The following is a 126,846-nucleotide window of genomic DNA, read 5'->3' on the forward strand; positions in this document are numbered from 1 at the left end:
CGATTGGGCACATTCTTTTCTTTCCAGTTTCCATATGTTTTTCCAAGGAGGCGCCTGATTTTTCCTTTATTTTGTTTCCATTTATCGTGCACTGGTCTCTTTTCTCGGTTAGGTGAGGGCTCGTCATAGGTTTCAATAGTGCCATCTGATCTTGTAGAGCCTTCATTGGTATTGTTCGAAATACTCGTCGTGTCCAGATTGTCGAGACTTACATCAATATCCAGTATTTCGTGGAACGGTAAATAGCCACTTTCACTATATAAATATGCGTCGGAATCCCCCTCGAAACCATCGAGCTGAAGCTCTATAAAACTTCCAACTTCATTCACCTCATCTGTGAAAATTAAATACGAATATATATTAAGATCGCTCGCTACTATCGCCGTATAAATCCGCATGTTTGGCGTTCAATAACTTACCACGTGTGACACTATCATTTGCAGAAGCATTTCCAAGTAGAGCATAGTTTCTCAGCTTCCTGGACTCCATACTGTTAATATTCGACCACTACAATTACTTGCCGGTAGCGTCCAGATGTTGAAATAAATATATATTTTAGTACATCCTACTTGAACCAGAAAGCGTTGTTAGTCGAAGAGTGTCGTAACGACACCAGAACGTACAAAAACTGGATGCGGACAGGCGTGTTTAAATGTGCCTATCTCAATTATAGTCAGTTTAGGCAAAACCAAAATCTGCCCAAGTCCACTTCCTGAGATAGGCAGATTCGTTTTTTGCCCCCTAGCGGCTGATTTATACCAGATATGAATGTTTAAATAACATAGAAAGATAGATCTTTCCCCAACGAATCCAGCGATACCAAAATCTCAAAATCGACAAAAAGTGACTTAGGCAATTTTTTTTATTAGTGTGACGATATTTAAAAACCAACGGTATTGCAATTCCTATTATTCGAGACACCGTGTTTAATCAGAATATTTGTTTAAAACGGTGATCATCTGTCACAATATGCAATGGAACCATCACACTAAAAAATATTGCTGTCAGAGGTTCCGCGGTTTAATTTGAATTTGCATATTTTTTTCTACAAAATTCAGCGGTACATGGGTATATACCAGAAATAGTTATGTACGCGGCATTCATAAGCTTGAGGAACACTGTGGTAAAGGATTTATCGACTATACAATATCATGCAGCTACTTGCGGTTTAATGGTTCATGTAAAAATTCTAGAGTCAGTCATTTTCTTCGAGTTATCTTTGTTCTGAATAAACAATATCACATATTTATTGCGCCAACACATATTTTGTTAGTTCATCTGCTAAGAGCGCATGTGGTTCGCAATTCGCAAGCGCAATTTCGAAAAATGTTATTTTGTTCTGCGCTCGACGACGACAGAACTGAATGAGTCGTTAACAATGGCATGGACTCGATATCGAATCCGGCTCATAAAATGTGTTGATTCTACTCGAATTCAAGTTCACATCGATCTCTAGTAGGGCGTGTATCAGCGGTCGGCAACCTACGGAGTAATATAATCCTCCCCGCGACGCTTCACTGAATTATAGTAACAAAATATATACTATATTCTTTACGTACCAGGATTTATTGTGAGTCACGTGTAGACAAAATTATATTATAACCTGACAAGTATATATTTAACAATTACTCGTTTAATGATCCTATAATTTAATTATAAGTAGACACATGGCAACAAAACGCAGAAAAGTTTATGCTAAGTGCAAAGCAATCAATGGCACCGGAAATATTCAAATAAAATTTTTGAGATGCAATGTAATGAGGAAATAAATCTATATTCTATTCGAGAGAAGTATCACTGCATGGTTTTTAGTATAAAAAATATCATCCGTTCGGTTTTCTAAACTTTCTAAAAATATGTGCAGACCGCAAATGACTTGCAACCAGTAGTGGGATTCAGCCGGTTCTATAGAACCACCTCACAGAATTTTATGAAATCCGCGAGCCGGTTGGCATTACTGAAAAAAACATGACTTGTCGTAACAGAACCGGCTGAAAAATATGACATTTGTGTGATGGAACCGGCTGACAAAAAATTTGAATCTCACCACTGCTTGCAACCCTTAATTTTGGCCCGCGAGCGACAAAAGGTTGCCGACCCCTGGCCTACATCATCTACATGGTACCGCTCTCTTGTCCGGCACATTTCCGTTGCGCTACACCGTCGGCAAATCATATTCCTTTCCATGAGAGGGGCTAATTCGATCCAACGTGTAATCCTTCAGATAAATTTGTTTAGTGCGCATGGGAGGTCAGTATACTACTGCTTGATGACCTCAGCGCTCAGTAGTAATAACCTTATAAACATCAAGCTGTCTCAGTTCTGTACATTTTTACATTTGAATCGTATTGGGGTTTTTGTCAGACACGAAGCGAACCTACGGATCGTTTCGTTATCAATATTATGTTGTTGTTGTTGTTCATATTCTTCTTAAACACAAAGTGGACATACAGATCGTTTTGTTAATATGTTGTTGTTATTAGAATTCTTGTTGTAAAAAATTACGTTTTCTTCAACCACTTCACCAATTGCTTTTAGTGGTTAAAGAAGACTAGGAGCAATGCTGGATTAACCATTAAGCAATATAAGCACGTTCCTAGGGCACCAGGGAAAAGGGGGGCACCACAGAAATTCCCATAGACGATTATTCAATGGTACGCAGTTTTAATAAAACAATTCGGGTTAGTAAGACGACACAGAAGTGGCGCGGTTGAAAAAAATTCTAAATCATCATCTTAAATCTTTCTTTCAATGTTTACAAGTATGAGATTTGTTCTAAAAACATGCGAATTGATCGTGACTTTGCCCTCTATATGTAATGAATACGGAAACTTATTTATTTAATTAAAGACAACATAAAACATCAGTTTCATAATTATATATATTTTTGTGTATAGGTAACCAAAATCCTAATTGCTTCTTATGGCCTCCGAAAGGCATGGTCCGTCCTTAGCACTACCAACACACGGCCCCGTCATTCTGCAGACACAAACAAGCGTGATAAACTATCAAATTAGATCTAATTTTGATTAGGATTTTTCCCATCTTCTTCAATCGTCAAATTTGATCTGTTATTGTAACATTGATTCCGCACTTTTACAATCGATCGATTATTTTCAATATCGCTGTTGAAAAAACATCGTCAAACATCAGGCCCGGTATGAGGTTGGGTTCGAACCCCACATAATAGACCGAGTTGCAGAGAAGGCCCGGCTAACCACAAGACAGGTAGTGTAAGAAGGAAGAAAGGGAGACGGCGGGCAGTGACAGGCAGGAAGGGAAATAAAGACGGGGGCGGAGTGGAAAAAATACTTGAAGCAGGCACCACAGTGACAGGGGCAGACACTAGCCTGCAAATAAAGTTCAGTAGTACACAGATGGAGGAGCAGCAAAGGAGATAAGGACGGAGTCTAGTGACGGGACAGGCTGGAGGGAGGAGAGGGCAGCAAAGGAAATAATAAAGACGGACGGAGTGGGAAAGGGAAATCTTGAAGCAGGAACGAACCACAGTGACGAGGACAGGCTAGCCTGGAAATCAGCAAAGAAGAAAACGAGACGTTAGCACTGCAAAAAATAAAAATAGAAACACAAAAAAGTGCGCACGCCGTCAAGTGAGGGAGAATTCGGGAGAGTTGTGAGGAACGAGGAAAACAAATAAAAACAGATTGCATACCAGCACCCGTGGTCTATCATTTTGTTTACCTTCATGTGATATATTTGAGCATCGATTTCTTGTTAGTATTTCTTTTCTTCATAATGTGGAAAAAATCACTTTTCTCTTTAACTGCTGGACCAATTGGTATGGAATTTTTAGTGGTTACAGGTATTTGTTGCCATTACATGTTGGTTAGTTCATCGGAAAATGTTTTAAAGCAAATACGGTTACTATCGTTTAAACTCTAAGAATTTTCATTGAATCTCTACTCCGATATTGCTCCAAATTATACGTAAAGCTACTAACGTTTCGTAGTATTCAGGGGGTGTATGCTGGTTCTGTTTTTGCTGCTGCTGATTTTGCGGACCCGAGCAGCAAAAATGCGAACAAAACCGTAGGCTTATATCGTATTTATACCGTTAGATCTTACGGTTAGATCGTAGTAGTATATATTTACGGTTAGATAGGGGTTTTTGAAGACTTTGGAATATATACAAGTTGAAATCGCATTTGAATTTGAAAAAATTAAAACTCTATAATCAGTCCAGCAAGCGATCAAATGTTTTATAAAAGCAAACATTTCGTTACTGAGATTCTAGGATTATATATAATTAAACAGGAACAAGAAAAATACGTTCCAATCTCGAGATATCGGGATCGTTAGGGGAAAACCCATATCTATTCATAAATCTGGAGACTGATTGGCTAATTCCGCTTGCGGCAGTGCTGTGCTTTGGTATCTCGTAGCGTTGCTGCAGTGAGTGGGAGTGTGTCTTCGAATCTTGAACGACCCAGCAAGGAGGAAATAATGGAGGAGGTTGACAATATCATTGTCAATTCGTTGCGAGAATGTGGATGGTAAGAGTAGATTTAATGTTAATTATGGTACAATTGTTCAATATTTCAATGATGTAGAATTGGACATTTAGGCTGCAGTCCTGCAGATTTTGGAACAAGATGAAACATATTCCTGTATTTTGATAAGATTATTAGTGATAACAGAATATTATGCATTCTTTCCAAATCGACATATACCATTATGAAATACTAGAGACGAAAGCGAAAAAAACGCATAGGCTATTACTGTATTACCCAGGGTCCCCGACTACTTTCAAATTTTTGTTCATTATCACTCCTTTATGGTATTTTTTGACTACTTCTTCAATTTGTCGCGATCGGAAAGTGGGTAAACCATCTTAAAAATATGAATAATTCTGTGAGGTAATATTTGAATATTAGAATTTCAATGATTTGTCCTTTATTCATTCTGTTTTTAATGTACAGTGATTTTGTGGATGATGTTAGCAGCATTGCAGAATTCTCCACTGAAAATGTTGTGGAAGCAACTGTTCGTTGTTTAAAAATGATCAATCCAGATTTGAAACTATCTCATAGTCTACCTCCAGGTATAGACACAATTTTTATACTAACTCTAATATCTTTAGTGACCAAAAATGTGTATTGATTATGGAATTCCGTTAATTGTTGAAAAGCTTTACGCTTAGACTTAAATTGTCCTATAACAGTAGTTCCCAACCGGGGGGCTTATTGGAGGGGGGGGGGGGCACAATGCTGAGTGCGAAACTGATTTTGCTTTTCCCTTAACAAGAAAACTCCCCGTTCTTCCCAGTTTCATTACTTGATAAGGTTATTTCACAAAGTGTTTTCACTTTGTTGAGCATGAATTGTTTGAACCGAGTAGGATTTGAAATATACTCATCAAAATAACACTATAAATACCACTGGAATGATGAACAAGAGGGCCATGGGTGCAGAAACCTCCACAGAGGGGGGCCGCGAGTCTTTAATAAAAGTTGGGAACCACTGATATATATAGTGTAGCCTACTTCAAACAAGTTACTTTGTCGTGCTGTAAATGGATTAGCTACTAAAAAGCTTACACCTATGTAGGAAGAATTGAGTTTGAATGAAATTTTTAACTAGGTTTCGTATCAAATATTGATTTAATTTAAGAATTTGTCTTTTTCAAAGTGAACTCATGATTTAAATATGCCAAAATTGGAAATTTATGTACCGTAGTACCATATTATGTGAAATTTTTCATACTCTTCAACCACAACCAAGTTGCAATACTTTATAGTTATTGTTCTCTGCAATTGCATTAAAAACTACGCTTTTTAATTTATGTAAATATATTTTTGGGTTCATAGGAATGTCTGCAAGATTTCGTATCGGATCGACGCTAGCACAGGCATGTCAATCGGCTGGTTACCGTAGCGATATTGGATACCAAACTTTCTTGTATTCGAATGAAGCAGATATACGCAGATTATTTATGTTTCTTGTTGAAAAACTACCAAGAAAAAAAGATGAATCAGTGGAGCAAACAACAGGTAAAAATAAAAAAAAGTATTGGTTGTTATTCATTCATATTGATTTGACTTCAGGGTATGTGCATTGTGCCAAGCGTTAGGACTACACGTTCAAAGTTTCAATCTTGTGGAGTATGATTATATGCGAGAGTATTGCTGGACTCTCGTCGGTGTAGGGTGGTTCACGTAACTGAAGGTCGGTTACGCTTTCCTCCAACTTTAATTCCAGTTCCAACTTTAATTTAATTGGAGGTCGTGGTTTACCAAATGATTAAGCCGTCCTAAAGGCATTCTTCTCTCCCATGGTTAATTTGAAATTTCAATCCCAGATTTCCCCATTTTCTGGTTGCTGGGCCGTGAGTGTTTTAATTTTATATGTATACCAAATATATATACCTAATTGCATCAACAAAAACAGGATGGAGTACCTCATAACAAAATTTGAATTCACTAAAACATATTAAAGAAGAATATGATTATCATAGAAGTTTGTCTCACGCTGTGACACTAATTTGGATGTAGGCTATATATTAAGTAGTCATAGAGAACCATACTGTTAATCTAATACTCTATCTCACAGTTGCCTTATCATATTTTATTTTCATTTTAGATAAAGATTCAACTCTGCGTCGTAATGTTTCTAGAGTTCTAAAAACACAACTAACAAGCATTTGGTTGCCTCCATATTGTAAAAGACATGGTCTAAGATGGTCTGGAAATTCGTACTCTATTGAAGGTGCCAAAGGAACAACGTCTTTTATCACTGATCAACTTACTGTGCCACAAGGTGTAGGACATAAAGATAAACCAATTAGCAAAGGTACTCAGTTAATACTTTTCCGGGCTCCTGAAGTACACGCCCACAGGTACTAGTTGGCCTGGCTCAACAATATTTGCATTTGTCATTCCTAACCCCCACCTGACTACGTCATCTGAAAAATATGTCGCTGTGACTTCGCATACGACTCTCCACAAAGTATACGGATGGTCGTCTAAAACGCACAGGTGTTCATACAATATCGAGCAAGTTATTTCAATCGTTTTTTCATCGCAACAATACCGATAAAGAGAGATCGCTGGCGTTAGTGGGTTCATTACAGTCGGCACAGATGCCATTTTGGACGTTCATAGTGACGTAATTATTGGACGACATAATCAGGTGGGGCTTAGGAATGACATATGCAAAAATCTTTAGCTACACCCACTATAAGTACTTGGGGCACGTACTTCAGGAGACCCACTTTTCCTTTGTGGATAATCTAATTCTTAATAATTTTTTATATATATACCGGTACAACAATTTTGACTTTCAGAATTGAATATGCTAATTGATTGCTAATTGCTCGTTCAGAGTTACACGACTATTATCGAGATAAACTACCTTTCGTTATGGATCAATTATCAAATCATAGCAATCTTATACCATCACTGATAGAAAGAAATATTTCCGAGTTGTCTAGGCAACAAGATTGGGAAGATGATCTAAACGCAGGAACAATGAGATCTAAATTATCTCCAGAGGTAGGAGTCTAGTTCTTATTACAAATTCAATGATAAACAAAACTCCTCTCAAACTTTTTAAGCTCCCTTTTTTAGAATTTGTCAAGTCTCGCGCACCGGAGATCCGGCAATAACTAGCTTAATATCTCTTCAATGAAGTTGAACTCCTAAACATACTCCACGCTAGGGATAATAAAGATACAAGCACAAGGGCTCTGTGCAATATCTAAAAACAATAAAAAAATTTAAATATCCCAAATAGGGCGGGTAAGATCAAATCTAACAATATTTATATTTTTAATTAGCTTCACAATCACAAAATTTTTTTACGTGCCCCTTGTGGGGTTCGCGCTCCTTCGTATGAGAACCACTGGTTTAACATTTCGTTCTGTAACAGAATTATTTGTTTCTTATGTTTCAAAACAACACAAGAATTTCATTGTAATTTATTTCCCGAAATTTCAGCAATATAGACTAAAAGAACTCGAGAGGTTGGAAAGATCTATACAAAATGGTGATTTTCAACTTAATCATAAAAAGAGAAAGGCTGATGAAAATGATGAAACAACCATTGCTGGTATTTCATTGAACTCCTCTTTTTCTGAGGTAATTTTTTAGATGGAATTTTGACAAGAATGTCAAACTTAATATATGAGTAATCAAGGATATACATGTGAAACATATAACTAGTTAACCCTTCCCATACCTAATGTGGACTGGTAGCAGGACCAGGGCGCTCAAGAAGTGTGTGTACCAGTATGGTATGGAGTAACTAATTTTGTTCTCCTACTTTACATCATGGGACTGAAACCTATTGGCAGGAAGTATATTCACTTGGCTAACACAGACAGTCCCCGAACTCCTAATAGAACTAAAATGAGGAAAATTGGAATAAAATTGTGGCCTAACCCTAACCTGGTACACACACAACACACTACGGTGGTACCGATTAAAGGCCATGGTTTGCCATATGATTGAGACGTCTCCCCATCCGAATGATACTATGCCATTTCTATCCTTGATTTATTTTATATAACAACATTTATATAAAAATGGAGCGAATTGCTACTCGGTGGAGTGCTCATTTATGTTCTTTATTTAGTCAGAAATATTTCTTTGTTTTTTCATGAGTATGTGTATGTGCATGGGGATAGGTGTGTTGTATGTGTATGTATAGAGGGGTGTGGAGGGGGTAATTATGAAAAACTGCGCCAACATATTTAATGACGAATCTAATGAATATCTACAACTACTAACTGAAATTTTACAGAGTAACTGTAAAAAATTGTGAATTGAAATTGTTTTAATTCAGTTTAGACCTTTTACCAGACTTTTCGGATTTTGGTAAGCTTGAAGGTATTGTTAGGCATGAACATGGTACGGTAGTTATTTGAGCTATTCTATTTATGCCAGATGCATGCAACATAAATCACCTACAGGACTATTTGTAACAGTACCATCTGTGTTTTTAGCGTTGTGTCATAGCACTGAGCATTTCAATGAAAAGACTGAGACAAAATTCTAAAATCAGCGTCGAGTTGCTAAAAATAAACGTATTGTTCGATGGTCTGGCACTCAGCGGCATCATAATTGTACATTTTGTCGCACGGCACAGTCGCACACTCCAGGTTTAAGCTCTTACATTAATCTAGATTTTATCTCCTATTATCCAAATTTTAATTCTATTTCTCAGGTAATTAACTTAATTTCGAGTCAATCAACAAATCTTGGATCCCCAGAAATGACTGTTGATATTAGTATGGATGAAACAACGAAATCATTTAAGGTGATTTTTCGAACCAATATTTCTATAACAGCGCCATTGTTATTTAAATTTAATCATTTTTGTATCTTATAAAGATTATCGATAAAAAATCTGACGGTTTATTGAAAAATAACAAAAAAATTACATCGGATAAATTGTCAGCAGAAGATGACAGTGAAGATATGATCGTAGGTGAGTTATATTTAAATTATACGCATTAAATCAGGGGTGGACAATCACTTTCCTGAGTGGGCCAGTTACAGATAAAGAATTTGTTACTGGGCCAAAGGCTCAAAACTCGATATGAAAAACTATGAATAAAAAAGTTTATTTACAACAGCTAGGTTTAACGTTTATATATTAATAAGAAGCGCAATGTCACAATTGGTTTCATTATGACATTATTTTAATTATTCGATATTATCAACGAAAATTTATATCCATAAAAACTATAGTCATAATTTCAGCAGACACAAGTGGGCCGGATGAAACACTTCGGTGGCCAGGATTCGGCCCGTGGGCCCTAATTTGCCACCCCTCTGCATCAAATAAAGCCTAAATGTGTTTTTCTCAATTTTTTGCAATTTCGAAATTTTTTGATTTCATTGTTGTGTGACTTTTTCGAGTTGACCACATATTTTGCTTGGAAGAATTTCAATTATGAATTTTTATTTATTCGAATGACATCTCCACTCAGAACAAGGGCCCTATATAAGCTGTTACTGCTGTGTTAGGAACTACAATTTTCAAAAGTACCACAATCTGTATGCATTTTCGAATACCATTGTTGAGCCACCCTATCTTTTGAATGTTATTAGCCTTGATAGTGGTTTATATAGAGTTCTTTAATAATTTTCCCGTTTTAAAAATAAATAGAAAACCATGTCGGAGAAGACACACTTATTGAGGAAACTCCTCAAGAAACTGAGTCGGAAATGATCGAAAGGGTTGGAAAAGAATTGAAAACGGAATTGAAAGACGTCATAGAAAAGATGGAACGAATGGAAATGGAAGTTCATAAGTTTCAAGAGAGTATAGTAAAGGTATTCATTTAATAATACAATGTGCTATGTAGATTTCTATGCATTTGGTTGTATCCAAACAGTATTATCAAAGTAGGCTAGGTTCTTTAAATCAATCACAACAAAGGTAGACACAATAATTGAAACTAGCGCAAAAAATAAATCTCACAATTTTAAGAGAATACATAGGATCAGTGAATTGCGATCTCAATAGTTTGGGAAGCCCTGCCTCAAGATACCGGTCCTAGATATAACATTGACACCATAAATATTAGAAATATGTTTTAAATTTAGTCATTTTCTATGTAAAACTTATCTTATTGCCATACTGATGCTTCCTTTCAGCACTACATTGCTTTTTACGGTAATTTCACAAGATATCTAAAGTAGCTAGCTGCCTCGGCATAGTTTGCTTTGCTTGGTTTGTCAGATCAGCATTTCCATTTATCCAGTTTAAGATTCAATTGGGACCTCTGCTCAATCATTTACTACCTAAACTCAGAGTGCAGAGTTTTTTTTCTCTGTCAGGTTGTCAGAAAATTGTTGGACCTTGTGTTACTATAGTTACCATTTCTCTAATAATATGATTGCCAGTAGTATGATTATCTGAGATTCTGATAAGTAAAATTTCTGCCTTTTGAAAAATAATTAATTTATTCAAGTATAAGTATTGTTAGTGTTTGATCATCTGAAATATCCAAATCCATTTAATTCTTTTTCCAGGCAAAAGAAGATTTGATTTATTGCGAAGAATCAAATAAAAGTGTTCAAGAAAAAGTAAAGTTACAAAAGAAAACTTTGCAATTATTACCTGACGCTGAAGAAAATATAGCAAAGCTAGAGGTAATTTTTTGTTTGTGGTATTCAGATTTATTGGGGATTCCTAACTCAATGTTCACCTGTTTATAGACTTGCTATATTGATTCTAAAAATGCTTGATCACATAGTTTATGCATTGCGTTAGGGTAAAATCAAGTCAATTTAGTTTTTGAAACAAGAGAGCAATGCTCAAATATACAAGAACGGAGGTCCGAAACTAACTCCTGTATCAGTATCTATGTGACTCACTGGAATGATGCGGGGGCATAGAGTTTATGAAATAGAATTCGACTGTGACATTGGTTGTTATTCTCGGATGCATGAAAACAGTGTATCTGTGAATTAAAATAGCGATGTTTTTGGGTGAGATGTCGTTCTTCATAAGAGTCGAGGGATTTGGAATTATGCAGAATAGCTTTCTGGTGGCTTCTTAATTAATTACTGAAGATATAAAATCAAGATGAAACTTATTTGTATGAAAAGTCGCTCCAACTGCAACAACAAAACTAACAACAATGACTTAGCAAAATGTATAGGCTACTTTGTGACATGTTAGTTTGCTAGTCTGATAAATGGATGAGAATATGAGATTGACTTTTCTAATCGGTTCCTTATCGGCTCCACACTTCATGGTCTATAATAATTTGTAATAGGTAATCGATGTATGTGAATTTAAAGCTTGATTGTAAAATGCAGCTCATTGCATTTTTTTCTAGGCAATGGTCGAGGCCAACAAGCAGAAGATGATCAATCTTGGACAACAGTGGGATAAACATAGGATACCTCTGCTTGATAAATATGAGGAATTAAAAGAAAAGTCTTCACAAAGAGAGGTTTGAAATATTCTCGCTGTAGTTTTCCAAAAATCTTATTTGGAAATCTCATTAAATTCTTGAGTGCGATTTTATCCATCTGTTCAATTCACTTGCCCTACTTTGCTGACCTCTCGCAAACTGTAGGCAGCACACTTTGGTCTCTTTCATGGCACACCATAACGCTTTGTGTCTATAATATTGATTAAAGTTATATATTGTAAGTCCTGACCAAAATCTTTTTGGTTCGGCATTTCGGACTCAATTCATTACACCTTGAGTTAGGAGGAGATGGGCATGAGATTCGAATCCAAGATTCATAACTCTCCTAGAGATAGATATGAAAATTGTATTCTGTTTTGTAGACTCAATCAGAAAGGAAAATGAAAGAAGTGAAACTGGTGCGACAGCGTATCAAGGAAAACACGGAGGAAATGAAACGGAAAGAGCAACTAGAGAAAGAACTGACTACGCAATATGGGGATATGACACGAGATGTTTCCCGAAAGTCCTATACGAAACGAATTTTCGAAATTGTAGCGAATATTCGAAAACAAAAACAAGAGATTGAAAAAGTTCTCGCTGACATGAGGTCTTTACAAAAAGAAATCAACCAGCTTGAAGGAAGAGTTGAACGTACATTTACTGCTGCTGATGAAGCTATCTTCAAGGTTTGTAATAGTTGTTTATAGTTCTCTATGGATGCAAAACATTTTATTCTTGCATCTAGTAAACGTCTCATTTATAAATTTCCTAGATCTTTGTGTAACAATTCACATCTTTTTCTCGTTATAAAACAAAATTGATTTGAGTATATTACTTCCAAATTTTACTTTATGTCCCTTATTATCTACAGGACGCCAAAAAAGATGATTCTGTAAGGCAGGCCTATAAATATCTGGCATCCCTAAATATCAACTGTTCTCAACTTTTGCAAACTGTGGATAAAACTGGAGAAGTCATGAGAGAAATTAGAGATTTGGAAGAACAGGTTTGATCATTTATTTGGTCTAGAGATTAAATCGTTTACCTTAACTGTGTAGGCATTGCAGGTGCACATTAGGGGGTCAAATCCCATACCTGCTAGCTGCCAGGGGTAATAAATTGGGTAGGTAATGCTGAAAAGGAAAGATTCTGGTTTTTACAAAAATAGTATCTGATTACATATTGTCGAATATCAATGGCTGTTTTACCAGACTTATTTGGAGAAGAAAGCAAGAATAAACGTCTTCAGTGTGGATGTATTTTTTAAAGATGGCTTTGTCATATAAATTAGCGTGTTGTTTGTAGCTATTTACTAAACATGATAGTGATGCTCGAATATATATGGACACGAAGTTGTACGGGTATGCAATCTGTCACTGTAGCCTGCCAGTACCGTATCGCAGCTGAGCAGCAGATTTGAACTTACAAGAAACCGCCACAAGAAGAGCATTTTTGATTTTGATGACATCATCGCACACAAAAAACGAATCACATAAGAGGCCACAAAAATTTTTGAAATAAATAAAAGTAATAGGAAATAGCTTTCTAGTAAAAAGTACAATCTTTAACTAGTGAAAATTCAAAGCAATTGTTCCGGTAGTTAATGAGGAAAGTGATTATTTCGATGGATAAATTTACACCTGGTTGAGAACCCCCAAATTAGAGCATTGATGGACAGTTGTTAGCCAATTTCATAGTACTTGTTATTGTAATTTTTTCTTCATATCTTTCTAGATCGCCAATGAGAGCAAAAAGAACACTGCAAGCAATTTGGATAAAATAACGGACGATTTCAAAGAAATGAAGAAAGAAAATAGCGAGATGATAAAAAAATTAAAATCAATGACGTCGTCGTCACCAAAACCTCGGAAAAAGAAATCTTAAAATTGATTTTCTTGATAACTATATATAAATTTTATCCATATTTTCTCCTAATTTTATAAAATCGAAAACAGTGTTATTGTATACTGTTTATGATTTTGCGAATCCAGTAAATTTTCTTTAACTTGTGATCACCTCAGTTGTTGTCAACACATCTATCATCCATTTATTATTTTTCAGATCAGAGCTCGTAATAATACTTGCTTTGATTAAACTTTTATAAAAAAATTATATTTCATAATCCAACTAGGCAACTCCAAAATTTTGCATCTATTTTGAATATTTTATTGTTACTGATCTGGCTAGTACACTTTCACCAATTTGCTGTAAAATTTTTATAATTCTCAATCAGAAAATTTATTGTTATGATTAATAATGATAATAGGCGGTGTTATGACTAGATTACTAACAAATTTGAGTAGGTAGGATAAGTTGTCACCATGGTTACAAAAGTTTGTACTCTGGTATATGTATACTATTAAACCAGTTTCATATTCAATCCGAACATTGCAATTGTTGGTTTGTACTAGTATTCTTCTAACTTTGTCCTTCTTGGCCTAATTTTTTACAACCCTCAGGATATTAAGTAAAATCTGATAATATGGAAAGTATTGAGAAAAGAAATTGATGATCTCTTTATTGAGACCGATGTGCTTGCATATTCTCACACTAAAAATCGAATCCAACTCTATTCCAGTGATGGTGGATCTCTCAGTTCTGTTTCCAAATTTGATCAATATTTTGTTTTGACATGAGTTGGTGTCGAAAAAGATTTTACCGCGACTACAATTAAACCCCTTTTGTGACCTACCGTCGGGCCGGGACCCCCAGGTTTAAGAGCCCTGGTTTATACAATGCTTTTGGGAAGACCTATTTTTTTTCTCCGAATATTTTCTCAATTTAAACATGTATATTTCACTTTGCATTTTACTCATCAATAAGTGAATACTATTTATTTATATTTATTACCCGAAATCCAGTCTGTCGCAGTAAATGAACAAGAATAAAATAAATAATCATCAAGATGTGTTAATTTGAAAACGAATTATAAAATTTTATTTATTCATATCTATGCCCATGGGATCCAATTTTGCTGCTTTTTCTATACAAGAAGAGGCTTCAAATTGGCTTTCATGTATTTCTCGTTCTTGTTCACTGCTTATATCAAGTACTATAAATTCCATGCATCTTCGAATAACAGTAACAGTGAATATCTGTTTATATTTGATGACATCTGAGTAAAAACAATGATCTTTGAAATGAAATATATATTTACCGTACGTAAGAATTGTCCAGTGTAGCATTGCTAAAACCTGTTCAATATTCTTTCACTATTTGATTTTTTATTTTTTTTTCCAAAAGCAAGCAACAACTACTGTAATTTTACAGTAAATGCAAATTTGTTTGTTTAAAGCAAATTTGCCTGGGTTTTTGTGTAGTCCTTTATAAGATAGATGCATGAATTTGAATGGAAACTACTATTGCAGCGGTTTCTGTCCTGGACAAGAGCGGAAGATCAAACGCAGTTATACATTATCCGTCAACGGGTCAGTGCCAGTGTTGTGATATCAGTCATTTGCTCTGTATTTGCAAGAGATTTCTAATGTGCAATAGCTTGTTCAGAACATCGATTTTTATTATGTCTGACATTTGATTATTATATGGTATAATAAAAGGGCAATTCTAAAAGATTGTATGTTGTTAATTTTGGACTCTGGACAGGGGGTAGCCAGAAATTTTCAAATGGTGGTGGTTTGGGGGGGTCTAAAATTTCTGATTGCCAAGTTAGTCCGTGACGGCTAGCGGGTCTGTGGGTGGGTTTTCAAGTCTTGAGGGTCTAAAACGCGTTTCCAGCTTCGAAAAATTGCTATGTATAATGTATTTACATTTCAAAATATGGGTCCGACCCTCAACATGGCTACGCCCCCGACTCTGAAATAATAAACGAAAGCATTTCAATAAGAAAGCTAGATAACTCTGGCACGCGGGACACATTCTGTGCGGCCCGCAGAACAATTTTCGCACACACTGAACCATTGGCAAGTATTTATATTTATTGGCACAACATTTTTTTAGCTATTCCAACTGGCGTTGGGATACTGATCTGGACAGACGTTTCGTGCCTTCATTTTAGTGAAAATACACCTCTATCTTCAAGCGTGAGTCATGTATTTTTTATTTACGTCCCTCAATCCCGACTTGGTTGGACGGACGAATCTAACAATATTAGAGTTAAATGCTAACTGGGAAGAAACGTATTTCTTTTCCTAAAACAATTGTAAACCACAGTTTGTGATGTTTTTTCAAGTAATAATTGTTACCTAAGAGTATAATTTGGAGCGACATTGCAACTAACACCAGGCACGCGAAAGAACTAAAAAACGCCACTCATGCAACATAACAATATGATATATTTAAAGTAAGTGAACTCGCAGTTTTCGATCACGTTTGGGGTTTTTCCAGCTGCGACCAGTAAGGCCTCTTCATTTTTTTGCAGCTCTTCAATATCGCAACCTTGCTTGGTGATCCCTGGTCTGAAACTTTTACATTTTTTTTATTTCATTTAACTTCCTTTTTACTCATTTCGCTGCACTTCTAATTTCGTATGATTTTTTGCTTGCTCTCAGCTTCATCATTGGCTTGCGTGGGCCGCTCTTGATGCTGCTGATATATTTTTTCTGATTTATTTTTCGCGGGCCGCTCGCTCCCGATTTATTTGTATTCGCTCGCTCTATTCACTCCCATCACCCTCTTCAACTCCGTTTTTATTCCGTCTCTGATACATTATAGAAAATGTCTACATTACAAATGTAGCATGATTCCTCATGACAGCGAAATTACAGCAAAATTGTTCAAACAGTCGTGGGAAGAATATTTTCCTGACAAACCATCCTTTGCAACGTTTAATATAAAAACAACCAACAGCTTTTTTACCGACTTCTCTGTTGCAAAAGATGTCAATTTCAAGATTTTTCCTGGATAATGAAGCCACCGCAAATTGGTACATCTCTAACGATTTATGGTACAACATGTTCACCAACAATACTTCAAACGTCATTTCTTGACCATTTACACAAAAACTATCGAGACTATGTACAAGTATTTACTGACGGTTGAAAAATCCATTTGGGGTAGGTGCTGCATATTATGTGCCTCAAGCGAAAGTAGAGAAAAAACTGAAATTACATCATAAAAAGTATTAATATTCCGTGGCGAAAAAAGTTTGGGAAGCGCTAGCTTAGGGTAGGGATAGTGGGAGGAAGCCGCCAGCAATCCTCTGGTACTAAATTATTCTCTATTGAATTTGAACCTGCCAATCCAAGCGAGGTAATCTTAGGTTAGAAATCAAGCGTAGTCTTAGAGCTTAGCACGATGCGACACTCAACGCGAACGTAGTCAACTGCAGTGCACTGGCTGACATAGATACTAAACACATTAATATACGTCTATACCCTTACGCTGGATGACGAAATCTCAGGATTGTTCTTTATGGTCGTACATACCTGTATTATGATCGCTTTTTACCAAGAGGTCTACTGTAGAGACAGACTCAAAGTGCTTCATGCAGAACTAGAGTCTCCGCGAACTAATTGTTTACTCAAAATGACATTATTAAAATTTAAGAAGCAGCAAATACATCCGAGTTATTAAATAGAGTAATTTCAAATCACTCATTAATATTAAGTAACAATTTGTTTTTGTTACGTTCTTATTGTGGGGCTCCGTAAATAACACCTCTTCACGAGCTTCATAACACCAAATATGTGAATCAGTAGTTGTCGTCGGTATGCTCTTGTCCTGAGCAGTCAATTGCCGTATTAACTTCACATAGAACCGTGATAAATGCTGTTGCTGATGTTATGTCTCTTCCGTTTGGTTTGGGCGGAGAAATTATCTTTACAGTAGGCCAGGGCTACTCAACTGGCGGACCGCGGTCCGAATCCGGACCTTTCGAGTATTGGATTTGGACCGCACCTAATTATTTATTTTGGATCATTAGCCCCACTTTTTGAATTTCCTATCATAAAATTACTTTCATAGTTTTGAATATATAGGAAAAGAAATATAGCACCATAATAAACAATTTTAATATGCTACTAATCATTAGTCGGTCGAGGAAATGCTCGTTTAAGGATGCCGAAATATCAGTTCTGGAAAGACCGGACCCAAATAATTTTGAAGCTTTGTTTGCGGACCGGCACGTTATTGTATGAAAACAGTCTTGACTGCGAAAGTCAATGAGCTAAGATTTGTATGCAATTTAGAGAATGCATTGATATAACGCTAAACACGCCGTTATTCTTTCATTGGGTGGAAGGAAGGTTACATTTTTGATGACATTCACGTGCGCGTTTACTCGACAAATAAAAACAGACGAATATAATGGAAATGCTGGATTCTTTGTATTAAGCTCCCGTCACTGATGCAAAAATGTGAGATCTGACATAAACGGTTTCATTACATTTGAACCCGTGTACATTTGAACCCGTGTACATTTGAACCCACGTACATTTGAACCACGTACATCTGAACCCACGGCAATCGCACCTGTATACTATTGCACCTATGGAATTTTTTTTGTTTTACGGATATTTGAACCCATACTAACCCTAATCCATGGGTTTTAGCACCCGCATATAGATTGAACCCGCGGATATACACATGGGTTCAAATGTACATGGTTCAAATGTACGTGGGTTCAAATGTAGGGGAAAGTGGGGAAGGATGGGACACTTTTTTTCTTTTTCATATTTTGAGTCCTTTATTCTGCACATTCAGACGACTTTGCGAGATTAATGCAGAGAGGGGTAAATGTAGTTTTTATTCAGCGACTAAGAAATTCCCTTCCGACACACAACTTACCACCAAAATGCTTTTAAAAACGTTTGTCAAGTGTTCCACTGTACCCCACCAACGAAGTATGCCCTTAAAAATAAGCAATCAATCAGCATAATCGTCTAAAGAACAGGAAGACCTTAAATTTGAAGATTTGGGATTTTTAAAATCAATGTTCAACTGAAATATTTCAGATATTTCACCAAAAAATTCCCTTACAAATTAAATTATTTTCTAATCCGAATCTAAATCTGGAAATATTTTTGATTCTAGAATATATTTTATATTGGACCATGAGTCGAAAGATACCATAATGTTACATAAAAATATAACGCATCTCTAGGTCTCTAAGCACTTGTTGTATCAAACACTGTCGAATTGTGCCATGTAGGGCATGTCCCACTGAACCCCGGTCCATTGTTCCCCATAATCAACAAATATCTTCAGATCATCCCACGGCAAAATTCGGAAAGCACATCCACTCGACAACGTTATAAATATTTCACTGTGGACTATAGCTGAAATATATCAGACGGTGGTTTGGAACGGTGAAATTTTAGTTTCAACTCCCCAAAACCAATTTCACCTCAAAGCTTGCGTCGCTCTACCCGTCCGCTGTCCGTTTGCGGGGACGTTGTAACTCACCGAAGGGCGGATTGAAACATCAAACCGCGGACCGGATTCCGAATATAGTATTAGTGTGAGAGCTGATTTTTCACTGTGCCCTATGTCCCAACGTGCCCCACCTTTCCCTACGGTCACCGAGATAAACACCCCCGAAAATAATATGAACTAGGTATCACACGATCAGAAAATGTATAAAGCAAATCCCAACCGTCCTCTTCATTCTGCAAATTTAAGATCACGCGTTAGAAGTGTGATCGGCTTGTAACGGCAACATGGAGTAATTAAAGTAATCAGTTAAAATATTTGATTACAACAATCAGTTAGCTTTTTTCGTCAAATATTTGTGCGCGGGAAGCCACAAGCGACATCGCAGTCACAAATGTTTGTCGTAGGATGAGGTTTGATTTTGTGTAGGATGTATGGATAAACTGACTGTTGGGTTATGACAGCGAGTTCGAAACAATATTCAGGTGAGCTAAATGTTCTTTATACTTATTGTTTTCATTACTATTCTATTGCTTTCATTTTTCTATTGTATAAGTGGTAAATTAGAGGTTTTTGGGCTCATACGAATTAGAATTATTAACCTAATACAGAAGTCTAGATTGGTGGGTGATTCTCTTTTGTATCGAACTCACTAACATCGGGTTCCATCGTTTTCTCACAACTGGTCGAACTTAAAAGCTATATGGCAATATATACCCTTATCCTATTAAGAAATTTAAACGTAATATACTGATCTACGTCACTACGTAAGCTGCATTCAACATGGTAAGATTTACATGAATGTAATGCATAACTTTCAAAACTTTCGCAAATGTAGCGCAAAATCAATGGTTTATTAGAGATTCGCCGTAGCCTTTTCACTTTCATATTTTATTGTGTATAGGGTGCTCCCATAGTATTCGTACCAAGATGGTGCACAACCTGAACACAGTATGTGTACCTGGTTAGGGTTCAGGTTGTGCGCCATCTTGGTACGAATACTACCGATCGCTGTACCAACGTTCCACATAAGAGAATTCGTAATTATCCAGTTTAAGTTAGGAATGCAGATTGCACTGGAAATTCTTTAAATCATTCCTAACCCCAGATGGATAATTACTAATATTTCATTTTAAAACGTGGCGGGAGCTTTGTGCAAAAGATCAGATAGGGCCCCCACTGTTCATTTATTATGCAAGAGAATTCTGCGACAGTTTATTTAACAATATCTTAACTTTTTTTTCAGATGCAGAACAATTAAAGGTTGAAGATTCAAAGACACAAAGTAACGAACGAGGAATAATACTAGTAAATATCATTTAAACATTTTATTTGACTTTCGGCGCATATTTTATTCCTGCATACCACTGTTTTCGTTTAAAATGCTAAACAATTAGATGCGAGCGCACCGCGTCTCGGGTCTTGCGATCAAAGTCGGCATCGTTATGCCACTTATTTGATCGTGTTTTTTCCCTCGAAATTGTAAGGGTTCCGTTACATTTGAACCCACGTACATTTGAACACATGACAATTGCACCTGCATGCTATTGCACATGTGGAATTTTTTTTTGTTTTACGGATAGTTGAACCCATACCAACCCTAACCCATGGGATTTAGCACCCGCATATAGATTGAACCCGCGGATATACACATGGGTTCAAATGTACGTGGGTTCAAATGTACGGTCACCAATTGTAAGATTTATATTTTCACAAGTTTTAATAATAGTCCTTCGAATCAAAAGTCCAAAAGAGTAAGACCCACATTCACGTTTAAAATGCTAAATAGTTCGATGCGAGCCAACATTGTTACGCTGCTTATTTGATCCTGTGCATTCTATCGAAATTGTAAGATTTAGATTTAGTAAGTTGTGATTTTTGGTTCTTATCCCCTTGGTAAAAGTCCTGAGTTATCATACCATCCATGTTCATAACTATAAAAATAGAGACATAAAGATATGTGTCATATTTTCCCTATTGTTAGTGCGGGTCACGTCATGTTATGCCTAATCACGTGTATTGAGGAGAGCTTAATTAATATAAACTCTCCTATATAATCTCTACTGAATGTTCTCTTTCATACGGCACTCACCGTCAATATAAGATAGAGTAGCTTGAAAACTCTAGTATTCTTACTTTTTTAATTAGATATTAGAAACTTGGGTGTCGCTGCTCGATAGCCAGTTTGGTTCCCCGCGACGTCCCTTCCCCAGTAAAACTGTGTAAATTTATTTTGTTCCGTATTTTATGATTGTGATACATTTCACTGGTTGGAAAAAATAAACTTGACTTGACTTAATTTAATCGTGTATCTTACCCCTTTTGGTACTAGTAAACCAAGACATTCATATTCACATGTGTTTCGAACTGAAATGGCATTAAGTTTCCAATAACGATATTATATGAGTGAGTAGAATCAAGTGCATCAATATGCATCAGTATAACCGGGAATCGTACACCTTTTAGTACTGGTTGACAATGTGATTTGAGTCACGAACTAAAATTTCCAAGGTTACTATATACATGAGATCCCACCTATTGTAAATCTACTATATCCATCCCTATTGCTAGTAGCCTTAGTAATCATACCGTCCCATGTTCATAAGTGTCATGTCAAATTACATTTTCCTTAACTTATAAACTTAAAACTTAATAATGACATAGTTCGAACAACTATGTTTATTCAAATCAATATTATACAAAATTTACCTACATTTCATTATCTCGCATAAATTTCAGCTTTCCGAAACTCTTCTTGAAAGCGGAAAAGACAGTTTATCATTACATCAAAAGACACGCGGAGGTATTTGTCAGATTATGCATCACTGAGAAAGGTGGATGAATCGAGTCTAAAGAGCAAGTATGTTACTAAAATCTTTTGAATCTTTCTAATTTACATTCATCACAAACAAGTTAGAATACTATATTATAAAAATCGGGGAAGAGATAAATGATAAAGAGCTGAATCCGCAACCCAATTTCTTGATTGAAAAGCGGCATTATAAAATAATAAAACTAAAATCTAAAACGAAAGATATCACCATAGGTTTTGTTTTAGCAGTCTCGCAGCAGATTGAAAACGCTTTTTAGACATTGTAAAGCACAAAATTTGGTGTTATGTTAGGATTTCATCAAAATATATACCATAATAGTAGGTAAAATCGATTTTTTTTGCAATAATTTAAATTACAATAGTTCGTATTTTGTCCATATCTTGGGATATTTCAAACGGTGAAACTTTAAAAAGAATCAAAGTGACAGGCCTGCGGCGGGGCGGAATCGGTGTTGTTACACGTGGTTTCATTGTTCTCCATTTCATGTCCGCAGATTGGCGCGGTAATTTTGAGTTGTAATGATTTTATATTGTCGTAAGTCGTCGCAACTGCAGGTTTCGTTGAACACGATTAAGCCAATAAATACCGCATTTTAAATATTGTCGCATCCAGGGGCGCAGTTAGGATTTTCTAACGGGGGTTAAGATGAAATTAAAAGAGTGCGCCAAAAGTGCAATTCACGACGACGTAATGCGTTTATTAAACTAAAATGTCTAGTCGTTCACAGCGAAATTCCACAGTTACGTTGTAGCCCGTCTCTCTTTGCCTGACGGTGTGTATTTTACAAGTCGTATTTCAATCATCGACTATTAATCCGTAGTCATCGGGAACCCGCATTTAGAAATAAAACATCAAAAATTCGGGAAAATTAATTTCAGAGAGAACTAAAACAGATTTCAGTAGTGTCATAATGGTTTATATGTACAAAAATACGCTCGCATGTGGCGCCGACCGAATGCATGAGGTGTGAAACTATTACTTGGAATTTATTGTTAGGAAGTTAAACTTTTATTTTCATTAAATTATTATTTACTTGCGCCGTAATCAGTGGCGGGCAAAATCGTATTTTTGAATCAAGTTAATCGAATATTTTTAACGAACACCGAATAATCAGCATTTTAAACGACATTAATTGGGATGTTGGCCGCCGACAATATTTTTTTTTTTTTCGAATTTTACTAGAAGACTGAAAACTCGTAACAGTGCGGCGTTTTTTATTTCATAATTTTGTCGTAATCGAAGGCCTCAGTTAAATATTCGTCACCGCGATCGTTTTGGCGGCCGACATTCTAATTAATGTTGTTAGACTATATCAAAGCACTTTTTTATTCACTAGTAGATATTGATTATCACGGTGGATATCGTAGTTTTTATATTTCGGACATGATTGTGAGTTCACATCGACAAAGAGGGGCAACAAGTGCATTCGCAACACAAATAAATTTTATTATGATTTCTATCTTCTGTGTGTAGGATTTTTATCACAGTTTGTAAATTACGGTTCCAATTTTAAGCGAACAATATCATTTTTATTAACCTCGGGGTGCGATATTTGTGAAGCGGATAGTTGGACATTTCTATGCGTTTAATTTTAGATCGTGTCGGTGTTACTTTCGTATTAAATAATAATTAAAGAACTTCGCAAATTGGTAATCACTACAATACTTGGTGTTGAATGTTCACGTAACTCAGCTTTGTTAAAACACTTTTTTTTATTGATACTAACTACATGAATAAATCGGCAATACTGACATTTCTACGTGGTCAAAATAATATTGTTTATGCATTTTTAATATAAGTTTACCTTTGCTTTACTTCTGTTAATAAGCATTCATTTTTTGTGATTTGTAACTCCAAAACTTATTATTGAAACTATATATTTATTTTCAGTTTTTTAAATCACTGCTTGAAAGAGTCATTGCATCAAACGGACATTGTTATTAGTCTGGTGCCTCACGGAGAGAGATGAAAGCTTATATAGTGTAAAGAGTAAAGAGCAAGTATGAAATCTTATAAATCTTTCAATTCATATTTTGTCAGGTATAAACTGATATATCATGTTAAATCCCGCTAGTCAGGAAGAACTGCAAATATTTGAATTATCCTCACAAGATGTCCATAATATTCCGCCAAATTTTATTTATATAATTTCATAAAGTCATATAATGCAATGGTTTCCACCCGCTAGTTCACGGAAGATGTGCAGTTTTTAGCTGGTATGCAATAGATGTTTCTGCTTTGTTAATTTCGTATGCACAATTCCCGAAAAGACGCGGGTTATGTTTCCTTTTGGGGGTTCTCCCATCGTTTGACAAGTATCGAAGTATGCGGCAGTCCGCCAGCAATGGGATTATAATACTGGTAATGGGGCAATTGCGGCTGCATTATTACAATTGGTCGGGCCTCATTTTATAGTATTTATTGTATTCGTACTTTATGGGTTTATTTCGTTGCCATAGCGTTTTGTTAGTTTTTCAATAGTCTAGAAGAGTAGTTTTTAACCATGGTTCAATCGACTTTTTGTTTTTTGTAGGGGTACCAGGGGTTCGAAGAAGTTCCTTTAATTGAAACAGTTTTCTATTATGGGAATTTCTATCACATCGTCTACTAATTATGCAAATTTAACTACAGTTCATCTCAGATATTTAAACTTACACGTTCAACAACTTATAAATTAGCGTTGCTGTTTGTATAGCGTTGCGCAGTTGTAAGTTTGTAAGTTTTAGTGAACCCGTCATCTTCACGGATGTCGCGCGCTTTGGTGTTTGTGCTTATATGATAGTGCCTTTTGATGCTTTCTGCTTATGACTTTGAAACATCTTCGGTTGCTATGGCAAACCAAGGGTTTTCAACCTGAATCTTTTCATTTTCTATAACCTTGCACAAAATTATGTTTCCCTTTTATAAAGTCTTAATTGGGCTCCTAATTTCAACCATCTGGTACAATGGGGTTTGGCGGGAGCTTTCAGGATAGCGCAGGGGTTCGACAGGCTCGGAATGGTTAGGGTTTAGAATTTGGAAAATTTACGGTGTATTATTTTATTTGATGTTGCCATATCACTAGAGCAGACAGGTACGAATAGATTTGTTTAAATATAAATCCAATTCATATCTAATTTATCCAATTACATTTGCGGTCATTCATAAACCCAAAACTTAGTTCATATAGTTCACATAATGTCATAGTTCGAAAAATTATTGGTACATTAAAATTTTAACCCCCAAGCCGAAATTAGATCGAAATAATTAAATTTTTTCTGAAATCAATCATTTTTTTGTAAAATTTACCATCTTCGAATACCACATTGTGCCACCGCAAGTTTTTGTTGAATTAACTTTTTGGACACGTCAGTGTACATAACGATCGTTTCACTATTACGTTGTTGTTCTTGTTAGTATTCTTCTCTTTCGTCATGATGAAATCGCTTACCTTTTCGAATACTGGACCAATTGCTTTGAAATTTTCAGTGGTTAAAGATTGATTTTTTTGCCAGAAGGCTATTACTTTTACTTATTTCAAAAATTTCTGTGGACTTCAAGATATTCGCGTTTTTTGTGGGTCAGAATAAAAAATAGCGACACCTTGTGACGTGTGCATATATTTGAGCACAGCTCTCTCGTTACTTATCGATTTTTATCGGTAAGTATGTTGATAGGTATTCGTCTGTTTGTCTGTTAGATGCACTTGATATCTCATGAAAGCGCAATTGAATCTGCTCCAGATTTTGCATGTGCATTCACCATATGGCGTACCAGAAGCCTATTGATTTTGGATGAATTATGTCGTATAATTAGCGAGGTATTAATTAATTAGTGATGGGACACAAGGTGTCACTATGGCGTAAGAGCGCTGTTTTGGGGATCCCCTAACTTTCGATCGATAAGTCTTTGGTCTCTGACCGATATTCTCGTTTATATTAGTCCTCGATGTAATGGAATATTCAAATATTTACCCGCTAGATCGGAAAAGTTCGGAATGACTGTTTCTTTGGAAAATGAGACATTTGATTTGAAATTAATGCTTCCATTGAATTAAATTTAAATCCGTCGTTAACTTAAAGCTTTAAAATAACAAATTAGTTGTTGTCCAGCTTGGTTTAGGTTTCGGGTTAGGAGAAATTAAAAAATTTGAATCTGCATTCGGGGGTGTTCTTTGAAATAAATGCTTTCGTTGAATTGAATTGAATGCCCGACCCAGATTTGTGTTTGGTAAATTTTTATTTAAATCCAAAAATTCTGATAAATAATAATTCATTTCTAAGTCATTGTCGCGTGAATGTCTTAGCCCCAAAAAAATACATTTGCGAATGCTAAATGATGTGAATTGTTTTTTACTTTGAGAAAAACAGTAAAGATGCAAAGTAAGAATGTTAAGCTAAATATTGGGGAAATGAAGAAAACGTATTAACAAAAAAGCGGTGGACGTTTCCACGAATTTAAGAAAAAAATGAAATGGTCACTTCTAATTCTCCGATGAAGCGTAATAAATTGGTAGATTTGAAAGCACGCAACATGAGGACTTTTTATTAAATTTTCAGAATTTTCTGATTTTGTCGCAACGACACTGATCAGTTTGTTCTTAATTAGGGATTGCGAATACTTTAGAATAGTTCTGTTTTATTAGCTGAATTGTTATTTATCCGACGTTGACACTGAATATTCATAGTTTCTAATATGTGTGTTGAAATGGTTTATTTTTGAACGAAAAGTTAAAATGTTTTAAGAAAAATCTTAGTTACACTGCACGCATGCCAGGTCATATTTATTAATCCCTCGCTCAATCGTATGTTTTTCCGGAGTTCCTAACATTTCAAATTTTTCATTTTGTCAAGGCTAGTTTTTTATTTCACATTTTGGTTTGACTCTGTACAACACATTTCATATAGTTTATGATTGTTATCAAATTCCAAATTCCTGTGTTTGATTATTGCTCGATCTGTTTATCCTCGGTTTGTGCGCTCGATATACCAACGGTTGTTGTTCAGACTCCTTTTCAGAAGGTGCAGTCTGGCTGTCGGGTATTCAATGTAGTAAAAAAAAAGATTTCTTGTGATTAGTTGCTAAATCTGTTGTAGGCTGCACTGTTGTATATTTGACGCTTACACTGGATATTCATATTTTCCAGCGCATAGAAAACAGTCCCAAACAGGCTGGCAAGGCAGAAAATATCCAATTTACATTGCACACATGCCGAGTCATATTATTTAAGCCTTCGTTTGTTCTTCTATTTTAGCTGAACCTCTGCTAATAAGTGGACATTTATAAACTCTACTTTAACTTGCTTAATTTAACTCTACTTACTACTTTAACTTGCTTCTAATTTTAATGTTGGAGAGTATTAGAATATTTTAGGTTAAAACACGTCCAACTAACTGTGGATGTAATTGTGACAAAATCATATCAGTTTGAGCTTCTAAAAAAATAAAAATGCGGATTCTACTGGCTTTCATGTAGGTACATCCTAAAACTCCTATTTGTAGTGCGATTGTTTTAAAATCATATTCAAAAATATGTTAACGTGACTATAAATCTAAGTCATATAGGAAAACGAATCTCCCAAATCAAATAAACCCTTTTTGGGTTTTGTACAAAATATAGAACGCCGTTAACAATATAAAGAGGAATTTATGGGATACCTGTAAAGAGGAAAAATGTCTGTCCATTACATACTTCTACGAACATTTGTTTCTGTAGTTCTTTGCGTTGTGTTGTGTTGTTCTGGTATCTTGATGCCACGAAAATATAATGTCATTGTAACTTACGGGGTATCTTCTGATAGTCGCATTTTATACTCAGCTTGGTTCTAATTTTGATGCTTGATTCAAATTAGAATAATTTTAAGTCAAATCAGAGGACATCGAAACTAACCCAATATGATATGTTCATTTTGCAATAATTTTGTCCGTCTTGAATAGTGATTTTTTACCAAATGTTCATATTATTGTATTATTTACTAGATTTTTATTTATCATTAATTACGGTATATTGACTTATCATTTATTTTAATTTCGGTTTGGAATGCTTGAAATGAGTGTTTTAACTTCTGCTTAAAACAAACATCCATGTCGTTATACATGCAGCCAGTGCTGGTCAAAACTAAAATAAAATGCTTTCTGTAAAAGGTATTGGGTATCGATAATATCGGCAATTTTTTGGAATCGGTATTCGTATCGATATCGGCTAAATGTATACTGATATTTTCAAGATAATTAAACTTTTAATCTATTTCTGAATGTTTTACAAAGTAGGTTGAAATACTGATATTAGATTATTTTTGCTTGGAGTGATCGTGTTCGCGGTATTAGCCTCGTTAGGTAGGAGCAATGCTGTTTCCCAACCGCGCGAATAGAAACGGGAATATGATTATGACCTGATTTAAGCCATTTATCAGCCCAACTAGCTCTACTAATTTGGCTATTATTGCAACCTATTTTTTATATTGACAATTTTAACATTACATGGAAATTATGAAGAAATATATCGAATGTGAATTTTTCGATGTGCAAAATACAAAATACGACGTTATAATGGCATAACATTCTGCGCACGCAACTCGATTTATCAGTTGGATAGAATGAGTGAACATTTGTTTATTTTACCACCTAGGCCTACAGTAGCCAAACCCGATGAGTTTTCTAACCGAACACCGATAAAATTAACATCAGTGTGCAATATATTTAAATAAAAAAACGTATCAGGATCCAAAACATTAATTTCTTTTTATCTGAAATATGTCTTTTTCAAATCTGAAAAATTGTGTGGCATGAATAAATCTTGCAAACTGTTACTTTAACTTGTTTCGACTGCACACCTGGGATATAATTACATAGCATGTAAATGTAGGCAATTTCTGCTTTAAAATATTAATATCGTCATTTTATCGTTGTTGTCGAATTGGTATCGGCGACAAAAGGTATCGGTACATCTCTTAGTTGGAATCTCTAGTATAATGTAATGGACGTCAATGTAATGTTTAAAGTAGATATATACTCTTTTTCTGCAAACTTAAAAAACTCGTATGACATCAAATATCATATCAAATCCCTCGAAATTGTAAGATTCATATTTTCACATATATATATTTATATTTATATTTTCGATGCGAGCCAACATTGTTACGCTGCTTATTTGATCCTGTGCATTCTATCGAAATTGTAAGATTGAGATTTTGTAAATTTTTCAATAATTGTGTTTTGGAGCAGAAGTCCGAAAAAGTACTATAAATATATAGTACCTTGTATCAAATTGGTGTACTCTTTGCGACCCCCAAAATCCGTTGCTCGCTTCTCTGCTGGATATAGCGATCCCCAGTTTGCGATACCTACCGTGAACAATGTGATAATTCTACAAGTTACTGATCAGGGGCAATTCGTCATATACTCCATGAAACAGTTATAAAACTTCATTGAGTATTTTACTGTTATTGTAATATTTGCAACTTGTTCAGTTTGAAAACTACACCTGATATGTTATAAAATATTCGGCTGAATTTATGAAATTGAATGATTACATATATATACCAGTAACGTAGAGTCTATGAAAAAGCAATTTCTATGGTAATCTATAATTTTTGAAATTTAATGGCAATCGCTGAATAAATTTTATTCGTCTAAATATTTTTAGTTTTGTGTATTTTAGAAAAAAAATTGGAGAAAAGTTTGGCTTTCATGAAATCAAATGTCGAAATTTATCCGTTACGTATTTTATTGAAACTAACGTATATTTTTTGCTTTGCAGAGTCTCTGTCAAATAGCATTTGTGTGAATTAACTACCTGAAAATGACATAGTTGGCGCAACGAAATTTAGTTTAATTCAAATTTTGAATTGGCTCACACAAAATCATAACATATATATATTGATTTTCAGCTTTTTAAAACACTGCTTGAAAGTTGACAGGACAATTTATCATTGTACCAGAAGAAGTTCGTCAAGTGCCAGCTTTTCATCACTGAGTGAGATGGAGGCCTATCAAGTCTGAAGATCAAGTATGTAATCAAATCATTTGAAATCTTTTCAATTTAGATATCTATAAATAAATGATATAAAGACAAATTATTACTTTCAATATATTGAGTATAAGCTCAGATTTGGTTTGTCTGTCAAATGAAATTTTCTAAAAATTACAGTTTCAAAATGTGTCCCAACTAAAATTTCCAAAAACGATACTGTATAAATTATATTCAATCAAGTGTAAATTTTTTGGTTCTCATCCCCTTGGTAAAAGTCCTGAGTTATCATACTATCCATGTTCATAACTATAAAAATAGAGACATAAAGATATGTGTCATATTTTCCCTATTGTTAGTGCGGGTCACGTCATGTTATGTCAATCACGTGTATTAAGGAGAGCTTAATTAATATAAACTCTCCTATATAATCTCTACTGAATGGTCTCTTTAATACGGCACTCACCGTCAGTATAAGATAGAGCAGCTTAAAAACTCTAGAATTCTTACTTTTTTAATTAGATGTTAGGAACTTGGGTGTCGCTGCTCGATAAACAGTTTGCTTCCCCGCGACGTCCCTTCCCCAGTAGAACTGTGTAAATTTTTTTTGTTCCGTATTTTATGATTGTGATACATTTTACTGGTTGGAAAGAATAAACTTGACTTGACTTAATTTAATCGTGTATCTTACCCCTTTTGGTACTAGTTAACCATGACATTCGTATTCACATGTGTTTCGAACTGAAATGGCATTAAGTTTCCAATAACGATATTAGGTATATGAGTTAGTAGAATCAAGTGCATCAATATGCATCAATATAACCGGGAATCGTGCACCTTTTAGTACTGGTTGACAATGTGATTTGTGTCCCAAACTAAAATTTCCAAGGTTACTATATACATGAGATCCCACCTATTGTAAATCTACTATAGTCAGCCTATATCCATCATTATTGCTAGTAGCCTTAGTAATCATACCGTCCCATGTTCATAAGTGTTCGAATCTGGAAATATATTCCTTATTTCTCTATAGTTTGTTTCCTAGTTATGATGTATCATGTTCTTATATAAATATATATATATATATAATGTCCACAATGTCTGTGGCTGAAGTTATTTATAGACGTATATTTTCAGGAAGTCGCTGGGAAGGAAAGACTATAGAACACTTGAAGGTAAACTAGTTAAGATTTAGATAATGAGATACAACATAGCATACTGACAGATCATTCCGAATAAGTAATATTTATAATGTTAAAAATCTGCAAATAATGTAAGAATGAACGTAATTGAATATCAGTACAAGTTGTCGTCTTTGTATCTTTAGAATAAGCACAGCTTATCACAATGGCGTGGGCAATTTTTTGAGGGGCGTAAAGGTAATTAGAAACAGAAACATTTGTTAAATTTTATCTTTTCCGCCTTATTTTCGATATTTTCATTTCTTAAATATGTAGCCGTATTTTCAACGTGCTTTCCAATAAATATAAATATAGTTTATATGATGTGTTGCAATATTATACCCCTACAGATCATTCCAAAGTAATGTTTGTAAATTAGGAGGAAATCTGTGAATAATTAGTGAATGAAATGAAAATTAATATTTTTATTTTATGTATTCAAAGTATAAGGTTCCATTACATTTGAACCCACGTACATTTGAACCCATGGCAATTGCACCAGTATGCTATTGCACCTATGGATTTTTTTTGTTTTACGGATAGTTGAACCCACACTAACCCTAACCCATGGATTTTAGCACCCGCATATAGATTGAACCCGTGGATATACACATGAGTTCAAATGTACGTGGGTTCAAATGTACGGTCACCAAAGTATAAGCATAGCTTCTCCGTGCTCCTGTCAAATTACATTTTCCGTAACTTATAAACTTAAAACTTAATAATGACATAGTACGAACAACTATGTTTAATCAAATCAATATTATACAAAATTTACCTACATTTCATTATCTCGCATAAATTTCAGCTTTCCGAAACTCTTCTTGAAAGCGGAAAAGACAGTTTATCATTACATCAAAAGACACGCGGAGGTATTTGTCAGATTATGCATTACTGAGAGAGGTGGATGAATCGAGTCTAAAGAGCAAGTATGTTATTAAAATCTTTTGAATCTTTCTAATTTACATTCATCACAAACAAGTTAGAATACTATATTATAAAAATCGGTGAAGAGATAAATGATAAAGAGGTGAATCCGCAACCCAATTTCTTGATTGAAAAGCGGCATTATAAAATAATAAAACTAAAATCTAAAACGAAAGATATCACCATAGGTTTTGTTTTAGCAGTCTCGCAGCAGATTGAAAACGCTTTTTAGACATTGTGAAGCACAAAATTTGGTGTTATGTTAGGATTTCTTCAAAATATATACCATAATAGTAGGTAAAATCGATTTTTTTTGCAATAATTTAAATTACAATCGTTCGTATTTTGTCCATATCTTGGGATATTTTAAACGGTGAAACTTTAAAAAGAATCAGAGTGACAGGCCTTCGGTGGGGCGGAATCGTTGTTGTTACACGTGGTTTCATTGTTCTCCATTTCATGTCCGCGGATTGACGCGGTAATTTTGAGTTGTAATGATTTTATATTGTCGTAAGTCGTCGCAACTGCAGGTTTCGTTGAACACGATTAAGCCAATAAATAAATACCGCATTTTAAATATGGTCGCATCCAGATGCGCAGTTAGGATTTTCTAACGGGAGTTAAGATGAATTTAAAGAGTGCGCCAAAAGTGCAATTCACGACGACGTAATGCGTTTAATAAACTAAAATGTATGGTCATTCACAGCGAAATTCCACAGTTACGTTGTAGCCCGTCTCTCTTTGCCTGACGGTGTGTATTTTACAAGTCGTATTTCAATCATCGACTATTAATCCGTAGTCATCGGGTACCCGCATTTAGAAATAAAACATCAAAAATTCGGGAAAATTAATTTAAGAGAGAACTAAAACAGATTTCAGTAGTGTCATAATGGTTTACATGAACAAAAATACGCTCGCATGTAGCGCCGACCGAATGCATGAGGTGTGAAACTATTACTTGGAATTTATTGTTATGAAGTTAAACTTTTATTTTCATTCAATTATTATTTACTTGCGCCGTAATCAGTGGCGGGCAAAATCGTATTTTTGAATCGAGTTAATCGAATATTTTTAACGAACACCGAATAATCAGCATTTTAAACGACATTAATTGGGATGTTGGCCGCCGACAATATTTTTTTTTTCGAATTTTACTAGAAGACTGAAAACTCGTAACAGTGCAGCGTTTTTTATTTCATAATTTTGTCGTAATCGAAGGCCTCAGTTCAATATTCGTCACCGCGATCGTTTTGGCGGCCGACATTCTAATTAATGTTGTTAGACTATATCAAAGCACTTTTTTATTCACTAGTAGATATTAATAATCACGGTGGATATCGTAGTTTTTATATTTCGGACATGATTGTGAGTTCACATCGACAAAGAGGGGCAACAAGTGCATTCGCAACACAAATAAATTTTATTATGATTTCTATCTTCTGTGTAGGATTTCTATCACAGTTTGTAAATTACGGTTCCAATTTTAAGCGAACAATATCATTTTTATTAACCTCGTGGTGCGATATTTGTGAAGCGGATAGTTGACATTTCTATGCGTTTAATTTTAGATCGTGTCGATGTTACTTTCGTATTAAATATTAATTAAAGAACTTCGCAAATTGGTAATCACTACAATACTTGGTGTTGAATGTTCACGTAACTCAGCTTTGTTAAAACACTTTTTTTTATTGATACTAACTACATGAATAAATCGGCAATGCTGGCATTTCTACGTGGTCAAAATAATATTGTTTATGCATTTTCAATATAAGTTTACCTTTGCTTTACCTCTGTTAATAAGCATTCATTTTTTTGTGATTTGTAACTCAAACTTATTAATGAAACTATATATTTATTTTCAGTTTTCTAAATCACTGCTTGAAAGAGTCATTGCATCAAACGGACATTGTTATTAGTCTGGTGCCTCACGGAGTGAGATGAAAGCTTATATAGTGTAAAGAGTAAAGAGCAAGTATGAAATCTTATAAATCTTTCAATTCATATTTTGTCAGGTATAAACTGATATATCATGTTAAATCCCGCTAGTCAGGAAGAACTGCAAATATTTGAATTGTCCTCACGAGATGTCCATAATATTCCGCCCAATTTTATTTATATAATTTCATAAAGTCATATAATGCAATGGTTTCCACCCGCTAGTTCACGGAAGATGTGCAGTTTTTAGCTGGTATGCAATAGATGTTTCTGCTTTGTTAATGTCGTATGCACAATTCACGAACAGACGCGGGTTATTACTTATCGATCTTAAGATGAATTTGGATGAACTATGTCGTATAATTAGCGAGTTATTAATTAATTAGTGATGAAGAGATCTGGATTTTCACAAATCGAGAGATTTTCGAGACGCGCTGCATGTGTGTGTGCGTATCAGATGCGCAAGTTTTCACGCTAGTGAGTCAGAGCGAAGGATACACATCGCTAGATCGTATCTCGTGATTAATCTATGAGCCTTGTCCATATCTCTCTTGTAACTTTGACGTCGTCGCGATGCGCAAGTTTCCTTCGAGAAATTTTCCACACTATTGAGTCAGAGCGAAGGATACACGCCGCGAGATCGTATCTCGTTACTTATAATTACTCCTTAAAGTTTAAGCAATGTCCATATCCCTAAATCAGGTTCGGGGTTGCAGAATTCCTCACCAAAATATCGCTAGGCTGTGTTTGAATAGCCGTCGCAACCTGGGTTAGCGCCGTTGTATTTGACACAAACTATAGGATTGGTAAATACAGAAATAGGCTATTGGCTGGAAACTAATCGAAACAATCCAGTTCGGATTTGCAGAATTCTTCATAAAAGTATTTCCTCGAGTAGTATTTCGACGACATGGGGAGTTGGCTATTGTTTCCTACATTTCTGATATTGGCTGAAAACTAATCAAAACAATCCAGTTCGGGTTTGCAGAATTTTTCGAATCGAAACCGCAGTTTCTGTTTTGGGGGATCCCCTAACTTTCGATCGATAAGTCTTCGGTCTCTGACCGATATTCTCGTGTTTCCTTTTGGGCGTTCTCCCATCGTTTGACAAGTATCGAAGTATGCGGCAGTCCGCCAGCAATGGGGTTATAATACTGGTAATGGGGCAATTGCGGCTGCATTATTACAATTGGTCGGGCCTCATTTTATAGTATTTATTGTATTCGTACTTTATGGGTTTATTTCGTTGCCATAGCGTTTTGTTAGTTTTTCAATAGTCTAGAAGAGTAGTTTTTAACCATGGTTCAATCGACTTTTTGTTTTTTGTTGGGGTAACAGGGGTTCGACGAGGTTCCTTTAATTGAAACAGTTTTCTATTATGGGAATTTCTATCACATCGTCTACTAATTATGCAAATTTAACTACAGTTCATCTCAGATATTTAAACTTACACGTTCAACAACTTATAAATTAGCGTTGCTGTTTGTATAGCGTTGCGCAGTTGTAAGTTTGTAAGTTTTAGTGAACCCGTCATCTTCACGGATGTCGCGCGCTTTGGTGTTTGTGCTTATATGATAGTGCCTTTCGATGCTTTCTGCTTATGACTTTGAAACATCTTCGGTTGCTATGGCAAACCAAGGATTTTCAACCTGAATCTTTTCATTTTCTATAACCTTGCATAAAATTATGTTTCCCCTTTATAAAGTCTTAATTGGGCTCCTAATTTCAACCATCTGGTACAATGGGGTTTGGCGGGAGCTTTCAGGATAGCGCAGGGGTTCGACAGGCTCGGAATGGTTAGGGTTTAGAATTTGGAAAATTTACGGTGTATTATTTTATTTGATGTTGCCATATCACTAGAGCAGACAGGTACGAATAGATTTGTTTAAATATATATCCAATTCATATCTAATTTATCAAATTACATTTTCGGTCATTCATAAACCCAAAACTTAGTTCATATAGTTCACATAATGTCATAGTTCAAAAAATTATTGGTACATTAAAATTTTAACCCCCAAGCCGAAATTAGATCGAAATAATTAAGTATTTTCCTGAAATCAATCAATTTTTGTAAAATTTACCATCTTCGAATACCACATTGTGCCACCGCAAGTTTTTGTTGAATTAACTTTTTGGATACGTCGGTGTACATAACGATCGTTTCAATATTATGTTGTTGTTCTTGTTAGTATTCTTCTCTTTCGTCATGATGAAATCGCTTTCCTCTTCGAATACTGGACCAATTGCTTTGAAATATTCAGTGGTTAAAGATTGATCATAGACTTCTCTCGTTAAGGCAATTTCATCTTCTGTTCGCGGGGAGAAAAGAGGCATGTTGGCTTCAACAAAATCTTGTATCGGTCTTGTCTTCTCATATTCTTGTTTGTTTAATATTATTTCGGATCATTGCAAGTCGGCTATATAAAAGTTAATTCGCATCAGAAGTTTGTCGTTCGTTAATTTAATTGCTGTAATAAACGGATTGTTTGCTTGTTTTTTATTTTGATTAAATGATAGGGTTTATTCATATTGCATAAATTAATGTTGCTATTGTTTGCATCTTTTGGAATTAAGTATGTTGTCGACATACTTAGGTTGGTCGTAAACTTTAGCAACCCAATACATTATGACCAAGTATGACAGATGTCCCAATATATTGGCATATGTGAATAGTAGGGTTAAGTTTCGGCTTCTACATTATGCGTTTCGACCTCTACAATAATCATTTTTATCAGCACACTTTTTGACGTTTTTCATCACATATTATTCGTTTCTTGTACTTTGTTCATGTAGACTGGATATTTCATTGCCAGTATTAGACTTCAATCATATTCAAAGATTTGAGTTGTTAATATCGAGAAAACTGGCAGGTTATGGGTCCAAGGGAGTCGCGCAGCGTCATCGCCCAACACGTTATAGTTGTCTTGTAGGGCCTCATCATACGTAATAAGTTGCTCATAATTTACTTCCTCTACTATAAAAGTGCATAATAACAAAATGTAAATATATTTTTACAGGATTCTTCAATTATGGACGAATCTTTCTGTTTTTCAAAAGAAAATACAACTCAATTATTTGAATATGAAGAAAAGTTGTATTAAGATAACTAAGATGTGCTAGCCAACAAATGTATCGAGGGCACACACAAGACTTTGATATAGAAAATAGACTGTTGTTTGAGACTGTATTCCATCGCCATAGGTACTTTAAGCTCGTATGTATGTGCACTGATTACTAATATGTGATCGCAAACAAATGCATTGGGCAGCACATACACATGTTATTTAAATCAAATAAGACTGTTGTTTGAAACTATACCAAAATGTCATACACACTGTAAAAGAATTATATGCGGAAGTTCGACATGGGTTGACCCGTGAGGAACTAACTATTTATGTAATTTGAATAATTGCAAACGGATTCTTGAATGTATATTTATTAATGAATTGAATCATAGCTCAGAAAACTAAATACAATTGTTATTTGTATTTTAACACCCTGTAATGCAATCCTGTATTTGATGTCCTGGTATGATAAGTTTAAAATGATTCTTTCATTTTACGTTATTCTTATATTTTTATTACTGTTATTGTACATTACTGATTTATTATTTATATTGTGGTTAATTACTGATATTGTATATTTTTTAATAGACTTTTTTCGTAAAATGCTGTTTCCATATTTAGCTATCTTATTTGTCCTATTCATTATTTTCTATTGTAGAGAAATTTTCAACAGGAAAACAAGATATCGCGACAACGACAAAGGAAGAAAAATATTAACAGAGCTTGCCATTTATAGTGTTCATTTTGATTTTAGTCGATATAATATTTTTCTGAATATATTAATACTGATACAATAATGCACGAAGTATTATGTTTATTGCTGATATTTAATATTTAAATAATGAAGCTTTTTTATTAATATTCTGTATCATTATTTTCCTATCTGTGTTTGTAATATTCATTATTTTCTCTTCTATTTTTAAGATATTTTCAACAGGAACCAGGATATCGTGACACCGACGAAAGAAGAAAAATATTAACAAGTCTCGCCATGGCATTTTGTTTTTAATATTTTCTCTGTTAGAGATAGATTTAGACCCATTCCCGCCATTAGGAATAATAGGGTTTTTATTAAGCTTAGATATTTTTAATGTTTTTCTAGCTTCTCAGGCACAGAACTACGAAGGGACTGGGAAAATCAAGAAAAGACGGATGCAAGGGAAATCTACAAATTACATGTAAATATTTTACAAATTTTATTAGGCTTAGATATTGTTAATATTACCTTAGCTTCTCAGGCACAGAATTTTGAAGGCACTGGAGCAATTGAAAAAAGACGGAATTGGAGACAAATCTGAAATTCCGGTAAGTATGTTACAAGTGTTTCATTAGTCAGGCTCACTCCTATCTAGTGTTCATTTTCATTTCAGTTTGATATAATATTTTTTTCGATTATATTAATACTGATACAGTAATGGACGAAGTATAATATTCACTGCTGATATTGAATATATATTATTTAGGCTTTTTTAGTAATAGGCTCTATCCATATTTGCCTATTTTATTTGTTTTAATCATTATTTTCGCTTCTATTTTTGAGGTATTTTCAACAGAAAACAGAATGTCGTGACACCGACCAAAGAAGAAAAGTATTAACAGGGCTGCCATGGCTTTTTTGTTTTTGATATTTTCTCTGTTAAATATAGATTTAGACCCATTCCCACCGTTAGAAATACCCGCCATTAGGATTAATAGGGTTTTTATTAGGCTTAGATATTTTTAATGTCATTCTAGCTTCTCAGGCACAGAACTACGAAGGGACTGGGAAAATCAGGAAAAGACGGATGCAAGGGAAATCTACAAATTACATGTAAATATTTTACGAATTTTATTAGGCTGAGATATTGTTAATATTATCTTAGCTTCTCAGGCACAGAATTTTGAAGGCACTGGAGCAATTGAAAAAAGACGGAATTAGAGACAAATCTGAAATTCCGGTAAGTATGTTACAAGTGTTTCATTAGTCAAGGTCACTCCTATCTAGTGTTCATTTTAATTTTAGTTTGATATAATATTTTTTTGATTATATTAATACTGATACAGTAATGGACGAAGTATTATATTCATTGCTGAGATTAAGTATTTAATAATAAAGCTTTTTTAGTAATAGGCTCTATCCATATTTGCCTATTTTATTTGTCTTAAATCATTATTTTCGCTTCTATTTTTGAGGTATTTTCAACAGGAAACAGAATGTCGTGACACGAACCAAAAAGGAAAAGTATTAACAGGACTGCCACGGCTTTTTTTTGTTCTTGATATTTTCTCTGTTAAAGATAGATTTAGACCCATTCCCACCGTTAGAAATACCCGCCATTAGGATTAATAGGGTTTTTATCAGGCTTAGATATTTTTAATGTTATTCTAGCTTCTCAGGCACAGAACTACGAAGGGACTGAGAAAATCAGGAAAAAACAGATGCAAGGGAAATCTACAAATTACATGTAAATATTTTACGAATTTTATTAGGCTTAGATATTGTTAATATTACCTTAGCTTCTCAGGCACAGAATTTTGAAGGGACTGGAGCAATTGAAAAAAGACGGAATTAGAGACAAATCTGAAATTCCGGTAAGTATGTTACAAGTGTTTCATTAGTCAGGCTCACTCCTATCTAGTGTTCATTTTAATTTTAGTTTGATATGATATTTTTTTGATTATATTAATACTGATACAGTAATGGACAAAGTATTATATTCATTGCTGATATTGAATATTTAATATTAAAGCTTTATTGGTAATAGGCTCTATCCATATTTGCCTATTTTATTTGTCTTAATCATTATTTTCGCTTATATTTTTAAGATATTTTCAACAGGAAACAGAATGTCGTGACACCGACCAAAGAAGAAAAGTATTAACAGGGCTGCCATGGCTTTTTTGTTTTTGATATTTTCTCTGTCATGATAGATTTAGACCCATTCCCACCGTTAGAAATACCCGCCATTAGGATTAATAGGGTTTTTATTAGGCTTAGATATTTTTAATGGTATTCTAGATTCTCAGGCAAAGAATTATGAAGGCAATTGGGAAATTAGGAAAAGACTGATACAATGAAACAATGATACAACGAAACAATGAAGAAAATAGGAAAAGACTGATACAAGAAAAATCTACAAATTGAATGTAAATATTCTTACAAATTTGAAACAAGTGTTTCATTAGTCAGGCTCACTCCTATCTAGTGTTCATTTTGATTTTAGTTTGATATAATATTTTTTTGATTATATTAATACTGATACAGTAATGCACGAAGTATTATATTCATTGCTGATATTGAATATTTAATATTAAAGCTTTTTGGGTAATAGGCTCTATTCCATATTTGCCTATTTTATTTGTCTTAATCATTATTTTCGCTTCTATTTTTGAGGTATTTTCAACAGGAAACAATGTCGTGACACCGACCAAAGAAAAAAAGTAATAACAGGGCTGCCAAGGCTTTTTTGTTTTTGATATTTTCTCTGTTAGAGATAGATTTAGACCCATTCCCACCGTTAGAAATACCCGCCATTAGGATTAATAGGGTTTTGATTAGGCTTAGATATTTTTAATGGTATTCTAGATTCTCAGGCAAAGAATTATGAAGGCAATTAAGAAATTAGGAAAAGACTGATATATGGAAACAATGAAGAAAATAGGAAAAGACTGATACAAGAAAAATCTACAAATTGAATGTAAATATTCTTACAAATTTTATTTGGCTTAGATGTTGTTATTGTTATCTTAGCTTCACAGACACAGAATTTTGAAGGCACTGGAGAACTCAAATTCCGGTAAGTATGTTACAAATGTTTCATTAGTCAGGCTTACTCCTATCTAGTGGTCATTTTGATTTTAGTTTGATATAGTAATTTTTTGATTATATTAATACTGATACAGTATGGACGAAGTATTATATTCATTGCTGATATTAAATATTTAATAATAAAGCTTTTTAAGTAATATGCTCTATCCATATTTTCCTATCTGTGATTGTCATAATCATTAATTTCCCTTCTTTTTTTAAGATATTTTCAACAGGAACCAGGATATCGTGACACCGACAAAAGAAGAAAAATATTAACAAGTCTCGCCATGGCATTTTGTTTTTAATATTTTCTCTGTTAGAGATAGATTTAGACCCATTCCCGCCATTAGGAATAATAGGGTTTTTATTAAGCTTAGATATTTTTAATGTTTCTCTAGCTTCTCAGGCACAGAACTACGAAGGGACTGGGAAAATCAAGAAAAGACGGATGCAAGGGAAATCTACAAATTACATGTAAATATTTTACGAATTTTATTAGGCTTAGATATTGTTAATATTATCTTAGCTTCTCAGGCACAGAATTTTGAAGGCACTGGAGCAATTGAAAAAAAACGGAATCAGAGACAAATCTGAAATTCCGGTAAGTATGTTACAAGTGTTTCATTAGTCAGGCTCACTCCTATCTAGTGTTCATTTCAATTTTAGTTTGATATAATATTTTTTTGATTATATTAATACTGATACAGTAATGGATAAAGTATTATATTCATTGCTGATATTGAATATTTAATATTAAAGTTTTATTGGTAATAGGCTCTATCCATATTTGCCTATTTTATTTGTCTTAATCATTATTTTCGCTTATATTTTTAAGATATTTTCAACAGGAAACAGAATGTCGTGACACCGACCAAAGAAAAAAAGTATTAACAGGGCTGCCATGGCTTTTTTGTTTTTGATATTTTCTCTGTCATGATAGATTTAGACCCATTCCCACCGTTAGAAATACCCGCCATTAGGATTAATAGGGTTTTTATTAGGCTTAGATATTTTTAATGGTATTCTAGATTCTCAGGCAAAGAATTATGAAGGCAATTGGGAAATTAGGAAAAGACTGATACAATGAAACAATGATACAACGAAACAATGAAGAAAATAGGAAAAGACTGATACAAGAAAAATCTACAAATTGAATGTAAATATTCTTACAAATTTGAAACAAGTGTTTCATTAGTCAGGCTCACTCCTATCTATTGTTCATTTTGATTTTAGTTTGATATAATAATTTTTTGATTATATTAATACTGATACAGTAATGCACGAAGTATTATATTCATTGCTGATATTGAATATTTAATATTAAAGCTTTTTGGGTAATAGGCTCTATTCCATATTTGCCTATTTTATTTGTCTTAATCATTATTTTCGCTTCTATTTTTGAGGTATTTTCAACAGGAAACAATGTCGTGACACCGACCAAAGAAAAAAAGTAATAACAGGGCTGCCAAGGCTTTTTTGTTTTTGATATTTTCTCTGTCAGAGATAGATTTAGACCCATTCCCACCGTTAGAAATACCCGCCATTAGGATTAATGGGGTTTTGATTAGGCTTAGATATTTTTAATGGTATTCTAGACTCTCAGGCAAAGAATTATGAAGGCAATTAAGAAATTAGGAAAAGACTGATACATGGAAACAATGAAGAAAATAGGAAAAGACTGATACAAGAAAAATCTACAAATTGAATGTAAATATTCTTACAAATTTTATTTGGCTTAGATGTTGTTATTGTTATCTTAGCTTCACAGACACAGAATTTTGAAGGCACTGGAGAACTCAAATTCCGGTAAGTATGTTACAAATGTTTCATTAGTCAGGCTTACTCCTATCTAGTGGTCCTTTTGATTTTAGTTTGATATAGTAATTTTTTGATTATATTAATACTGATACAGTATGGACGAAGTATTATATTCATTGCTGATATCAAATATTTAATAATAAAGCTTTTTAAGTAATATGCTCTATCCATATTTTCCTATCTGTGTTTGTCATAATCATTAATTTCCCTTCTTTTTTTAAGATATTTTCAACAGGAACCAGGATATCGTGACACCGACAAAAGAAGAAAAATATTAACAAGTCTCGCCATGGCATTTTGTTTTTAATATTTTCTCTGTTAGAGATAGATTTAGACCCATTCCCGCCATTAGGAATAATAGGGTTTTTATTAAGCTTAGATATTTTTAATGTTTTTCTAGCTTCTCAGGCACAGAACTACGAAGGACTGGGAAAATCAAGAAAAGACGGATGCAAGGGAAATCTACAAATTACATGTAAATATTTTACGAATTTTATTAGGCTTAGATATTGTTAATATTACCTTAGCTTCTCAGGCACAGAATTTTGAAGGCACTGGAGCAATTGAAAAAAGACGGAATTGGAGACAAATCTGAAATTCCGGTAAGTATGTTACAAGTGTTTCATTAGTCAGGCTCACTCCTATCTAGTGTTCATTTTCGTTTCAGTTTGATATAATATTTTTTTCGATTATATTAATACTGATACAGTAATGGACGAAGTATAATATTCACTGCTGATATTGAATATATATTATTTAAGCTTTTTTAGTAATAGGCTCTATCCATATTTGCCTATTTTATTCGTTTTAATCATTATTTTCGCTTCTATTTTTGAGGCATTTTCAACAGAAAACAGAATGTCGTGACACCGACCAAAGAAGAAAAGTATTAACAGGGCTGCCATGGCTTTTTTGTTTTTGATATTTTCTCTGTTAAAGATAGATTTAGACCCATTCCCACCGTTAGAAATACCCGCCATTAGGATTAATAGGGTTTTTATTAGGCTTAGATATTTTTAATGTTATTCTAGCTTCTCAGGCACAAAACTACGAAGGGACTGGGAAAATCAGGAAAAGACGGATGCAAGGGAAATCTACAAATTACATGTAAATATTTTACGAATTTTATTAGGCTGAGATATTGTTAATATTATCTTAGCTTCTCAGGCACAGAATTTTGAAGGCACTGGAGCAATTGAAAAAAGACGGAATTAGAGACAAATCTGAAATTCCGGTAAGTATGTTACAAGTGTTTCATTAGTCAAGGTCACTCCTATATAGTGTTCATTTTAATTTTAGTTTGATATAATATTTTTTTGATTATATTAATACTGATACAGTAATGGACAAAGTATTATATTCATTGCTGAGATTACGTATTTAATAATAAAGCTTTTTTAGTAATAGGCTCTATCCATATTTGCCTATTTTATTTGTCTTAATCATTATTTTCGCTTCTATTTTTGAGGTATTTTCAACAGGAAACAGAATGTCGTGACACGAACCAAAAAGGAAAAGTATTAACAGGACTGCCACGGCTTTTTTTTGTTCTTGATATTTTCTCTGTTAAAGATAGATTTAGACCCATTCCCACCGTTAGAAATACCCGCCATTAGGATTAATAGGGTTTTTATTAGGCTTAGATATTTTTAATGTTATTCTAGCTTCTCAGGCACAGAACTACGAAGGGACTGAGAAAATCAGGAAAAAACGGATGCAAGGGAAATCTACAAATTACATGTAAATATTTTACGAATTTTATTAGGCTTAGATATTGTTAATATTACCTTAGCTTCTCAGGCACAGAATTTTGAAGGGACTGGAGCAATTGAAAAAAGACGGAATTAGAGACAAATCTGAAATTCCGGTAAGTATGTTACAAGTGTTTCATTAGTCAGGCTCACTCCTATCTAGTGTTCATTTTGATTTTAGTTTGATATAATATTTTTTTGATTACATTAATACTGATACAGAAATGGACGAAGTAATATATTAATTGCTGATATTGCATATTTAATATTAAAGTTTTTTTAGTAATAGGCTCTATCCATATTTGCCTATTTTATTATTCTTAATCAATAATTTCGCTTCTATTTTTGAGGTATTTTCAACAGGAAACAGAAGGTCGTGACACCGACCAAAGAATAAAAGTATTAACAGGGCAGCCATGGCTTTTTTGTTTTTTATATTTTTTCACTGTTAGAGATAGATTTAGACCCATTCCCACCATTACAAATACCCGCCATTAGGATTAATAGGGTTTTTATTAGGCTTAGATATTTTTAATGGTATTCTAGATTCTCAGGCAAAGAATTATGAAGGCAATTGGGAAATTAGGAAAAGACTGATACAATGAAACAATGAAGAAAATAGGAAAAGACTGATACAAGAAAAATCTACAAATTGAATGTAAATATTCTTACAAATTTTATTAGGCTTAGTTATTGTTAATTTTATCTTAGCTTCCCAGGCACAGAATTTTGAAGGCACTAGAGAAATCGAAAAGAGACGGAATTAGAGACAAATCTGAAATTCCGGTAAGTATGTTACAAATGTTTCATTAGTCAGGCTTACTCCTATCTAGTGTTCATTTTGATTTTAGTTTGATATAATATTTTTTTTGATTATATTAATACTGATACAGTAATGGTCGAAGTATTATATTCACTGCTGATATTGAATATTTATTATCAAAGCTTTTTTCAGTAATAGGCTCTATCCATATTTGCCTATTTCATTTGTTTTAATCATTATTTTCGCTTCTATTTTTGAGGTATTTTCAACAGGAAACAGAATGTCGTGAGACCGACCAAAGAAGAAAAGTATTAACAGGGCTGCCACGGCTTTTTGTTTTCGATATTTTCTCTGTCATGATAGATTTAGACCCATTCCCACCGTTAGAAATACCCGCCATTAGGATTAATAGGGTTTTTATTAGGCTTAGATATTTTTAATGGTATTCTAGATTCTCAGGCAAAGAATTATGAAGGCAATTGGGAAATTAGGAAAAGACTGATACAATGAAACAATGATACAACGAAACAATGAAGAAAATAGGAAAAGACTGATACAAGAAAAATCTACAAATTGAATGTAAATATTCTTACAAATTTTATTAGGCTTAGATGTTGTTAATGTTATCTTAGCTTCCCAGACACAGAATTTTGAAGGCACTGGAGAAATTGAAAAAAGACGGAATTAGAGACAAATCTGAAATTCCGGTAAGTATGTTACAAGTGTTTTATTAGTCAAGGTCACTCCTATCTAGTGTTCATTTTAATTTTAGTTTGATATAATATTTTTTTGATTATATTAATACTGATACAGTAATGGACGAAGTATTATATTCATTGCTGATATTAAGTATTTAATAATAAAGCTTTTTTAGTAATAGGCTCTATCCATATTTGCCTATTTTATTTGTCTTAATCATTATTTTCGCTTCTATTTTTGAGGTATTTTCAACAGGAAACAGAATGTCGTGACACGAACCAAAAAGGAAAAGTATTAACAGGACTGCCACGGCTTTTTTTTGTTCTTGATATTTTCTCTGTTAAAGATAGATTTAGACCCATTCCCACCGTTAGAAATACCCGCCATTAGGATTAATAGGGTTTTTATTAGGCTTAGATATTTTTAATGTTATTCTAGCTTCTCAGGCACAGAACTACGAAGGGACTGAGAAAATCAGAAAAAAACGGATGCAAGGGAAATCTACAAATTACATGTAAATATTTTACGAATTTTATTAGGCTTAGATATTGTTAATATTACCTTAGCTTCTCAGGCACAGAATTTTGAAGGGACTGGAGCAATTGAAAAAAGACGGAATTAGAGACAAATCTGAAATTCCGGTAAGTATGTTACAAGTGTTTCATTAGTCAGGCTCACTCCTATCTAGTGTTCATTTTGATTTTAGTTTGATATAATATTTTTTTGATTACATTAATACTGATACAGAAATGGACGAAGTAATATATTAATTGCTGATATTGCATATTTAATATTAAAGTTTTTTTTAGTAATAGGCTCTATCCATATTTGCCTATTTTATTATTCTTAATCAATAATTTCGCTTCTATTTTTGAGGTATTTTCAACAGGAAACAGAAGGTCGTGACACCGACCAAAGAATAAAAGTATTAACAGGGCAGCCATGGCTTTTTTGTTTTTTATATTTTTTCACTGTTAGAGATAGATTTAGACCCATTCCCACCATTACAAATACCCGCCATTAGGATTAATAGGGTTTTTATTAGGCTTAGATATTTTTAATGGTATTCTAGATTCTCAGGCAAAGAATTATGAAGGCAATTGGGAAATTAGGAAAAGACTGATACAATGAAACAATGAAGAAAATAGGAAAAGACTGATACAAGAAAAATCTACAAATTGAATGTAAATATTCTTACAAATTTTATTAGGCTTAGTTATTGTTAATTTTATCTTAGCTTCCCAGGCACAGAATTTTGAAGGCACTAGAGAAATCGAAAAGAGACGGAATTAGAGACAAATCTGAAATTCCGGTAAGTATGTTACAAATGTTTCATTAGTCAGGCTTACTCCTATCTAGTGTTCATTTTGATTTTAGTTTGATATAATATTTTTTTTGATTATATTAATACTGATACAGTAATGGTCGAAGTATTATATTCACTGCTGATATTGAATATTTATTATCAAAGCTTTTTTCAGTAATAGGCTCTATCCATATTTGCCTATTTCATTTGTTTTAATCATTATTTTCGCTTCTATTTTTGAGGTATTTTCAACAGGAAACAGAATGTCGTGAGACCGACCAAAGAAGAAAAGTATTAACAGGGCTGCCACGGCTTTTTGTTTTCGATATTTTCTCTGTCATGATAGATTTAGACCCATTCCCACCGTTAGAAATACCCGCCATTAGGATTAATAGGGTTTTTATTAGGCTTAGATATTTTTAATGGTATTCTAGATTCTCAGGCAAAGAATTATGAAGGCAATTGGGAAATTAGGAAAAGACTGATACAATGAAACAATGATACAACGAAACAATGAAGAAAATAGGAAAAGACTGATACAAGAAAAATCTACAAATTGAATGTAAATATTCTTACAAATTTTATTAGGCTTAGATGTTGTTAATGTTATCTTAGCTTCCCAGACACAGAATTTTGAAGGCACTGGAGAAATTGAAAAAAGACGGAATTAGAGACAAATCTGAAATTCCGGTAAGTATGTTACAAATGTTTCATTAGTCAGGCTTACTCCCATCTAGTGTTCATTTTGATTTAAGTTCGATATAGTATTTTTTTGATTATATTAATACTGATACAGTAATGGACGAAGTATTATATTCATTGCTGATATTAAATATTTAATTTAAAGCTTTTTTAGTAATATGCTCTATACATATTTTCCTATTTTATTTGTCTCAATCATTATTTTCGCTTCTATTTTTGAGGTATTTTCAACAGGAAACAGAATGTCGTGACACCGACCAAAGAAAAAAAGTATTAACAGGGCTGCCATGGCTTTTTTATTTTTGATATTTTCTCTGTTAGAGATAGAGTTAGACCCATTCCCACCGTTAGAAATACCCGCCATTAGGATTAATAGGGTTTTTATTAGGCTTAGATATTTTTAATGGTATTCTAGATTCTCAGGCAAAGAATTATGAAGGCAATTGGGAAATTAGGAAAAGACTGATACATTGAAACAATGATACAACGAAACAATGAAGAAAATAGGAAAAGACTGATACAAGAAAAATCTACAAATTGAATGTAAATATTCTTACAAATTTTATTAGGCTTAGATATTGTTAATGTTATCTTAGCTTCCCAGGCACAGAATTTAGAAGGCACTGGAGAAATTGAAAAAAGACGGAATCAGAGACAAATCTGAAATTCCGGTAAGTATGTTACAAATGTTTCATTAGTCAGGCTTACTCCTATCTAGTGTTCATTTTGATTTTAGTTTGATATAGTAATTTTTTGATTATATTAATATTGATACAGTAATGGACGAAGTATTATATTCATTGCTGATATTAAATATTTATTAATAAAGCTTTTTTAGTAATGTGCTCTATCCATATTTTCCTAACTGTGTTTGTCATAATCATTAATTTCTCTCCTATTTTTAAGATATTTTCAACAGGAACCAGGATATCGTGACACCGACAAAAGAAGAAAAGTATTAACAAATCTTGCCATGGCATTTTGTTTTTAATATTTTCTCTGTTAGAGATAGATTTAGACCCATTCCCGCCATTAGGAATAATAGGGTTTTTATTAGGCTTAGATATTTTTAATGTTATTCTAGCTTATCAGGCACAGAACTACGAAGGGACTGGGAAAATCAGGAAAAGACGGATGCAAGGGAAATCTACAAATTACATGTAAATATTTTTCGAATTTTATTAGGCTTAGATATTGTTAATATTACCTTAGTTTCTCAGGCACAGAATTTTGAAGGCACCGGTGCAATTGAAAAAAGACGGAATTAGAGACAAATGTGAAATTCCGGTAAGTATGTTACAAGTGTTTCATTAGTCAGGCTCACTCCTATCTAGTGTTCATTTTGATTTTAGTTTGATATAATATTTTTTTTTGATTATATTAATACTGATACAGTAATGGACGAAGTATTATATTCACTGCTGATATTGAATATTTATTAATAAAGCTTTTTTAGTAATAGGCTCTATCCATATTTGCCTATTTTATTTGTTTTAATCATTATTTTCGCTTCTATTTTTGAGGTATTTTCAACAGGAAACAGAATGTCGTGACACCGACCAAAGAAGAAAAGTATTAACAGGGCTGCCATGGCTTTTTTGTTTTTGATATTTTCTCTGTTATGATAGATTTAGACCCATTCCCACCGTTAGAAACACGCGCTATTAGAATTAATAGGGTTTTTATTAGGCTTAGATATTTTTAATGGTATTCTAGATTCTCAGGCAAAGAATTATGAAGGCAATTGGGAAATTAGGAAAAGACTGATACAAGGAAATAATGAAGAAAATAGGAAAAGACTGATACAAGAAAAATCTACAAATTGAATGTAAATATTCTTACAAATTTTATTAGGCTTAGATATTGTTAAGTTATCTTAGCTTCCCAGACACAGAATTTTGAAGGCACTGGAGAAATTGAAAAAAGACGGAATTAGAGACAAATCTGAAATTCCTGTAAGTATGTTACAAGTGTTTCATTAGTCAGGCTCACTCCTATCTAGTGTTCACTTTGATTTTAGTTTGATATAATATTTTTTTGATTATATTAATACTGATACAGTAATGGACGAAGTACTATATTCATTGCTGATATTGAATATTTCTTATTAAAGCTTTTTTAGTAATAGGCTCTATCCATATTTGCCATTTTATTTGTCTTAATCATTATTTTCGCTTCTATTTTTGAGGGTATTTTCAACAGGAAACAGAATGTCGTGACACCGACCAAAGAAGAAAAGTATTAACAGGGCTGCCATGGCTTTTTTGTTTTTGATATTTTCTCTGTTAGAGATAGATTTAGACCCATTCCCACCGTTAGAAATACCCGCCATTAGGATTAATAGGGTTTTAATTAGGCATAGATATTTTTAATGGTATTCTAGATTTTCAGGCAACGTATTATGATGGCAATTTGGAAATTAGGAAAAGACTGAAACAAGGAAACAATGAAGAAAATAGGAAAAGACTGATACAAGAAAAATCTACAAATTGAATGTAAATATTCTTACAAATTTTATTAGGCTTAGCTATTGTTAATGTTGTCTTAGCTTCCCAGGCACAAAATTTTGAAGGCACTGGAGAAATTGAAAAAAGACGAAATCAGAGACAAATCTGAAATTCCGGTAAGTATGTTACAAATGTTTCATTAGTCAGGCTTACTCCTATTTAGTGGTCATTTTGATTTTAGTTTGATATAGTAATTTTTTGATTATATTAATACTGATACAGTAATGGACGAAGTATTATATTCATTGCTGATAATAAATATTTAATAATAAAGCTTTTTTAGTAGTATGCTCTATCCATATTTTCCTATCTGTGTTTGTCATAATCATTAATTTCTCTTCTTTTTTTAAGATATTTTCAACAGGAACCAGGATATCGTGACACCGACAAAAGAAGAAAATTATTAATAAGTCTTGCCATGGCATTTTGTTTTTAATATTTTCTCTGTTAGAGATAGATTTAGACCCATTCCCGCCATTAGGAATAATAGGGTTTTTATTAGGCTTAGATATTTTTAATGTTATTCTATCTTCTCAGGCACAGAACTACGAAAGGACTGGGAAAATCAGGAAAAGACGGATGCAAGAGAAATCTATAGATTACATGTAAATATTTTACGAATTTTATTAGGCTTAGATATTGTTAATATTATCTTAGCTTCTCAGGCACAGAGTTTTGAAGGCACTGGAGCAATTGAAAAAAGACGGAATTAGAGACAAATCTGAAATTCCGGTAAGTATGTTACAAGTGTTTCATTAGTCAGGCTCACGCCTATCTAGTGTTCATTTTGATTTTAGTTTGATATAATATTTTTTGATTATATTAATACTGATACAGTAATGGACGAAGTAATATATTCATTGCTGATGTTGAATATTTATTATTAAAGCTTTTTTAGTATTAGGCTCTATCCATATTTGCCTATTTTATTTGTCTCAATCATTATTTTTGCTTCTATTTTTGAGGTATTTTCTACAGGAAACAGAATGTCGTGACACCGACCAAAGAAGAAAAGTATTAACAGGGCTGCCATGGCTTTTTTGTTTTTGATATTTTCTCTGTTAGAGATAGATTTAGACCCATTCCCACCGTTAGAAATACCCGCCATTAGGATTAATAGGATTTTTATTAGACTTTGATATTTTTAATGGTATTCTAGATTCTCAGACAAAGAATTATGAAGGCAATTGGGAAATTAGGAAAAGACTGATACAAGGAAACAATAAAGAAAATAGGAAAAGACTGATACAAGAAAAATCTACAAATTGAATGTAAATATTCTTACAAATTTTATTAGGCTTAGATATTGTTAATGTTATCTTAGCCTCCCAGGCACAGAATTTTGAAGGCACTGGAGAAATTGAAAAAAGACGGAATCAGATACAAATCTGAAGTTCCGGTAAGTATGTTACAAATGTTTCATTAGTCAGGCTTACTCCTATCTAGTGTTCATTTTGATTTTAGTTTGATATAGTAATTTTTAGATTATATTAATACTAATACAGTAATGGACGAAGTATTATATTCATTGCTGATATTAAATATTTAATAATAAAACATTTTTAGTAATATGCTCTATCCATATTTTCCTATCTGTGTTTGTCATAATCATTAATTTCTCTTCTATTTTTAAGATATTTTCAACAGGAACCAGGATATCGTGACACCGACAAAAGAAGAAAAGTATTAACAAGTCTTTATATTTTCTCTGTTAGAGATTTAGAGTTAGAGATTTAGACCCATTCCCGCCATTAGGAATAATAGAGTTTTTATTAGGCTTAGATATTTTTAATGTTATTCTAGCTTCTCAGTCACAGAACTACGAAGGGATTGGGAAAATCAGGAAAAGACGGATGCAAGGGAAATCTACAAATTACATGTAAATATTTTACGAATTTTATTAGGCTTAGATATTGTTAATATTACCTTAGCTTCTCAGGCACAGAATTTCGAAGGCACTGGAGCAATTGAAAAAAGACGGAATTAGAGACAAATCTGAAATTCCGGTAAGTATGTTACAAGTGTTTCATTAGTCAGGCTCACTCCTATCTAGTGTTCATTTTGATTTTAGTTTGATATAATATTTTTTTTGAATATTTTGATACTGATACAGTAATCGACGAAGTATTATATTCACTGCTGATATTGAATATTTATTATTAAAGCTTTTTTAGTAATACGCTCTATCCATATTTGCCTATTTTATTTGTTCTAATCATTATTTTCGCTTCTATTTTTGAGGTATTTTCAACAGGAAACAGAATGTCGTGACACCGACCAAAGAAGAAAAGTATTAACAGGGCTGCCATGGCTTTTTTGTTTTTGATATTTTCTCTGTTATGATAGATTTAGACCCATTCCCACCGTTAGAAATACCGGCCTTAGGATTAATAGGGTTTTTATTAAGCTTAAATATTTTTAATGATATTCTAGATTCTCAGGCAAAGAATTATGAAGGCAATTGGGAAATTAGGAAAAGACTGATACAAAGAAACAATGAAGAAAATAGGAAAATACTGATATAAGGAAAATCTACAAATTGAATGTAAATAATCTTACGAATTTTGTTAGACTTAGATATTGTTAATGTTATCTCAGCTTCACAGGCACAAAATTTTGAAGACACTGGAGAAATTTAAAAAAGATGGAACCAGAGACAAATCTAAAATATTGCTAAATATGTTACATGTGTTTCATTAGGCAGGATTACTCTTTCCATCTGGTGTTTATTTTGATTTTAGTTCGATATATTATTTTCTGATTATATTAATACTGATACAATAATGTACGAAGTATTATGTTTATTGCTGATATTGAATATTTATTAATAATTAACAAAGCTTTTTTAGTAATATGCTGTATCTATATATTCCTATCTGTGTTTGTCATAATCATTTATTTTTCTTCTATTTGTAAGATATTCTCAACAGGAACCAGGATGTCGTGACACCGACAAAAGAAGAAAAGTATTATCAGATCTTGCCATGGCTTTTTTGTTTTTAATATTTTATTTGGTATAGTTAGATTCAGACCCATTCCCGCCATTAGGATTTATAGGGTTTTATCAGGCTTAAGATATTTTTAATGGTATTCTAGATTCTCAGGCAAAGAACTATGGAGGGGCTGGGAAAACTATGAAAAGACGGATGCAAGGAAAATCTACAAATTACATGTAAATATTTTTACAAATTCAATTAGCCTTAGATATTTTTAATGATAGGAAGTTCAATTAAGTGAATTTTATTAATAATTTCGATTCCATAGAATATTTTTATTAAATGTTTTTGTTTTCAGAAGATTACTTACCGAGAAATAAAAACAGCCGAACAAGATCTGTAAAGACAATCACGATGAGGTATAATATAATGCATTAATGACTGGGTTTTTTATAATTTTGTCAAGCCACTATTTGTGGGATTCAACGTTTTGAGTGTCCACTGTGGTTTTATTGTTATAATCCGTTTGGAATTTATATATGGGCATAGGGCGTTTCAGATTTTTCTGAAGCGCGATAGGACCCCATCAACAAGTCCTAACGAGTGGGAAAACCGACACCCCTTGGGTCCACATGGAAGCTCGGAATTATATTTTGACATTTTAGAAAATAATTTTTTTGTTAATTATTAAAAAATCCAATGTTACTATATGCAATGAATATATATTACTTATCTGTATAATAAAATAAATTTATTTGCTTTGATTGATTCTGACTGTCTTGTTTCATTCCGTTTCGAAATGGCAGAGCTAGTCTACAGTTAAAGTGATAATCACCAAAAGAAATGCAGTTAGAGGCCCCCAAGAAACTTCATACATGGGTGGTGAGCATGGTCAGTTTTACTTTGCAACTTTATGCATGGATGAGCATAGTCAGTCTACCTTGCAACTTCGATTGGCAGTTTTGCAGTTTTGTCGGTTTTACTTCATGCATGGGTGAGCGTAGTCAGTTTTACTTTGTAGCTTCATGCGTGGGTGAGCGTAGTCAGCTTTACTTGGTAACATCATACATGAGTGAGCATAGTCTCATGAGTGAGCAAGTCAGTTTTACTTTGTAGCTTCATGCGTGGGTGAGCGTAGTCAGCTTTACTTGGTAACATCATACATGAGTGAGCATAGTCGCATGAGTGAGCAAGTCAGTTTTACTTTGTAACTTCATGCATGGATGAGCATATTCAGTTTTGTTTTGTAACTTCATGTGTGGGTGAACGTAATCAGTTTTACTTTGTAACATCATACATGAGTGAGCATAGTCGCATGATTGAGCAAATCAGTTTTACTTTGTAACGTCATGCGGTAAGCGTAGTCAGTTGTACTTTGTAACTCCATGCATGGAAGAGCGTAGTCAGCTTTACTGTGTAACGTCATGCGGTAAGCGTAGTCAGTTGTACTTTGTAACTCCATGCATGAGTGAGCATAGTCAGTTTTACTTTATAACGTCATGCATGGGTAAGCATAGTCAGTTTTACTGTGTAACGTCATGCATTGGTAAGCGTAGTCAGTTGTACTTTGTTTCGCCATGCATGGGTGAGCGTAGTCAGTTTTACTGTGTAACGTCATGCATGGGTAAGCGTAGTCAGTTGTACTTTGTAACTCCATGCATGGGTGAGCGTAGTCAGTTTTACTTTGTAACGTCATGCATGAGTGAGCATAGTCAGTTTTACTGTGTAACGTCATGCATGGGTAAGCGTAGTCAGTTGTACTTTGTTTCTCCATGCATGGGTGAGCGTAGTCAGTTTTACTGTGTAACGTCATGCATGGGTAAGCGTAGTCAGTTGTACTTTGTAACTCCATGCATGGGTGAGCGTAGTCAGCTTTACTTTGTAACGTCATGCATGAGTGAGCATAATCAGTTTTACTTTGTAACCCCGTGCGTGGGTGAGCGTAATCAGTTTTACTTTGTAACATCATGCATGAGTGAGCTTAGTTGGTTGTACTTTGGAACGTCATCCATGCATGCATGAGTGAGCATAATCAGTTTTGTTTTGTGACGTCATGCATGGGTGAGCGTAGTCAGTTTTACTTTGTAACGTCATGAATGGGTGAGCTTAGTCAGTTTTACTTTTTAATTTTATGCATGGGTGAGTGTAGTCAGTTTTACTTTGTAACGTCCTGCATGAGTGACCGTAGTCAGTTCACATTTGTAAGGTTATTTCATGAGTGAGCATAGTCAGTTTTACTCCGTAACGTCATGCATGAGTGAGCGTAGTCAGTTTTACTTTGTAATGTTATGCATGAATGCACGTATTCACTTTACTTTGTAAGGTCATGCATAGAGAATTTTCTTTCCAGGTTCACTTTGGTCAAGATCTTGCTATTTAAACCAAAAACGTGACAATTTATACCAGCCAATCCTTAGTTTCGTCACGCAGTTTTGTACATATATGTTAAGCTAATTCAACAGTGTGTCAATATGTTATGTATAATATAAGCGACTTAGTATTTATGATGAGGCTCTACAAGACGCCTATAACGTGTTGGGCGGTGACACTTCGGGCTATTAACTTCCTTTGATGTATCACAACTTTGAATATGTAAATGTGATGAATGAAACGACGAAATTGTGAAGTGATAAAACAAAATGATTCCGGTGTCGTAGATATAGACGTGTAAATAATTCTTGCAATGTAGATGTCCAGTTAAATATATGGTAATGTTGAGGGTTGCTAAGATTTAAGGCAAACCCAACAGGCAGGTTATTAACATACTTTATTCAAAAATATGCAAACAATAGCAACATTAAACAAGAGAACTGTGCTCAAATATATGGACACGTTAACCAGAGCGAAGCAGTATTGCGTAGAAATAATTTACAGAATCAAACCGGAAAGCCAGTGTTCCCATGGATAAAATAATACAGCGAAATTTTAGACGAAATATCAGATTTCATGCGAAATTTAAAAATAAATAAAGGTAATAGCCTTCTGGCAAAAAAATCAATCTTGACTCACTGAAAATTTCAAAGCAATTGGTCCAGTATTCGAAGAGAAAAGCGATTTTTTAAAAATGATGGAGACAAATAGTAACAATAACAACATAATATTGAAACGATCGTTATGTCGACTAAACGTGTCCAATTATACAAAACAAATCAAACCTCATCATTTAACTTGAAAAGAAAAACAAGCAAACATATCCGCTCAATGCGGCAAGTAAATTAGCACTACTCAACGGCAAACTTTTAACACTAAATAAATAGTAAACAGCCGACTGGCAATGATTCGAAATAATAAATAAACAAGAATAAGAGAAAAGCCTGATGAGGGGTTTTGTTTACGCCGACATGCCTATTCCTGCCCACGGACAGATGGTGAAATTGTTTTAAAAAGGAAGTAATTTGTAAGCGGTCAACCATATAAGAAAGCTCAATGACCGATATCTCCTAAAATAAACACGGTCAAACAAATAAAACAAAGAAACTTTGTCCATAACATGTTACGTCGAGATGCTAATCAATTAATTTAAGTCTCTGTTTAATTAAGATAGGTATTTAACCCGATGTCAGTCATTCAAAACTTGCACAAGGTTTTAAAATGCCAGCTCAAGCCCCATAAACGGCGCTCCAGAAGTGTGTGTACAAATATGGAGGTAACTAATTTTGTTGGCCCACTTTACATCAAGGACTGAAACCTACTACAGTAAGGAGTATATTTATTTAATTGGCCAACACAGGCAGTCCGATTTCAAAATATAACAAAAATAAGGAAAATCTGAGTAAAGTTATGAGTAAAGTTACCCAAACTCAGTTCACATACTACGGGAATATTTATCCTATAAACTTATGGCAATGTGTAGAAATATGAACCAGCTTGCAATATAATTTACAAATACCAGAATAATAATGAACGTGAAAGACTAACATTTTTCCACCCATGTTTGTTTTTTCCCTAGACGTGGGCTTTGTCACAATATTCAAACATAGGTGAAGCAAGTATTTGCCTGAAGCAGCGGGTTAAGATTTTTTGCAATCTTGTAATTTTCATGGCATACGACGCATCTGTTATTGAAGCTGACGTTTGCTATATGTGCCCAAATTGTGCGGTACTCTCCCCCCGTGTCTATTTGATACAGCAAACAGGAGATTTTAATACAACGATGACTTGTAATATCTTGTCACAATGGAATTGTTTGTCGGTCAATGGTACAGAACAGTCACTCTAAACTGCATGGTCAGCGAGAGTCACTTTGCTGTCACCGATTTTGACAGACCGATCTTGATGGGCGACGTACCAACAGTTGAAAGGGTGGATTGGTCTTCTTGTAGAAGAGCTTTTCTTACTTGAAATTTTTTTAATTACTGTGACGTTTCCAGTTGGTTTTGATGAATTTGGCAGTTTTGTTGAGCTGGGCAATTTTTGCTGCCCAAACATACTTCTATAAAAATGCAATGCACGATCTGCATTGCGCTGATAACAATATTGCCATATCATCTCTATTGTACATATTGAATTATGTCCAGGTACGTTTTAATAATACTCCTACACCCCCCTCTTTGAAGTCCCAGATGAGCGATTTCATAAAAAATACAAAAAGGGTAGGATTTGGGTCAAGTACATGCTCCCTTGGCCCAAATAGAAATAGCTACTCTGACTTTAAGTTTACTGGTGATGCGGTTTATTAGTTTTCTATATTCAACTTATTATTTAGTATACTTGCGTGATTAACATACAGATCTTCCGTACAACGGAAATTTTTATATTAATTTATGGCATCATATTACAATTACATGAACATCTTTGTTATGACGTCTAAATTAATTTCCTTTAGAAAACCATATGACGTCACTAGGATTTTTCACATTGTTGGAAATACATGATACTAATTACATTAACTGGCTTAACTTATTTCCAACTATCCATAATCAAATGAATTTTGGTAACACCTAGTAAATTGTGAGCTATTTTGGACGAATCCCCCTCGAAAAAATACATTACCTGAAAATCAGAAGTTGAACGCTGCACAGTTGAAATTCAGATTAAAATCTATTCTAACGAAATGTTGCATATTTGAAAGCTCTGTTACTTTTCAGCGGCTGTATTCTTAATTAACAAATGGGATACAACTTGTTATTGAAACTCGTGGAAATGTAGGAATTAGGACAACTTTCTATACCGCAAGTCTAAGTCGCTCATGCCGATACCAAGTTATTTTGTTTTTCACTTTCATTCCCTTTGTTCTCAAGTTTGAATTACATGATTAAGCAAACTCACGGTCATCAGAACACGAAACCTTACATTCGATGGAAAAGGAAAAATTTATTGCCTTTCTAGACCGTGCTATTTCATTTATATCTGCGGGAACTTGAGTTTTCATAACCGCCGATTCTGCTTCCCGTTCCCGAAATGGTAACTATATTTGATTAAAAAATGGTTAATTAATCAGGTGAAGGTTCGATTTAAAACAAGGGCTTGTTTTGAATCAATTTGCTTTATTGAAATACCCCTTGCATAGCCGTGAAACCGCATAAGCTGCCGGAATTATATTTTTGAAAATGTAAGTAAAAATTCTTGTATTGTATCTTTGTAAGTTTGTATCTATACCAAAGTCATACGATTTTAACAGGAATATTTATCCGAGATACCAGAGCGACGTTTCGAGTAAGAAAAATCATAAAACTTATTTAATCAAGGGCAGCCATCGGCAAAACGAGTGCGGTATGATAATGAAGAATATACTTACATCGGCGGCAACCTGATTTATTAAACGACGAGACAGGCTATGCTAATTGCAAGACCCCTCTGATGCAATGATGTCAAAAAAACTAATCTGTTATGACCCCATAATAAGGATTTCGAGTTTCTGTATCGACTTTTTTCTCATAAAATAAACGCATTATTACGGTTAAAATTGTTCGGTTAATTTATGCTTATTTATGTTGTTGAGGTTATACAAAATTATACAACCTCATTTATTTGGTCGTATTTCAATTTTGGTTCTCGTCACAGGGTCGTTCTCGTAATGTCTTATCTGTTGCGTCTCTTTGCGCCAACCACGTTTGTGGACGCCTTGAACTCAAGCTTGAGAAGGCATGTGTGGGCCATCATCGATAGTTGTGGCGTTTCAAAGAATTTATTGTGAACGGTAAGCGCTTGGCATGTTTTTACATCCATTTTTCCTGAACCTATTCAATACAAAAAAAGGGACTCCCGAAGTATGTGAACCACGATGGCGGACAACAGAACGTAGTATGTGTACCAGGTTGGGGTAAGCCATAATTTCAGGTACAACTACTACGGAAGTCACTTGGCTAGTCGTCGAACTAAATAGAATAATAGTAATAGAACTAAAAAAGGGAAAATTGGAATAAAGTTACTCCCTAACCTGCTACACAGACTACGTTCTGGTGTCCGCGGCTGCAAAGTTGATATGGATCTGGTATGATAAGTAGTATTTGTTGTTTCACTATCGCTCCCAGTAGCAAAAAAGGAAAGCTTCCCATGTGCCAAGTTTGCGCTAAAATTCTTTCAAACCACGCAATGATACCCGCAAAGCCAACGACAAATATATTATCAAAAAGACACCAGCAAATTTCTCATTATTAATTGGATTGTATTATTTTGCACCGCCTACTTTTGGCGTAATCGCATTCTTTTGTTCGTGTTTTTTGTTCATGATATTTTTGGTTAATTTTGAAGATCTGCCGGTCCGCGAAATTTGTTTTGGAATTTTACCGGTCCGCAAACTGAAAAAGGTTGAGAACCACTGATATAGAGAACTTGCACGGGTCACGTGACTTTGTTTACTGGACGGCAAAAAAACAAAAACGTCCATTTGGCTCCTGTCAGTTGCAAGTCGGATTATACGTTTCCGTTTCGTTTGGCTGTTGAAAATGGTTATTTCGTATTTTTCCGTTGGCTGTACGTATAGTACTATAGACAACGAAATGGATCTTCAGTTATATTCCACTGTTTTCAAAAGATCCGGAACGTGGTGGAATGTGGATATCATCTATTGGCAGGACTGCTTGGTGTCAAGTCCAGAAGTCATCTCGCTTGTGTTTCACTGTTTGCAGACAGCACTTCGTTGGTGGTGAGTGATAATGTGCCATTATCAATTTCTTTAAATATTCATAAGCTCCCTCATTTCAATGGAAAGCAGATGACAAACTATTGCTATTGGTAGGCCTAGGCGTAAGCCTACTTGCAGACTTGACTTGTGTAAGGAATTAATCATCAATTGCCATAAGGTATTGTTCCCCTAGTTAGCAGGAAATCTATTATTAAGTGTGAAAGGTTGAATAGATAACTGAAGTTCAACACCAGTGGTCACGCAAAAAAAAAATAACCAGAGTTCAATTGAATTCGCCATCTAGGAATACGCACGCCACCGCATCTCTGATCACCCTGGTAGTTTCACAATCCAATGCGGGGATAGTTATGTGCGAGAGGATTGCAGCTCTCCTCTCATTGAGGGTGGTTCACACAACCGCTGATCGGTTACGAACATCTCCCACCATCTAAGTCCATACTTCTGAAAACAAATAATTGGCTAACTAATCCCAACATAGAATGGTAATCGTACGAGAGACTGTGGTTCGCCATATGTTGTTGCACCTGGTAAAAAAGATATGCTACCCGGAATGAAATTCATTTACGACTAGTGTTTGTGGTGGTACATGGACATAAATTTCACACCACTTGATTGTTAGATTCTATGAACAATTATTACAAAGCTAGTGCAGGATCATGATATCGAATGAATCTGTATCCATTATCTCACAGATATGGGTGCGACCATGGAATAGATGGATGGCAAAGTATAAGTTGCAACAAGACCACAGTGGCACATGACCTCAGCTTGCGTGACTTGATAATACATCCTCAGTATCCATTTATTAATGCTTATCGTAATGACAAAGTAACTTGTGATTACTGTGGATTGGTGGAGATAAAGTGTCCATTGTGCTTGAACGAAAGCAACTTCAATACGACCCTATTAATTTTTGTTTTGTTTTGATGGGTCTGGTAGTAAAGGTTTCAGTCTAAAGTTGGACACCGATACTACAACCAAATACAGTTGCCGATGAAACTTAGCGAGGCGTAATATTCCGACTTTGTGATCTGAAAGAAAATTCTGATGGGTAGCCGGCTAGCCGCAATCTTTTGTTTAAAGAATATTATGAGATATGATTAAGAGTCTGAACTTTTATTTGAGAGGGGTGTAACTCAAGCTGATTTGCAAATGGTATTCATGGTACCAAATGTATCACACACTTTACAGTAATTATAAATTATATTTGAAAAATAGAGCACATTAAAAATGTATTTTCAAAAAACAATTGGTTTTATTTGCAGATACCAGGTTTATATTGAGATTGGCCATTTTAATGCTAAATTTTCCTTAGTCAAAAGGCACACTTGATTCGCAAAGATTTGTGAATGCGCACAGTACACCAATTTGTCTAATGTTTTGATTCCATAGGCAGGAGGTTGTGGATCGGTGCAGCTCAGGATGGGATATTTTTGCTCATAAATGCATATTACGTGTTTCCCATGAATCCATCGTGCTCAGATTCGACTGTTTTCAAGGTCTGAGGGCTCCAACTGCTTAATTTTATCGGTACACAAGAGAACTTTCAATGTGGCATGCATGGGTCAGTTGGAGTCACTAACATCAAGATATCTATAAGCAAGGATAAGATAACCTGGAAGTAACATGCCATAATTTAGAGTAAAAAATGTATCTGCCTCTATAGCCCTTTCAAATGGAAGATATGATGCCTTAGGGGTAATTTCTATCAAATATTTTTACAGTGTTATGGTTCTAGTGAAAAAGGGTATATATAGGCGGCTTCTTTTAAAGTGTGGTAGGTCTAGTCGAAAGACACATTAAATGTTTATGCTAACAACTGCAAAGTGATATTGCAACGCATACAAGGTAACAGAATTTGTTGAAATGGTCCTGCCTTTTGCCTTTTTTTAAAATCCACCTTTTTCTAAATATTCTTTTCCTCTCTGGGGATGGCGAAAATTCAAATATTGATGGTACATAAGCAGCTGATAATGGGTTATCTATCCTTTTTCCTGAAAAGAAATTAAACACTAATCATCATTTGACAGTGCCAAGTTTGTGTATCAGACCGGTAAAAGATTACCTACTAACTAACGAAACAATCAGACAACACCTTCTGACCATTAATGAAGATTTCCTTCCAATTTAAAACGCAAATATGCCTACCAATGTCGGTAGTTTTTAGGATAGGATTTATCTGGTGAGGGAGGATTGCAAGGTGCAACATCGTACGATTATCATTCTATGTCGGGATTAGTTAGCCAGTTATTTTTTTCAGAAGCACGGACTTGATGGTGGGGGGCGGTCGTAATCGACCAGCGGTCGTGTGAACCACCCTCAGTGGGAAGAGAACTGCAACCCTCTACGCCTAGCCCAGGCCTACCAATAACAGTAGTTTGTCATCTGCTTTCCATTGAAATGAGGGAGCTTATAGTATTTACAGAAATTGATAACGGCACATTATCACTCACCATCAACGAAGTGCTGTCCGCAAACAGTGAAACACAAGCGAGATGACTTCTATACTTGACACCAAGCAGTCCTGCCAATAGATGATATCCACATTGCGCGACATTCCGGATCTTTTGAAAACAGTGAAATATAACAGAAGATCCATTTCGTTGTCTATAGTACTATACGTACAGCCAACGGAATAATACGAAATAACCATTTTCAACAGCCAAACAAAATGGAAACGTATAATCCGACTTGCAACAGACTGGAGCCAAATGGACGTTTTTTTTTTGTCGTCCAGTAGACAAAGTAACGTGACCCGTTCAAGTTCTCTATAAGTTGAGTGAAAAAGCGGGTGTGAAGTAGAGATGTACCGATACCACTTTTGTCGCCGATACCGATAACGATCCGATACCAGCTAAAAAAGCCTATACCGATACGCCGATATTCGGAAACGACCGATATTCCGATACCGATATTCCGATACTATGTAATTATTACCTCAATTGTGCAGGGCAGACGGTTTAAAACAATGGTCTTTGAGCATTTTTAATAGTGCACATTATTTCGGATCAAAAAAGAGAAATGTCACATAATAAGAAGTAGATGTTTGGGATCCAAATGCGTTAATTGATTCAGATGCATTGAGCACTTGCGCTAGTAATCTCAGTGGTTTATTAGAAAACTAGTAGGATTTGGCTACTGTTGGTGGTGAAAAAAAAAAGGTTTAGCGTACTTATCGTATGAAACTGATACATTGAGTAACGTGCGTAGGCTTTTGTGCCAATATAACGTCGTATTTTAAATTTTACACATCGGAACATCCACTAATATTCGATTGATATGATTCTCCATAATTACCATGTAATATTAAAAATTTTAATATAAAAATTCGGTAGCGAAAATACCCAAATTGATTGACCCAGTTAGACTGATAAAGGGCTTAAAACAGGTCAACGGGTGTGGGAACAGAACGTGCAATGGCTCATAGATCATGATCTATCCAAACAAAAAATAATTTTCAAGATTAGTATTCTAACCTATTTTTTTAAAACATTCTGAATGATACTAGAAGCTAAATATATATATCGGAAATATCGGTCTAAATTTAGCCGATACCGATACACTCCGGATACCGAAAAATTGGCAGATATCGCCGATACAGGTACATCGCTACATCTCTAGTGTGAAGGCCAAATACTAATAAAAAATATAATGCATTTTTTTAGACACGAAAGATGGCATTATGCCTCAAAAACGTTGGTAGCTTGAGTCAATCTTCAAAATCGGATAAGGGCGTTTGTCCATTGTTTTATAGAAATAGAGATACCATATGACTCAGCGACATATTGAGATTGTCTAGAAAATACGTAATGGCTATGAGATGACACCCAAGATAACAACCAATTTTCTCAATTCACTGTGTATCCATTGTGTTGTTTTGCGTGCTTTTTTGTTTAGGGGAAATCAAAATAAACTTATATATATTTATAAGCAAAAAATTTTAAGCAAATACATTTGCCACAAACAGTACTTGAAATTCAAACATGCCTTGATATTATATTTATTTAAGTACACTTATCTTCTTATTTCCACTCATTAGTAAAACTGAGTTACATTTTATTAGTCAATTATGAATGAAGATGTCGTTCACGCAAATATTAACTTAAACCTTCTAGGTTTGTCATAAATAGCTAAGATATCTCGTGATCACAAGCAGAAAGCATCGCAAAACGCTATCACCGAAAAGTACGTGCAACCCAGCGTACGATATATGTGGCAATATGTGTTCTCGATGTATTGTATTGAAAAAACTTATGTGTGACAGTCATTGACAGATCCAATAAAACGTGTATCTACTATCTACGCGAAGCTACACGCGGCTGTTTTATGAGCTGCTTAAACGTGTAAACTTGTATATCTGCTATAAACTACAGATCTTTTTGTATAATTAGTACGCTGGGTAATGGTCCCATAATATACAAATGTTTCAGAGGACCTTCGTCGAACCCATGGAAAAGCTTCATCGAACCCCAGGGGTTCGATCGTACCCAAGTTGAGAAACACTGGTCTAATCTCTGGTTTACTGTTACTAAATTTATAGAACATCTCAGGTTGAACTGATGCGGCATTAATTACCTTTACAGATTGAAACGATGTCACAGTAAAAATAAAACGAAAAACGCCGTAAATTTTGTCTTAAGAGCCCCGCGACAGGTAAAACATGCCACATACACTAAAGATGAAACGCACTAAATCGTGCGTGCGATGTACCTTTCTATTCATTCTGAAATTACGTCGAGGCCGCACGTCATCTTTCCCCGGATTCTGATGAAATATAAGATAATTAAACAATGTAAAGTACCGTACTAGATTATGGTCAATCAGTTTTCCATTCTATCATAAATGCATTCCTTGAAATTCTATTGCAGATTGTCTATTGGAATTTTTGTGGTGCGCCCATTTCCTTGGTGCCCTGAGCACGTGCTTATTTTGCTTGAATCGGTAATCCAGTACTGCATCTAATACCGAATTTTTGAAATGTTAAATATCACGCTACAGTTTAGCTGCGGTCGTTTAACGTCAAAAAAACGTTTCGATGATTATCAAGGCATTCCAAGAACGGATTCGCGAAAACCCTTGTAAATCCCTCTACCACATGCGCAAGAACCCGCCAAACAAATATTTCATCCGTAACTGATAAACGAAGTATCCTAACTTGACTAAATTTCTAGAAGAATACCAGCCATTCTGACCTATGCTATATGGAAAGCGGACCGCGTTATATTTCTAGGCTGTGAACTATCATAAACATGACGACAAAGAGCTTGATTTCATTTTTTTATTTATTCCATAATAATTTGACATCAACCAATTACATTTCGATTTAATCTTCAGAATAGTTGGTGTTGTTTAGATATTAGTAGACCAGAATTTGGGCACGACTCCTACAAGAAAGGCTGAAAGGCACGTTATCAATGGAAATACGGAGATAGATAATACAGTAAAAAGCTGTCAACGCACACACATGTAGCATGATCAATGAGGTATTCAACGAATCCAAGAATATAATAACAGATTATTCGAAATTATCATATTTTCACCAAAATTAGTTTTTCTTCCATCTGCATTCGTGTGCTGCAATACAAAAGTTGTTCTTTATCAGAAGTATAAATATGGAGGTAACTAATTTTGTTGCCCACATTAGATCAAGGACTGAAACCTACGGTAAGGGGTATATTTACTTGGCCAACACAGGCAGTTCGATTTCAAAATATAACAAAAATAAGGAAAATCTGAATAAAGTTATTGCTTATTAACGCTAACCCAGTTCACATACTACGTGAATATTTATCCTATAAACTTATGGCAATGTGCCGAATAGGAACCAGCTTGCAGTTTTATTTACAATTACCAGAATAATAATGAACGTGAAAGACTTCTAACATATTTCCACCCATGTTTGTTTTTTGCCTAGACATGGGCCTTTGTCACAATATTCAAACATAGGTGAAGCAAGTATTTGCCTGAAGCAGCGGGCTAAGATTTTTTTGCAATTTTGTAATTTTCATGGCATACGACGCATCTGTTATTGAAGCTGACGTTTGCTATCTGTGCCCAAATCGAGATTTTAATACAACGATGACTTGTAATATCTTCTCACAATGGAATTGTTTGTCGGACAATGGTACAGAACAGTCACTCTAAACTTCATGGTCAGCGAAAGTAATTTTGCTGTCACCGATTTTGACAGACGGATCTTGATGGGCGACGTACCAACAGTTGAAAAAATGGATTGGTCTTCTTGTACAAGAGATTTTCTCTTGTAATTACTGTCACGTTTCCAGTTGGTTTTGATAATTTTGGCAGTTTTGTAAAGCTGGGCGATTTATGCTGCTCAAACATACTTCCATAAAAAGCCACGATATGCATTGCGCTGATAACAATATTGCCATATCATCTCTATTGTACATATTAAATATTGCCCAGATACGTTTTAATAATACTCCTACACTCCTCTCTTTGAAGTCCCAGATGAGCGATTTCATAAAAAATAAAAAAAGGGTAGAATTTGGGTCAAGTCCCTGCTCTCTTGGCACAAATAGAAATAGCTACTCTGACTTCAAGTTTACAGGTAATGCGTTTTATTAGTTTTCTATATTCAATTTATTATTTAGTATACTTGCGTGATTAACATACAGATCTTCCGTACAACGGGAATTTTTATATTAATTTATGACATCATATTACATGAACATCTTTGATATGACCCCAAAATTAATTTCACTAAGAAAACCATATGACGTCACTATGATTTTTCGCATTGTTGGAAATACATGATACTAATTACATTAACTGGCGTAACTTATTTCAAACTATCCATAATCAAATGAATTATGATAACCTCTAGTACATTGTGAGCTATTTTCACAGAGATATACAAATATAGAGTGTGCTTCTCTCTCGTTTTCGCGGGATCGTTTGAAGCCTCTCTCGTTTTGACGATATGCTTCCAAATTTTCCGATGCGCGCAATGCATTTCTTAAGGGATTTTACAGAAATTAATTATTTGCGTCGATTTTTTTGCATATTCGCATGTTCTTGATTCGTTTCTCACTATATATCAAACGCTAATATACCCCAGCTTAGCATCTTTAAGGAAAAGTTTTAAAAAATAGAAAGTCATATATTTGACAAAATGCCGAAACTTATGCCTTTTTAATAAGACAAACTAAGCACTGTTGCAAACTATCGCCATAACAAAAAGGCGATATGCAATACTATTGTATAAAATATACCAAGTAACCCATTAGTAAACGGGAGAAATCTAATGGAAATCCTATGTTATGATCTGATTTATTCAATACTTGTACATTACTTTCTATTGTGACCACTTGTAACACAAACATTTGTATACCTTATGTGTTTATTCTTACAGTTGAATCTCATGCGAATAGCAACACAAAGATCTTAATTGCATCAGATTATTTAACATATATTCTTGCTGTTGATTGTAATAAATTTGAAGGTAATTTTTGAAGTGTAACAATTACAGGGAACAAATTAGTTTTTACTTTGCGTTTAATTAAAATTGAGTAGAAATATTATATTTCAAGTCCCCGTTTCGAGAAACATCAAATGCGTTAAATGAGACAAAAAAAAACATAGTAGCATTGTGTTTCCAGAGCAATCAGACACGCACAAAATAACAGATGTCATAATCTAATAAAATGAAATAAAATCCAAATTATGTAAAATTTGATACCAAAACGGATACCTTGGTGTACTTAGTTTTGATCAGTTCTTACCCATATTCACTATAGTATTTATTTTCATATTACAACGTTAATTACAACATAGTCTCAAATTTTCCAGGGATTCGATGGATCGGAGTGTTTACACCAACACCATATCCAACAGCGGAAGATCTTCTTGGCGTCAGAAATACTTTGATTGATTTGAATGTGACATCGCCTCTAAATTTTTCTCAATGCCACGGCCGAAAATTGGATTGTTTGACGCATATTATATCCACTCATCATATTATAGAACGATATAGCAAATAAATATTCAGACACATAACAAAAAAATATTCACCTATTTCACTGTTTGTTTGATAGACAATGTTTGGAATACTTGCTTTATTTACTATCGGATCTCTCTATCAATCTCTCTTTCACTCTATTTCAAAGGCGGGGTATTACGAAAAATGTATTTGGAGAAATTGATTCTATATAATTGTTTAGAACGTGGTGCCTAACGTTTCCACAAAGTTTCCACGATGAAGGAATTTTCGAGGACCGCTTAAGTCAGTGGTTCTTTAACTTTGTGAGCCTGCCGAACCCCTACGCTATTTTGCAAGCTTCTGTCGAACCCCAAAAAGCGCAACCTGAACTTATTGAGGGTAAGTCGATTTTGTACACATTTATAGAAAATTTGACCGTCTTCAATTGATAAAATATGAATTCGTTGCCTTATAGATTGTTTTTGCGAGTTAAATTTGAAGGAAATGCTTTGTCAAGAGAGTATCAACCACCGAAAAAAAAACTGGCTGCTCTATTGGTTGTAGCAGAATAAATTGCAACAAACAGTAAACTTCAAATATTCATTAGATTTATTAGTTATACTTCTGCTGCTGTTTTTCGGTAACCAATTGAGAGATACGTGGCTTCAATTCAAAAGGGGCAATTCTCACGCCATTCTCGCATTGGAGTCACGTTCAGCTGAGCAGGTAAAGCCATACTGCAAATAGTCATCAGACCAAGTTCTTTTCTTGGATGACATATTTAACAAAAAAAATCCTCGGAATTCCAAAGAGTTTTTGTAGTAAAGAAACGTTGAACAAATCTGAAAATTGTGGTGCAATCTCAGATACCAGTACGCCGGGTCGAAATGACTTGGAAGTAATTTGTGATATTTTTTATAGCTTGCCAATTGACTACTCTCGAAAACATTCCATCTGGAGATTTAGATGACAGATACCAGACTGAAGAAGGTATCTATCCAGAAAAGTTAAATATAATTTGATCATATTTGCAATTGGGTATTAAAGAGTTTCCCAAAATTGCCGCACCCCATTACGAAGGGCAAGTGTTCTCATAATTACTTATTGAAGTATTCCATTAGTTTAGCATGTATACTTCATACATCAAATACGTTCATAAATACTTGCCTGAGACCAGTCTACATTCTCTTTTGGTGTCTTGGTGTCAAACCACATTTGTCATAAATGAACGAGGTTGGATGGCTATGGACATCTATAACCACAGCAATGCACGCTGTTAGAAATAGGCTGCATGTCAACATAATGCAGTTTATACAACCTTCTTCCAGCAATATTTTCAGAATTATATCGTCAGATGTAAGTCATTCCATATAGATATCAGACGTGATAGGAAATGACGTTTCCAGAGATACTACATGATTTCTACAGCTTTGTTTAAAATTCTCTTCCATGTACTGTTATATATCTGCACATTTTCTAGGTGAACCTCACAGTTGTAAAGCTTTAGGTTTTTGCAAAAAAAAAACGGCAGAATAAATTCAGAAAATAAAAATCACTCTGAAATTAACGCCTTCCGAAATCAAAATTTTAGAAAAGTTACAGTAAGGAATATCGATCACGACATTCTTCATTCCATCATATTATATGATACTACGTTTCAAAATCATTACTGAAAGAATACTATTTGACTGTTTTATTATGCTTTGCAATAAATAACCAGAAATAAGAAATGTTTATAAAATTAAACGAAACCATGCAGTAAAACGAAATTCGGCATCTTTTCATTATTATGGCGGTATGCGACTGGCACGGATATAAAACCTATAGTTACACCGTGGAAAATTCTGTTGCATTTCTGATGCTAATTTTACTTCAAGCATATTTATGTTTGCTCATTTGTTCAACTAAAGCTGATTCATCACGAGTTTATTAAAATTTGTGATAAAGGCATAAAAGCTTTCAAAGTTCATATATATATCCTGAATTGAGTTAAGTAAATATTTGTGTGAAATACATACTCTTGACATATCAAAAGTTATATATGTATTGCAAAAAAACAATTCGTAGCATGAATTGGTGAGAGATATCACAAAGTGTGGTTCAAAGCATTGTCAAAATAGTACCGGGCCCTTTTCTCTCCCTTGTATCCGAATAACGAAAGGAAATATATATAAGAAATCCGCTTTGAACAAATACATGAATCGCCGTGGTGAGTTACGCGCCAAAATAATTCGTGTCCCAATGGTATGATTGTCACCTCATGTGAATACCGTAATCATTTGCTCCAAGATATATATATATTCTATAATCTATATGGTAACAGTTAGAATAGTGGGACATTTGGTATATGTGAGACAAATGCCCTAAAATGGCACAAATTAGAAACGGCATTTGTAGACACCGTAGGCTACCGGTACTGTGTCATTGTTAGTCATTGTATCTTCGTACCCATCTTTGGACATTGCTCTTTTAGAATGGAATAAATGAAAAATACTTTTTTAGAAATAAAACGAAGACTTCTGCATATTTCAGAGAAAAACGGTGTTTTTCACTCTTGTTCAATCTGACCAATTTGTTTCTCTGTGGAACTAGAGAAGAGTGGAATTCTATCAAACAAAAGCTGAACGCTAAGACACGAGACCGGTGGCAAATAAATCCATTAAAACCGTTTTTCCTGCTTTTACTAGCTATGATACACCAGGGACTCTATTGAGCCCATTTCCCTTTGAGTCACCAATCGTTTTTAGATGTTCTTACACCGTGCATAATATACTTTCTTTATTTTCTATCAGCTCTCTCTATCTGTATTTTTGTCTATTTAAAAGGTAAACAAAAATTAACATTTACATAAAATCGGCTTAGTTTTCATGGCATTATTTGTAGGGTTTGAATCAGCAGAAATCAATTACAGCCACTGAACCGAGCTGACCTTAGATGACGCTGGAAGCAGAGTCCGATCCATCGCACAAACATGTGTATCATAATGATGCACAACCTGAACCATAACCTGTTACAATACTATATTCAGGTTGTGCGCAATCTTGGTGCACAAACTACGCAAGCACCAAATTTACTGGGAAATAAAATCAATAACTTTTAGGTATTTGTTGAGCCAAGCTCTGGGTCGCGACCCATATACAGTATATGGAAATACTGTCGAAATATTCGCGTAAAATAAAGAGTACTATTTCAAAATACCCGTTTTTGTTGCAATTAACAATACAAGCCTGCTAATACAGTCGCCAGTGGTTCAAGTGGATATACACCCGGTGAAGAACAGTCAATTATTTGTTAGCGAGAATTGTTATGCAGCGGGATGATCACGACTACGCAGTGAAAGATAATGATATCACGAGAACAAGAATGAGAAAATTGCTACATTATATAGTATATCCCTGGGGAAAAATGTAGTTCATCCTTATGTTCCATGCCAATGCTTTTCAAACTACCAAAGACTCTCAACACTTTTGCTTCTTCTCTTCTATAAAAATACATTTTTAATATATATTCGCATTTCCATCTATTTGTTCGTGCTCCCAGATAACCGATCAGTGGCCTCCAAGGACGACGGGGTTCCCTTTTAAGAAACCCTGTCATAAACTAAAAGAGGCGACCGTGCTTCTCTTGCCTGTTGTCATGCTATTCCTGGAATTCAGCTACAACAAAAATTTGACAAAAACGGATTTTTAAATTTTATGATTTTATTAATATTCGGGTGGTAAAATGCCAAGTTATTCCAACAACATGATCATGTTTTGCAATTTACAATCAATGTTTTGTATGTAATTTTGTTTGACAGAGCCCCAAGAGCTCTAACTACAAATATCAAAAATGTGAGGCCAAAAAAGTCACACTACAACATTGTCAAATATGCTGTATTTACGATAGATTTTAGGTGTTTGTTTCGGAAGTTTAATAACAGACTTAATTGTGGTTGTTGGGGATGTTTTAAAAAAAGGTTACGTGAAAAAAAGTTTTCACAAAATGTCAAGGCTTGATAGTAGTAGAGTAGTAGAAAAGATACTCCCAGGTTTTTTTTTTCATTTGATAACCACGCCACAGAACTTCCCCGATAAGTATACGCAGCTATTGCGAGAGGCAGAAATGCCAAGATGGGATTTCATCGCATTGCAAATCAATATTAGCAATTCTTATATATATTCGCGCATTCCCATCTGAACAGCGTGGAAAAGATTATACCCATCTACACACTTTAAGAACTATGTCAGATGAGGGTCTTATTATCGAATATCAGTAAAGGAATAGTGCAATGGGAAAAGACATATAAGGCGGAACTTTCAGTAGTATGCAATCAAATAATCTTATTGTAGAATATATATTTAAAAACATTTCGTCACGCCAACTGCAGTCCGAAACTTTTTGTCTCTGGCTGAGGTTAGATACCAATTGGCACTCATGTAAACTGGTAAGACTGTAAGAGGCACGCGATGGAGCAGATACTAAGAGTATCTATCCCCCAGCTGTCATTTGAGTGAGTACTGCTGTTTTTATTGCAGATGTTACTGATCTTTTCGTATTAAAGATTTACTGGCATCACCGATTTAAGGATGTTGGAAACCAACACGCAATATTACAAAACTTACTTTCAACACGCGGTTTGAATGAATGAAAAAGCTTAAACTAGTATTCTTTAGAACAGCATACAAATTCTATGGAATGAAATCATACACAAGAGCTCGTCAAAAACATATAGCTCAATAATCAAGTGAAATTTGATGCATGTGCGCAAAACTGTGCGCGTTACTACGTACAACCGAAGCACGCAGGAAAATGTGTGTGATGTACTAGTATTCAAAACGTTTGACTCAACTATGTTGGCATAACAGGTGCACATCTCGGTTTTGCATACGCATACCTTCTATCTCCACAAGGATATATTAATTTTATCAAAGTCAATGCAGCACTGAAAAGTTGCGGTTCTTCCAAAAGAAAACACGTTACACATCTTTAGATACCAGTGGATGGTTTTACATGGCCTTGTTCGGAGTGAAAGACGAGGTCAAATATTCCAATCCAATTCCACTAATAAAATATTCCCCAAGTCCCTAAGCTTAAACTAGGAAAACCAAATGCGCGTGGCAACGCAAATGTAGTTCGAAGAGCGCAATAGAAAGTGGCTAGATGCTGTCGATGGATCTTGGCTTGTATTAGCGAAAGAAACTACCATTTATTCTACTAAAATTTATTGTAAGGAGATTCAATGTTACTATGTATGCAAAACTAAACCATGTAGTTATGAAATAGTTTTTTTTAACAAAAAGGCGCTCCTGAAGTATATGTACCAAGATGGCGCACAACCTGAACATTGTATATTTACCAGGTTCGGGTTCAGGATGTGCGTCATCTTGGACCGAATACTTTAAATCCTAAAATTGTACAAATGTCTACACATGCCGCGCACCGCGCACAGTCTGTCTCCAACATCATGATTATATAACATATATATTCTAGAATCTAGAGCAATGGTTCTAAACCTTTTTTCATTCGTGGCACATTTTCGCTGCACAATAATTCTGTGGCCCACTAAATTTTTCATGCTGGTGAAAAATTTCACAAAAAACACAAAAAATTTTCTGCAATAATTGACAATTTCACTTTAATAATAATTAGGTGGAAATTACAACCCTGTAGCAAAAAAACAGCATCATCCGTTGCTACTACCATCAAATTTAACTAAATTCATCAGCAACTCTAGCAATTTTTAAGAGGTCTGTGGCCCACATTTAAATGTTCCTGCGGACCAGTGGCCGTGGCCCACTGGTTGAGAACCAGTGTTCTAGAGCAGGGGTCCGCAACTACGGGGTCGCGACCCAAGTTTGGGTTGCGGAGCCCTCCGCTCTGGGTCGCGAAACAATTTAAATTTTCCATAAATATGAGAATCACGTCTGTGCAGGGTATTTATGTATAACAATTTTATAAATATCTGATTATATTTATGAATGTTTCCCCTAGTATACACTTCCTTATTTACTGCCGTAACATTGGCCAATCAACATAAGTGCAAAATTGAAGTAACAATAAACGTTTCAGAAGCGCTCAGATACTTTTGCCATTCAGACAGTCTTTCGTGGTTGTGATATTACCTCGTTTTGTCGGTTTTCGCATGTTATTTGTTAGATTTTAATTGTGTTTTGGTAAATATAAGTCCTAAACTCGCAAAACCATTCTTGAAATAAGTACCAAGAATTTTGCAATGGTAGAGTGTAAAGAGGAAGAATTGAAGAGATCAAAAGTCGGATAAACATTCGTTATTTAGTTGTTTGCATTGTTATATCCTACTACGTAGACTTTGGGTTCTCAAAGTGCTCCGTACGGACCCTCAGGACTCCGTTAAAGACACTTAAAACTGTCCTCGACCCAATGCCCTATCTCCATCTACTTACCGATACTCGACCCACTGCCCGACCTCCCTCAACTTTCTTATCCTCGACCCACTGCCCTAGCTCCCTCAACTAATTCCCTAACTCCCTAACTAAAGCCACTATTGGCAGTTTAAAAATGTTTTACTAATTGGGCTACTGATGATTTTTTGTTGGGAATAACAGTTTTCTAAATTTTAACAGGCCCTTTTATGCCTTTAATAATTGGCCATGCCGTGAGTCTTGTTACAATATGATGCTGATCCGTATAAAGTATTTTTCTTCTACATTTTATAGTAAAAGCGATGCCAAAGATTACGTACTAACTGCGTCCTTTGCAACTTCATTAAGTTGCAGATAACATAAGCTTAATTTTGGGACTATGCGATGAATTAAAGGGCAGTTGGCAACGCTAGCTACGACAAAACATTTCATGGCTCTAAGATAGTTTGGAAAGGATTACACTCACTGAGCGACTTATATTTTTGACTGTTTTTGACTTTTCAGCCTTCTCAGTCACGTAAAAGAAATTTGTATATACAACAGAATATGGCAGAGCATTCGTTGAAAATGACTAAGCGTGCAAATATTTTATTATTTCCTCATCGTTTTGCCTTGAACGGAGATACAAGCGACATTGAATGAGTTTCGGAAAATGAACTCAGGTATGTCGATATCGAATGGCCTTTCAAAATTTTAAAAACATCCACCTCAAACCCGACGCCATCAGTAGCTTAATTAGTAGCACATTTTTAAGCCACTCATTATGGTTATTGATTACCAATTGAGATTCCAGCCTACATTTACGAATGCCGTCAATCATGTTTTGTCGACGTACGATTGAATCATCTCATTGGCATACTCGACCAGTATAACACATGGAAGTTGGTTGCAAGATGACTGAGTTCTTTTTGACGATCTAATCGTGATTGTAGCGCCGTTAGATTAGGGGCTGAGTTGTATAGTGTCGTAGGTCGAAGAAAAGTAAGTTGATGGAGGTCGGAAAGTGGGTCGAGGGTGGGAAATTTAGGGCAGATAGTGCAGTGGATAGAGGAAAGAAAAGTTGAGGGAGATATGGGAATGAGACGAGGATAAAGAGGTCGAAGGGGATGGGAAATAGGACAGTGGGTCGAGGATAGGATGGTTGAGGGAGATAGGGCGGTGTGTCGAGGATAGGAAGGTGAAGCAGTTGGTCGAGGGAGACAGGGCAGAGGATCGAGAATAGGAAAGTGGAGGGAGAAAGGGCAGTAACTTCACTGGCTCTGAAGTCTATCTACACCAGAGGCCGGCAAACTTGCGTCGTTTGCGGACCAAAATTACTGCCCTATCCGACCTCCCTCAACTTTCACATCCTCGAACCACCGCTCTATCTCCATCTACTTACGTATACTCAACCCACTGCCCGACCTCCCTCAACTTTCCTATCCTCGACCCACTGCCCTAGCTAGCTTCTTCAACCTTCCTACCCTCGACTCACTGCCATACCTCCCCCAACTTTCGCATTCTCTAACCACCGCTTTATCTCCCTCAACCTCTCTCATATTAACCTACTGCCCTATCTCCCTCAACCTAACTATCCTCGAACCCACTGCCCTATCTGCACAACTTACCTATCTTTGACCTACGATGCTATAGTATTCGGTACCTGACCTAACGGCGCTTTATTCACGACCCGATCGCCATACCGAACTTTGCTATCTGGCGACCAACTTCCATGGGTTATACTGGTCGTGTATGCCAATGAGATGATTCAATCGTACGCCGACAAAACATGATTGACAGCATTCGTATATGTAGGCTGGAATCTCAAATATTAAACAATAACCTTAATTGGCAGTTTAAAAATGTTTTACTAATTGGGCTACTGATTTTCTTTTTTTTGTTGGGAATAACAATTTTCTAAATTCTAACAGGCCGTTTTATGCCCTTAATAATTGGCCATGTTGTGAGTCTTGTGACAATATGATGCTGATCCGTATAAAGTAATTTTCTTCAACATTTTATAGTAAAAGCGATGCCAAAGATTACGTACTAACTGCGTCCTTTGCAACTTCATTAAGTTGCAGATAAGATAAGCTTAATTTTGGGACTATGCGCTGAATTAAAGGGCTGTTGGCAACGCTAGCTACGACAAAACATTTCATGGCTCTAAGATAGTTTGGAAGGAATTACACTCACTGAGCGACTTATATTTTTGACTGTTTTTGACTTTTCAGCCTTCTCAGTCACATAAAAGAAATTTGTATATACAACAGAATATGGCAGAGCATTCGTTGAAAATGACTAAGCGTGCAAATATTTTATTATTTCCTCATCGTTTTGCCTTGAACGGAGATACAAGCGACGTTGAATGAGTTTCGGAAAATGAACTCAGGTATGTCGATATCGAATGGCCTTTCAAAATTTTAAAAACAGTCACCTCAAACCCGACGCCATCAGTAGCTTAATTAGTAGCACATTTTTAAGCCATTCATTATGGTTATTGATTACCAATTGAGATTCCAGCCTATATTTACGAATGCCGTCAATCATGTTTTGTCGACGTACGATTGAATCATCTCATTGGCATACTCGACCAGTATAACACATGGAAGTTGGTTGCAAGATGACTGAGTTCTTTTTGACGATCTAGTCGTGATTGTAGCGCCGTTAGATTAGGGGCTGAGTTGTATAGTGTCGTGGGTCGAAGAAAGGTAAGTTGATGGAGGTCGGAAAGGGGGTCGAGGGTGAGAAATTTGAGGCAGATAGTGCAGTGGATAGAGGAAAGAAAAGTTGAGGGAGATATGGGAATGAGACGAGGATAAAGAGGTCGAAGGGGATGGGAAATAGGACAGTGGGTCGAGGATAGGACGGTTGAGGGAGATAGGGCGGTGGGTCGAGGATAGGAAGGTGGAGCAGTTGGTCGGGAGTCAGGGCAGAGAATCGAGAATAGGAAAGTGGAGGGAGAAAGGGCAGTAACTTCACTGGCTCTGAAGTCTACACCAGAGGCCGGCAAACTTGCGTCGTTTGCGGGCCAAAATTACTGCCCTATCCGACCTCCCTCAACATTCACATCCTCGAACCACCGCTCTATCTCCATCTACTTACGTATACTCAACCCACTGCCCGACCTCCCTCAACTTTCCTATCCTCGACCCACTGCCCTAGATTCTTCAACCTTCCTACCCTCGACCCACCGCCATACCTCCCCCAACTTTCGCATCCTCGAACCACCGCTTTATCTCCCTCAACCTCTCTCATATTAACCTACTGCCCTATCTGCGACAACTTACCTATCTTTGACCTACGATGCTATACTATTCGGTACCTGACCTAACGGCGCTTTATTCACGACCCGATCGCCATACTGAACTTTGCTATCTGGCGACCAACTTCCATGGGTTATACTGGTCGTGTATGCCAATGAGATGATTCAATCGTACGCCGACAAAACATGATTGACAGCATTCGTATATGTAGGCTGGAATCTCAAATATTAAACAATAACCTTAATTGGCAGTTTGAAAATGTTTTACTAATTGGGCTACTGATGTTTTTTTTGTTGGGAATAACAATTTTCTAAATTCTAACAGGCCGTTTTATGCCCCTAATAATTGGCCATGTCGTGAGTCTTGTGACAATATGATGCTGATCCGTATAAAGTAATTTTCTTCAACATTTTATAGTAAAAGCGATGCCAAAGATTACGTACTAACTGCGTCCTTTGCAACTTCATTAAGTTGCAGATAAGATAAGCTCAATTTTGGGACTATACGCTGAATTAAAGGGCAGTTGGCAACGCTAGTTATGACAAAACATTTCATGGCTCTAAAATAGTTTGGAAGGGATTACACTCACTGAGCGACTTATATTTTTGACTGTTTGTGACTTTTTAGCCTTCTCAGTCACGTAAAAGAAATTTGTATATACAACAGAATATGGCAGAACATTCTTTGAAAATGACTAAGCGTGCAAATATTTGATTATTTCTTCATCGTTTCGTCTTGAACGGAAATACGAGCGACATTGAGTGAGTTTCTGAAAATGATCTCAGGTATGTCGATATCGAATGGCCTTTCGAAATTTTAAAAACAGTTTCCTCAAACCCGAGGCCATCAGTAGCTTAATTAGTAGCACATTTTAAGCCACTAATTATGGTTATTGATTACCAATTGAGATTCCAGCCTACATTTACGAATGCCGTCAATCATGTTTTGTCGACGTACGATTGAATCATCTCATTGGCATACTCGACCACTATAACACATGGAAGTTGGTTGCAAGATGACGGAGTTCTTTTTGACGATCTAGTCGTGATTGTAGCGCCGTTAGGTTAGGGGCTGAGTTGTATAGTGTCGTGGGTCGAAGAAAGGTAAGTTGATGGAGGTCGGAAAGGGGGTCGAGGGTGAGAAATTTGAGGTAGATAGTGCAGTGGATAGAGGAAAGAAAAGTTGAGGGAGATATGGGAATGAGACGAGGATAAAGAGGTCGAAGAGGATGGGAAATAGGACAGTGGGTCGAGGATAGGACGGTTGAGGGAGATAGGGCGGTGGGTCGAGGATAGGAAGGTGGAGCAGTTGGTCGGGGTCAGGGCAGAGAATCGAGAATAAGAAAGTGGAGGGAGAAAGGGTAGTAACTTAACTGGCTCTGAAGTCTACACCAGAGGCCGGCAAACTTGCGTGGTTTGCGGGCCAAAATTACTGCCCTATCCGACCTCCCTCAACATTCACATCCTCGAACCACCGCTCTATCTCCATCTACTTACGTATACTCAACCCACTGCCCGACCTCCCTCAACTTTCCTATCCTCGACCCACTGCCCTAGATTCTTCAACCTTCCTACCCTCGACCCACTGCCATACCTCCCCCAACTTTCGCATCCTCGAACCACCGCTTTATCTCCCTCATCCTCTCTCATATTAACCTACTGCCCTATCTGCGACAACTTACCTATCTTTGACCTACGGTGCTATACTATTCGGTACCTGACCTAACGGCGCTTTATTCACGACCCGATCGCCATACTGAACTTTGCTATCTGGCGACCAACTTCCATGGGTTATACTGGTCGTGTATGCCAATGAGATGATTCAATCGTACGCCGACAAAACATGATTGACAGCATTCGTATATGTAGGCTGGAATCTCAAATATTAAACAATAACCTTAATTGGCAGTTTAAAAATGTTTTACTAATTGGGCTACTGATGTTTTTTTTGTTGGGAATAACAATTTTCTAAATTCTAACAGGCCGTTTTATGCCCTTAATAATTGGCCATGTCGTGAGTCTTGTGACAATATGATGCTGATCCGTATTAAGTAATTTTCTTCAACATTTTATAGTAAAAGCGATGCCAAAGATTACGTACTAACTGCGTCCTTTGCAACTTCATTAAGTTGCAGATAACATAAGCTTAATTTTGGGACTATGCGATGAATTAAAGGGCAGTTGGCAACGCTAGCTACGACAAAACATTTCATGGCTCTAAGATAGTTTGGAAAGGATTACACTCACTGAGCGACTTATATTTTTGACTGTTTTTGACTTTTCAGCCTTCTCAGTCACGTAAAAGAAATTTGTATATACAACAGAATATGGCAGAGCATTCGTTGAAAATGACTAAGCGTGCAAATATTTTATTATTTCCTCATCGTTTTGCCTTGAACGGAGATACCAGCGACATTGAATGAGTTTCGGAAAATGAACTCAGGTATGTCGATATCGAATGGCCTTTCAAAATTTTAAAAACATCCACCTCAAACCCGACGCCATCAGTAGCTTAATTAGTAGCACATTTTTAAGCCACTCATTATGGTTATTGATTACCAATTGAGATTCCAGCCTACATTTATGAATGCCGTCAATCATGTTTTGTCGACGTACGATTGAATCATCTCATTGGCATACTCGACCAGTATAACACATGGAAGTTGGTTGCAAGATGACTGAGTTCTTTTTGACGATCTAATCGTGATTGTAGCGCCGTTAGATTAGGGGCTGAGTTGTATAGTGTCGTAGGTCGAAGAAAAGTAAGTTGATGGAGGTCGGAAAGTGGGTCGAGGGTGGGAAATTTAGGGCAGATAGTGCAGTGGATAGAGGAAAGAAAAGTTGAGGGAGATATGGGAATGAGACGAGGATAAAGAGGTCGAAGGGGATGGGAAATAGGACAGTGGGTCGAGGATAGGACGGTTGAGGGAGATAGGGCGGTGTGTCGAGGATAGGAAGGTGAAGCAGTTGGTCGAGGGAGACAGGGCAGAGGATCGAGAATAGGAAAGTGGAGGGAGAAAGGGCAGTAACTTCACTGGCTCTGAAGTCTATCTACACCAGAGGCCGGCAAACTTGCGTCGTTTGCGGGCCAAAATTACTGCCCCATCCGACCTCCCTCAACTTTCACATCCTCGAACCACCGCTCTATCTCCATCTACTTACGTATACTCAACCCACTGCCCGACCTCCCTCAACTTTCCTATCCTCGACCCACTGCCCTAGCTAGCTTCTTCAACCTTCCTACCCTCGACTCACTGCCATACCTCCCCCAACTTTCGCATCCTCTAACCACCGCTTTATCTCCCTCAACCTCTCTCATATTAACCTACTGCCCTATCTCCCTCAACCTACCTATCCTCGAACCCACTGCCCTATCTGCAAAACTTACCTATCTTTGACCTACGATGCTATAGTATTCGGTACCTGACCTAACGGCGCTTTATTCACGACCCGATCGCCATACCGAACTTTGCTATCTGGCGACCAACTTCCATGGGTTATACTGGTCGTGTATGCCAATGAGATGATTCAATCGTACGCCGACAAAACATGATTGACAGCATTCGTATATGTAGGCTGGAATCTCAAATATTAAACAATAACCTTAATTGGCATTTTAAAAATGTTTTACTAATTGGGCTACTGATTTTCTTTTTTTTGTTGGGAATAACAATTTTCTAAATTCTAACAGGCCGTTTTATGCCCTTAATAATTGGCCATGTTGTGAGTCTTGTGACAATATGATGCTGATCCGTATAAAGTAATTTTTTTCAACATTTTATAGTAAAAGCGATGCCAAAGATTACGTACTAACTGCGTCCTTTGCAACTTCATTAAGTTGCAGATAAGATAAGCTTAATTTTGGGACTATGCGCTGAATTAAAGGGCAGTTGGCAACGCTAGCTACGACAAAACATTTCATGGCTCTAAGATAGTTTGGAAAGGATTACACTCACTGAGCGACTTATATTTTTGACTGTTTTTGACTTTTCAGCCTTCTCAGTCACGTAAAAGAAATTTGTATATACAACAGAATATGGCAGAGCATTCGTTGAAAATGACTAAGCGTGCAAATATTTTATTATTTCCTCATCGTTTTGCCTTGAACGGAGATACAAGCGACATTGAATGAGTTTCGGAAAATGAACTCAGGTATGTCGATATCGAATGGCCTTTCAAAATTTTAAAAACATCCACCTCAAACCCGACGCCATCAGTAGCTTAATTAGTAGCACATTTTTAAGCCACTCATTATGGTTATTGATTACCAATTGAGATTCCAGCCTACATTTACGAATGCCGTCAATCATGTTTTGTCGACGTACGATTGAATCATCTCATTGGCATACTCGACCAGTATAACACATGGAAGTTGGTTGCAAGATGACTGAGTTCTTTTTGACGATCTAATCGTGATTGTAGCGCCGTTAGATTAGGGGCTGAGTTGTATAGTGTCGTAGGTCGAAGAAAAGTAAGTTGATGGAGGTCGGAAAGTGGGTCGAGGGTGGGAAATTTAGGGCAGATAGTGCAGTGGATAGAGGAAAGAAAAGTTGAGGGAGATATGGGAATGAGACGAGGATAAAGAGGTCGAAGGGGATGGGAAATAGGACAGTGGGTCGAGGATAGGACGGTTGAGGGAGATAGGGCGGTGTGTCGAGGATAGGAAGGTGAAGCAGTTGGTCGAGGGAGACAGGGCAGAGGATCGAGAATAGGAAAGTGGAGGGAGAAAGGGCAGTAACTTCACTGGCTCTGAAGTCTATCTACACCAGAGGCCGGCAAACTTGCGTCGTTTGCGGGCCAAAATTACTGCCCCATCCGACCTCCCTCAACTTTCACATCCTCGAACCACCGCTCTATCTCCATCTACTTACGTATACTCAACCCACTGCCCGACCTCCCTCAACTTTCCTATTCTCGACCCACTGCCCTAGCTAGCTTCTTCAACCTTCCTACCCTCGACTCACTGCCATACCTCCCCAAACTTTCGCATCCTCTAACCACCGCTTTATCTCCCTCAACCTCTCTCATATTAACCTACTGCCCTATCTCCCTCAACCTACCTATCCTCGAACCCACTGCCCTATCTGCAAAACTTACCTATCTTTGACCTACGATGCTATAGTATTCGGTACCTGACCTAACGGCGCTTTATTCACGACCCGATCGCCATACCGAACTTTGCTATCTGGCGACCAACTTCCATGGGTTATACTGGTCGTGTATGCCAATGAGATGATTCAATCGTACGCCGACAAAACATGATTGACAGCATTCGTATATGTAGGCTGGAATCTCAAATATTAAACAATAACCTTAATTGGCAGTTTAAAAATGTTTTACTAATTGGGCTACTGATTTTCTTTTTTTTGTTGGGAATAACAATTTTCTAAATTCTAACAGGCCGTTTTATGCCCTTAATAATTGGCCATGTTGTGAGTCTTGTGACAATATGATGCTGATCCGTATAAAGTAATTTTTTTCAACATTTTATAGTAAAAGCGATGCCAAAGATTACGTACTAACTGCGTCCTTTGCAACTTCATTAAGTTGCAGATAAGATAAGCTTAATTTTGGGACTATGCGCTGAATTAAAGGGCAGTTGGCAACGCTAGCTACGACAAAACATTTCATGGCTCTAAGATAGTTTGGAAAGGATTACACTCACTGAGCGACTTATATTTTTGACTGTTTTTGACTTTTCAGCCTTCTCAGTCACGTAAAAGAAATTTGTATATACAACAGAATATGGCAGAGCATTCGTTGAAAATGACTAAGCGTGCAAATATTTTATTATTTCCTCATCGTTTTGCCTTGAACGGAGATACAAGCGACATTGAATGAGTTTCGGAAAATGAACTCAGGTATGTCGATATCGAATGGCCTTTCAAAATTTTAAAAACATCCACCTCAAACCCGACGCCATCAGTAGCTTAATTAGTAGCACATTTTTAAGCCACTCATTATGGTTATTGATTACCAATTGAGATTCCAGCCTACATTTACGAATGCCGTCAATCATGTTTTGTCGACGTACGATTGAATCATCTCATTGGCATACTCGACCAGTATAACACATGGAAGTTGGTTGCAAGATGACTGAGTTCTTTTTGACGATCTAATCGTGATTGTAGCGCCGTTAGATTAGGGGCTGAGTTGTATAGTGTCGTAGGTCGAAGAAAAGTAAGTTGATGGAGGTCGGAAAGTGGGTCGAGGGTGGGAAATTTAGGGCAGATAGTGCAGTGGATAGAGGAAAGAAAAGTTGAGGGAGATATGGGAATGAGACGAGGATAAAGAGGTCGAAGGGGATGGGAAATAGGACAGTGGGTCGAGGATAGGATTGTTGAGGGAGATAGGGCGGTGTGTCGAGGATAGGAAGGTGAAGCAGTTGGTCGAGGGAGACAGGGCAGAGGATCGAGAATAGGAAAGTGGAGGGAGAAAGGGCAGTAACTTCACTGGCTCTGAAGTCTATCTACACCAGAGGCCGGCAAACTTGCGTCGTTTGCGGACCAAAATTACTGCCCTATCCGACCTCCCTCAACTTTCACATCCTCGAACCACCGCTCTATCTCCATCTACTTACGTATACTCAACCCACTGCCCGACCTCCCTCAACTTTCCTATCCTCGACCCACTGCCCTAGCTAGCTTCTTCAACCTTCCTACCCTCGACTCACTGCCATACTTCCCCCAACTTTCGCATTCTCTAACCACCGCTTTATCTCCCTCAACCTCTCTCATATTAACCTACTGCCCTATCTCCCTCAACCTAACTATCCTCGAACCCACTGCCCTATCTGCACAACTTACCTATCTTTGACCTACGATGCTATAGTATTCGGTACCTGACCTAACGGCGCTTTATTCACGACCCGATCGCCATACCGAACTTTGCTATCTGGCGACCAACTTCCATGGGTTATACTGGTCGTGTATGCCAATGAGATGATTCAATCGTACGCCGACAAAACATGATTGACAGCATTCGTATATGTAGGCTGGAATCTCAAATATTAAACAATAACCTTAATTGGCAGTTTAAAAATGTTTTACTAATTGGGCTACTGATTTTCTTTTTTTTGTTGGGAATAACAATTTTCTAAATTCTAACAGGCCGTTTTATGCCCTTAATAATTGGCCATGTTGTGAGTCTTGTGACAATATGATGCTGATCCGTATAAAGTAATTTTCTTCAACATTTTATAGTAAAAGCGATGCCAAAGATTACGTACTAACTGCGTCCTTTGCAACTTCATTAAGTTGCAGATAAGATAAGCTTAATTTTGGGACTATGCGCTGAATTAAAGGGCTGTTGGCAACGCTAGCTACGACAAAACATTTCATGGCTCTAAGATAGTTTGGAAGGGATTACACTCACTGAGCGACTTATATTTTTGACTGTTTTTGACTTTTCAGCCTTCTCAGTCACATAAAAGAAATTTGTATATACAACAGAATATGGCAGAGCATTCGTTGAAAATGACTAAGCGTGCAAATATTTTATTATTTCCTCATCGTTTTGCCTTGAACGGAGATACAAGCGACGTTGAATGAGTTTCGGAAAATGAACTCAGGTATGTCGATATCGAATGGCCTTTCAAAATTTTAAAAACAGTCACCTCAAACCCGACGCCATCAGTAGCTTAATTAGTAGCACATTTTTAAGCCATTCATTATGGTTATTGATTACCAATTGAGATTCCAGCCTATATTTACGAATGCCGTCAATCATGTTTTGTCGACGTACGATTGAATCATCTCATTGGCATACTCGACCAGTATAACACATGGAAGTTGGTTGCAAGATGACTGAGTTCTTTTTGACGATCTAGTCGTGATTGTAGCGCCGTTAGATTAGGGGCTGAGTTGTATAGTGTCGTGGGTCGAAGAAAGGTAAGTTGATGGAGGTCGGAAAGGGGGTCGAGGGTGAGAAATTTGAGGCAGATAGTGCAGTGGATAGAGGAAAGAAAAGTTGAGGGAGATATGGGAATGAGACGAGGATAAAGAGGTCGAAGGGGATGGGAAATAGGACAGTGGGTCGAGGATAGGACGGTTGAGGGAGATAGGGCGGTGGGTCGAGGATAGGAAGGTGGAGCAGTTGGTCGGGAGTCAGGGCAGAGAATCGAGAATAAGAAAGTGGAGGGAGAAAGGGCAGTAACTTCACTGGCTCTGAAGTCTACACCAGAGGCAGGCAAACTTGCGTCGTTTGCAGGCCAAAATTACTGCCCTATCCGACCTCCCTCAACTTTCACATCCTCGAACCACCGCTCTATCTCCATCTACTTACGTATACTCGACCCACTGCCCGACCTCCCTCAACTTTCCTATCCTCGACCCACTGCCCTAGCTTCTTCAGCATTCCTACCCTCGATCCACTGCCATACCTCCCCCAACTTTCGCATCCTCGAACCACCGCTTTATCTCCCTCAACCTCTCTCATATTAACCTACTGCCCTATCTCCCTCAACCTACCTATCCTCGAACCCACTGCCCTATCTGCCACAACTTACCTATCTTTGACCTACGGTGCTATACTATTCGGTACCTGACCTAACGGCGCTTTATTCACGACCCGATCGCCACACTGAACTTTACTATCTGACGACCAACTTCCATGGGTTATACTGGTCGTGTATGCCAATGAATTGATTCAATCGTACGCCGACAAAACATGATTGACAGCATTCGTATATGTAGGCTGGAATCTCAAATATTAAACAATAACCTTAATTGGCAGTTTAAAAATGTTTTACTAATTGGGCTACTGATGTTTTTTTTGTTGGGAATAACAATTTTCTAAATTCTAACAGGCCGTTTTATGCCCTTAATAATTGGCCATGTCGTGAGTCTTGTGACAATATGATGCTGATCCGTATAAAGTAATTTTCTTCAACATTTTATAGTAAAAGCGATGCCAAAGATTACGTACTAACTGCGTCCTTTGCAACTTCATTAAGTTGCAGATAAGATAAGCTCAATTTTGGGACTATACGCTGAATTAAAGGGCAGTTGGCAACGCTAGTTATGACAAAACATTTCATGGCTCTAAAATAGTTTGGAAGGGATTACACTCACTGAGCGACTTATATTTTTGACTGTTTGTGACTTTTTAGCCTTCTCAGTCACGTAAAAGAAATTTGTATATACAACAGAATATGGCAGAACATTCTTTGAAAATGACTAAGCGTGCAAATATTTGATTATTTCTTCATCGTTTCGTCTTGAACGGAAATACGAGCGACATTGAGTGAGTTTCTGAAAATGAACTCAGGTATGTCGATATCGAATGGCCTTTCGAAATTTTAAAAACAGTTTCCTCAAACCCGAGGCCATCAGTAGCTTAATTAGTAGCACATTTTAAGCCACTAATTATGGTTATTGATTACCAATTGAGATTCCAGCCTACATTTACGAATGCCGTCAATCATGTTTTGTCGACGTACGATTGAATCATCTTATTGGCATACTCGACCAGTATAACACATGGAAGTTGGTTGCAAGATGACGGAGTTCTTTTTGACGATCTAGTCGTGATTGTAGCGCCGTTAGGTTAGGGGCTGAGTTGTATAGTGTCGTCGGTCGAAGAAAGGTAAGTTGATGGAGGTCGGAAAGGGGGTCGAGGGTGAGAAATTTGAGGCAGATAGTGCAGTGGATAGAGGAAAGAAAAGTTGAGGGAGATATGGGAATGAGACGAGGATAAAGAGGTCGAAGAGGATGGGAAATAGGACAGTGGGTCGAGGATAGGACGGTTGAGGGAGATAGGGCGGTGGGTCGAGGATAGGAAGGTGGAGCAGTTGGTCGGGAGTCAGGGCAGAGAATCGAGAATAAGAAAGTGGAGGGAGAAAGGGTAGTAACTTAACTGACTCTGAAGTCTACACCAGAGGCCGGCAAACTTGCGTCGTTTGCGGGCCAAAGTTACTGCCCTATCCGACCTCCCTCAACATTCACATCCTCGAACCACCGCTCTATCTCCATCTACTTACGTATACTCAACCCACTGCCCGACCTCCCTCAACTTTCCTATCCTCGACCCACTGCCCTAGATTCTTCAACCTTCCTACCCTCGACCCACTGCCATACCTCCCCCAACTTTCGCATCCTCGAACCACCGCTTTATCTCCCTCAACCTCTCTCATATTAACCTACTGCCCTATCTGCGACAACTTACCTATCTTTGACCTACGGTGCTATACTATTCGGTACCTGACCTAACGGCGCATTATTCACGACCCGATCGCCATACTGAACTTGCTATCTGGCGACCAACTTCCATGGGTTATACTGGTCGTGTATGCCAATGAGATGATTCAATCGTACGCCGACAAAACATGATTGACAGCATTCGTATATGTAGGCTGGAATCTCAAATATTAAACAATAACCTTAATTGGCAGTTTAAAAATGTTTTACTAATTGGGCTACTGATGTTTTTTTTGTTGGGAATAACAATTTTCTAAGTTCTAACAGGCCGTTTTATGCCCTTTATAATTGGCCATGTCGTGAGTCTTGTGACAATATGATGCTGATCCGTATAAAGTAATTTTCTTCAACATTTTATAGTAAAAGCGATGCCAAAGATTACGTACTAACTGCGTCCTTTGCAACTTCATTAAGTTGCAGATAACATAAGCTTAATTTTGGGACTATGCGATGAATTAAAGGGCAGTTGGCAACGCTAGCTACGACAAAACATTTCATGGCTCTAAGATAGTTTGGAAAGGATTACACTCACTGAGCGACTTATATTTTTGACTGTTTTTGACTTTTCAGCCTTCTCAGTCACGTAAAAGAAATTTGTATATACAACAGAATATGGCAGAGCATTCGTTGAAAATGACTAAGCGTGCAAATATTTTATTATTTCCTCATCGTTTTGCCTTGAACGGAGATACCAGCGACATTGAATGAGTTTCGGAAAATGAACTCAGGTATGTCGATATCGAATGGCCTTTCAAAATTTTAAAAACATCCACCTCAAACCCGACGCCATCAGTAGCTTAATTAGTAGCACATTTTTAAGCCACTCATTATGGTTATTGATTACCAATTGAGATTCCAGCCTACATTTATGAATGCCGTCAATCATGTTTTGTCGACGTACGATTGAATCATCTCATTGGCATACTCGACCAGTATAACACATGGAAGTTGGTTGCAAGATGACTGAGTTCTTTTTGACGATCTAATCGTGATTGTAGCGCCGTTAGATTAGGGGCTGAGTTGTATAGTGTCGTAGGTCGAAGAAAAGTAAGTTGATGGAGGTCGGAAAGTGGGTCGAGGGTGGGAAATTTAGGGCAGATAGTGCAGTGGATAGAGGAAAGAAAAGTTGAGGGAGATATGGGAATGAGACGAGGATAAAGAGGTCGAAGGGGATGTGAAATAAAGCAGTGGGTCGAGGATAGGACGGTTGAGGGAGATAAGGCGGTGGGTCGAGGGAGACAGGGCAGAGGATCGAGAATAGGAAAGTGAAGGGAGAAAGGGCAGTAACTTCACTGGCTCTGAAGTCTACACCAGAGGCAGGCAAACTTGCGTCGTTTGCAGGCCAAAATTACTGCCCTATCCGACCTCCCTCAACTTTCACATCCTCGAACCACCGCTCTATCTCCATCTACTTACGTATACTCGACCCACTGCCCGACCTCCCTCAACTTTCCTATCCTCGACCCACTGCCCTAGCTTCTTCAGCATTCCTACCCTCGATCCACTGCCATACCTCCCCCAACTTTCGCATCCTCGAACCACCGCTTTATCTCCCTCAACCTCTCTCATATTAACCTACTGCCCTATCTCCCTCAACCTACCTATCCTCGAACCCACTGCCCTATCTGCCACAACTTACCTATCTTTGACCTACGGTGCTATACTATTCGGTACCTGACCTAACGGCGCTTTATTCACGACCCGATCGCCACACTGAACTTTACTATCTGACGACCAACTTCCATGGGTTATACTGGTCGTGTATGCCAATGAATTGATTCAATCGTACGCCGACAAAACATGATTGACAGCATTTGTATATGTAGGCTGGAATCTCAAATATTAAACAATAACCTTAATTGGCAGTTTAAAAATGTTTTACTAATTGGGCTACTGATGTTTTTTTTGTTGGGAATAACAATTTTCTAAATTCTAACAGGCCGTTTTATGCCCTTAATAATTGGCCATGTCGTGAGTCTTGTGACAATATGATGCTGATCCGTATAAAGTAATTTTCTTCAACATTTTATAGTAAAAGCGATGCCAAAGATTACGTACTAACTGCGTCCTTTGCAACTTCATTAAGTTGCAGATAAGATAAGCTCAATTTTGGGACTATACGCTGAATTAAAGGGCAGTTGGCAACGCTAGTTATGACAAAACATTTCATGGCTCTAAAATAGTTTGGAAGGGATTACACTCACTGAGCGACTTATATTTTTGACTGTTTGTGACTTTTTAGCCTTCTCAGTCACGTAAAAGAAATTTGTATATACAACAGAATATGGCAGAACATTCTTTGAAAATGACTAAGCGTGCAAATATTTGATTATTTCTTCATTGTTTCGTCTTGAACGGAAATACGAGCGACATTGAGTGAGTTTCTGAAAATGAACTCAGGTATGTCGATATCGAATGGCCTTTCGAAATTTTAAAAACAGTTTCCTCAAACCCGAGGCCATCAGTAGCTTAATTAGTAGCACATTTTAAGCCACTAATTATGGTTATTGATTACCAATTGAGATTCCAGCCTACATTTACGAATGCCGTCAATCATGTTTTGTCGACGTACGATTGAATCATCTTATTGGCATACTCGACCAGTATAACACATGGAAGTTGGTTGCAAGATGACGGAGTTCTTTTTGACGATCTAGTCGTGATTGTAGCGCCGTTAGGTTAGGGGCTGAGTTGTATAGTGTCGTGGGTCGAAGAAAGGTAAGTTGATGGAGGTCGGAAAGGGGGTCGAGGGTGAGAAATTTGAGGCAGATAGTGCAGTGGATAGAGGAAAGAAAAGTTGAGGGAGATATGGGAATGAGACGAGGATAAAGAGGTCGAAGAGGATGGGAAATAGGACAGTGGGTCGAGGATAGGACGGTTGAGGGAGATAGGGCGGTGGGTCGAGGATAGGAAGGTGGAGCAGTTGGTCGGGAGTCAGGGCAGAGAATCGAGAATAAGAAAGTGGAGGGAGAAAGGGTAGTAACTTAACTGGCTCTGAAGTCTACACCAGAGGCCGGCAAACTTGCGTCGTTTGCGGGCCAAAGTTACTGCCCTATCCGACCTCCCTCAACATTCACATCCTCGAACCACCGCTCTATCTCCATCTACTTACGTATACTCAACCCACTGCCCGACCTCCCTCAACTTTCCTATCCTCGACCCACTGCCCTAGATTCTTCAACCTTCCTACCCTCGACCCACTGCCATACCTCCCCCAACTTTCGCATCCTCGAACCACCGCTTTATCTCCCTCAACCTCTCTCATATTAACCTACTGCCCTATCTGCGACAACTTACCTATCTTTGACCTACGGTGCTATACTATTCGGTACCTGACCTAACGGCGCTTTATTCACGACCCGATCGCCATACTGAACTTGCTATCTGGCGACCAACTTCCATGGGTTATACTGGTCGTGTATGCCAATGAGATGATTCAATCGTACGCCGACAAAACATGATTGACAGCATTCGTATATGTAGGCTGGAATCTCAAATATTAAACAATAACCTTAATTGGCAGTTTAAAAATGTTTTACTAATTGGGCTACTGATGTTTTTTTTGTTGGGAATAACAATTTTCTAAATTCTAACAGGCCGTTTTATGCCCTTAATAATTGGCCATGTCGTGAGTCTTGTGACAATATGATGCTGATCCGTATAAAGTAATTTTCTTCAACATTTTATAGTAAAAGCGATGCCAAAGATTACGTACTAACTGCGTCCTTTGCAACTTCATTAAGTTGCAGATAACATAAGCTTAATTTTGGGACTATGCGATGAATTAAAGGGCAGTTGGCAACGCTAGCTACGACAAAACATTTCATGGCTCTAAGATAGTTTGGAAAGGATTACACTCACTGAGCGACTTATATTTTTGACTGTTTTTGACTTTTCAGCCTTCTCAGTCACGTAAAAGAAATTTGTATATACAACAGAATATGGCAGAGCATTCGTTGAAAATGACTAAGCGTGCAAATATTTTATTATTTCCTCATCGTTTTGCCTTGAACGGAGATACCAGCGACATTGAATGAGTTTCGGAAAATGAACTCAGGTATGTCGATATCGAATGGCCTTTCAAAATTTTAAAAACATCCACCTCAAACCCGACGCCATCAGTAGCTTAATTAGTAGCACATTTTTAAGCCACTCATTATGGTTATTGATTACCAATTGAGATTCCAGCCTACATTTATGAATGCCGTCAATCATGTTTTGTCGACGTACGATTGAATCATCTCATTGGCATACTCGACCAGTATAACACATGGAAGTTGGTTGCAAGATGACTGAGTTCTTTTTGACGATCTAATCGTGATTGTAGCGCCGTTAGATTAGGGGCTGAGTTGTATAGTGTCGTAGGTCGAAGAAAAGTAAGTTGATGGAGGTCGGAAAGTGGGTCGAGGGTGGGAAATTTAGGGCAGATAGTGCAGTGGATAGAGGAAAGAAAAGTTGAGGGAGATATGGGAATGAGACGAGGATAAAGAGGTCGAAGGGGATGTGAAATAAAGCAGTGGGTCGAGGATAGGACGGTTGAGGGAGATAGGGCGGTGGGTCGAGGGAGACAGGGCAGAGGATCGAGAATAGGAAAGTGAAGGGAGAAAGGGCAGTAACTTCACTGGCTCTGAAGTCTACACCAGAGGCAGGCAAACTTGCGTCGTTTGCAGGCCAAAATTACTGCCCTATCCGACCTCCCTCAACTTTCACATCCTCGAACCACCGCTCTATCTCCATCTAATTACGTATACTCGACCCACTGCCCGACCTCCCTCAACTTTCCTATCCTCGACCCACTGCCCTAGCTTCTTCAGCATTCCTACCCTCGATCCACTGCCATACCTCCCCCAACTTTCGCATCCTCGAACCACCGCTTTATCTCCCTCAACCTCTCTCATATTAACCTACTGCCCTATCTCCCTCGACCTACCTATCCTCGAACCCACTGCCCTATCTGCCACAACTTACCTATCTTTGACCTACGGTGCTATACTATTCGGTACCTGACCTAACGGCGCTTTATTCACGACCCGATCGCCACACTGAACTTTACTATCTGACGACCAACTTCCATGGGTTATACTGGTTTTGTATGCCAATGAATTGATTCAATCGTACGCCGACAAAACATGATTGACAGCATTTGTATATGTAGGCTGGAATCTCAAATATTAAACAATAACCTTAATTGACAGTTTAAAAATGTTTTACTAATTGGGCTACTGAGGTTTTTTTTGTTGGGAATAACAATTTTCTAAATTCTAACAGGCCGTTTTATGCCCTTAATAATTGGCCATGTCGTGAGTCTTGTGACAATATGATGCTGATCCGTATAAAGTAATTTTCTTCAACATTTTATAGTAAAAGCGATGCCAAAGATTACGTACTAACTGCGTCCTTTGCAACTTCATTAAGTTGCAGATAAGATAAGCTCAATTTTGGGACTATACGCTGAATTAAAGGGCAGTTGGCAACGCTAGTTATGACAAAACATTTCATGGCTCTAAAATAGTTTGGAAGGGATTACACTCACTGAGCGACTTATATTTTTGACTGTTTGTGACTTTTTAGCCTTCTCAGTCACGTAAAAGAAATTTGTATATACAACAGAATATGGCAGAACATTCTTTGAAAATGACTAAGCGTGCAAATATTTGATTATTTCTTCATCGTTTCGTCTTGAACGGAAATACGAGCGACATTGAGTGAGTTTCTGAAAATGAACTCAGGTATGTCGATATCGAATGGCCTTTCGAAATTTTAAAAACAGTTTCCTCAAACCCGAGGCCATCAGTAGCTTAATTAGTAGCACATTTTAAGCCACTAATTATGGTTATTGATTACCAATTGAGATTCCAGCCTACATTTACGAATGCCGTCAATCATGTTTTGTCGACGTACGATTGAATCATCTTATTGGCATACTCGACCAGTATAACACATGGAAGTTGGTTGCAAGATGACGGAGTTCTTTTTGACGATCTAGTCGTGATTGTAGCGCCGTTAGGTTAGGGGCTGAGTTGTATAGTGTCGTGGGTCGAAGAAAGGTAAGTTGATGGAGGTCGGAAAGGGGGTCGAGGGTGAGAAATTTGAGGCAGATAGTGCAGTGGATAGAGGAAAGAAAAGTTGAGGGAGATATGGGAATGAGACGAGGATAAAGAGGTCGAAGAGGATGGGAAATAGGACAGTGGGTCGAGGATAGGACGGTTGAGGGAGATAGGGCGGTGGGTCGAGGATAGGAAGGTGGAGCAGTTGGTCGGGAGTCAGGGCAGAGAATCGAGAATAAGAAAGTGGAGGGAGAAAGGGTAGTAACTTAACTGGCTCTGAAGTCTACACCAGAGGCCGGCAAACTTGCGTCGTTTGCGGGCCAAAGTTACTGCCCTATCCGACCTCCCTCAACATTCACATCCTCGAACCACCGCTCTATCTCCATCTACTTACGTATACTCAACCCACTGCCCGACCTCCCTCAACTTTCCTATCCTCGACCCACTGCCCTAGATTCTTCAACCTTCCTACCCTCGACCCACTGCCATACCTCCCCCAACTTTCGCATCCTCGAACCACCGCTTTATCTCCCTCAACCTCTCTCATATTAACCTACTGCCCTATCTGCGACAACTTACCTATCTTTGACCTACGGTGCTATACTATTCGGTACCTGACCTAACGGCGCTTTATTCACGACCCGATCGCCATACTGAACTTGCTATCTGGCGACCAACTTCCATGGGTTATACTGGTCGTGTATGCCAATGAGATGATTCAATCGTACGCCGACAAAACATGATTGACAGCATTCGTATATGTAGGCTGGAATCTCAAATATTAAACAATAACCTTAATTGGCAGTTTAAAAATGTTTTACTAATTGGGCTACTGATGTTTTTTTTGTTGGGAATAACAATTTTCTAAATTCTAACAGGCCGTTTTATGCCCTTAATAATTGGCCATGTCGTGAGTCTTGTGACAATATGATGCTGATCCGTATAAAGTAATTTTCTTCAACATTTTATAGTAAGAGCGATGCCAAAGATTACGTACTAACTGCGTCCTTTGCAACTTCATTAAGTTGCAGATAACATAAGCTTAATTTTGGGACTATGCGATGAATTAAAGGGCAGTTGGCAACGCTAGCTACGACAAAACATTTCATGGCTCTAAGATAGTTTGGAAAGGATTACACTCACTGAGCGACTTATATTTTTGACTGTTTTTGACTTTTCAGCCTTCTCAGTCACGTAAAAGAAATTTGTATATACAACAGAATATGGCAGAGCATTCGTTGAAAATGACTAAGCGTGCAAATATTTTATTATTTCCTCATCGTTTTGCCTTGAACGGAGATACCAGCGACATTGAATGAGTTTCGGAAAATGAACTCAGGTATGTCGATATCGAATGGCCTTTCAAAATTTTAAAAACATCCACCTCAAACCCGACGCCATCAGTAGCTTAATTAGTAGCACATTTTTAAGCCACTCATTATGGTTATTGATTACCAATTGAGATTCCAGCCTACATTTATGAATGCCGTCAATCATGTTTTGTCGACGTACGATTGAATCATCTCATTGGCATACTCGACCAGTATAACACATGGAAGTTGGTTGCAAGATGACTGAGTTCTTTTTGACGATCTAATCGTGATTGTAGCGCCGTTAGATTAGGGGCTGAGTTGTATAGTGTCGTAGGTCGAAGAAAAGTAAGTTGATGGAGGTCGGAAAGTGGGTCGAGGGTGGGAAATTTAGGGCAGATAGTGCAGTGGATAGAGGAAAGAAAAGTTGAGGGAGATATGGGAATGAGACGAGGATAAAGAGGTCGAAGGGGATGTGAAATAAAGCAGTGGGTCGAGGATAGGACGGTTGAGGGAGATAGGGCGGTGGGTCGAGGGAGACAGGGCAGAGGATCGATAATAGGAAAGTGAAGGGAGAAAGGGCAGTAACTTCACTGGCTCTGAAGTCTACACCAGAGGCAGGCAAACTTGCGTCGTTTGCAGGCCAAAATTACTGCCCTATCCGACCTCCCTCAACTTTCACATCCTCGAACCACCGCTCTATCTCCATCTACTTACGTATACTCGACCAACTGCCCGACCTCCCTCAACTTTCCTATCCTCGACCCACTGCCCTAGCTTCTTCAGCATTCCTACCCTCGATCCACTGCCATACCTCCCCCAACTTTCGCATCCTCGAACCACCGCTTTATCTCCCTCAACCTCTCTCATATTAACCTACTGCCCTATCTCCCTCAACCTACCTATCCTCGAACCCACTGCCCTATCTGCCACAACTTACCTATCTTTGACCTACGGTGCTATACTATTCGGTACCTGACCTAACGGCGCTTTATTCACGACCCGATCGCCACACTGAACTTTACTATCTGACGACCAACTTCCATGGGTTATACTGGTCGTGTATGCCAATGAATTGATTCAATCGTACGCCGACAAAACATGATTGACAGCATTTGTATATGTAGGCTGGAATCTCAAATATTAAACAATAACCTTAATTGGCAGTTTAAAAATGTTTTACTAATTGGGCTACTGATGTTTTTTTTGTTGGGAATAACAATTTTCTAAATTCTAACAGGCCGTTTTATGCCCTTAATAATTGGCCATGTCGTGAGTCTTGTGACAATATGATGCTGATAAGTATAAAGTAACTTTCTTCAACATTTTATAGTAAAAGCGATGCCAAAGATTACGTACTAACTGCGTCCTTTGCAACTTCATTAAGTTGCAGATAAGATAAACTTAATTTTGGGACTATGCGCTGAATTAAAGGGCAGTTGGCAATGCTAGCTACGACAAAACATTTCATGGCTCTAAGATAGTTTGGAAGGGATTACACTCACTGAGCGACTTATATTTTTGACTGTTTTTGACTTTTCAGCCTTCTCAGTCACATAAAAGAAATTTGTATATACAACAGAATATGGCAGAGCATTCGTTGAAAATGACTAAGCGTGCAAATATTTTATTATTTCCTCATCGTTTTGCCTTGAACGGAGATACAAGCGACATTTAATGAGTTTCGAAAAATGAACTCAGGTATGTCGATATCGAATGGCCTTTCGAAATTTTAAAAATAGTCACCTCAAACCCGACGCCATCAGTAGCTTAATTAGTAGCACATTTTTAAGCCACTCATTATGGTTATTGATTACCAATTGAGATTCCTGCCTACATTTACGAATGCCGTCAATCATGTTTTGTCGACGTACGATTGAATCATCTCATTGGCATACTCGACCAGTATAACACATGGAAGTTGGTTGCAAGATGACGGAGTTCTTTTTGACGATCTAGTCGTGATTGTAGCGCCGTTAGATTAGGGGCTGAGTTGTATAGTGTCGTAGGTCGAAGATAAGTAAGTTGATGGAGGTCGGAAAGTGGGTCGAGGGTGGGAAATTTGAGGCAGATAGTGCAGTGGATAGAGGAAAGAAAAGTTGAGGGAGATATTGCAATGAGACGAGGATAAAGAGGTCGAAGGGGATGGGAAATAAGGCAGCTGGTCGAGGATAGGACGGTTGAGGGAGATAGGGCGGTGGGTCGAGGATAGGAAGGTTGAGCAGTTGGTCGAGGGAGACAGGGCAGTGGATCGAGAATAGGAAAGTGGAGGGAGGAAGGGCAGTAACTTCACTGGCTCTGCATTCTAAACCAGAGACCGGCAAATTACTGCCCCCTATTTCCATGACCACTGCCCGACCTCCCTCAACTTTCACATCCTCGAACCACCGCTCTATCTCCATAAACCTCTCTCTTTTCGACCTACTGTCCTATCTCCCTCAACCTACCTATCCTTGGACCCACTACACTATCTGCAACAACTTACCTATCTCTGACCTACGGTGCTATACTATTCGATACCTGACCTAACGGCGCTTTATTCACGACCCGATCGCCACACTGAACTTTACTATCTCGCGACCAACTTCCATGGGTTATACTGGTCGTGTATGCCAATGAGATGATTCAATCGTACGTTGACAAAACTTGATTGACGGCATTCGTAAATGTAGTGTAAAAGTAGTCGACAGTTTTAAGTGTCTTTAACGGAGTACTTTTGGCCCGCAAACGACAAAAGTTTGCCGACCTCTCGTTTAGACTTCAGAGCCAGTGAAGTTACTGCCCTATCTCACTCAACCTTCCTATCCTCGACCCACCGCCCTATCTCCCTCAACCGTTCTATTCTCGACACACTGTCCTATTTCCCCCAGGCTTCCTATCCCCTTCAACCCCTTTATCCTCGTCCCATTGCCATATCTCCCTCAACTTTTCTTTCCTCTATCCACTGCACTATCTGCCTCAAATGTCCCACCCTCGACCCACTTTCCGACCTCCATCAACTTACTTATCTTTGATCATTTTACTGAGTCGGCCGATATTTGTCCAATCACTGCATCTAGAAATCACTGATACATTTATGCATGAAATATTTTCGAAAGTTGTCAATTGTCAAGTGGTAAAAAATATCACAAATGACCTCGAAGGCATGTGAAATTTCATTTTAAGAACTATTATTATTCTGGGTAAGTTACTATGATAATGATATTGTTGAGTTTAATCGGCATTTTGACATTGCATTCCCGCGGCAGCAACATTCTGTTATTAGGGCGCCAAAGCATATCGATTGTGCAGATAAATAAATTTTGAGTGTATCCTGTGAAGGATTGTGCGAAGCACATTAACAAAATTGGATTTCTTTTTGAGTAGATAACGAGAAACATTGTTTTAGAAAGCTTAATACAGATCATGGAGACTCTCGAGTTTCTCCTCACGTCCATGACACAGCAGCTGCGCAAGAAGGTATTGTGTTATTTTCAAAAGGAATTCATCAGGATTTCACGGCGATTAAATTTAACAAACTTATAGTTATCATGAGGCATTTCAGATAAGTACACAAATTATATACATGTTCGAAAGCAGCAGATAGTGGTAGCTGAAGAATGAGCTTTTTTCGTGAATACAGCCTTGCGTGGAAATAAGTATATATGTGAAAATGTGGCATTGGGCCAACAAACGAGATACTAGAATTTTCGATTTATTAAAAAAGTAACAATGCACTGGAATCAATTTTTAGCAAAAAAGCAATATCTGATATCTAATAAACTAAGGAAGTCATTAGTCAACGAGGGCAGTGTTAAAAAAATAATATTTTTTAATCTGATTGATTCAATATTTCTATATAGTGTGATCAATTACTTCGATTGTGATCACTATGGTTGTAACAAAACCGTTTGTATAATCCATGTGTGTACGGTTACAGTTGAATCTATTGAAAATGGCGACACGGAGATCACGGTTGCAACCGACTATTCAACATACATCGTTTGTATTGATTGTAATATTTTTAAAGGTAATTTGCTTATGATTTGGAGATGGCAAGAAACGAATTAGCTTTTTATTCATACACAACCGTAAGTATATGAAAACGAGTTAACATCTTATTTGTAAATTAACTGTTTCAAGTTACAGCAAATGCGTTTACTGAAATCGAAGTATAACTTTGAAATGTGGTTTTGAGTATTGTGCTGCCGGGGAAATCAGACAAGCACAAGAAAACAGCTGCATTATCATCTATTGTTACGTGAAATGGTATCGCATTTATTGTTGATTTCATTTCACCTCTAAATAATTCTCAATGCTCAGATGTTATAAGTGCTTTCGACATATCAACGAAATAATGCAGCGACGCAAATATTACATTATCTGACGCTTATTAGGACTTATAATTATCTACTCATTTTATTATAGAATAATGTAACAAATAAATACTCAGACGTAGTCTATAGTAGAATGTTTCTTTCAGAATAGTAACTTTGCTTTCGACAGGCCTGGGAAGCATTATTTTTATCTTTTGTATAATCTGATGCAATCGCTTTATTGTGGAAGTGGAAATAAGTTGAGAGCCAACAAACGAAAGTCGAAAACTCGGGAGAAATAACAAAATTCGTCGCAATACCACAAGAACGCTATTTATTGCTTTACATATTATCAGTGATTTGCTATATCACAATCCGATACATATTGAACATAATTGGTTTTGGGTCACCTATTTTAATGCTCGTTCGATATACATTGTTTAGAATAGCCTACTTTCCATATTTCAAAGAATTTGATTCTATTCAATTATCTAGGAATTTTGGTTCAAATAAAGTCGATGAAGTTTCCAAGTAATATATTGAATTTTTAGGGAACACTGATGTGAACGTGTGCGAAAAGAACTAGAAATTTACTATATGTAAACAGCAATGTTCTAGGTGAAGTATAGGGTCCCATAATAATCAGGGGAAAATTTGAAAAAACGAATAAATTTAATAAAGTTGCTTTGGCTGCTGCTGTTGACCATCTAGGTTAGTGTCGTTCACCCGCCGAAAGTTTTCGAGTGGCCCGCGCGATATTATTCGAATCCCAATGTCTTTCACAAATCTGAGCCCTTATTGGAACCGCTAATGAAAAAATTGTTGTTCAAACGCGCGAGAAGCACCACCTAGCTATAGAAATCTTCTTTTATGTCCATTTATGGTCGTTATTGCTAGTGAGACATGTTTGAATTTATTTTTATCGTCTGTCATGTATTTCAATCTGTTTCCCTCTTTTTTTTTCTGTGAAGCTAGAAAAGGCAGTTTTATGACCTCAATGTTTAACAGCATTTACCTCTACGAGCAATTTATTTTCAAGGATGAGCCAAGTAAAATCCCCCTTGAGACACTGGGTGAGTCACTAATCGTCCTAAGCGTTAGGAATACGCTCGCCAATGCATCTCTGATTACTCTGTATGGGTTCGCAGGTTCGAATCCCATGCAGGGATAGTTATGTGCGAGAAGATTGCTGGACTCCTCGCCGCCGTAGGGTGATTCACGTTACCGCTTATCGGATACGCCTTTCTCCACTAGGTTCACAAGGGCTCCACAAGGGCTTGTTTTAAATTTTTTTTTTTTTGTATTCTTTGTACTTTTCACTGAAATACCCCCTGCATCGCCGCTAAACTACGCCAAAACGTTGCGTTCGAAGAGCTGCATACGCTGCCGGAATTATAATTTTAAAAATGAAAGTAAAAAATCTTGTTTTGACTTTTATTTTTATTGCTTACATTCATTGTCACGATGGTATCTACACCAAAGTCATAAGATTTTAACCGGAATGTTTATCCGAGATGCCAGAGAGACGTTTTGAAAAGAAAAATCATGAAACTTAGCTCACGAGCCTACTACAAAATTAATTGTGTCAAAGGCAGCCTTCGGCAAAGCGAGTGCGTTACGATAATGAAGAATAAACTTACATCGGCGGCAATCTACTGATTTAAACGATGAGACGCGCTAGCCGAGGGCCCATGGCTACTCAACTATTTTTACCGAAGGTCCGCATACAAAACTTCAAAAATATTTGGGTCCGGACTTTCCAGAAATTATATTTCGGCATCTTTAAACACGCAATTCCTAGACCGACTAATGATTATTAGCTAATCAAAATTGTTTGTAATGGCGTTATAGTTCTTTTCATATATATTTTAAAATCTATGAAAAAAAAATTAAAAGTGGGGCCAATGATTCAAAATGAAGAATTATGCGCGGTCCGAATCGAATACCCGAAGTGTCCGCTTTCGGAACGCGGTCCGTCAGTTTAGTAGCCCTGGCCTAGACTATGCTAATTGTAAGAGACCTCTAATGCAAAGACGCTACAACTAATCTTTTATGACGCCATAATAAGGATTTCGAGTTTATGTATTGACATTTTTCTCATAAAATAAAGGCATTATTACGGTTAATTAATCCTGTTCGGTTAATTTATGCTTTGCATACTTTGTTCTTAAGGTTGAAGTGATAGAGTCTTCAAAGTTATACAAACTGAAATCACATTTCAATTTTCGCAAAGTAGTTTTGTCGTAGGGTCGCTCACGTAATAACTTATCGGTTACGTCTTACTGCGCCAACCACGTTTGCGGTCGCACTGAACTACAGTCTGAGAAGGTGTGTATGAGCCGTTATCGATATTTGCGGCGTTTCGAAGGATTCATTGCAAATAAGAAGCGCTTGGCAAGTTTTACATCCATTTTCTTTCAACCTCTTTAATACCAAAAAATTTAAATAGTACATTCATTTTGAACAAAACAGGCAAAAAAAAAAATTGATTTTAAACAAATGTTTTAAAACAATTCTCTTTGAACAAATCCCTATCCTCCACCATCAGGTCCATGGTACCGAAGACAAATAACTAACTAATCCCATACCCGACATGGAATGGTAACCGGACGAGAGGCCGTTGTTTCTCCATATGATTTAAGCTTATTTTAAAATACAATGTAAATAATGACATAGTCAACATCTCGCAGGGATTCAGTGGATCGAAGTGTACACACCAACCCCATATCCATCGGAAAACTACCTTTATGACATTAGGAATACTTTGATTGATTTGAACGTGACATCGACTCTAAATAATTGTCAATGCTCAGATGTTATGAGTGCTTACGACTTCTCAACGAAATAATGCAACGACGCAAATATTTTATTATCTATCTGACGGTTCTTAGGACTTATAATTATCTACTCATTTTATTATAGAACAATGTAGCAAATAAATATTTAGACATAGGCTATAATAGAATGTTTCTTTTAGAATAGTAACGTTGATTTCGGCAGGCCTGGAACGCATTATTTTTAACTGTTGTATGGTCTTATGCGATCTCTTCATTGTGGAAGTGGGAATAAGTCAAAAGCCATCAAATGAAAGTCGGGCACTCGGACGAAGTAACCAAATTTGTCGCAATGCCGCAGGAACGCTTATTGATGCTTTACATATTACCGGTGATTCGTTATATCACAATCCGAAACATATCTACCGTAAATACTTTTGAGTCACCGATTTTATTGTTCGTTTGATATACTTTGTTTAAAATACTTTCCATATTTACTATCTATTTTGAAGGTAGGTTACCACGAAAATTTATTTTCAAGAATTTGATTCTATTTAATTATCTAGGACTTTAGTTTACGAAAGGTCGGCTAAGTTTTCAAGAAATGGGGGATTTTTGAGGAACACTGAGGAAAGTGTGCGAAATGAACTAGAAAGTGTCTTACTATAAGTAAACAGCAAAGTTCTAGATTAAATATCGGGTCCTGTAAGACATAGTTTCTCAAAGTGCTCCATACGGAGCCCAGGGGCTCCGTGAGACAAACCTAGGGGCTCCGCGAGCTACTCTATTACTTGTCAAAATACGGATTCGACTATTCTGTAACTGTTCAAAGAAGGGAATACACCATTAATAAAATTTGACACCAGCAGCGTCGTAATATGGCAACGAGGCGGTGATTTAAATATGACATGATCTACAAGCAGAAGCGAGGTCATGATTTTTAAAAGGAAGAGGGGAGAGTACAAAATTGGAATTGGAAATTACCAGGCACTATTATTCGCGATTAGGTCACTCGTTAAAAAAAAACTTTGTCAGTTGATAACGAGTTTCCATCCATGTCCGATGCGAGCATTTAAACTGTCTTGTCATAATAATTTAATTGTGTTTATCGTTACTTGTCTTTGAGTCGAGATTACGATTAATGAAATGAGGAATACTATTACTATTCTAAAATAACATAAATAAGTGCCAAACTGCCAACTATAAATAGATTGAAATCATATTTTTGCAATCTGGAGATTCATCTTTTTTTTCAATTTGAGTTGTTATCTCAACGGTGTTTAAAGATCAATGAGTACAATTTACAATTGCGCAATCCTTGACCGATGCCTGCATGTTCAAATGCCTTGTTTATTGGCTTCATTGTGTTCAATGGAACTGGCGGATGCGTTGATTTACGACAATATAATATCATTACAAACCAGAATTACCACGCCAATCCGCGGACATCAAATGAGAAACGACAAATGTATTTTGTTCGCAATAACAAATTGTTTAATAAACTTATATTGCATCGCATCGCGACTGAAAAAATTCGCATTTGGCTTTATCGGTAGTTTCAGAATGGATAAAAAGGTACATCGAGCGCACAATTGAATCGATTTAGGTAACTCGCATGATATAACTTCATAGATAACCAAACATAACATCAAAGTTTGTAATTTAAAATATCTGAAAAAGCGTTTTTAATCTGTCGCGAGTCCGTTAAAACAAAACTTATCATATTATCTTCCGTTTTGGTTTTAATATTTATAATACCGCTTTTCCATCAAGAAATTTTGGTTGCCATTCACCTCTTTATTAACTATTTTTAGCATCTCGTCGCCGATGATTATAATATACTAACTCGTTTTCCATACTGAACTCACAATTCCACACGAGAACAAAAAAGTAATTATCGTCGTCCTCGGGGAACAATACAAGCAAGAAAAACTTGTGATTAAGTGAGAATAAGCATCCACATAAAGATGTTAACGGTCTAAAAAATACGCCACGCTGACGGAAACAATCGGCGATTTTGACAAAATGCAATCGCGCATGTTATGAGCAACTTTTTCATTCTTCCAAAAATATCAAAAGGGAGAGGGTTTGACCCCGAGTTCATTAACTCTTTGAACTCTTAATCCCCAGAACGACGCTACTCTTTCACCCTGACCTTTCACGGCTTCGCATCGATTTGACGCGTTAAAAAATTGTAATATCCCTAATTTCAAATCGAAATAACTTCTGAACCATTAGATATCAGATGGTCTGTAATATGTCATATAAAAGCTTATCTAGTCTTTCATTTTTAACTGGCATTATTTTTCACGAGATGTTTTAATGAGATGTGTAAGCCTATTTTAGTCCCATCTACTAATTCTTTGTATTTTGGTAATATTTGATACCTTTTTTAGAAATGTATCATCAATATAAGTCAAATTTTGAAAAGTATACAAAATTACCTTTCGGATAATATACGGATGACTTTCTTAACATACGCATAACTCATTTTATTGCAGAATTTGTACTATCGATTTAAATGGTTTGCGAACAAAATTGATCAACTATTTTGACGCCAAGTTTGCGTAACGACGCAAAGGGCGGCGACGACATTGTCGTAATAACGTTCATGCAACGTTTCGTGCGTGACGCTTTGCGTGAGGTATATTGCGCAATTGCACATCTGGTCGTTCACAGCTTGAGTTCAGATTGTGTCATCATTGCATCAGTATCATATCCTCGGCCGCAGATAAAACCCTTATATTCAGACGAATTTTGATCGAACATAGTAAAATTGGTAGAATATAAAGGCCATTCTATATACGTTTATTATTTGAATATGGGACGAAAATGAATGGCAAAAACGAAATATTTGATCCTCATGCATTTATGAGGTTCCGCCGGAAACATCAAGGCAAATTATTCACCGTTGGATATCATGAAAATTGAATATAAAAAAAACTGATAACGGGTACACGGAAGACATGGTGGCACCAGTAGCTCACCTGGTCAGTGTTTTACATTTTGCGGCTTCATTAGATTTTCGAAATTACTGCATGTACGCTACATTCCTGATATCGCTATATTTACAATGAACTTTAAATGAAAGCTTTGTCCAAATGAAATATTGTATAGTATTCATCTACCGAAAGAAGAAAATATGGCACAATAAAATTCAGCAATGTCGCTAAACAATGCATCCATCGATATGTTCCATCATTCCGTTTTTAGAAATCCTTATTTTTGCTATTGGTATTTTTCAAATCTTTATGCAATAAAACGGCAATAACACTGCATATTGTGTGTTTTAGTCGAACATATTTTGAGGCTGAATGTAATGCGTAAATTTCCCCGTGTATCGTTTACAAGTATTTAGTCGCTTCACGAGTACGAACTTAAGTAAATGACGTCACGAGCATGCGAGGAAAAGTCTATTTCATAGGGAACGTAAACGTGCTACGTGCCAACATAATTGCTTAACGTCGCTGGGTAACGGCGTAAATGTGTTAGGTCGTTATTTACGTCACATTGACGTCGCCGCGATCTTGCGACAAACGAAATCACGAAGAAAAATGCTTCTAAAATTTGAATGGTGCGACATAACTCCAATCTAATGGTATCACTGGAAAGCTATCTTCAAATTCTACAAATGTTGTCGATAATGTACCAGGTTTAATCGAAAACAAATTGAAGTTTTGTCAATTAGATTTGAGCAATTTCAGAAGTTTTTCATGCTTTTTGATTTTGCCAATTTTCATAAGATGATCACAATATTTTATCTCAATTCGAAATTATACTTAGTCCACTAAGCTAAAGCGGCTTTCAGCGTCAGAAGACTTTCTCGGGAAAACCGCTATAGCGGCTTTCAGGGTTCAAAGAGTTAATGTGTTTGTCAAGTTTTCAAATTTACAGCCCCAATATATATACTTTATCTGTGATATTTAGATAAAAAAGTTTGAGCATTTAAATTACTTAAAGTATGTATTGTCATTAGCCCAAAGTAATTTTACCTTATTCAGGAATATTAATCAGTAAATAACAATGTGGTGTTTGTCTGCATTATTTTCCAAATTTATTTGTGGGGCTCCGTGAAGAATAACCAACCTCTTCAAGGGCTCCGTAACATCAAAAGTTTGCGAACCCCTGCTGTAAGAATCATAAACAAATTGAAGAAATGGATTTATTTTAAAAAGTTGCCTTTACTGCTGCTGCTGTTAACCATCGAAGTTTTAAGCCAATGTGCCTCGCTACTTCAATGGTGGGAAAAATGACGCATCCCGAAACAAGTTTGAGACCGGTCATATTTGCAACTCTTGATATCGGTCATGAAGCTTAATAACAGTACTAGGAGCGCCAGTGCAAATGTTGTAACGATACTCCATACAGCGGCAATCAAGTGAATAGTTCAAGTAATGCTCTAATTTCTAATCATTGTTATATTTGGCTTAAAAAGAGCTCTTCACCCCTTTGAATATAATCTGAATCAGACCTTGTAAAATCTCTTTCATCAAATTATGCGAGGAATTGTATTTACGACCCATATATAAATATACAACTTTTAATAATATGTCAACAATATATTTTACATACAAAGATGTCTGACATGAAACGTTACTAAACTTGAGATATATGAACATTGACAGCTTTTATCCCGAACGTTATTGACATCGTTATGAGTCATGAGATCGTTATGAGATTTAGTCCGAAAAAATGAGTAAATATATATATTATAGTTAAAATAAAATTAGCTTCGGGAATGAAACAAAATTTTTCTCCTTCGTGACTGAGTTTTCCTTTAAATTATATCAGTGCCAATTGTATACCCTCATAATATTGAAAACTTGCTGCGTGGTATCGTTGTTTTTATTTGATTTTATGAGCCTTACGTTTTTTTTTTCATTCATACAAAGCATATTGAAATATCTAAAATATTGTTCTTTCAGTTGTGATTTTGAAACCTAGTATTGTAAAGTAGGACTTCGAAGCAATATATCTTGGGAAAACCCGAAAATATAATTGCAATTAAGATTCGTGGTACGATTCAGCGGGTTCGTGCGAACTCGTAATTGGAATGAACGCGTTCTTGTTTTATACGTTAAACAAATGCAACACCGTAGTTAACGATTACGATTATATTTGGCGTTTCGTAGAACCTGTTGATGGTGGGGCGATACGAGAGAAAACCCAATTTTAAATTTTTGAACCCAGCACTGATTAAGATTTAATAATATTTCAACTTCTTTCAAAGAATTTATTTCTCAGTGGTATTTTTCAACTAAATCTTTAGATGAAATATTTTCGGAGGTTGTTAGTTGTCAAGTAAGAAAAATATTACAAACGATTCCGTAGGTGCTGTGAAGTTTCATTTGAAAACATTACTATTATTTGGGGTTAGTCATCGTGAAAATATTATTGTTTAGTTTGAAGGACATTTAATCATCCCATTTCCGTGGCCGGAACTTGCTTTTGCTCAGTGCCAGAAACAGATCAAATGTGCTAATAAATAAATGTGGTTATAACCAATATTGTAGGGGAAGATGGGGCACGTTGGGACATGGGGCACAGTGGAAAATCAGATCTCGCACTGATACTATATCCGCAATCCTGTCCGCGGTTCGATGTTTCAATCCGCCCTTCGGTGAGTTAAAACGTCCTCGCGAACGGACAACGGACGGGTAGAGCGGCGCAAGCTATGAGATGAAATTTGTTTTGGGAGGTTGAGACTAAAATTTCACCGTTCCAGTTTTTTCTTTCTTCTTTTTTAGCCTTTTCAACATGAGAAACCACCGTCTGTTATTTTTCAGCTTTAGTCCACTGTAAAATATTCATAACGTTGGCGCGTGGATGTGTCTCCCGAATTTCGCCGTGGGAAGGTCTGAAAATATTTGTTTCCTATGGGGAACAATGGACCGGGGTTCAGTGGGACATGCCCTACAGGGCAAAATTCGAGAGTGTTTGATACAATAAGTGCTCAGAGACCTAGAGATGCGGTATATTTTGTGTAAGATTATGGTTTCTCTCGACCCATGGCCCAATATGGAATATATTCCAGAATCAATAATATTTCCAGATTTAGATTCGATTTAGATTTCAGGAAACAATCAAATTTGTTTGCGAAATTTTTTGTCAAAATATTGGAACTATTTCAGTTGAACATTGATCTTAAAAATATTAAATCTTCAAATTTGAAGTCTCCCTGTTCTTCAGGCGATTATGCTGAATAATTGCTTATTTTTTAGGGCATACTTCGATGAACTTTGACAGACTGACCCATTGTGCCCCAGGGTATGTCCGGATGTGCCCCACAAGTGGGGTACAGAGGGACACTTGACAGACGTTTTTCAAAGCATTTTGGTAGTAAGATGTGTGTCGCAAGGGAATTTCTTATTCGCTGAATAAAAACTACATTTACCCCACTATGCATTAGTCCCGCCAACTTAACTTTTTATCACCAGGTGTACCAAAACAAAACGTTGTAGCTCATGATTAACTTTAATATCAAGTCTCTCATCAACAAGTTCCAGTCAGTCATTTGCTTAATTTGTAATACAAAATATCCAGTTAAAATAAACTCAAAATGGACCAAGACCAAGAAGAGCCTGAACTCGGGCACAATGGAGAGTAAATTGCCTTTCCCCTCAACTTGTCGTTATTCAGTGATAATGCATCTATCGATCCAAACTTTTCGACAACTAGTATTGCATTGTATTTCGCAAATTCGAGTCGAGTTCGTATACAGTCGCCAAATCAGTGGGCGCTTTGTCTATGATTCATGTTTTTTGAAAAGAAATGATAACTGTTCGATGATTGAAATCTATCCATCTTGGTTTTTCTCAAATACCTGATTATAGAGTGCCTTTTATTTATTTTCAAAAATAGCACATTGCTCGCTTGTACGTATTGTGCTATAAAATCTAATCTATTACCTAATCGATTCCCCTACTAGTTTGGATTCGTTTTATGGTGACCATCCGTTATTACCCGTTGCATATTCATTTAAATATAGGTGAGGTTTAGAACATCAATATTTTTCTAGATATTTGTACCAGTGTATGAACAATTGGTACGTAGATGACAAAATAATTTTGATGACGACACTAAGGGATGATAATCTGTAAAATCTTTCAAATTTTGAACAAACATACTTATTTATACTAGACTTTTAAACCAGGAGAAATTTTAGATATTGAGATGTGACGGTAAAACAAAGTAAGGCCAGATATATCGAATAAGAGGAAATTGTTTGCGAAACATCTAACCTTCCATGGCCATATAATTCCGTTTGGTATCCATGTCTTCTGAAGCAGCGTTTCCCAACCTTTTTTGGTCACGGACTATTTTTTCACCGGCGAAAACCTTTGCGGACTCAAGGTGCGTTTATTGCAGGGGGCAATAAAACCAAGCACAACTTAATTTTAACAAATTTTAACAATGGCCTTTTCTGTCGCACAACATTCAATCCATGACAACGACGAGAATTTAAAATGTCTTTCTATTTTAATTTATTTGTGTTCATAGTAACTCGCGGTTGAAAGCATTAGTTTTTTAAAATGCCACGGCAATCTTCGAACATAATCATGTGAGCATATATTGCCCGATTATAGTTAGTTTTGATACATATTTTTTGCGATCTTGCGAATTTGTTATCGCTGTTAGAAAAATCTTACTATCTGTTATAAATTTCCAGAAAGAACTTGTTTTAGTACTTAATAAAAATATATTTAAAGTATATTTGTAAATCAAAAATACATATTCGTCGACTTGCTTTATTATTAATTTAATTGTGGTCATTTTAACTTTGTGTTGACGAAATAAAGGCAATAGTACTCAGAAAATATCATGACAATCCGTGGACACAAAAATGCGTGGTAAAGTGCCCGATTATATTTTGATTCGTATTTTTGTGAATTCTACAAATTTGAGCTGTTCGTACAACACCTACGGCAGTACTGCACGTACCAATGTGGGGGCAGTAAAGCGAAGAATACAAAGGGAAAATTGCCTAAAAAAGTGTTTTCAATTGGTCGCGGACCACCATAAAACAAAAAATTATGGGCTCTCCGTTTCATTTTTAGTATTTCAGTCTGGCCGCTTTTCAATTTAGGAAATTTGGGTCGCCACCATTACCACCTACCAAAAAACAAAAAATTATTTATTCCTCTTTGTTCGAACTCGCGAGAAACACCACTTAGGTATCTATCGACGCTTGTGCACAGCAGACTCTTGTTTTCGTCGGAAATCCGCAAGCGAGTTGTGAAATCTCATCGTTCAATGAAGCGACGCGCGAGTGACCTGTCGCGTCACCTGGCACCAAATTTTTGAATAGTAAATTGCTATTCTAATAGTTGAATATTCGAATATATGCCCATTCCTACTCAGTAACCAATTATTATTGACTTGATTATTGTTATGTGAATAAAGTTGCTATGTTTTATGTAAATTCTAACGTAAATTGTAACTTGGCTGATAGTTAAGTTTCGCCAAAACGTTTGCGGCGCGCAGTAAATTTCTGGCTCGTTGCGGACTCATTCGAACGCTCCGCGGACTCATTTAAGACCGCGGACTCGGGTTGGGAAACACTGGCTTAGCACAATGCGCCACTCAACGCAAACGTAGTCAACTGCAGTGCACTGGCTGACATAGATACTAAACACATTAATATACATCTATACCCTTACGCTGGATGACGAAATCTTAGGTTTGTTCTTTATGGCCGTACATACCTGTATCATGATCGCTTTTTACCAAGAAGTCTACTGTAGAGACAGACTCAAAGTGCTTCATACAGAACTAGAGTCTCCGTTAACTATTCGTTTACTCAAAATGACATTAATAAAATTTAAGAAGCAGCAAATACATCCGAGTTGTTAAATAGAGTAATTTCAAATCACTCATTAATATCAATCGGTAAGTAACACATTGTTTTTGTTACGTTCTTATTGTGGGGCTCCGTAAATAACAGTCTATCTCTTCACGAGCTCCATAACACCAAATATGTGAATCAGTCGTTGTCGTCGGTATGCACTTGTATTGAGCAGTCAATTACCGTATTTACTTCACATAGAACCGTGATTAATGCTGTTGCTGATGTTATGTCTCTGCCGTTTGGTTTGGGCGGAGAAATTACCTTTACTGTAGGGGTAGGCATCGAAACAACGTCACATTGTGACTCCACCTTTAAGGACATCGCCGGCACGTTATTGTATGAAAACATTCTTGGCTGCGAAAGTCAATGAGCTAAGATTTGTACGTCAATTTAGAGAATGCATTGATATAACGCTAAACACGCCGTTATTCTTTCATTGAGTGGAAGGAAGGTTACATTTTTGATGACATCCACGTGCGCGTTTACTCGACAAATATGAAAAGACAAATATAATGGAAATGCTGGATTCTTTGTACTAAGCTCCCGTCACTGCTGTAAAAATGTGAGATCTGAGATGAACGGTTCCATTACGTTTGAACCCGTGTACATTTGAACCCACGACAATTGCACCTGCGTACTATTGAACTTATGGATTTTTTTGTTTTACGGTTATCTGAACCCATACTAACCCTAACCCATGGGTTTTAGCACCCGCATATAGATTGAACCCGCGGATATACACATGGGTTCAAATGTACGTGGGTTGAAATGTACGGTCACCGAGATAAACACCCCCGAAAATACTATGAACCAGGTATTATGCGATCAGAAAATGTATGAAGCAAATCCCAACCGTCATCTTCATTCTGCAACTTTGAGATCACGCGTTAGAAGCGTGATCGGCTCATAACGGCAACCTGGAGTAATTAAAGTAATCAGTTAAAAATATTTGATTACTAACAATCAGTTAGCTTTTTTCGTCAAATATTTGTGCGCGGGAAACCACAAGCGACATCGCAGTCACAGATGTTCGTCGTAGGATGAGGTTCGATTTTGTGTAAGATGTATGGATAAGCTCACTGTTGGGTTATGACAGCGAGTTCGAAACGATATTCAGGTGAGCTAAATGTTTTTTTATACTTATTGCTTTAATTTTTCTATTGTATAAGTGGTGAATTAGAGGTTTTCGGGCCTATACGAATTGGAATTATTAACCTAATATAGAAATCTAGATTATTGGGTGATTCTCTTTTGTATCGAACTCACTAACATCGGGTTCCATCGTTTCCTCACAACTGGTCGAACTTTAAGGCTATATGGCAATACATAGACTTATCATATTGGGAAACTTAAACGTAATATACTAATCTACTTCACTACGTAAGCTGCATTCAACAGGACAAGATTTACATGAATGTATTGCATAACTTTCAAAACTTTCGCAAATGTAGCGCAAAATCAATGGTTTATTAGAGATTCGCGTAGCCTTTCCACTTTCATATTTTATTGTGTATAGGGTGCTCCCATAGTATTCGTACCAAGATGGCGCACAACCTGAACACAGTATGTGTACCTGGTCAGGGTTCAAGTTGTGCGTCATCTTGAATTTCCAGCACGATCTGCATTCCTAACTTAAACTACCGAGATGGCGCACAACCTGAACACAGTATGTGTACCTGGTTTGGGTTCAGGTTGTGCGCCATCTTGGTAGTTTAAGTTAGGAATGCAGATTGTGCTGTAAATTCAAATTTTTAAATCATTCCTACCCCCAAATTGATAATTACTAATATGTCACTTTAAAATGTGGCGGGAGCTTTGTGCAGAAAATCCGATAGATTCAGCCCCGCTGTTCATTGAATATGCTAGCTACAGTTCTGCGACAGTTTATTTATCAATATTTTAACTTTTTTCAGATGCAAAACTATTAAAGGTTGAAGATTCAAAGACACAAAGTAACGAACGAGGAATAATCAAAGTAAATATCATTTAAACATTTTGTTTGACTTTTTCGCCTATTTTATTCCTGTACACCACTGTTTTCGTTTAGAATGCTAAACAATTAGATGCGAGCGCACCGCGTCTCGGGTCTTGCGATCAAAGTCGGCATCGTTATGCCACATTATTTGATCGTGTGTTTTCCCTCGAGATTTATATTTTCACAAGTTTTAATAATTGTCTTTCGAATCGAAATTCCAAAAAAGTGAGACCCACGTTCACGTTTAAAATGATAAATAGTTCGATGCGAGCCAACATTGTTATGCCGCTTATTTTATCCTGTGCATTCTATCGAAATTTAAGATTTAGATTTTGCACAAGTTTTAATAATTGTGTTTTGAAGCAGAAGTCCGAAATAGTACTATAAATATAGTACCTTGTATCAAATTGGTGTACTCTTTGCGACCCCTAAAATTCGTTGCTCGCTTCTCTGCTGGATAGCGATCTCCACTTTGCGATCCCCACCGTGAACAATGTGATAATTCTACAAGTTACTGATCAGAGGTAATTAGTCATATATTCCATGAAACAGTTATAAAAGTTCATTGGGTATTTTACTGTTATTGTAATATTTGCAACTCGTGCAGTTTGAAAACTACACCTGATATGTTAAAAAATATTAAGCTGAATTTATAAAATTGAATGATTACATATACCTGTAACTGTAGAGTCGATGAAAAGCAATTTCTATGGTAATCTATAATATTTGAAATTTAATGGCAATCCTGAATAAATTTTATTCGTCTAAATTTACCCGTTACGTATTTTATTGAAACTAACGTATATTTTTTGCTTTGCAGTGTCTCTGTCAAATAGCATTTGTGTGAATTAACTACTTAATGACATAGTTGGCTCAACGAAATTTAGTTTGAATCAAATTTAGATTTGGCTTGCACAAAATCATGACATATATATTGATTTTCAGCTTAAAACACTGCTTGAAAGTTGACAGGACAATTTATCATTATACCAAAAGGAATTCGTCAAGTGCCAGCTTTTCATCACCGAGTGAGATGGAGGCCTATCAAGTCTGAAAAGCAAGTATGTAACCAAATCATTTGAAATCTTTTCATTTTAGATGTCTATAGTATAAATAAATGATATATTGTATTTTTTTCGGGAAATCTACAGATAAATATTATGTTCAATATATTGAGTATGAGCTCAGTTTTGGTTTGTGTGTCAAATGAAATTTTCTAAAAATTACAATCTCAAAATTTAATAATAACATGATACGCACAACTACCGTTTTATTCTGGCTATTGAGTCGGCCCAGTGAATAAGGCTAGGGCCATGTTTTAGAAATAAAAATTAAGCTTTTTTTGTTCCCGCCCAATAGTCGAGATACAGGAATGCATTAAATTGATCTTATTTTTGTCAGTTTGGGCACCAATGCGCGCTCATAATTGTTTATGGCAAAATCTGTTAAACCAAACCATGCTCATTACGTAGAATCGCGGAATTAAATATTCTGTCCTACGAATTAACTGTAGCAATATCCGGTGAATAATAACATAGTCAGTACAGCGCAGGGGCTAACTGCTGTGTTGTCCCATCTGCTGTCGTTTCGTTTAATCGTCCAAACCAAAAGGCCAATTACTATCTTGAAATGTGAGTCTATTTAAAGGTTATTAGGCCAGCATAAATAAAAGGTGTTTCATTGCAATAAGGTGTCACGTTGTGATTACGACAACAGTGAAACTTTTTCATAGTGATACTTTTAGTTCAGCAGTGTATATCTGCAGAGATACTGGAAGAGTTTGAACTATGCCTCGTTAAGTGCAATTCGGTTAAAACACAACCCCAACTTAATAACCATGCGAATATTAAAACTTATTGTTTATCATAGGATGCCTATGTATATATACTAATATGTCTGACATTTTTGAAATCGTAGTCCTGGTCTTTTTCATTAATCTGATGAATACAAATGGTAGTTGACACTAACTAACATACTATATAAAGTAATCAGGCTAATTTTTTAAATGTAACTGTGGCTCATTGTGACCTGTACGCTCGGGTAGTTCACAGTTGATATTCATGCCAATGATGTTCCCAACTAGTTCAAACTGGAATCGTCCCAAATTTCCAATAATGATATTATAAGAGTGAGTCATACTATGTCAATTAAGATAGCCGTTAATCTTACACCTTAAAGAACTCGTGTTTCAACTAAATTTTCCAAAAACGATACTGTATAAATTATATTCAACCAAGTGTAAACTCCTTTTTGGTTCTCATCCCCTTGGTAAGGGTCCTATGTTATCATACCATCCATGTTCATGTCTATTTAAAAATAGAGAAATAGAAATGTGTGTCCTATTTTCCCCATTGTTAGTGCGGGTCACGTCATGTTATGCCTAATCATGTGTATTGAGAAGAGCTTAATTAATATAAACTCTCCTATACAATTTCTACTGAATGGTCTCTTTCATATACGTCACTCCCCGTCAATATAGGATATAGTAGTTTCAAAACTCTAGAATTCTTACTTTTTTAATTAGATATTAGGAACTTTGGTGTCGCTGCTCGATAACCAGTTTGGTTCCCCGCTACGTCCCTTCCCCAGTAAAACGGTGTAAATTTTCTCTGTGTCTTATATTATGGTTGTGATACTTATTACTGGTTGGAAAAAAAAACTTGACTTGACTTGATTAATCGTGTAACTTACCCCCTTTGGTTAACCATGGGGGTAAGTTAACCATGACATTCGTGTTCACATGTGTTTCGATCTAAAATCGCATTAAGTTTCCAATAACGATATTATATGAGTGTGTAGAATCAAGTGCACCAATATGCATCAATATAACCGGGAATCGTACACCCTTTAGTACCGGTTAACAATGGGATTTGTGTCGAAAACTAAAATTTCGAAGGTTACTATATACATGAGATCCCACCAATTGTAAATCTACTATAGTCAGCCTATATCCCTATTGCTAGTAGCCTTATGTTCATAAGCGTTTGAATCTGGGAATATATTCCTTATTTCGCTATCGTTTATTCCCTAGTTATGATCTGTCATGTTCTTATATTTATATATATAATGTCTAAAATGTCTTTGGCTGAAGTTATTTATAGATGTATATTTTCAGGTCTCTAGGATGGGAAGGAAAGACTATAGAGAACTTGAAGGTAAAATATAACACACTAATAAATAATTTACTAGTTAAGATTTAGATAATGAGATACAACATAGCACACTGACAGATCATTCCGAATAAGTAATATTTATAATGTTGAAAATCTGCAAATAATATAGAATGAACGTAAATGAATATCAGTACAAGTTGTCGTCCTTGTATCTTTAGAATAAGCATAGCTTATCACAAGAGCGTGGACAATTTTTTTGAGGGGCGTAAAGGTAATTAGAAACAGAAATATTTGTTAAATTTTATCTTTTCCGCCATATTTTTGATATTTACATTTCCTAATAGCCGTATTTTCAACGTGCTTTTGAATGAATATAAATATAATTTATATGATGTGTTGCAATATTATACACTGACAGATCATTCCAAAGTAATGTTAGTAAATAAGGGGGAAATCTGAATAATTTGTCAATGAATTGAAAATTAATATTTTTATTTTATGTATCCAAAGTATAAGCATAGCTTCTCTGTGCTCCTGTCAAATTGCATTTTCCGTAACTTATAAATCTGAAACTTAATAATGACTTAGTTCGAACAACTGTATTTATTCAAATCAATATTATACAAAATTTACTTGCAGTTCATTATCTCGCATAAAGTTCAGTTTTCTGAAACTCTTCTTGAAAGCGGAAAAGACAGTTTATTATTATACATCAAAAGACATGCGGAGTTATTTGTCCGATTATGCATCACTGGAAGAGGTGGATACATCGAGTCTAAAGAGCAAGTATGTTTTTAAAATCTTTTGAATCTTTCTAATTTACATCCATCACAAACAAGTTAGAATACAATATTATTTATTAAAAAATCCAATGTTACTATATGCAATGAATATATATTACTTATCTGTATAATAAAATAAATTTATTTGCTCTGATTGATTCTGACCGTCTTGTTTCATTCCGTTTCGAAATGGCAGAGCTAGTCTACAGTTAAAGTGATAATCACCAAAAGAAATGCAGTTAGAGGCCACCAGGAAACTTCATACATGGGTGGTGAGCATGGTCAGTTTTACTTTGCAACTTTATGCATGGATGAGCATAGTCAGTCTACCTTGTAACTTCGATTGACAGTTTTGCAGTTTTGTCGGTTTTACTTTGTAACTTCATGCATGGGTGACCGTAGTCAGTTTCACTTTGTAACCTCATGCGTGAGTGAGCGTCAGTTTTACTTTGTAACTTCAGGCGTGAGCGAGCGTAGTCAGTTTTACTTTGTAACTTTATGCATGGGTGAGCGTAGTCAGTTTTACTTTGTAGCTTCATGCGTGGGTGAGCGTAGTCAGCTTTACTTGGTAACATCATACATGAGTGAGCATAGTTGCATGAGTGAGCAAGTCAGTTTTACTTTGTAGCTTCATGCGTGGGTGAGCGTAGTTAGCTTTACTTGGTAACATCATACATGAGTGAGCATAGTCGCATGAGTGAGCAAGTCAGTTTTACTTTGTAACTTCATGCATGGGTGAGCGTAGTCAGTTTTACTTTGTAGCTTCATGCGTGGGTGAGCGTAGTCAGCTTTACTTGGTAACATCATACATGAGTGAGCATAGTCGCATGAGTGAGCAAGTCAGTTTTACTTTGTAACTTCATGCATGGGTGAGCATATTCAGTTTTGTTTTGTAACTTCATGCATGGGTGAACGTAATCAGTTTTACTTTGTAACATCATACATGAGTGAGCATAGTCGCATGAGTGAGCAAATCAGTTTTACTTTGTAACGTCATGCGGTAAGCGTAGTCAGTTGTACTTTGTAACTCCATGCATGGGTGAGCGTAGACAGCTTTACTGTGTAACGTCATGCGGTAAGCGTAGTCAGCTGTACTTTGTAACTCCATGCATGAGTGAGCATAGTCAGTTTTACTGTGTAACGTCATGCATTGGTAAGCGTAGTCAGTTGTACTTTGTTTCTCCATGCATGGGTGAGCGTAGTCAGTTTTACTATGTAACGTCATGCATGGGTAAGCGTAGTCAGTTGTACTTTGTAACTCTATGCATGGGTGAGCGTAGTCAGCTTTACTTTGTAACGTCATGCATGAGTGAGCATAATCAGTTTTACTTTGTAACTCCGTGCGTGGGTGAGCGTAATCAGTTTTACTTTGTAACATCATGCATGAGTGAGCGTAGTTGGTTTTACTTTGGAACGTCATCCATGCATGCATGAGTGAGCATAATCAGTTTTGTTTTGTGACGTCATGCATGGGTGAGCGTAGTCAGTTTTACTTTGTAACGTCATGAATGGGTGAGCTTAGTCAGTTTGACTTTTTAATTTTATGCATGGGTGAGTGTAGTCAGTTTCACTTTGTAACGTCCTGCATGAGTGACCGTAGTCAGTTCACATTTGTAAGGTTATGCATGAGTGAGCATAGTCAGTTTTACTTCGTAACGTCATGCATGAGTGGGCGTAGTCAGTTTTACTTTGTAATGTTATGCATGAATACACGTATTCACTTTGTAAGGTCATGCACAGAGAATTTTCCTTCCAGGTTCACTTTGGTCAAGATCTTGCTATTTAAACCAAAAACGTGACAATTTATACCAGCCAATCCTTAGTTTCGTCACGCAGTTTTGTACATATATGTTAAGCTAATTCAACAGTGTGTCAATATGTTATGTATAATATAAGCGACTTAGTATTTATGATGAGGCTCTACAAGACGCCTATAACGTGTTGGGCGGTGACACTTCGGGCTATTAACTTCCTTTGATGTATCACCACTTTGAATATGTAAATGTGATGAATGAAACGACGAAATTGTGAAGTGATAAAACAAAATGATTCCGGTATCGTAGATATAGACGTGTAAATAATTCTTGCAATGTAGATGTCCAGTTAAATATATGGTAATGTTGAGGGTTGCTAAGATTTAAGGCAAACCCAACAGGCAGGTTATTAACATACTTTATTCAAAAATATGCAAACAATAGCAACATTAAACAAGAGAACTGTGCTCAAATATATGGACACGTTAACCAGAGCGAAGCAGTATTGCGTAGAAATAATTTACAGAATCAAACCGGAAAGCCAGTGTTCCCATGGATAAAATAATACAGCGAAATTTTAGACGAAATATCAGATTTCATGCGAAATTTAAAAATAAATAAAGGTAATAGCCTTCTGGCAAAAAAATCAATCTTGACTCACTGAAAATTTCAAAGCAATTGGTCCAGTATTCGAAGAGAAAAGCGATTTTTTAAAAATGATGGAGACAAATAGTAACAATAACAACATAATATTGAAACGATCGTTATGTCGACTAAACGTGTCCAATTATACAAAACAAATCAAACCTCATCATTTAACTTGAAAAGAAAAACAAGCAAACATATCCGCTCAATGCGGCAAGTAAATTAGCACTACTCAACGGCAAACTTTTAACACTAAATAAATAGTAAACAGCCGACTGGCAATGATTCGAAATAATAAATAAACAAGAATAAGAGAAAAGCCTGATGAGGGGTTTTGTTTACGCCGACATGCCTATTCCTGCCCACGGACAGATGGTGAAATTGTTTTAAAAAGGAAGTAATTTGTAAGCGGTCAACCATATAAGAAAGCTCAATGACCGATATCTCCTAAAATAAACACGGTCAAACAAATAAAACAAAGAAACTTTGTCTATAACATGTTACGTCGAGATGCTAATCAATTAATTTAAGTCTCTGTTTAATTAAGATAGGTATTTAACCCGATGTCAGTCATTCAAAACTTGCACAAGGTTTTAAAATGCCAGCTCAAGCCCCATAAACGGCGCTCCAGAAGTGTGTGTACAAATATGGAGGTAACTAATTTTGTTGGCCCACTTTACATCAAGGACTGAAACCTACTACAGTAAGGAGTATATTTATTTACTTGGCCAACACAGGCAGTCCGATTTCAAAATATAACAAAAATAAGGAAAATCTGAGTAAAGTTATGAGTAAAGTTACCCAAACTCAGTTCACATACTACGGGAATATTTATCCTATAAACTTATGGCAATGTGTAGAAATATGAACCAGCTTGCAATATAATTTACAAATACCAGAATAATAATGAACGTGAAAGACTAACATTTTTCCACCCATGTTTGTTTTTTCCCTAGACGTGGGCTTTGTCACAATATTCAAACATAGGTGAAGCAAGTATTTGCCTGAAGCAGCGGGTTAAGATTTTTTGCAATCTTGTAATTTTCATGGCATACGACGCATCTGTTATTGAAGCTGACGTTTGCTATATGTGCCCAAATTGTGCGGTACTCTCCCCCCGTGTCTATTTGATACAGCAAACAGGAGATTTTAATACAACGATGACTTGTAATATCTTGTCACAATGGAATTGTTTGTCGGTCAATGGTACAGAACAGTCACTCTAAACTGCATGGTCAGCGAGAGTCACTTTGCTGTCACCGATTTTGACAGACCGATCTTGATGGGCGACGTACCAACAGTTGAAAGGGTGGATTGGTCTTCTTGTAGAAGAGCTTTTCTTACTTGAAATTTTTTTAATTACTGTGACGTTTCCAGTTGGTTTTGATGAATTTGGCAGTTTTGTTGAGCTGGGCAATTTTTGCTGCCCAAACATACTTCTATAAAAATGCAATGCACGATCTGCATTGCGCTGATAACAATATTGCCATATCATCTCTATTGTACATATTGAATTATGTCCAGGTACGTTTTAATAATACTCCTACACCCCCCTCTTTGAAGTCCCAGATGAGCGATTTCATAAAAAATACAAAAAGGGTAGGATTTGGGTCAAGTACATGCTCCCTTGGCCCAAATAGAAATAGCTACTCTGACTTTAAGTTTACTGGTGACGCGGTTTATTAGTTTTCTATATTCAACTTATTATTTAGTATACTTGCGTGATTAACATACAGATCTTCCGTACAACGGAAATTTTTATATTAATTTATGGCATCATATTACAATTACATGAACATCTTTGTTATGACGTCTAAATTAATTTCCTTTAGAAAACCATATGACGTCACTAGGATTTTTCACATTGTTGGAAATACATGATACTAATTACATTAACTGGCTTAACTTATTTCCAACTATCCATAATCAAATGAATTTTGGTAACACCTAGTAAATTGTGAGCTATTTTGGACGAATCCCACTCGAAAAAATACATTACCTGAAAATCAGAAGTTGAACGCTGCACAGTTGAAATTCAGATTAAAATCTATTCTAACGAAATGTTGCATATTTGAAAGCTCTGTTACTTTTCAGCGGCTGTATTCTTAATTAACAAATGGGATACAACTTGTTATTGAAACTCGTGGAAATGTAGGAATTAGGACAACTTTCTATACCGCAAGTCTAAGTCGCTCATGCCGATACCAAGTTATTTTGTTTTTCACTTTCATTCCCTTTGTTCTCAAGTTTGAATTACATGATTAAGCAAACTCACGGTCATCAGAACACGAAACCTTACATTCGATGGAAAAGGAAAAATTTATTGCCTTTCTAGACCGTGCTATTTCATTTATATCTGCGGGAACTTGAGTTTTCATAACCGCCGATTCTGCTTCCCGTTCCCGAAATGGTAACTATATTTGATTAAAAAATGGTTAATTAATCAGGTGAAGGTTCGATTTAAAACAAGGGCTTGTTTTGAATCAATTTGCTTTATTGAAATACCCCTTGCATAGCCGTGAAACCGCATAAGCTGCCGGAATTATATTTTTGAAAATGTAAGTAAAAATTCTTGTATTGTATCTTTGTAAGTTTGTATCTATACCAAAGTCATACGATTTTAACAGGAATATTTATCCGAGATACCAGAGAGACGTTTCGAGTAAGAAAAATCATAAAACTTATTTAATCAAGGGCAGCCATCGGCAAAACGAGTGCGGTATGATAATGAAGAATATACTTACATCGGCGGCAACCTGATTTATTAAACGACGAGACAGGCTATGCTAATTGCAAGACCCCTCTGATGCAATGGTGTCAAAAAAAACTAATCTGTTATGACCCCATAATAAGGATTTCGAGTTTCTGTATCGACTTTTTTCTCATAAAATAAAGGAATTATTACGGTTAAAATTGTTCGGTTAATTTATGCTTATTTATGTTGTTGAGGTTATACAAAATTATACAACCTCATTTATTTGGTCGTATTTCAATTTTGGTTCTCGTCAAAGGGTCGTTCTCGTAATGTCTTATCTGTTGCGTCTCTTTGCGCCAACCACGTTTGTGGACGCCTTGAACTCAAGCTTGAGAAGGCATGTGTGGGCCATCATCGATAGTTGTGGCGTTTCAAAGGATTTATTGTGAACGGTAAGCGCTTGGCATGTTTTCACGTCCATTTTTTCTGAACCTATTCAATACAAAAAAAAGGGACTCCCGAAGTATGTGAACCACGATGGCGGACAACAGAACGTAGTATGTGTACCAGGTTGGGGTAAGCCATAATTTCAGGTACAACTACTACGGAAGTCACTTGGCTAGTCGTCGAACCAAATAGAATAATAGTAATAGAACTAAAAAAGGGAAAATTGGAATAAAGTTACTCCCTAACCTGCTACACAGACTACGTTCTGGTGTCCGCAGCTGCAAAGTTGATATGGATCTGGTATGATAAGTAGTATTTGTTGTTTCACTATCGCTCCCAGTAGCAAAAAAGGAAAGCTTCCCATGTGCCAAGTTTTCGCTAAAATTCTTTCAAACCACGCAATGATACCCGCAAAGCCAACGACAAATATATTATCAAAAAGACACCAGCAAATTTCTCATTATTAACAGGATTGTATTATTTTGCACCGCCTACTTTTGGCGTAATTGCATTCTTTTGATTGTGTTTTTTGTTCATGATATTTTTGGTTAATTTTGAAGATCTGCTGGTCCGCGAAATTTGTTTTGGAATTTTACCGGTCCGCAAACTGAAAAAGGTTGAGAACCTCCGATATAGAGAACTTGCACGGGTCACGTGACTTTGTTTACTGGACGGCAAAAAAACAAAAACGTCCATTTGGCTCCTGTCAGTTGCAAGTCGGATTATACGTTTCCGTTTCGTTTGGCTGTTGAAAATGGTTATTTCGTATTTTTCCGTTGGCTGTACGTATAGTACTATAGACAACGAAATGGATCTTCAGTTATATTCCACTGTTTTCAAAAGATCCGGAACGTGGTGGAATGTGGATATCATCTATTGGCAGGACTGCTTGGTGTCAAGTCCAGAAGTCATCTCGCTTGTGTTTCACTGTTTGCAGACAGCACTTCGTTGGTGGTGAGTGATAATGTGCCGTTATCAATTTCTTTAAATATTCATAAGCTCCCTCATTTCAATGCAAAGCAGATGACAAACTACTGCTATTGGTAGGCCTAGGCGTAAGCCTACTTGCAGACTTGACTTGTGTAAGGAATTAATCATCAATTGCCATAAGGTATTGTTCCCCTAGTTAGCAGGAAATCTATTATTAAGTGTGAAAGGTTGAATAGATAACTGAAGTTCAACACCAGTGGTCACCCAAAAAAAAAAATAACCAGAGTTCAATTGAATTCGCCATCTAGGAATACGCACGCCACCGCATCTCTGATCACCCTGGTAGTTTCACAATCCCATGCGGGGATAGCTATGTGCGAGAGGATTGCAGCTCTCCTCTCACTGAGGGTGGTTCACACAACCGCTGATCGGTTACGAACATCTCCCACCATCCAAGTCCATGCTTCTGAAAACAAATAATTGGCTAACTAATCCCAACATAGAATGGTAATCGTACGAGAGACTGTGTTTCGCCATATGTTTAGTTGTTGCACCTGGTAAAAAAGATATGCTACCCGGAATGAAATTCATTTACGACTAGTGTTTGTGGTGGTACATGGACATAAATTTCACACCACTTGATTGTTAGATTTTATGAACAATTATTACAAAGCTAGTGCAGGATCATGATATCGAATGAATCTGTATCCATTATCTCACAGATATGGGTGCGACCATGTAATAGATGGATGGCAAAGTATAAGTTGCAACAAGACCACAGTGGCACATGACCTCAGCTTGCGTGACTTGATAATACATCCTCAGTATCCATTTATTAATGCTTATCGTAATGACAAAGTAACTTGTGATTACTGTGGATTGGTGGAGATAAAGTGTCCATTGTGCTTGAACGAAAGCAACTTCAATACGACCCTATTAATTTTTTTTTTGTTTTGATGGGTCTGGTAATAAAGGTTTCAGTCTAAAGTTGGACACCGATACTACAACCAAATACAGTTGCCGATGAAACTTAGCGAGGCGTAATATTCCGACTTTGTGATCTGAAAGAAAGTTCTGACGGGTAGCCGGCTAGTCGCAATCTTTTGTTTAAAGAATATTATGAGATATGATTAAGAGTCTGAACTTTTACTTGAGAGGGGTGTAACTCAAGCTGATTTGCAAATGGTAGGTCTAGTCGAAAGACACATTAAATGTTTATGCTAACAACTGCAAAGTGATATTGCAACGCATACAAGGAAACAGAATTTGTTGAAATGGTCCTGCCTTTTGCCTTTTTTTGAAATCCCCCTTTTTCTAACTATTCTTTTCCTCTCTGGGGATGGCGAAAATTCAAATATTGATGGGACATAAGCAGCTGATAATGGGTTATCTATCCTTTTTCCTGAAAAGAATTTAAACACTAATCATCATTTGACAGTGCCAAGTTTGTTTATCAGACCGGTAAAAGATTACCTACTAACTAACGAAACAATCAGACAACACCTTCTGACCAATAATGAAGAAGTCCTTCCAATCCAAAACGCAAATATGCCTACCAATGTCGGTAGTTTTTAGGATAGGATTTATCTGGTGAGGGAGGATTGCAAGGTGCAACATCGTACGATTATCATTCCATGTCGGGATTAGTTAGCCAGTTATTTTTTTCAGAAGCATGGACTTGATGGTGGGGGGCGGTCGTAATCGACCAGCGGTCGTGTGAACCACCCTCAGTGGGAAGAGAGCTGCAACCCTCTACGCCTAGCCCAGGCCTACCAATAACAGTAGTTTGTCATCTGCTTTCCATTGAAATGAGGGAGCTTATAGTATTTACAGAAATTGATAACGGCACATTATCACTCACCATCAACGAAGTGCTGTCCGCAAACAGTGAAACACAAGCGAGATGACTTCTGGACTTGACACCAAGCAGTCCTGCCAATAGATGATATCCACATTGCGCGACATTCCGGATCTTTTGAAAACAGTGGAATATAACAGAAGATCCATTTCGTTGTCTATAGTACTATACGTACAGCCAACGGAATAATACGAAATAACCTTTTTCAACAGCCAAACAAAATGGAAACGTATAATCCGACTTGCAACAGACTGGAGCCAAATGGACGTTTTTGTTTTTTTTGTCGTCCAGTAGACAAAGTAACGTGACCCGTGCAAGTTCTCTATAAGTTGAGTGAAAAAGCGGGTGTGAAGTAGAGATGTACCGATACCACTTTTGTCGCCGATACCGATACCGATCCGATGCCAGCTAAAAAAGCCTATACCGATACGCCGATATTCGGAAACGACCGATATTCCGATACCGATATTCCGATACTATGTAATTATTACCTCAATTGTGCAGGGTAGACGGTTTAAAACAATAGTCGTTGAGCATTTTTAATAGTGCACATTATTTCGGATCAAAAAAGAGAAATGTCACATAATAAGAAGTAGATGTTTGGGATCCAAATGCGTTAATTGATTCAGATGCATTGAGCACTGGCGCTAGTAATCTCGGTGCTTTATTAGAAAACTAGTAGGATTTGGCTACTGTTGGTGGTGAAAAAAAATGTTTAGCCTACTTATCGTATGAAACTGATACATTGAGTAACGTGCGTAGGCTTTTGTGCCAATATAACGTCGTATTTTAAATTTTACACATCGGAACATCCACTAATATTCGATTGATATGATTCTCCATAATTACCATGTAATATTAAAAATTTTAATATAAAAATTCGGTAGCGAAAATACCCAAATTGATTGACCCAGTTAGACTGATAAAGGGCTTAAAATAGGTCAGCGGGTGTGGGAACAGAACGTGCAATGGCTCATAGATCATGATCTATCCAAACAAAAAATAATTTTCAAGATTAGTATTCTAACCTATTTTTTTAAAACATTCTGAATGATATTTAGAAGCTAAATATATATATCGGAAATATCGGTCTAAATTTAGCCGATACCGATACACTCCGGATACCGAAAAATTGGC

The 126,846-nt window shown here is 36.4% G+C and overlaps 1 protein-coding gene and 2 long non-coding RNA genes across 3 annotated transcripts; all 3 read left to right on the top strand.

Annotated features, from left to right (window-relative positions):
* The first annotated feature begins 4,390 nt into the window (after positions 1–4,390).
* LOC120333401 (coiled-coil domain-containing protein 22-like) lies at positions 4,391–15,455 on the top strand. Its single transcript, XM_078119324.1, has 14 exons — positions 4,391–4,513; positions 4,940–5,061; positions 5,827–6,009; positions 6,599–6,808; positions 7,340–7,509; positions 7,954–8,094; positions 9,182–9,274; positions 9,349–9,445; positions 10,130–10,296; positions 10,999–11,118; positions 11,811–11,927; positions 12,272–12,577; positions 12,763–12,897; positions 13,626–15,455. The coding sequence occupies exons 1-14, from the start codon at positions 4,464–4,466 to the stop codon at positions 13,773–13,775; spliced, it is 2,061 nt and encodes a 686-aa protein (XP_077975450.1). The 5' UTR covers positions 4,391–4,463; the 3' UTR covers positions 13,776–15,455.
* Positions 15,456–19,583: 4,128 nt separating this feature from the next.
* On the top strand, positions 19,584–67,895 carry LOC144431179 (uncharacterized). Its single transcript, XR_013479853.1, has 3 exons — positions 19,584–19,705; positions 20,467–20,528; positions 67,847–67,895. It is a non-coding gene; the product is annotated as an uncharacterized LOC144431179 (long non-coding RNA).
* Positions 67,896–112,526: 44,631 nt separating this feature from the next.
* On the top strand, positions 112,527–117,515 carry LOC144431180 (uncharacterized). The gene is made up of 5 exons (XR_013479854.1): positions 112,527–112,627; positions 113,424–113,485; positions 114,431–114,546; positions 116,601–116,640; positions 117,238–117,515. It is a non-coding gene; the product is annotated as an uncharacterized LOC144431180 (long non-coding RNA).
* The last annotated feature ends 9,331 nt before the right edge of the window (positions 117,516–126,846 follow it).

This window comes from Styela clava, chromosome 13 (genome assembly GCF_964204865.1).
Source record: "Styela clava chromosome 13, kaStyClav1.hap1.2, whole genome shotgun sequence".
NCBI lineage: Eukaryota > Metazoa > Chordata > Ascidiacea > Stolidobranchia > Styelidae > Styela > Styela clava.

Bases quoted from the DNA above. Each gene is read 5' to 3' on its own strand.
- LOC120333401 (XM_078119324.1), top strand. From the start codon at position 4,464: ATGGAGGAGGTTGACAATATCATTGTCAATTCGTTGCGAGAATGTGGA. The intron at 4,514-4,939 runs GTAAGAGTAGAT...TTTAATGTACAG, and splicing joins TCGTTGCGAGAATGTGGATG to TGATTTTGTGGATGATGTTA. The intron at 7,510-7,953 runs GTAGGAGTCTAG...CCGAAATTTCAG, and splicing joins GATCTAAATTATCTCCAGAG to CAATATAGACTAAAAGAACT.